At 47.5% G+C, this 126,669-nt stretch overlaps 2 protein-coding genes across 5 annotated transcripts; one reads left to right on the top strand and one right to left on the bottom strand.

Annotated features, from left to right (window-relative positions):
- The first annotated feature begins 9,293 nt into the window (after positions 1 to 9,293).
- NRAP (nebulin related anchoring protein) lies at positions 9,294 to 88,297 on the top strand. Of its 4 annotated transcripts, none has more exons than XM_047760022.1 (42): positions 9,294 to 9,566; positions 9,897 to 9,991; positions 10,559 to 10,646; positions 16,607 to 16,708; positions 19,866 to 19,970; positions 21,647 to 21,751; positions 22,445 to 22,549; positions 23,270 to 23,377; positions 23,964 to 24,068; positions 26,813 to 26,917; positions 27,866 to 27,982; positions 29,898 to 30,002; positions 31,739 to 31,846; positions 33,145 to 33,249; positions 38,781 to 38,879; positions 40,673 to 40,777; positions 42,813 to 42,920; positions 43,174 to 43,275; positions 45,131 to 45,328; positions 45,909 to 46,013; positions 48,417 to 48,515; positions 49,893 to 49,997; positions 51,093 to 51,200; positions 53,559 to 53,870; positions 55,267 to 55,371; positions 58,267 to 58,365; positions 60,016 to 60,120; positions 60,822 to 60,929; positions 61,472 to 61,585; positions 63,499 to 63,696; positions 65,394 to 65,498; positions 67,175 to 67,273; positions 69,762 to 69,866; positions 70,488 to 70,595; positions 71,463 to 71,774; positions 77,689 to 77,793; positions 79,618 to 79,716; positions 81,255 to 81,359; positions 84,603 to 84,710; positions 86,284 to 86,595; positions 87,353 to 87,478; positions 88,047 to 88,297. In XM_047760022.1, exons 1-42 carry the CDS (start codon positions 9,495 to 9,497, stop codon positions 88,149 to 88,151), a joined length of 5,184 nt encoding a protein of 1,727 aa, XP_047615978.1. In that variant the 5' UTR covers positions 9,294 to 9,494; the 3' UTR covers positions 88,152 to 88,297. The 4 variants fall into 4 exon arrangements, with proteins under 4 accessions (XP_047615978.1, XP_047615977.1, XP_047615980.1 ...); XM_047760021.1 differs by having other exon boundaries at positions 26,810 to 26,917; XM_047760024.1 differs by lacking the exon at positions 29,898 to 30,002.
- HABP2 (hyaluronan binding protein 2) lies at positions 87,537 to 122,997 on the bottom strand. Its single transcript, XM_047760025.1, has 13 exons — positions 122,828 to 122,997; positions 111,607 to 111,643; positions 102,948 to 103,055; positions 101,397 to 101,504; positions 100,103 to 100,219; positions 98,956 to 99,075; positions 98,286 to 98,457; positions 96,762 to 96,859; positions 94,884 to 95,124; positions 93,538 to 93,680; positions 92,195 to 92,329; positions 91,048 to 91,193; positions 87,537 to 88,885 (listed from the first exon to the last, which is right to left on the bottom strand). The coding sequence occupies exons 1-13, from the start codon at positions 122,894 to 122,896 to the stop codon at positions 88,721 to 88,723; spliced, it is 1,659 nt and encodes a 552-aa protein (XP_047615981.1). The 5' UTR covers positions 122,897 to 122,997; the 3' UTR covers positions 87,537 to 88,720.
- Positions 122,998 to 126,669: the final 3,672 nt, after the last annotated feature.

The following is a 126,669-nucleotide window of genomic DNA, read 5'->3' as shown; positions in this document are numbered from 1 at the left end:
CTTGATAAAAGAGGCCAGGCTGAGCATCCTGGCCTTTTCTACCATGTGAGGACATAGAAATTGCAGTCAGCTACCCCAACGTGGGCTCTCACTAGAACCCAACCATGCTGGCACCCTGATTTTAGCCTTCTGGCCTCCAGAACTGTGAAGAATACGTTTCTGGTGTTTATAAGCTATTCAGTTTCTGCTCTTTTGTTATAGCAGCCAGAACAGACTAAGACAGGCTGCACTACTCTTTTCTTTAACAGCCATGTTTCTGAAATGTCAAGGCGAGCCAAGTCATGGTAGACACAAAGTTAATTTTCTTTTTGAAGGAATTCAGTGGTGAATCATTTGAGAAATGGAATAAAAAGCCGATTAGTAGGGCAAATAGGTTACCCTATGATTTATCGCATTTATGAATTCAAGTGTTTGCAGGTTATTCGTGAAATAAGATGAAACACGGTGTTAGATATGGGAGCCACCTTCACAACTAATCCCTCTGGTGGTATTATAGATACAGAATCTGAGGCTCAGAGAGGTTGTCCACACTACAGGCATGCTAGTGGCAGAACCAGGATCAGGTTGCCTAGAAAAATAATGTATTTTCCATCCACAAGAAAGGTCTACCATAGATTATACCAAGCAATTTTGTTTACATGTGTCACACACAGGAATTCGTTGCTGGCTCAGATAGAAAGATGATTTCAAGGAAAACTTTCTTTTTTTATTTTTTATTTTAATGATTTTTATTTTTTTTCCATTATAGCTGGTTTACGGTGTTCTGTCAATTTTCTACTGTACAGCAAGGTGACCCAGTCACACATACATGTATACATTCTTTTTTCTCACATTATCATGCTGCGTCATAAAGAAAACTTTCTTTTTTCAGTTCTGTAGTGTAGTTCTCTTATTGCTCCGAGGCTGAATTATCACAGTACCAACAACTAAAATCATAGATACATGAAAGGGAAGAAACAATTTTGAACTTTTCCCTCTATAATAATTGTACTAACCTTTTAGATCCAAATGATATTCTCTTCTAACTGTATTTCCTGTGTTTCTCCAGCCTCGGTCCATGTCATTGTTTTATGCCTCCTTTCCAAACTTTAGAGCTTGTGTCTTCCTCTTCACTCCAGAAAAATCCCCAATTCCATTGTTCAGATGATTTCCAAGGGCTGGATTCAGGGATGCTCCTGGGCTGGTCGCTCTGGTCCTTGCCTCCAGCCTTCTCTGCTGGTCACAGGCTATTCCTGCTAACCCTGCTGAGCTCCCTAATCTCACCCTCACTCTGTTGGGCACCTCATCCCCAAGGGGTGCCACCAGTGATTGCTTCTCCAGCTGTTCACAGGACAGCTCAGGCCAGGCTGTGACTTTCTAAAGAACTCCACTGAAGAATAATCACTTGAATAACAGAAATGCCCCTCTTAGGACTCACAGGTCCAACCCCAGACTCTGGCTGAGGCACCAGCAGACTTTTGCAAAGGGTAGGGGGAAAGAATTCCCTGAAAGGAGGAATTGTGGCTGTACCTGTCAACCACTGCCTCTAAGCTCTCTGGTCTGTTCTGTGAAAATGGAGCTAAGCCCTTTGCATGTGGCCCCATATTCAGCTTTGCCAGTAGGGGACACTGGAGAAAAGTCACAGGAGGTAAAGTTTTTCGTTTCCTGGTTCTGGTGTGTCTGACAGGCTTTTGGGCAATGCTGCTCCTGCAGAAGGGGTGGCTTCTCTGGTTCTTACAGCATACCTAGCTTCCTCAGCACCCAGCTGTTCCTGTGCCTGCTGGCCAGCAGCCCCCAACAGCTAGCAACTTCCCGGCACCCTCTCCAGGTGATTTTGTCACAGAGTTCCTCCATTGAGATACCTTCCAACAAATATCTCCCTCTCCGGCACCTAAGAGGGTAAATTTCCAGAAAGTTCTAGAAGACAGATTTCTAGCAAGTTCCACTGTCATGACTTCCATGCATAGAGTAAAAGCCATGAACATGCTCTCTCCAATAAGGTTTAGATCACAGCCCTAAGGCCCTCTGGGGTGGTAGCAAGTAAGTTATGTTATGCTATATGTTGTTTTGAAATGGACCGTGACTCCTGTCTCCAGGTGCATACACTGAAATCCTAACCACCAGTACCCAGGAATATGACTTTATCCAGAGATCGAGTTTTTAAAGAAGTAAAATGAGATCATTAGCATAGTCCCTAATCCAGTATGACTGATGTCTTTATAAGAAGAAATTAGGACACAGATAACACACAGAGGGAAGACCACGCGAAGACACAGGGAAAAGATGGTCAACCACCAGCCAAGGAGAGAGGCCTTGGAAGAAATCAATCCTGCTGAAACTTGATCTTGGATTTCTGGCCTCCAGAACTGTGAGAAGATATATTTCTGTTGTTTAAGACACCCAGTCTGTGGCCCTTTGTATGACAGCCCTAGCAAACCAATACACATTGGCTATTTGCAAGTGTATTTGATCTGTAATTGCTGTGTTTTTTAAAGTTCTCTTTACTTCTTACTAGCCAATCTCTTGATACTTCAGTCCCCCGTTATAGTTAATAATTTGATGTATTAACCTTTCCTTGTTCTAATTACTGGGTGGTTTCTCTCTCCTGATTGGACCCCGACAGCTAGACCTATGTATCCTGATGCCAAGGCCTGCCTCTTTTCTGATTCTGTGGCCTTCGGCAGTGGGAATATCCATTTCTTGACTCAGAGGGGAAGCTCCACTCACCCACAGCATGTGTCGTGGTCCACTGGCCCAGGACAAGGCAACCACAACAGAAGTTCAGGCTTCCCCAGGGTGAGAAGAGATACTTGCCGAACTATGGTCACCGCCATCTAGTGTGCAGGCCCCATGACTACATGGAGGAACTTGACTCTGAAGCCACCAGCTGGTGGGAACTTTACTCATCCTAAGCCCATGTGATCACCCCTTACAGCTTCCCCCAGGCACCACCAGATGGGGGTGAGAGTAGGGTGGGAGTTCTGACCTGGGAACGCATGAAAGCTAGAGACAGGCCCTTGCTCCATGACTTTTGCACCCCAAGTATCTGGACACACGTTGCACAGTGCAGAAGAGGGAAGGATGGAACCAAACTGACATCTTCAGCTGGAAAATAGAGTGGGGTTTCATGGTGTGTCTTATACACTTTCCTTATCTCATACAACTTTATGTCAAAAAGAGAAGCCCAAATCAAAATGGTCAGAAGACCTAAATAGACATTTCTCCAAAGAAGATATACAGATGGCCAAAATACACATGAAAATATCCTCAACATCAGTAATTATTAGATTAAGGCAAAACTGCTGTGAGATATCACTTCACACCAGTCAGAAGAGCCATCATCAGAAAATCTACAAGCAATAAATGCTGGAGAGGGTGTAGAGAAAGGGGAACCCTCTTATACTGCTGGTGGGAATGTAGGTTGGTGCAACTGTTGTGGAGAGCAGTGTGGAGGTTCCATAAAAAACTAAATATAGAACTATCACATGATCCAGCAATTCCACTCCTGAGCATATACTCAAAGAAAATCGTAATTCGAAAAGACACATGCACCTCAGTGTTCATTGCAGAATTGTTTTCAATAGCCAAGACATGAAAGCAACCTAAATGTCCATCAACAGAGGATTGGATAAAGAAGATGTGGTACATATACACAATGGAATATTACTTGGCCATAAAAAGAGAATGAAATAATGATATTTGCAGCAACATGGATCGACCTAGAGATTATCACACTAAGTGAAGTAAATCAGACAGAGAAAGATAAATATCATGATGCTACTTTTATGTGGAATCTAGTAAAAAAATGATACAAAACTTATTTACAAAACAAAAACAGACTCAAAAATTTCAAAACCAATTTATGGTTATCAAGGGGAAAACGCTGAGGGGAGGGATGGTTTGGGAGGTTAGTACTGGCTTATACACACTACTATATACAAAATCAGTAACAATATAGCTACTATATATTGGGGGAATTCTATTCAATACTCTCTGATAGCCTATATGGGGAAAGAATCTGAGAAAAAATGAATATATATGTAGATGTATAGCCGATTCACTTTACTGTACACCTGAAACTTACACATTGTAAGTCACCTATACCACAATAAAATTTAACTTAAAATAAATTAAAGCTTAAAAAACACTGGGAGTTCCCGTCGTGGCGCAGTGGTTAACGAATCCGACTAGGAAGCATGAGGTTGCGGGTTCGATCCCTGACCTTGCTCAGTGGGTTTAGGATCTGGCATTGCCGTGAGCTGTGGTGTAGGTTGCAGAAGCGGCTCAGATCCCGAGTTGCTGTGGCTCTGGCGTAGGCTGGCAGTTACAGCTCCAGTTGTAGACCCCTAGCCTGGGAACCTCCATATGCTGCAGGAAGTGGCCCTAGAAAAGGCAAAAAGACAAAAATAAACAAACAAACACTCTGCTTTACTCCCATAATCAGTTTCCTTAAGTGACTGACCCTTAGGCTACCCTGTGCCATATCCCCTCGGCTCACCAGTAGCTCCATGCATGTCACCAGGATGTCTTAAGTTCCTGCAGCAGCATCTCCCTGCTTCTCTGCCTCCAGGCTTTCTCCAAAGCTGAAGAGGTCTGTTCGGCTTGTGCAGACAGGTGTACCCTAGGGGTAAAGGGAATTATTGCACAGAGAGCACTTGCAGCCAATGGGAAATGAGAGTTGGGCAGCTAAGTGTCCCAGCATCCTGCCCTTCAGTGGGACAGTCTGGGGACACATTCTACATGATTTATCGGGGGGTCCCTAGCAAGATTGAATCCAGTTGCCCACAGTGGTAATTAGCTCAGAAGGTGTCCTTTATTAACCCTTATTTCTCCGGCTCACTCCCCTCAAACCCTCACTCCTACCTTGCGGGATCACTTCCCACATAGACTACCCACACCCGGGTTCCTCCCCTCAAGCTCCACTTTGGGGAGAACCTATGCTAAGGCACAGGAAGAAACAACCCCAATCTAACCAGAGGAACAGCGACCCTCAGAATGAAGTCTTGGTAGCTTTCCTTGACTTCACATCTGTCATCTCTCTGTAATTTCAAAACCATCTTACATCCATGGCCCTGGAGGGCACTGAAAATGACTCAGAGCTGGGAAAAGTTACTGCATATTCTTGATGACAGAACCAAGAAACAAAAAGATGTTGAGCAGCTGAAATAATGGGGCCGCTATCAGCAGGATGCAATTTAACAGAGAGAAGCGAGTGCCACGTTTAAGTTCAAAAAGGAAACCGATGGGCCTCATGCTGATCATGATCATCATTAATGTGAAATGATCACAACCTCCCCATGAGGTAAGACCAAAAAAGAAGGAGGAGTTCCTGTTGTGGCTCAGCGCTTGAAGGTGCAGGTTGGACCCCTGGCCTCGCTCAGTGGGTTAAGGACCTGGTGTTTGCTGTGAGGGGTGGTGTAGGTCGCAGTCGCATCTTGGATGCGGCATTGCTGTGGCTGTGGTGTAGTCTCGCAGGTACAGCTCCACTTCAACCCCTAGCCTGGGAACCTCCATATGCCGCACATGTGGCCATAAAAATCAAAAGCAAAACAAGCAAAAACAAAACAGCCAAAGCAATGGGGGACTCTGCTGGCAGAAGCATCAAGATGAGGGATTAACAAGCCTCTACGTGATCTGGTTCTGGCTCACCACCACCAAGCCCAAGCCCTGGACCCTCTGCTGGTTGGATTGCATATCAGGCACCTTTCAGGAGCCACTTTCCAGCCACTTGGCCTCCCCTGTCTTAGGACCTTGGCCCGCTTGTGTCGCTGCAACCTCGGCAGCAGGAGTTAGTTCTGTGTGGGCTCTGATCATCCTCAGAAGGGCACAACTGACTGTGTCTTTGACCTGATGCTGCCTTTCCTTTTTTTCCCTGTTGCTACTGAGGCATGAGATACTGTGGGACTCCCTGGGAACATATACAGCATGGATGTGGAGGGGGGTTAACACCCAATGGGGCAAAACTTTTGAGAATGAGAGGCAGGGACCAACAGATACTTCCTTCCTCTAGCAGACATTACTGAGTAGTAGCTGTTTATGTGGCCTCTTGGAAGGTAGAGAACAAGAGATCCAATGTACTTTACATCAGAAAGAACCCTCCATGGAGTTCCCGTTGTGGCTCAGCAGGTTAAGAACCTGACTAGTATCCATGAGGATGCAGGTTCGATCCCTGGCCTCGCTCAGTGGGTTAAGGTCCCTCATGGCTGTGGTCGGCAACTGCAGGCTCTGATGTGACCCCTAGCCTGGGAGTTTCCATATGCCTCGGGTGCAACCCTAAAAAGCAAAAAAGAAAAAAGAAAGAAAAGAAAGAACCCTCCTGTTTTCTCTGCCTCCTTCATTTCCTGCCTCCTTACTTCTGCTCCCTGCGATCACACTTCTAAATAAAGTCCTTGCACACAAGCCTTTGCCCCAGGTTTTTTGGAGAACCTAGGCTACCACGTGTTCTGAACCAATCCCGGGGCCCAGAGGAACATGTGCGCTCATCGGCTAAGGCTTGGAGGGCCTGATGTAATCCCTGTGACAAGGGGGCGGGGCTCCACCAGCTGTGAGGGGGTGGGACGGACACAGGAAGACCAGCCACAAGGTCCAGCCAGCAGATGAGGGCTGTGTGTCTCTTGCTCTGGCAATGAGTGTTCATTTTAGGTCCTTAAATGGTTCCATTTCCAGTTCTATGGGGTCATTTTTCTTCACCATGTCTGATATGTAATAACTGCCTTTTAATAGCAGAAGTGATGGGATGAGCCAAATTTCACATTTTCATTTTGGGAGAGCCCTTTGTGGCTCAGCGGGTTATAAATCTGACTAATATCCATGAGGATGCAGGTTCGATCCCCTGGCCTCGCTCAGTGGGTTAAAGATGCAGAGTTGCCAGATGCAGTGTAGGTCTCAGATGCAGCTCCGATCCCACGTTGCTATGGCTATGGCTATGGCTGGGGACTTCCATATGCTACAGGTGTGTGGCCCTAAAAAGAAAAAAATAAATATTTCATTTCGGTCACCCTTGTTTTCACACGGGTGACAGAGCACTTGTAGCAGCCATGGGGTGCAACGACAACCTTAAAGATGTGTTAGGCCATTTTTTTCCTTAAAGGAAACCTGACCACAATCCCTCACCCCCCTGGATGGGACCAGAGTTCTTTCTCTGTGATTACTGGGGCTTCCAGCCCATGGCCAGGCGAGGCTGGAGAAATACCAGATAGAGCAAAACATTTGGGGAACCCATAGGTCTTTGTTCTTTGGCTTTGCTGTTCCCAAATCCTCAGGCTGCCCTGTGTCACATTTCAGCATGGAGGCTTCCTGAGCCTGGAGTCCCTGCCAAGAGTCCCCTCCCCATGCTGAGTGGGCAACCCTGTGCCCACTCCTCTTGGTGGGGAACCACACACCGAACCCCATCCCCTCTGTCACTTGCTCTGTGGCCTCCTCCTCCCCCTGGTTCTCCAGACACGACACCAAAGCACTGCTGATTTCTTTCTGCCCTACCTCGTCCCCCAGCAGTCTCCTCAGAGCCTTTTCTTTATGCTGAAGGTCACTAATTGGGAGCCCCGCGACCTAACCCTGCCCATGGACCTGTAATGGTCTTATTCCCAGTGTTTTACAAAACAGGGAACTTCGGGTGCAGATTCTGATATCTGGCATTTTTGGAAAAATCAGAATATTTGGCAATGCTGGATATTGATTGCCTCATGACAAGTTGGCCTGGTCGTAAGCATGGTTCAGATGGGGGTGTGTGACCTATGGCTTGACTGGCCCCTGCAGGCAATTTTGGTGTATTAAGTTGATTGTTTTGATTCAGTACATACTTTTTGAGCACTTTTTCCATATTAGACCTTATTCTAGGCACTGGGGATACAGAAATGATAAGGACCAATGACCCTATCTGGATGGAACCCATATTTCAATGGAAGAGATAGATGATTTTTTGTTTGTTTGTTTTAGGGCCGCATCTGTGGCATATGGAACTTCCCAGGCCAGGGGTCAAACCAAAGCTGCAGCTGCCAGTCTACACCACAGCCACAGCAACGTGGGATCTGAGCCATGCCTGTGACCTACACCACAGCTTATGGCAACACTGGATCCTTAACCCACTGAGTGAGGCCAGGGATCGAACCTGCATCCTCATGGATACTACTCAGTTTTGTTACCACTGATCGACAATGACGGGAACTCCTAGACAATTTTTAAAAGCGGATACAGAAAGGCTTAAAATGGCAGATGATGGTATCTGCTGTGAATAACATAAAGCAGAGGAGTGGCCGTAGAAAGCCGTGAACTGAGGAGGGTGAGACACCATCTTTTGTGAGCTGTTTCATGAAGGTCTGTTTTGTTTGTTTGTTTGTTTTTGCTTTTTAGGTTCACACTCACAGCATATGGAGGTTCCCAGGCTAGGGGTTGAATCAGAGCTACAGTTGCCCGCCACAGCCACAGCAGTGCAGGACCTGAGCCGAGTCTGTGACGTATACCACAGCTCACAGCAACGCCAGATCCTTCACCCACTGAGCGAGGCGAGGGATCGAACCCACAGCCTCATGTGTCCTGGTCAGATTCTTTTCCGCTGCACCACAGTGGGAACTCTGTGAAGGTCTGTTTTAAGGTGACATTTAGGTAGACACCAAAATCAATGAGGAGCTTCACAAAGCCAAGAAGAGAGAGAGTTCACTTTCGCTACTGTGGCACAGGTTTGATCCCTGGCCAAGGATCTCCCGCATGTCACATGTATGGCCCAAAAAAAAAAAAAAAAAAAAAAAAGGAGAGAGAGAGTTTGCCATCAATCTTCCCCTTTCTTCAAGCCCAGGAGCCAGGGGACTAAGCAAGGACTTAGGACAGTCCAGGGTAGCATATAGAGGCCAGCACCCAGAGCTCTCATCTGTTCTTATTTTTGTATTCTTGCATAAGCCGAACAAATGAGTATCTTACTAAGTTTTCCATCCTCCTCTTATACACATTTTTAAGAGCTAAGGCTAAATTACAAATAGGGTATTTACTCTCCTGTGGAGTGAATCAATCCTGTTTTATTTTCTTTCCCAGGGAGGAGGAAGGGGAGCTGGCCTTTCTGCTTTAGTCACAGGCCTCCCAGAGCAAGCTTTTCTCATTTGGTGTGGCGTATGCCTCTGAGGTCTTTTCTTGGGTCATGACCACAGCTAGTGTTCGACGACTACAGGTGCCCGATCACACATGAGGCTGTGGTCATCCCCATAAACATGATGCCATCATGAGTTCACTTTTCTATTTCGAGAAGCATGTCAGCTAGAAATACCTCCACCTTATTTCCCAGACGCATGCGTGCTGAGCGAGTCGCCAAAATAGCCCTTTGAGTAAGTGGCAGCTTTAAAAGCCATCCAGAAGCTGACTTCAAACTAGAAGGTCAGCAAAGGAAAGTGGAAGTTGGATTCTGAGCGATCAAGGTGCCCACAGGAATTTAATCGGAGTCGGGACTTTGCAGACTTGGACAACTTTAAGGGGACTTCTTGGATTTCTTGCCTGTGACCTGTCTCTGTCTCCTCTCTTTGGACGTCAAGATGAATGTGCAGGCTTGTTCCAGGTGTGGGTATGGCGTGTACCCTGCTGAGAAGATCAGCTGTCTAGACCAGGTCAGTAGACATTTCTTGGCCTTTGGCAGTGGTAACAAACCTGAGAAATTTATCTTCTCACATATGGACCTGTGGAAGTTTTTTGAACCACTAAAATAAGGTGTATTTCCCACCTTTCTTCAGTTGTACCCATTTCTGGCCACATCTCCTGTATTGTCTCAAAAAAATTGTATTCGTTTATCTACGCATCATAGCCGTGTGTGTGTGTTATCACCATTTTATCCCTAAAGCCTGTTTTTTTCTTTCTTTGACTCTGAGATACACAAGAATCCTGAGTCTAAAAAAAAAAAAAAAAGGAATTTGCTAAAACTTTTTCTATATGATTTGTAGATATGGCACAAAGCATGTTTTCACTGTGAAGTTTGCAAGATGATGCTATCGGTTAATAACTTTGTGAGTCACCAGAAAAAGCCATACTGTCACGCGTAAGTGTTTGCTGTCCCTCCCCACCACCCCTTGAGTTGTATTTATTTTTTAAGCCAGTAGCCAGCAGAGGTTCAAATCACAGACTCCTGGGTTAAATCCAAGAAACATCTCCTCCACAGTTTTTACTTACATCCAATCATCAAAGAGACCTAAGACAGGATGTTATGCAACAGAAAGTTGAAAATTTCACATTTCTGATAAGTAAAAGATCAAATCTATCCACTATAACCTCACGTCAAATTATTAAATGTTACATAGAACAGTGTAATTGCCGTGGGGATGCATGAGGCTTTAAGTGTTTCCTTTTAAATAACTTCAGAATCCTTTTGTATTTCTTCAGAAAGTTTTGAAGTGATCATTTCCAGTTCAGTCTAGTCTATAGGTTAAATAGGTTGAATTTATTTGATTTTTTTTTTTTCCTTTATGACTCATTGCCTGGAAAATCTTCAAAATAATTATGAAGTTTTATATTTTTTGATTAAAGAAGACTCTGCCTTTAAGAACACTTTTGCAATCATTGTAGATAAAATATATTTCTAATTTCAGTTTCTGTCTAATTTTTGTAGCCATAACCCCAAGAACAACAGCTTTACAAGTGTCTATCACACTCCATTAAATCTAAAAGTGAGGCAGTCTCCAGAGGCCATCGGTGGGGTAAGTTTGCATTTCAAAATAACCTTGAAAGAAAATGTCTTAACTCGGGCAACTGTTAGGTTTTTAAGTGTCTCTGCCCAGATGTGAACCTACCTGTTTTCTCCACATATACAAGCAGAGGGCATTTAAGTAGAAAATATTCCTATTTGTCCTACCATAGCATAGAGGCCAATACACAGGATAATATAGCTCGAATATCCGGGGTCCTTGTGTCCATTTTATTTATTTTATTTTTTATTTTTTGGTCTTTTTAGGGCCACACCTGCAGCACATGGAGGTTCCCAGGCTAAGGGTCGAATTGGAGTTACAGCTGCCAGCCTATGCCAGAGCCAGAGCAATGTGGGATCCAAGCCGTGTCTGTGACCTCCACCACAGCTCAGGGCAACACCAGATCCTTAACCCACTGAGCTAGGCCAGGGATCAAACCTGTGTCCTCATGGATGCTAGTTGGGTTTGTTAACAGCTGAGCCACGACGGAAACTCCCCTTGTGTCCATTTTAACCTCTCTGTGTCTGCCAGCTCTGGACACATTGATGCAATAGGCCATGCATACACTGTGTATTTAATACATAAAACAAAATTCACGTAGTTGGAAAACATTACAAAGGTCTTTCCTTTCTTTTCCCATGGCATTTTGGTACTAGTTCCACACTCGTAAATCTCTCTGAATTTAGTAGTGTTTAAGGTTATTTGCATTGGAGTTCCTGTTGTGGCTCATCTATAACAATCCTAACTGCTATCCATGAGGACGCAGGTTTGATCCCTGGCCTCGCTCAGTGAGTTAAGGACCTGACACTGCTATGAGCTGTCCGGTAGGTCGCAGACACAGCCCGGATCCTGTGTTGCTGTGGCTGTGACATAGACAGGTAGCCGCAGCTCTGATTTGACTCCTAGCCTGGGAACTTACATATGCTGTGGATGCGGCCCTAAAAAAAAAAAAAAAAAAAAAAAGATTATTTGCAGTGTTTAAGATCTCTTTCCCTATGGGTAGGGGTCAGTCACGGATATTTTGGTTTGGAACGGATGTTTGGATAGACAAGGAAGCCCTATGGATAAGCCAATCTGTTTTGAAAAATTAACAATAGAATTTTATCAGAGAACAATTGATTGACTGCTTGCCATATAAAATGATGAATCATTTCACCTCCCTCCCCCATGCCTCACAAGTTGTTTTGTGGGATGGAGCTAGCAGTCTTCTAAAATTAGAAAATGATCTACGAGGTGGAAGGCTCTCTAGTAATCTGCCTTCCTCGTGTTACCTCCTCTCATCCTGGTGCTCCTGCCCACCCAGGCCCTCATCCTCCTCAAGGAAACGGACATTAGACTGAGCTTATTCTTATTGTGTGCCATGTTGCTTATTTCACTAAGGGCTCGCACCAATTGTGAGTTTATTATTTTATAACAAACTTATATAACATTTACTGTACAGATGGGGCTCCTGTTGGGGCTCAACAGTAACAAGCCCAACTAGTATCCATGAGGATGTGGGTTCAATCCCTGGCCTCATTCGATGGGTTAAGGATCCTGCATTGCCGTGGGTTGAGCTGTGGTATGGGTCACAGACGAGGCTTGGATCCTGTGTTGCTGTGGCTGGGGCGTGGGTTGCCAGCTATAGCTCCCATTCGACCCCTAGCCTGGGAACTTCCATACACGGCACATGTGGCCCTAAAAAGAAAAAGAAAAGAAAAGAAAAAAAATTACTGTACAATTGCTTAATTCATTTAATACATTACAATCCAATCAAGTAAATAGTATCATTATCCCCTTCTACTGGTCAGGAAACCCAGGCTCGGAGAGTGGTTCGGTTATCATTGATTTCTAAGGATCAACGAGCCTTAAGAATTCACAAGCCATCCTAGATTATTGAAAGACTAATTCTTCTAGGATTTTGCTTTCATCTCTTTTTCTTTGTTTGTGTTTTTGCTGTTGTTGTTTGTTTGTTTTCACCTCTTCATGTCCGAGGGCAGCTACACGAAATTGCAATAAATACTGAGGTTAACTTCATTTCAATAGTGCTGAGCACTCTGCTAGGGCCCATATCTCTGTGACCTCACTGCTTCTTCTCAAGACACGTCTGTAATGTTATCATGTGACAGCTGGGGAGGCTGAGGCTCAGAGAGATTAAGTAACTTGCTCAGTGTTACCTGGCTAGTTGAATCGGTCCAAATCCAGATCTTTTGGACTTTGGATCCCCTATTCTAAACTGTTGCATTGACCTATGTCCTCGAGGTGGGACACTCTCCAGAAGGAAAAAAAAGCTCACTTGTTTATGTTTACGACCATCTAGATATTTCTGGCCCCTGGAATTCTGGGGCCAGAGTTGGGCAGGTTAAACACAAGGGGATGTGCTTATATATCAGAGTACTGTTTGTATTTATTTCAAAAAGATCCACAATGTCTGTATCACCCTATGCAAGGTATCGACTGGCATGTCCCCCTTACAAACTTATAGCAGGTCACACAGTATTAACCTTTCTCTGAGGTGGCAGTGGATTCACTTTCCTTTAACTGTATATGACAGGCCCCACCTGGATCGAGATTCTCACTGGTTCTATTTCCAGTTGCAAACAGGGGCGTGAGATTCCCAGGAGGCCCGTGTGTGTCTGTTTGTTCGCATCTATGTGAATATATGTGTGTGTGTATAAATATGTATGTGTGCACATGGGGAGTGTACGTATGCGTGTGTGTAGGTGTGAATATGTGTGCACGTGTGTATGTGCATGTATACATGGTTCATATGCATGTTTGTATATACACGTGTGTGTATATACATGCCTGTGCGCATATCTGCGTATGTGTGTGGTGTGTGTGTGTGTATATGTGTATGTGTGTATTATCTCTGTGTCTATATGATGAATGTGTGTTTGTATGCGTATGTGTGTATAGGCGTATATATGTGTGCATGTGTGTACATATATGCACGCACACCCGTGTGCATATATGTGTGTACATGTGTATGCATGCATGTGTACGTGCATGCATGTGTGTGCATGTGCGTGTGTGTACTGAACAGCTGACTGCTGAGACCCCTTTCTCCTTCCTCCCCCCTAGGGGAAGAATCAATGGGACAGTCATGTCCCTTCCAGGCCTCGGATCTTATCACCACCCTACGAGGTGTGGTGGATTACTTTTTCACTCTCTTTTCTTCTCTGAGAGACTTTGCCAGTGGAATAAAAAGCAGATTCATGGGGCATGTGCTCAATTAAAAAAATAAAGGGATGCTTCAGTAATGGTGGGGAAGGAGAAAAGTCAAGGTTTTAAGTTGGCATTTGAAGCAGGCCAACATTTTTTGTTTTTTCTTTTTAAATGTCACTCTTTAAAAAATAAATGGATAAATAAGTATTTACCAAGACAAAATGTCCTGTTTGGCAGCTGTGAATGGACGTTTTAGCAGAGTAGAATGTCTGGGTTCTCTTCTATTCAGAAGGTGAACTTTAGCCTTTATCCCACTAATAACATTTAAGGCTTTTTTCCTCTTCCTACTTCCTCTGAATAATCGCAAGTCTTGGGAAAGGTCTCTGGGGAGGCCTCCCCAGTGATGGGTTTGTACTGCGGGAGGAGGACCGAAGATGTGGCTTCCTGTCTGTTTAGGTCTTGTGCTTCTGATTCCTTAAGTCAGTGGTTCTCAAGGAGGGCAGTTTGGTGATGTCTGGGGACATTTCTGGCAGGTGGGTGGACTGTTGGCATCTGGTGGATAGAGACGAGCTCTGCTCTCAGCATCTGGCCAGGCACAGGACATGCACCCTGTGAATGAACTGGCCCCAAGTATCAGTGGAGCTGCCAACAAGAAACCTCACCTTGGAGTTCCCACTGTGGCACAGTGGGTGACGAATCTGACTGCAGTCCCCATTGTGGCTCAGCAGAAACAAATCTGACTAGTATCCATAAGGATGTGGGTTCAATCCCTGGTCCCACTCAGTGGGTTAAGGATCCGGGGATGCCATGAGCTGCATTGTAGGTCGCAGACGAGCCTCAGATCTGGCATTGTTGTGGCTGTGGTGTAGGCCAGCAGCTCTAGCTCTGATTTGACCCCTAGTCTGGGAACGTCCATATGCCACAGGTGTGGCCTTCAAAAAATAGGAATCTGAGTGAAGTAGCTTGGGTTACCATGGAGGTGTAGGTCCCATCCCCAGCCCAGTGCAGTGGGTTAAAGGATTCAGAGTTGCCATAGCTACAGTATGGGTCATGGCTGTAGCTGGGATTCAGTCCCTGGCCCAGGAACTTCCATATGACATGAGTATGGCCATTAAAAAAAAAAAGAAAAAAAAAGAAGTAACATTGCCTTAGGTCTATGTAATGTTCACGGTAGTTTCTCACAATTCAAGAGGGAAAAGCGTGTGAGGATATGTCAATGTATATACTTTAAAATATGCATATTAGAGCTAAATTAATTGAGCCCAGACAAAGTGCCCTTGACAGAGAACTAGAATTCCTGGGCTCTGAACCTGGCTCTGCTGATCTGCTAAATGATTTATAAAAGTTCACTTCTTTTTTCTGAACTTCTTTCCTCATCAGTAAAATTAATGATGTAAACTTCAACTTGTTAAGGTTGCAGATTTCTGGGCCCTATCCACATACATTATAATATCTGGGTTTGGACCTAAGACCTGATTTTGTTTTTCTTTTGTGGTTAGTTCTTTTTATGTTCTCTTTAAGAAAGCTTTGCTTCTTCCAAGGTCATGCAGATATTATTGAGATGTATGTTCTCAAACTGATCTACACGTTCAGTACAATTCCAGCCCAAAGTCTGGTGTTTCGCATAGAAATTGACAAAATGGTCCTAAAATTGATATGAATATGCAGAGGTTCTAGAATGGCCAAGAAATCTTGGAGAACAAAATAGAGACACTTAGATTACCAGATTTCAAGACTTACTATAAAGTAGTAGTAATTAACTCAGTGTAGTGTTGACGGGCGAATAGATAGACCGGTGGAACACAATACAAGGTCCAGAAATAGAGCTGCACATATATGGTGCCTTGAGTTACAACAAAGTCACCACTGCAGTTCAATCTTTAAATAAATGGTACCAGAGTGAATGGACACTTTAATAGAAAAAATGAGCATTGATACCTACCTCCCTCCTATACATAAAAATTAACTCAAGGTATCTTATAGACCAATATGTGAGAAGTGAAATTATAAAGCATAGGAGAATACCTACATGAATTTGGGGAGCCAGCATTTTAACAAGCTCCCTAGGTGTTGCATAGGCTAAAGTTAAGAATGACTACTCTAGGAATTCGCTTGTAGCAAAGCAGGTAAAGGATCTGGTATTGTCACTGCAGCAGCTCAGGTTACTGCTGTGGCATGGGGTTTGATCCCTGGCCTGGGAACTTCCACATGCCACAGGTGCAACCAAAAAAGAAAAAAAGAACCACTCCTCTTTTTTTTTTTTTTTCTTTCTGTCTTTTTAGGGACTCACCGAAGGCATATGGAGGTTCCCAGGCTAAGGGTCTAATCGGAGCTACAGCTGCTGGCCTACGCCACAGCCACAGAAACACCAGATTCAAGCCGCATCTGTGTCCTATACCACGGCTACGGCAACACCAGATCCTTAACCCACGGAGTGAGGCCAGGGATCGAACCCACATCCTCATGGATCCTAGTAGGGTTCATTACCACTGAGCCACAATGGGAACTCTAAGAACCACTCTTCTAATGTCTAGTGTTTTCTAAGCTGAATACTTTGTGCTGTGTGAAGAGTCTTTAAGTCTTTTTAATTACACTGCTAAATAGAACTTTCCACCCAGCTGGTGCTCCGTACCTGCCACTCGACTGGTGGCAGAGATGAAGCCAGTGCGACTGATGGCCCACACAGTTCGGGTTGTAGTGCAGTTCAGATGCTTTGAAGTTGAGACTTGGGATCCCCCACCCCAGGTTTCACTCTGTATCTGTATCCTTTGCTTCCTTTCTTTTTTTCTGATGGAAACATCACTGACAACGTCTGCCTTGTGCAGGTTGATGATCAAGACCATGGCGAGCGGTTTAAATCGGTGTTTCACTGGGATATGAAGTCCAAGGACGGGGCAGCTGCCCCTAACAGCCAACCATTGGATGAGGTGAGAGAAGGGTTTTAAGCGGGTTTGGAAACAGAGGAAAGAATGACACGCTATGCAAATGAAATGCATTATGAGTATGACTCCTGGAGGGACTCAATTAGGCTTTCTTTTATCCAGTTTGTAATTCCAAAGGAAGCATCTGCAAGAGACTTCCGCCAGTGTGTCCCAGCACCACCTCAGCCGTGTCTGCTCCAGTCCAAGCTCACTGACTTCCCCCTTCCAACCCCTGCGTTTCTGTCACTACAATCAGCCATCAGGCTGGAAACTAAGGCTGCCTTTTCATCTTCTGACACCTGACACATCTGCACTCCTACCCTCCATTTCACTATCCCAGCTCCGATGCCCTCATCTCCTACCTGGACCTCCACAAACCTTCCCTCTCTTCGGGTTTGCCCCTCTCTGGCCTCCTTGGGACACTGGGCACATGCATCTTCCTGGTTGTCTCTGATGTACTCTTCCCATCACCTGGGAAGTTATGGTCACTCTCTCCTGACAGCCTCATCATTTAAAAATCCCCAGCCATTTATTTTTCATGATCCACAGAATACTTGCACTTTTCTTGTAAAGACATCTCACAGCACAAAGCTAACCCCTTGTCCTCCATCTCCCACCCCAGTTCCTTCTGTTGTGGTTCCCATTGTTATCAATCTTATGGGTATCCTTCCAGATTCTCTCTGCTCATTTACAAATTAATGCCTATATAATTTTTTGCTGCTTACATTTGGATATGACTACTGCCATTTATCGAAAGACCTGTAATAACTTACGTAACCATTCTTTTCTTTGGTTTTCTTGTCTGTAAAGTGAACTTTAAACAGTTCCTGATTCACAGAACTGTTGTAAAAATTAAGAGTACACAAATATAAAGCTCTTACTTAGAACACGGATCAGCACAATAAATATCTCAGGTAGTATTTTTTTTTTTTTGCTTTTTAGGGCCATACCTGTGACATATGCAAGTTCCTAGGCTAGGGGTTGAATTGAAGCTGCAGCTGCCAGCCTATACCACAAGCCACAGCAATTCAGGATCCAAACCACATCTGTGACCTACACTGCAGCTTGCAGCAAACGATGGATCCTTAACCCACTGAGAGAGGCCAGGGATGGAACCAACATCCTCATGGATACTAATCAGTTTTGTTTCTGTTAAATCACAATGGGAACTCCCTCAGCTACTATTTCTTATTGAAAATTATATATGTATATTTCTATTGAAATGTATCATTTTGTTTTTCTATGACACAATATGCATTGTTTTATAACTTGCATTTTTCATGCAACAAATACCCTGGAGATATTTCTATCTCAACAGCCTTTAAGCTGTTTGGGTGGGTATATCATGGGTGCAACCATTAAGAATGGACATATCATGCTCTCTTATTGATGGGTAAGATTATTTCAATTTTTTCCTCTTTTTCTTCTTTTTCTTTTGGTCTTTTTAGGGCCGCACCTGTGGCATATAGAAGTTCCCAGGCTAGGGATCAAATTCGAGCTGTAGCCACCAACCTATGCCACAGTCATAGCAACAACAGATCCGAGCCTCATCTGTGACCTACACTGAAGCTCACAGCAATACAGTAATGCCAGATGCTTAACCCACTGAGTAAGGCCAGGGACCAAACCCGTGTCTTCATGGATACTAGTCGGGTTCATTGCCACTGAGCCACAACAGGAGCTCCCTATTTCCATTTTTTTCTATTATAAAATTGTAGTTGAACACTCTTGTGTATGACTTCTTTCAGACACAGTGAGTATTTCTCTAGAATGGATAATGGAAAATGAGGTTACAAGGTCAAGGGTATGTGCCTTTTTAATTTTAATGGACCCTGTCAAATTGTTCTCTCAAATGGCTATACATTTTATGTTCCCACATATTCTCACCAACACTTGGTATTATCAAAGCATGGGATGAAAGTTTTGACAATCTGTATCTTGTTTTGTTTTAATTTATTTATTTATTATTATTATTTTTTTCTTTTTTGCCATTTCTTGGGCCACTCCCGCGGATATGGAGGTTCCCAGGCCAGGAGTCTAATCGGAGCTGTAGCTGCCAGCCTACGCCAGAGCCACAGCGGGATCTGAGCCACGTCTGTGACCCATACCACAGCTCACGGCAATGCCGGATCGTTAACCCACTGAGCAAGGGCAGGGATTGAACCCACAACCTCATGGTTCCTAGTTGGATTCGTTAACCACTGCGCCACGACGGGAACTCCGTTTTGTTTTAATTTAAACTTCCCTGATTATGAGTGTAGTTGAGCATATTTTCACATGTGAACTATCTGTCTTTCTAGATCTCCAAAGGTTGGTTCTGCCCAACCTGTCCAACTTGACTCACCTCCAGCCCCCTTGGCTCCCTATCTTCCCTTCAATTCCAATCACCTCCCCATGGCCTTTCACCCAAAGCCTTCTTGCTTTTATTCATGCCAGTCCACACTCCTAGAATTTATTCAGCATGTATTTATGGAGTATTCTATGCCAGACACTGTTCCAAGCTGCTGGAATCCATTAGTGCACAAAGCACAAGAAAATCCCTGCCTTTATGGAACTTGACTGCTAGAGTAGAAGCTGTTCTTTCTCCCTTTGCATCATCTGTTCACTGACCTCAGCCCTGGAGGTCCAGCTTCTTTAAAGCTCTCATCATGTTTATCTTTAATATAGTACAAAAATGTTTTCTAATTGCTAGTTGTGCCTTATGTTAGTTTAATCTCCCTAGATAGGTCACGAGTGTCTTCAAAGGCAACTTCGCCTCCCCTCCCCTTTTTTTTTCTTTTGCGAAGGTTAATTGCTTAATCTCATGCTTGGCACACAGGTAGCAGGTTTTTGAAGCCTGGCTGAATAGTGCTGATGAATCTCAGCTGCCTAATCTTGGTGTAATAATGAGGAAAGAAATATTAAGTTACATTTGGAGGTCTTCTATGACAAGGTGAATCTCAGAAAGTTGGGTTATTTAGGCTATTTGGTTATTTTCTAGTTTGAAAAAGAATGAACATTCTAGTGAGCTGAGACCTGTCACGTATTAAAGGAGTTTATAGTTTTTAGAGAATTTTATCCTTTCTACCTTATATTGATAAGGTATGTGGGTATAGGGAGGGTGCGCTTACCAACCAGATGTGTGGGGTGTATATTTGTATGCATTTGTGTGTTTCCTCTATAGAGAGCTTATTGGCCTGGATATGGGAAAGGGAATGCTTGGTGCCCAGGATCTCTGCCTGACCCTGAAATTGTAAGGATGGTTGAGGCTCGAAAGTCACTGGGTGAGGTAAGGGCCCTAGAAATTACTTTTGCAATTAGTTTGAATGTTTATTTTAAGATGGTGAGACAGAATACTGACCCTCCCCCAAAGATTCCCATGTCCTAATCCCTGGAACCTGTGTACATGGTTCTTTTATGGCCAAAGGAATGTTGCAGATGTGATTAAGGTAAGGATTTTTTTTAACTGAAGTATAGGGTTTTTTTGTCATTTTTTTTTTTTTAAGGGCCATACCCATGGCCTACGGAGGTTCCCAGGCTAGGGGTCAAATCGGAGCTGCAGCTGCCGGCCACAGCAACGCAAGGTCTGAGCTACATCTGTGACCTACACCATAGCTCACGGCAACGCCAGATCCTTAACCCACTGAGCAAGGCCAGGGATCGAACCTCTGTCCTCATGGATACTAGTTGGGTTTGTTAACCACTGAGCCATGACAGGAACTCTAAATTGAAGTATGGTTGATTTACATGTTGTGTGTTGTTTTAGTTTCTTGTGTACAGCAAAGTGATTCATATATATGTGTATATATACATATATATGAATATATACATGTATGTATGAATATGTATATGAATATATACGTGTGTATGAATATATATATATGTATATATTCTTTTGCAGATTCTATTTTATATATAGTGGTTTGTGTCTGCTAATCCCAGATTCCTAATTAAGGCAAGGATCAGATAGGAAGGTTATTCTGGATTATTACGGTGGACCTAATGTAACTGCAAGGGTCCTTAGGAGGAGGGAGGCAGGAGGGTCGGAGTCAGAGAAAAGATGCTGTGACAGCAGAAGCAGAGGCCAAAGCCAAAGAACTCGGGCAGGCTCTAGAAGCTGGAAAAGGCAAAACAACGAATTCTCCATGACAGCCTCCAGAAGGAATTGGCTCTGATGGCTTATTATTATTATTATTATTATTTTGTCTTTTTGTCTTTTTGCCTTTTCTAGGGCCGCTCCCGTGGCACATGGAGGTTCCCAGGCTAGGGGTCTAATCAGAGCTGTAGCCACCGGCCTACGCCAGAGCCACAGCAACGCGGGATCCGAGCCGTGTCTGCAGCCTACACCTCAGCTCACGGCAACGCTGGATCCTTAACCCACTGAGCAAGGCCAGGGACCAAACCCAAAACCTCATGTTTCCTAGTCGGATTCGTTAACCACTGCGCCACGACGGGAACTCCCCATTTAGTAATTTTTCTTCAGTAAATGGAAAGAAAACAACAGAAACACAATTGCTAAGGAGCTGTGTCTCCTTAGGAAAACTAACCATCAGAGATACTCAAAAAGCAGGAAGAAAAAAGAACAGACCATTTACTCGCAGTGCTATAGAACTGTCTCTAGTGAACAAGTTATCAAAAACTGTCCTGCATAATAATTGCTGCAGCATCATATAAGCCTTTGAGTCAAAGGGCGTCCCTTCGGTTGTGCCCGGTTCCATATCTTTTAATATAAACATGGAAGGGGAAACTCTTTGACCTGGGAAATGTGATTTCTTCAGCCTTGAAGGTGTTATTCAAATCACCAGGTGAACGAACATTTTAGAATTTATCCAAGGTGACTGAAATGTCTTCTAAGTGCCTTGTGCATCCGGTTGGCTTGGGTCTGAATATGTTTGCTATTGCAAATTGATTAGTTCTCATTGGATGTCGTATTGGCTCTCATGCTGACACTGATCTGACCAACAGGAGTACACAGAAGACTATGGGCAACAGAGGGGCAAGGGGAGCTTTCCAGCCATGATCACACCTGCTTACCAAAGGGCCAAGATAGCCAACCAGCTGGCCAGCCAAGTGAGTGTCTCAGTGTCACCATCCATGATGCTAATTTTTGTCCTTATCTGAGATTCAGATAACATCCAATAGGAGAGTGCTTTGGGGAGGCAGGTACCCTTAGGGTGATGCAATGGAGAACACTGTGTTCTTTTCCCTGTCAGTCATTCTCTGTGCCTTGATGGGCCACTTCTATCGATGGAGAGAGGACCACGTAGCTCACCCCAGGCTGGACCAAGTAATTTCTTGAAGCAGCTTTAGCATTAAGGGAACTGATTGTTGTCAAGTGGATGGCAGATCCTCCTGAAGAGTAGCACAGCTTGTTGGTGAAGAGCTCAGAGTTTGGAGCCAGAATGCTGGGATTGGAATCCTGGTGCCCTCACTTAGTAGCTACGGGACCATGAGCAAATTTCTTAAGCTCACAGCTCCACAGCTGCTCATTTGTAAAAGGGGGAAAAAATCATAGCCCTGCCTTATGTGATTGTTGTGGCGATGACTTACTATTTATTAGTGGTTAGCAGTTCCTAGCCCTGTCTCATTACCTAATGCATAAGCATTGGTGCTTTTTGGAGAGGAGCCCATAAAGCAAGCCAGAAAGACTTGACACATGTTTGCATTGAGTTTTGCCCAGTGGTAGCTTTGGGATGGCTGGGAGGTGAGGTCCTCACAAAGGCTGCTGGATGTGACCTTGAGTCTATGCTGTCTCCTCACCAGGTGGAGTACAAGAGAGGGCATGATGAGCGCATCTCCAGATTCAGCACAGTGGCGGATACCCCTGAGCTGCTCCGGGCCAAGGCAGGGGGACAGCTTCAAAGTGATGTAAGAGATGACGGAGGCCAATGTGCAGTCATTCTCATTGAAGATTCCCCATTCTTTCCTCACTTGGAGGAGGAAGCAGGGAGAATGTAGGTGGTATCTCAATCCTGTGTGGGGGCCAAGGAAGAACTTTCTAAGGTCAAGGATGGTCAGGTCAGTTTGACAGCTAGTAAGACCTCGTGAAAACTCCTCCTTAGAGAGAGAACTTTACCTGGTGTTAGTAACAAACCAGATATATCTGATTAATCTGAAAGAATTCTCTCCTTGTCACTGCAAATTATAGACGATAACTCCCAAAGAATTTCTACCATTTGGTCCACAGCATAAGACTGAGAACCCAATGTTGCTTGAATGAGAAGTTTAAGCATGAATCCAGGGTCAGCTTAACGAGTAGCTTCCACTTCCCTTGGGTTGAGAAGTGGTTTTGGTCTCTGAGACTTGACTGGCGGAAGCCTTCTTGCTCTGCCTGGCCCCACCACCTGGCCCACAGCAGGTGCTCACAAATATGTGTTGAATTCTACACTGAGCATCTCCCTGGATCAGGAACTCAGCTGGTCTTGGGACTAAAATGGTTAAAAAGAAGCACAGGGTCCATCAAGCTCTGAGCCAACCACATTGCCATAAGAGCTGTGACCGGAGATATTCTTAGCAGGCTTTCCACTCAGATCACTGGTGGGTAGGAGGATTGTGGTATATGATTCAAAATTTGCTTTCATTTTCCAGGTGAGATACATGGAGGACTATGAACAGCAGAGGGGAAAAGGCAGTTTTCCTGCTATGATCACACCTGCTTATCAGATAGCCAAAAGAGCCAATGAGCTGGCCAGTGATGTAAGTGTCCAGGGCAGCGTTGTCCTGTTATAGGGGATGAAGCAGGAAGTTACCTGGGCCTGGCGAGTCCAACTTCCTGTCTCCTTTGGTGTGTACCATGAAGCTAGGAACTAGCTTTCCTTTTTATTTTTACTTTCTTTCTTTTCTTTTTTATTTTTTTTTATTTTTTTTAATTTTTTTTTTTTTTTGGCTGTACCTACACTATATGGAAGTTCCCAGACTAGAGGTCGAATCAGAGCTGCAGCTGCCAGCCTATGCCACAGCAATGCAGGATCTGAGCCGTGTCTGTGACCTACACCACAGTTCACAGCAATGCCGGATCCTTAACCCACTGAGCAAGGCCAGGGTTCAAACCCAAGTCCTCATGGATACTAGTCAGGTTCATTACTGCTGAGCCACAACGGGAACTCTCTCCTTATTTTTCAATCAGTTTTACCAGGATAATGATCAGGCACCTTTATGTCTAAGACACACTCCCTAGACCCAATCAGAAAAAGAACATTCCATAGGACATTCAGTTTTTACTTTTCTGGCATCTGTGCATAAGAAGCTAAATTTACCAGGTTTGTCTTTCCTGTTCAAATAGGTGAGGTACCATCAACAGTATCAAAGAGAAATGAAGGGAATGGCTGGTCCACCTGCTGGAGCTGAGGGCATGTTGATGAAGGATTATGTGGACCAGTACGGCCAGGTATGTGGTAAAATGACTTAAGAGACAACCCTTGTCGTTGGTCAGTGCTCAGTTTGGAAACCCTCTAGCCTGTGACACAACCTGTGACCTTTTAATCAGGGGTTGAGTTGCAGTTCATCTTTGCCCATTTATGGAGAGGTGGATTTTTCAAGCCAGAAACTAGCAGACAGTCTATTCCACAGGGCTCTCAACTTGGCTACTTAGGGAAACAGAGTCTACACACTTTTTCTTTCCTGTTTTTAAATAGAGGACCTATATCAAACTGGTGGGTTTGCCAGGAATAAAGCATCCTCATCTATTCGTTGAGGAAAAGTCCCAGGGACTAAGACTGGTTGCGTTTAGCCCACCACTGTGTGAACTCAGGAGGGATCCAAATGCATGTCTTGAGAAACACTGAGCACTTCACTGAGCAGGAGGACTCATTTTCTCAGAGAGTGAATTTCGTGTCTAGGTTCCTAGATAAAGCAATATGCCAGGGAGAACCATCCTTTTTCTTAATTTCACTTCTTAAAGGAAGTACATCTTGCCAGGGTGTGAAAAGGTTGAGCGACAATTACAAGCTAATTTTATTTGCATATCCTTCTGTATTTTCTGGTACTAGGTAGGTATTGTGAAGGGGGAAGGGAACATTATTTTTTCATAGCTGTAGGTAAAGAATGTTGGAAGACCAAGAGTGTTTACCAGAAGAGTACACCCAATGGGCTTAGTTGATATTTTTCTCTTAATTTGACAGTGGTTTGAATTTTTTGGCAACGGGTAGACTTTACAATATACATGGCTTGTTCAATGTACATAATTTATAAAAGGAAACAACTTATTTCTCTTCTTCAGAAAACCAGGTTGCTTATATTGGGGCTATAGTTTTGTGAAACTTAGAACGCGTGTGAAGATAGGTTTTAACCCCTTTGCAAATGTTGATCTGAACAAAAATGTTTGGTTTGGAATTGAAATGGTCATTTAGTTATATTCCACAATAGGTTAGTTAAAGGGTCTTCTAGGGCTTAAAACTCAATGGAAATACATTTTTATTGGTTTTGTGTTTTAAATATGTTGTTTAGGATGCTCAAGATGATTTCTGAAAATCGGTTTTGTTAAAACATGCTTGGCTTCTATATTTGGTAAAAAATATTTTGTTCCGTGTTTGGGCCATCCTATCTGCCACTAGTTATAACACACACATATAATTTCATATGTGCACCTAGACCTGTCTGTACACACTGATGAAATGTAACTTTGTAGTAACATAGTGGAGCCTTGAATCTTAGGATGTTTTGATTGACGTTTCCAGTCATGATGCTAACAAATGCAAGAATCAAAGTGGGTGTCGTTTGGTAGGACGGCCAGCAGCTGTCGGTCAAGAGGACTCAGCCTGGAGTGACATTTCACTGTGATTTAGTGTGATGTCCCAGGGCGTGAGTGGGAGGGAGTGAGAGAGAAGCAGGAAGACAGATAAACTATAAATATCCATAGTGCCTGAAAGGCCAAACTATTCATTCTTCTTTTTAACGAGTAACTTTTTTTTTAGGTTAAAGGGCTGTCCCATGTCATCAGTTTATTATTTGTAACCGGTCAATTCCCCAATAGGATTAAGTATCTCCTAGGAAGATGTCCACATCATATAGTCTTCTAAGCAGAGAAGTTAAAAAAAAAACTACAAACCAACCCCAGTCCATAGAGCAGAATGGGCAGAGGCGAATTACCAAAGAATTTGTGTGCCTTTATTATTATTTTTTTTAGCTTAACTCTTTTTTTTCCTTACTGCATTTGACTAGAACATTCTGGCAGCCAAGCATCAAGGAGCACTCAGGCTGAACAGTTGGCATTACTGGTCATTCGAAATTGACCGAACCATTTCATTTAAGAAAGTATGTGTGTTAGACTTGGAACCGTGGTTCTGGAGCAAGGATGCTGGAGAGAGACGGAGTCACGAGGTCAAGGAGGCACTAAGGGCTGTTCCAGACCTGTGGGAACCCGGAGGCAGAAGCAGCAGATTCTGCCTGGGGCAGGGCTGGGAGTGAGGGAGGAGGTCCCCAGAGAGCAGGTAGCTTCTGACAGGGTCTTGAAGTACATCGATTACTAGGGGAGGTGGTGACGTGGTGACAGTTCCACAAGAGAGAAGGCTCTCCTTTGTGGGCATGAGTGGGTGCTGTGGGGAGGAAGAAGGAAGAAATTAAGACTCAGATTGTAGTAATTAGTCTGAAATATACATTTAGTCCCATTTGAGATCATCTTAGGGCGATTTGAAATCTTTTCCGCCAAAGTACCAGAATTCAAATAGTTGTATGATCTCTCTTTCCTGGTAATAATTGAGATAACTCTGTCTCTGAAGGAGACAGCATGTGGGATGTCAGTGAGTCTTTGCATACATCTGAGGAAGGTAGTGTTCTAGGCGCCTGGAAGACAGAGGGACTTTGCAGGTGTCAGTTAAGAAACAGTACTCCTTAACACATGGGCCTGCGAGACCCACAGAGTATCCTGATTTGTCTGATGGAAATGATGACAATTACAGCAGTTACCATTTATTTAGGGCTGATTGTCTGGGTACCACCAGTAAGCAGGTCTGCCTCTGGCCTCCAGCGTCTAACATCTTAAGGGCCACATTGTACTGCTCCTAAGGCTGATCACAGGAGCGTCTGATGTGGGTGGGTGTCCATGGGATCAGGCTCTAGGTGAAATGGGTGCTGATCCCCCACCCATTCCAGGCGTGGAGCACTACTGATTACAATGTTTGATTGACCCAGCAGGGTTACTCAGAAGAGTACGGCGAGACCAGAGGAAAGGGCAGCTTCCCAGCCATGATCACCCCGGCTTATCTGAATGCCAAGAAAGCCAATGAACTTGCTAGTGATGTAAGTACCATATTGGGGCGACCCATAAGAGCTGCAGAAGCAGAGAAGGAATGAGCCTTTGAAGGCTGTGCTGAACAAAACCGATACACGGTTACATGTAACAGAGCTGAGTTGAAGTAAAATGGTAGCCCTTAATTCCTATCCAAATTCTGACATCTGCTTTTTTTGTTGTTGTTATTCATACCATCAGATCACATTTATCTGCTTCAAAGGAGGCTGACATGGACCAGCCACATAATTTACTTTATGTCAGCTGAAGCCAGTACAAAGGCTGGTCCAGCCAGATAAGCTGGGGTTAGGAGCATCTTTGCAAAATAACCCATCTTAGAAGTTGAGCTCTTTATAGGAATAGCTGATGAAAAGAAATCGTATATTATCAGCTGGGTATGTCTCAGTTGAAAAAATGATTTTTTCTTTGCAGAGTGTTAGCCACCTGGCAGTCCTTGAAAGATAGGCTATAGTTTAACTTGGTAAAGTGACATGCCAGCTTGAACTTGATGTACACTCAGAAGCCCATATTTGTGTCATACACCCTTTTCCCTTCTCCTTTATACTTCATTACTATCCAGTTATCACCCATTTCCCTGGAAGAGGGTGCACTTTACTCTAAGAGGGAAAGTAAAAGGCAGTTCGCTCACGGCTGGATGAGAAATGATTGTTAAAACTTGGGTTTGGGATGATACCTTTTGCTGTGGTCCTTTTAAGACCTTTGTTCATGCAGAATTAGAATGTAATGTACAAAAAGAGGGAAAGGGGGCAGTAGCATTTTGATGCAAAAGGGACCAAGTGGTTTGTGGACTTCGAGCAGGAAAAACCCATGGGAATTTTTTGCCTCCAAAAAATCCTAGCAAATAAATGTTGACATTCAATGTGAAGTAGCTATGGTATAACTTCTCTCATGGAGCATGAAAACAGCAACTGCGAACGCTCTACATGTGTTTCTTTCAGATAAAATACAGGCAGGACTTCAATAAAATGAAGGGCGCTGCACACTATCACTCCCTCCCAGCCCAGGACAACTTGGTTCTTAAGCGGGCTCAGAGCGTGAACAAGCTTGTGAGCGAGGTGCGTATGGGGATGGTCTGGCCTGGGTGGTGTCCCCTCCTTTAACTCAGGCAGGCAAGGAGCGACCCCGAGGATGAAAGATTCCATGCGATACCCATAAACTACACATGGGTTACCAGTTTCCACAGTTTCCAATGCATGCATAGATGGTTAAAAAAAAAAAAAAAAAGAAAAGAAAAAAGAAAAAGAAAAAAAAATTCATGAAAGAGTCTAGAATCAGACTAATTACATCTTTCTCTGATGATTCAAAAGTTTCTTCCCAGAATTCTCACAGGGCTGTAGATATGGCACAGTTCCCCGCAGTGGATTTCTCATTGCCAGAATCCTGGATGATCCAACCCCTCTAACAACACGGCGTTCTTAAAGAATGGAAAGCCAAGAAGGGAAGGTCCGTTTTGAACACGGAACCTCCCTCTTTCTCATAATTGTAGTCAGGTTTCCAAGAAGTGCCCTGTGAACTCCCCTTGCCTTGGAGGCTGACCTGGCGGCCAGAGACTGTGTTTTCTTTGGCCGACCCAGTGGTTAAGATTTTTAGAATTGTTAAGACTATTGGCAAGGAAATATCCCCTCTAGTTCCCATATCCTATTTAGGTCCTAGAGTTTCTTTATAGCAGCTTCTCTGTTGGCATTACCTGTTAGAACCCTGAAGGGCATGTGAATCATCAGCCTCTTGCCAGACTATTCATAGGACTCACCTGAAAAGTTATCTGAAACTCAAAAAAGGATATGCAAATATCCTAATTATTATTATTATTATTTTTGCTTTTTAGTGTCGCACCCATGGCAGATGGAAGTTTCCAGGCTAGGGGTCGAATCAGAACTATATCTGCTGGCCCATGTCACAGCCACAGCAACGCCATATCTGAGCCATGTCTGCAACCTACACCACAGCTCATGGCAACGCCAGATCCCTGACTCACTGAATGAGACCAGGGATTGAACCTGTATCCTCATGGATACTAGTTGGATTTGTTTCCACTGAGCCACGATGGGAACTCCCTAAAATATTTTTATTTTCCAACCCCTAATTCCTTTATCCCAAGGTGTTCCTTAGCCTGTGGTGCTCTACTTTTGGGCTGCTCAGAATCACTAGGAGTGACATTTCCTGGGCCTCATCAGGAACCTCAGATACTTTGAAGTAGTAATGGGTACTGAGGCCTTGAAATCTGCATTTTAAGGAAGTATTCCATATGATTCTGATGCTCTAGGCCAGAGGTCAGCAAACTATGACCAGAGTGCCAAACCCGGCCCCCCCACCCATTTTTGTAAATAAAATTTTATTGGAACACACCATATTGTCTATGGCTACTTTTGAGTTATGAGGACAGAGTTGATCCAGAGGTGGCAGGTCCTACAAAGACTCAAATGTTTACTATCTGGTAATTTCTGGAAAAAGTTTGCTGAACCTTTCTTTTAACTCATAGAATGTTAGATCTAGGTGGGATCTTTGCAATCTTTAGGCTCTTGCTTTGCCATAGGCCTGGAAAAATAAAGTGTCTGGTTCTGGTTCAAAGAGACTTTTAGGGAAAAGTAGACACATGTGTGTAATTAGCACCCAGATAAAGAAATAGAACATGACCAGAAGTCCAGACAGCCTGCAGACACCTGTTTCTAAGAGTAACCACTGTCTTGATTTCTAAAACTACTTTGCCATTTTTCGAGCTATATATGAAATCTTCAAGTGTTTACTCTTGAAAGAGGTTATATATTTTTAATATTCAAAGCCAAACTTATAATTTACTTATTTATTATTTGAACGGAAAGCATGTGTTGTTAACCTATAGTATCCTACGCCTGGTATTTTTAAATCTTGGGTTGAAAGTTTTCTAAAAATATCCTAGTTGAGCCCTGGTGACATTTTCAAGAGTGACTTTGAGTTTGGTTCTCTGGTGCATCTGGTGTTTTGGTTTCCAAGGTGGAGTATAAGAAGGATCTGGAAAGTAGTAAAGGTCATAGTATCAACTACTGTGAAACACCTCAATTCAGGAATGTGAGCAAGATCTCAAAATTCACCAGTGATGTGAGTTTCTAATGCCTAAGCATTTGCTTGGGCTTTTCTGATGACCTTAATTTCTAGGTCTCCTAAGAGACAGTCTATGTGAATGGAGCTGGGTGTCTTGGAGAAGCATGGCTTCTTTGGCACAAACATTATGAGTTTATATAGTGATTGCCTGATGGGGCTGGTCCATGAAGTGTTCAGTCCCCTGGAATGCACTTGACCTTGAGTCCTCAGGGCTGCACTTGTGCTCTTGCATCCTTCCTGCATAGCAGTATCCAGCTCCTAGTGGAAAATGCTGGCAGGGGAGCCTGGCTGAGTGTGCAACATCCCCCTCAACTCGACGTAGTGCTTCTTAAATTAATACACAATCTCAGTTCACCTGCACAGTCACCTGGGGAGCCAGGTGATATTTCCCCATCTTACAGATGAGCAGATCTCTGCTGGAATGGCACTTGCAAATTTGGAAATTCTCAGATATGGTCTGGGGAGGTATCCTTAAGAACCTCAAGGATTAGCTTATACAATTTTACTTCTACTTAGCTACGTATAATAGTAGAATTTAAAATCACGCGGGACTTAGTGAGGCTCAGTAAGGAATTTCTTTTGCATACGTGTGGTTAAGAGCACCAGCTTTGCAGCTGATGGACCTGGTGCCTCAACTAGCCAAGTGGCCGACTTCGGGCAGGTTGTTTAAGTTCTCAGAGCCATTTGGCCCATCTGCAAAATGGGGATGTTAATAGTTATTTATTCCTCCTCAAAGAGTGCTTGCAGAAACTAACTGAGATAAGTAACATTGTATCCGATAGAGAGTAATAGTTTTCTATCGAAATACCCTCAGTGCCTAGAAATGCAATGGACTCTCAGAGTGGGTGGTTTTAATGTAGCTTCATTAGAAGCTACCCACATTTTCCTACTTAGGACTTCTTGTGTTGGTCTTGTCTTTGTTTGGTAAGCTGCCCTTGGGACATATTATTTCACATGGTTTTGGCAGTGACCGATGTGTCATATAAAAGTTATAGAATTTGGCAAAGCTCAGGTTGTATTCCTCATGTATTTAGAAATGAATGGCATGCAATGATTTGCACCAGCCCCCAGCATGGGGTTTGCATGCAGGGCCTCCTGGGTCAGTGCTCCTCCTTGGAAAGCTCTACCCCTGCATGCTGTTTTGTTTTGTTTTTACATTAGAAAAATCTGGCATATTCACAACTTCAAATGTTTTATTTATTTATTTATTTATTTTACTTTTTTTTTGCTTTTCGGGGCTGCACCTGCAGCACATGGAAGTTCTCAGGTTAGGGGTCCAAATGGAGCTGTAGCTGCCAGCCTACACCACAGCCACAGCAATGCAGGATCGGAGCCGAGTCTGTGACCTACACCGCAATTCACAGCAACGGTGGATCCTTAACCCACAGAACGAGGCCAGGGATCATGGCCTCATGGATGCTAGTTGGGCTCGTTACTGCTGAGCCACAACAGGAACTTCCTGAAAATGTTTTTCTTTCTTTTTTTAATCAGATCCATTTTGTGCTGTCTGCGCGCCTCAAATATAATGTTTGCTGTGTGCCTGTTTCACCCCAACTTCTTAAAATTTATTTTTTTTAAAGTTTGTCTTATTTTTAATTCAGTGGCACACCAAATACTTAAATAGGCTCTATTTAATCATGTACATTTTGGATCTAGTGCATTAGGATGAGCAGCTTATCTTCACCAAGTTGGGAAGAAAATGCTTTTGTTGAAGGTTTTGTGTTCTCATGTAGAATAAATATAAAGAAAACTACCAGAACCACATGAGAGGCCACTATGAAGGAGTTGGGATGGACAGACGGACTCTCCACGCTATGAAAGTTGGAAGTCTGGCAAGCAACGTGAGTCCTATTGTGAAGGGAGGGCCTGCAGGTCCTGGGGTGTCTCTTGGGGTGGACGGAGGTGGGACATGAGGAAATCAGCCAATTCTTTTTCAACCTCCCATTTTGAAACATCACATATCAAGACTGACCTATGAAAGTTTCCCAATGTTAATTACTATAACCAAGGTAAAAATCCTTGAACATTTTCAAAAGCTTCCACGTACTTATCTCAGCTTTCTTGGCTTTGAAGCATACTTAACTCTATTATAACTGATTTAGTGTGAGAAAAACTTTCAGTTGCTGAAAGATAGAGAAATGGATGAGCACAATTCTTTATTTACTTTTTTTTTTGTCTTTTTGCTGTTTCTTTGGGCCACTCCCGCAGCATATGAAGGTTCCCAGGCTAGGGGTCAAATTGGAGCTGCAGCCTCCAGCCTACGCCAGAGCCACAGCAACGCAGGATCCGAGCCGCATCTGCAACCTACACCACAGTTCACGGCAACGCCGGATCGTCAACCCACTGAGCAGGGGCAGGGATCGAACCCGCAACCCCATGGTTCCTAGTTGGATTCGTCAACCACTGCGCCGCGACGGGAACTCCGGATGAGCACAATTCTTATTTGAGATTCTTCAACTTTCCAAAGCATTTGTGATTTATTTGGAATTGGTTGCTTGGTGGATTGGTTCATTCATGTATTTAATCTTACTGTTCATTGAAGACTTCCCGTGGCCAGGCACTGGTCAAGACAGTGGGGCGGCAAAATGGACCAGGTCCTTCTTTTAATAGCATGGGCTCTATTAATCTCTCTTCGGCTTTGTTCAATTCAGTTACAGGTTTGCAAATACCAAGCTGTAAATCTTGGAGGTAAAGGACACTTAGAAGAAATTGACTTTGTTGTTAAAACACACACATGTCAAATTTCTTCTGCCTGAGAATGTTGTATATGACCTTTAGAAAGTAAAAATTAAAATATGCTGAAGACTCTTGACTTTTTTATCTGAGGGTTAGCCAAGAATCTCTTTGAATATATACTCGTATGCAAATGCTTCTTTTTTAACAAAAAACTACAAGGGTTCCATGATTAATAAGAAAGATAAAATAAATGTGCTTCAGATGAAGTTAACTAATTTTGGATTAATTAAGAGGAAGAATTCAAATTAATTAAAGGCAGGAGTGTGAACATAATTTAATTTTCCTTGGAGGTGATGAAACTGAATTAATTTGTTCCTGGTTATGTAAAAAATATTATTGTGACATTCAAACAAGGTCAAAAGAGACTGGGGGCGGGGGGCTAATCTTGCTCTTTGTGTTTCAGATCGCCTACAAGGCCGATTACAAGCACGACATTGTCGACTACAACTACCCGGCCACCCTTACTCCTTCCTATCAAACCACGATGAAGCTGGTGCCCTTGAAAGATGTAAGTCCTCTTCCCATAGGCCTTTCTCCTTTGTTCCTTGTCACTTTCCTCCAGTGGAGAGATTCTTAGGCAGCCTGATGGAAAGAAACAGAATACAGCAGTTCATAGGAGATGGAAGGGATGGAAAAAGGGAACCTTTTTCCAATAGGAAGTCCACAGATAGATGTTTAGAAGCTCTTAGATTTCCAGGATAAGGTGAGGACAACTCTGGTTTCATCTTGAAAATATGGTTCCTTTTCACCTCTTAGAATTTAGGAGCTATATCTGTTGCTGGGCACATTTAAAGTAATTATTCCCTAGTAATGATGAGTTTTTTGTTTTGTTTTGTTTTTAAGTTTTGGAGTGTGGGATGCTTAAGGACCAAAAGGAAGTAAAATGAAATAGCTATAAGTTGAGGAGTGGCTGTTGTGGCACAGCGGAAACGAATCTGCCTAGTATCCATAAGGATGCTGGTTCAATCCCTGGCCTTGCTCAGTGGGTCAGGGATCTGATGTTGCAGTGAGCTTGCAGGTATAGGTTGCAGACGTGGCTCGGATCCCATGTTGCTGGGGCTGTGGTGTAGGCTGGCAGCTCTAGCTCCGGTTTGACCCCTAGCCTGGGAACTTCCATATGCCATGGGTGCAGCCTTAAAAAGTAAAAAGAAAAAAAGAAAAGAAAAGAAAAGAAATAGCTGTAAGTTGAGAGGAAGTGAAGTGGTAATATCGCCCTCATTTTTTTTCCCTAGGAGCACTTGATAAATATGTGTGGAATAGATATGTATTGCTGAATTATCACAGCAGCGATTTTATTTATTTATAGTTCAACTTGTCTCCAATGAAATATGTATAATTAAGTTTATTGTTTTCTAATTTCAAGAATGTTTAGTGTTTATTACAGAAAAATCAGAAAATACAGAAATGTACAAAGAAAAAAGTACAAGTTATCTGCTATTTAAAAAAGTACAGGTGATTTAGAACTGAGTTGGTATCCTGGCTGTCAGTGAGTTATCCCCAGTCAACTGATAATTTAATGTACATTCAACATGTGTTCATTGGGTGCACAGGGCTGCTTTCCTTCACATTCCTTTAGGATCAGCACAGCTCCAGCAGTTGGCTTGGGTCTTGCTCTTGGTATTTGGGTCTTCACCTCTCTGCCCTATTTGTTCAGAGGAGGAGCTGTGTCCGGTTCAGTTGGGCATCTCCAGCATCTAACATAGTTTACAGGACAGCAAAGACCAATCATTGGCAAATGACAGTTTGATGGATAGGAGAGGCTTTTCAAATGTGTGATAAAGCAGGGGGTGGGAAATAGAGGCATATAAAGGGCCTGAATTTTGATTCTCCTTTTCCCCAAAATTGAATGGAATTGACGTATTCATCTCACCTTAATGAAATTCAAGGTTAAATGTGGCTACCTAAGCTATGCTTTTTCTTTATTTGCTGCATACATCATCTGGGAAACTTGAGGGACCAAGGGCACCTTATAAAATCTGAATGCGTACTTTCAAGGTAGACTTCTAGAAACCACTCTTAGGAGTGCAAACAAAAGAGAGCGGCCTACAACTCTGTATTCCCATGATGACACGACTTGCCGTGACGTTTGTCTGCATAAGACAGTGGATCAACCCAGGCATCTGGAATATAGCCAGCTTACCTGGAGAAGTCTGAGAGACAAATTAAATGAGATGGGATTAGAAATAGTCATTGCAAAAAGAGATAAGTTCTGTGCTGGCAGCCCAGGAGCCAGATCTAGGCTGCAGAGGTGTTTTGTTTGGTCACACAGTGTTAAAAAAATAATTGTGGTTTTTGAACCAATATGTAGAAGTTGTGGGAGTTTCCGCTGTGGTGCAGTGGGATCAGCCGCCTCTCTGCAGCAACAGGACCACAGGTTTGATCCCTGGCCCAGCACAGTGGGTTAAGGCTCTGACGCTGCCACAGCTGGGGGGTAGGTCGCAACTGTGGCTCCAATCTGATCTCTGGCCTGGGAGCTTACACATGCCCGGGGCGGGGGTGGAGGGGGGCAAAAAAAGAAAAAAAAAAAAGAAATGTGAGAGTTCCCATTGGAGCTGTGGCCCTTGTTCCTGCGTGGCAGCAGGTGACTGGGACTAGGTGGCAGCTGCTTTTATCATCCTAAACGCCTTTAGCCGTAATTACTGGCTTCCGTGGGAATTTGAGTTTACCACCCTTGGCATAGGGACTTTAGTGTTTAGGAAGTTTGGGGAAATCTGTTTATGAGAACATTTGTGGTCTGTCTGTCTGGTAGTCTCCAAGGTGGTCAAGTCGTATGAAATTAAATAAACAAACCCAGGTCCTTAATTAGAGAACATGCCCTTTGGGTCAATTTTATAAACGCAAAGAGCATTAAAATGAGACTCTCCCTGCAGCAAGGGGACCTTTCAGAAAGTAGATTGAAGCAATGACCAAGCATCCATGATGTTGCAGAAATATAATTAATCATGGAGAGTGTTAATTATGACCTGCAGAAGAAAGTAATTGTGCTCTGCAACACACTTACTGCAGCATTATCAGGAAGGAATGTGCCATTTAAAAAACATACAGTTTTTGTGACATTCGATTGTGCCTAATTCCGAAATCTAATAGACTCTTTAGATGAGATCATTTTCCCTCTGACTTAATGCATTAGGAAGCTACTGTACACGAATCTCATTAATGGTTGACAATGAAATGATTTCCTGTTTCCTGTTTTTCCCCCATACGCATTGTCCAAAACTCAGACTGTGCAAAAACTTTTCTCCTTGAACCATTAACTAAAAAGCACCAAGCAGTGTTGTCCCTTATCTCCAAATCCAACAAAACACTCTGTGGTCTGGTGTCTAGAACACGCTGCTATTCTAGAAGCAATTTGTAGGTCTTTTTTTTTTTTTGGCTAATTTGTCAATCAGAATATATTTCCCTCTCTAACTCTAGGGAGCCCCTGGTCCATCTGAAAGATAACAAGTTAACAGTTCCAGGCACACCACCTTTGGCAAAACTGTGTTTATAATGTGTAGGCTGGGAGCCCCTCTGAATCCTAGCTCTGACACCAGCCGGGTGACCTTGAGCAAGTCACGTCAGGTCTCTGTGTCTCCGGTTTCACGCTGTGAGGTAGCGATAATGACAGTCCTTACCCACAGGGTGGCTGGGAAGATCACATGCATGACTCTGTGCAAGGCCCTTGACATAGTGCTGGGGACATAGTCAGTGCTGTTTTTTAGCCATGCTTGTTCTTAGCCGATGTTGGGACAGGCAAGAAGGAAGTGAGTAGAGGAAGGAAATACAGTGTCGAGTTGGTCCTTGGGTCTGTGTCACTTGGATCACTGGGTTTTAAAATACTGAACTATTTTCTGGCATTTAAAAATTGTAAGAATTTATATAATGACGTAGATTTCCAGTTTCTTTGGAATCTTTGGACTCTCTGGCCCCTTTGACCCCCACTTTGAGGCCTAGAGCCGAGGAGCAGCTGCTGCCCTTTGCCACAGTCCCCCCCACTCCTTACTGCTTCCCCAACCGGGAAGCCAGACACTGAGCCCAGGAGAGGACTTCACTGGTATCCAGCTAGTGCTCTGCTTGGAACTCACAGACCTTGTGACCTTTAGGTTATAAAGACTCCCCAAGGTGGGTTGTTACCCAGGAATGTGGCAGTAGGAGGCAGCAGCTGGCAGAAAGAATGGCAAAGACATCAGACTCTAGTTATCTGGACAGGAAATAGTAAGAAAGTGCAGTGCTGGCCAGAGGTGTGGCCCCCTGTGAGGGGCAGAGCCAAGTGCCAGAGGAGGATGGCCAGAGGCAGCAGGTGGGGGTCTGGACAGACGTGGCAGGAGATAGTGAGGGTGTAGGCAAGGGGGATGGAGTTCTTAGGCAAAAGGCCTAAAGAAGCTGCCATACTGGGTGGGATCCTGGGTGGGGCCTTGGGCTTTGTGCAATCAGAGACTTGAAGACCATGAGTGGGGTATTCATTGTAATCTGATGGCTGCAAACAAAGCAACTGACCAAAGTGCCTAACCTGGAGCCTATAGGTGGAGAGGCTCAGGTGTGCAGAGGACCAGACCAGTCTGGGGTCCTGGGAGCAAGGACCCAGCTGAGATGGCTGTGTGGGCAGGGCTGCACTGGGTGTGCTTGCTCTGCACAGGGTAGGTGCTCCATGACTGTTGAAAGAATGAGCAAATGAGCAAATGGACGAGTGAAAGAGCACCAGGCAGGCATCAGGGAAGAAGCTCAGGGTGAGGGGTGAGTTCACATTTTCCTCCTTGACCTGGACCGAGGGCCCGCGTGGCTAAATTGTGGGTGAGGCCATTTGCCGTCCACAGCATCACCGTCTTTTCTTTCACCCGTCTGGATCCTGGCTCTCCTTCCATCCGTACAGGTTTCTGGGTTCCCACTTGGCTCACCTCAGCCCTCACCCGTGTTACCCACCCTTGAGCCTCAGATTCCTAGAACTTTCGCTCAAGTTCCCATTTTTCTCTGCAGCACATCTTAGGCCAGTTTGGAAAAAACTAAGATGATTGGATACATATGTGCTCATGCACAAATGGCTAATAACCCTTAACTCTCTGAAGGGCAAACTGTAGTGTGAAAAAAGAGAAAATCCACCAGCCCCCAATAGCTTGAAGTTAGTGGGAAACCGAGGAGTCCATGAACCAGGCTGCCCTGGAGATTCCACCTCCTTCTCTTCTGAGCCCTCGTTTTCTGTGAACGTGCCAAGCTTAGGGCAGCTTTCTTGGGGACTCTGGCCAGGTGGGACTGAGGACCTGCCACTCAGAGATGTGTGGACAGCCTTAGAATTTGTGTCCCTCTTTCATTTTTCTTTTCCCTTAAAAAAAAAAAAAACTCGTTTTAAGTAGAAGATATAGAAAAAGTACACTAAGTATTGATACACAGCTGATTATCAAATGACCTTGTACAAGTATATTCTTTGGGACTGTACCTCCAAATAGAGTTGTTGAGACTTAGGGTACATGTCTGTGCCAAATGCCATGCTCTTTTCCAAAGTGGTGGCACCAGCCTGCGCTTGTGCCAGCAGTATTGTGAGAGTTTTCGCAGCTCCACATCCTTGCTGACACTTAGCGTTGTCCACAGTATAAATTTTCACCATTAGGAGAGTGTGGAGGGATGTGCCATCGGGGTTTTAAAATGCTTTCCTCTGATGAGTGATTTGGACAAGCACATTTTCCTCTGGTCAGTCGCCATTTAGTTGACCTCTTTTGTCATCTGCCTCAAGTCACTCACTCCTCAATGGACTGTTTTTCTTTGGCTTTCTTTTGGTCATGCCTGTGGCCTGTGGAAGATCCCGGGCAAGGGATTGAATCCATGCCACCGAAGTGACCCAAGCCTCAGCAGTGACAACACCAGGTCCTTTCATTGCTAGGCCACCAGGGAACTCCTCAGGGGACTGCTTTTCTGTCTATAGGCTTGGATTGTCTGTTGGTCTCCAGTTGGACTCTTTGAATCTTTAGTATTTTGAGAATCACAGCTCTGTTGCGCTGGGGGAGAAGGAGCCAAGTAAATCTTAGAGGAAAGTGCAAGTGACATCTTTTTGTGCCTCTTTGCACCCAGGTCAACTACAGGCAAAGCATTGACAAGCTGAAGTACAGCTCTGTGACCAACACCCCTCAGATTGTTCAAGCCAAAATCAATGCCCAGCAACTGAGTCATGTAAGTGGCCCACCCTTGCTTGAATGGGTATGGAGGACTTGCGTTTGCTTTGTGGGGTCTGGATAAATGGCTCCCTAAAGATTTGACTCCCATTGATGGGGACATATGTCCTATTACAACCATGAAATGACTTATTTGATTTAAACTTAAAAAAAAATTTTTTTTATTATATATATATATTTTTTATTTCCCCAATACATTGTTTTTTTTTTTTCTACTGTACAGCATGGTGACTCAGTTACACACACATGTATGCATTCTCTTTTCTCACATTATCCTGCTCCATCATAAGTGACAAGACATAGTTCCCAATGCTAGACAGCAGGATCTCATTGCTTTGATTTAAACTTTTTATTATAGAAAATGTTAAATACATTCAAAAGTATAAAGACTAGCATAATAAACCCCCAGGCACCTATCACTCAGATGTAACAACTATCAACTCATGGCCAGTCTTGCTTCTCTATGCCTATCCACTTCCTCCCTCCCTATTATTTTGAAGAAAATTCCAGCTGTTATATAGTTTAGTCTATAAATATTTTTGTATGATAAAATAATACTAAAAGCTAAAAATAATTTTCCGCTTATTTATATCATTTCAATATGTCACACCAGAAAGCTAAAAACAATTCTCAACATCACCAATGTCCACTTGGCAATTAGCATTCCCGTTGTCTCCTAAGGTTGTAATATTTTTTTCCTGTTAATCTTTTTTTTCTCTCTCTCTCCTTCTCTCTCTTTTTTATTTTTGGCCATGGTGTATAACAGCTTGATGTGGGATCTCAGTTCCCAGACCAGGGATTGAACCCAGGCTGCAGTGGTGAAAGGACTGAGTCTTAACCACTAGGCCACCAGGGAACTCCTTTTCTCTCTCTTCTTTTCCTTCAAATTGTTGAAGAAACTGGACTGTTAATCCTTTAAAGTTTCCCACGTCTGAGCTTCGCTGACTGCATCCCAGCGTGGGCTTCATGTGCTTCTCAGGCCTCGAAATACCTATAATATCATAGTTAGATCTATAGGTTTGATCAGGTTCAGGTTTAACTTGAGAACAAGACAACTTCTCAGATGATGCTGTGTAATTCCATTGGGAATTACGTGTCTGGTTGGCTGCCTTTTGCGTGTGATTTAAAACGGCTTTTTCCCAGTAGGCATTTGATAATTACTCTTTGAGTATCTACCTTGCTTAGAACAAGAGGTTTAGCTCAGCAGCCAGTGAAAAAATAAATTTCATACCTTCAAGAGCTTCCGAGGAGAGTTGGTGATATAGCCACAGCGACATCTTTTGTAAGCTCATAATTATTTTTTTTTGTCTTTTGTCCTTTTTTAGGGCTGTACCTGCAGCATATGGAAGTTCCCAGGCTAGGGGTCTAATCGGAGCTGTTGCTGCAGGCCTATGCTGGAGCCACAGCAACGCCAGATCCAAGCCATGTCTTTGACCGATACCACAGCTCACAGCAACACCAGATCCTTAACCCACTGAGCAAGGCCAGGATCGAACCCACAACCTCATGGTTCCTAGTCAGATTCATTTCCGCTGCACCACAATGGGAATTCCTGCAAGCTCATAACTTTGAATGTGACCTTTGACTTGTTTGACTTGTCTTTTGGCATCTTCAGTCAATTTAAAATATTCATGAAATTATAGGCTTCCATGTAAATCACCTTTTTCCAGAAACTCCTTCTCAGCGGTGGGCCTTCGGAGAAAGTGAAGAAGAGAGTGCTGTCTCCAAAGTTCTCCTCTCACCATGTAAAACCTTTGCCCTTACCTTTTGGGCTTATTTTAAATCCAACAGGTGAATTACCGCGCTGACTATGAGAAGAATAAGTTGAATTACACGTTGCCCCAGGACGTACCTCAGCTGGTGAAAGCCAGAACCAATGCTGAATTGTTTAGTGAGGTAAGCATGGGTGAGAAGCATGGGGCTTATGCACAGATGCGGAAATGAAGATGCAAGGCTGGCCCAGCACACAGGGACCGGGGACTCTTGTGTCCATGGAGAGCTAGCTCCTCAGAGACATCCATCATGTTAGAGTTTGGCATGCTGCTGTCTCACGGCATGTGGCAGTTCCCAGGGATAAATCAGTCACGACAATTGAATTCTCACTGTGTATGCACATGTGTGGTGTGTGCTGGAACACGCGCCTTCGTCATCCCCATCCTGATGACATCTAGCTGGTGCTTTGCTGTGTGAGTAGAATTTAAGTTTTAAGAAGACCAATCTTTTTTTTAATTTTATGATTTTTATTCTTTCTATCATAGTTGATTTACAGTGTTTGGTCAATTTCTACCGTACAGCAAAGTGACCCAGTCATAGGTATATACATACATTCTTTTTCTCACATTATCCTCCATCATGGTCCATCACAAGTGACTGGATATAGTTCCCTGTGCTATACAGCAGGATCTCATTGCTTATCTGCCCCAAATGCAATAGTTTGCATCTATTAACCCCTGACTCCCAGTCCATCCCACTCCCTCCCCTTCCCCCTTGGTAACCACAAGTCTTTCCTCTAAGTCCATGAGTTTCTTTTCTGTGCATAGGTTTGTTTGTGCCGTATATTAGATTCCAGATATAAGTGAAATCACATGGTATTTGTGTTTTTCTGACTTATTTCACTTAGTATGAGAGACTCTAGTTCCATCCGTGTTGCTGCAAATGTCATTGTTTCATTCTTTTTTATGGCTGAGTAGTATTCCATTGTTTATATATACCACATTGTCTTAGTCCATTCATAAAAGACCAGTCTTAATCACCAGATTCTTCCAGGAGTCACAAGTGGGCTGTGATTAGGCTTTTCATTCTAGATGGGACTTGTAAGGCAGGAGAATTTAAAAAGTGACTACCTCGGGAAGGGGAGAGATAGATTAGGAGTTTGGGATTAACATATACACACTACTGTATATGGGATGGGTAAACAATAGGGACCTACTGCACAGCACAGAGAACTATACTCGATATCTTTTTTTTTTTTTTTCTTTCAGGGTGGCATGTGGCATGTGGAAATTCCCAGGCTAGGGGTCAAATCAGAGCTACAGCTGCCGGCCTACACCACAGCCACAGCAAGCCTCATCTGTGACATACACCACAGCTCATGGCAACACCGGATCCTTAACCCTCTGAGCAAGGCAAGGGATTGAACCCACATCCTCATGGATACTAGTTGGGTTCGTTACTACTGAGCCACAGTGGGAACTCCCTGGATATCTTATAATAACCTATAAGGGAAAAGAATATATAAGTATATACATATATATGTGTGTATAGCTAAATCACTTTGCTATACACTTGAAACTGGCACAGCATTGTAAATTAACTCTGCCTCCATTAAAAAATAGGTAAAAAAGAACTAACCTTTTCTGTGTGCTGGACACTAGGATAGGCCCTTTACACATGGAACTATTCAATATTATAATTCAATATTATAATAACCCCATGCAGATGTTTATTGTAGAGACATGGTGATGTGGGCTTTGGTATCAGATGGACAAAGAGAGTCAGGTGTTACCACCATGGCAGTAGTAATACCTTACGTCTGCATTGCACCTTACAAGCTTAGGATATCTGTTTGCCTGCATAAAATGTATCCTCACAGCCATCCTGAGACAGATAATATAATATTATTTTTGCAAGTGGTAAACTGAGGACTAAAGAGGTAAAGCAATTGGCCAGAGGTCACATGACCAGGAAACGACCATACTGGGATGAACGCATGGGTCTTCGCTTTGTCCTCATGACCCTATTCCCACTGCCCCTTGTGACCCCACAGCAATTAACTGTGTTCATCATTGCTGTTCTCACTTTGATCATAACAGCCAAGATTCTGGTCCATAAGCAGATGAAGCCACCAACTTTGTTCTTGAGTAAATTTCTGTTCAACTTCTGGCCAGACACTGGATAGCGACTGCCATTCACCTGTGCTTTTGTTTGTCAGGTTAAATACAAAGAAGGCTGGGAGAAGACAAAGGGGAAAGGATTTGAGATGAAGCTGGATGCCATGTCTCTGCTGGCCGCCAAAGCCTCCGGAGAGCTTGCTAGCAATGTAGGTTTCCTCTTGTTAACTCAGAAATGCATAAGAAATCGTTCCAGGAAAATGTCAGTGGTCCCGCAGCAAAAAATAATGACTGTTCACATTGTAAACGTCGTGGTACTTTAATCTTCTACTTCTACTGGGTTCGGGAAAAACTGGGAGGTGTTTTTTTCGGAATTGTTCCCCTTGCACTTGTTAAAACCACAGCCCCTGAGATGGCAAAGTTTCTCTCTCACTCACAGTCAACCTTCCTTTTTCTCTCAAGATTAAATACAAAGAAGAATATGAAAAAGCAAAAGGCAAAGTCCTGGGAACTACAGACACCAGGCTTCTGCACTCCCTGCAGGTGGCCAAGATGAGCAGTGAGGTAAACTCTTTCCTATTCCGCAAGCCTTCATGTAGACTTGTGTCACTGGGAAAAGTTTTTCCCAGTCTGCTTACCCAAGACTTACTTTTTCCACTTCCACTTTCAATTTCTTTCCTGGCTTATGTGAAAAGTGCTGCCTGCCTCTTTATTTTACCAAAGGATGTTATTCTTTTAAAATAGATGAGAAGCATGTGGTCCCTAAGGGGTAACTGGCATCCACTGTTCAAGGTACAAAGGGTACCTTGAACCCATCTACTCATTCTGCACATGTTTACTGAACAGCTGCTCTGTGCAGGATACTGTGTCAGACACTGGGGCTGTAAGAACAAACAGCACATCACTGATTCCTCCCTGATGGAGCTTAGTTCTACTGGGAGAGTTAGACAGGAAGCACTTTATTTATTGTGCTGATGTCCTGGATGAGTCCTGTGGTCCAAATACATGGGGTATTCAAAATATTTAGCCAGTAACTAGGGCATCCAGACTCCAACCACTCAAAATGATGCTGCTTGTAAAGAACTGTAATGGCTGGAGAGTAACTTTGGTAGATGTCCCTCACCAAGAGTCTCTGGGAAGGAGAGTTCCACTGGACCGGTCAGACTTGGTTTCCAATCACATGTTCCCTGTCAATGCCAAACAGGCAAAAAGGAAACACGGGCATTGGCTTTCTGCTTTATGGTTGCCTGCTCTAAGTGTTGAGGCCAACTTATGCTGCTCCGATGGTGCAATCAGATGTAATTCCCCCATGAGTCATGGCTTGAATAGAATAAGAGAGTTGGCATCTGGGTCACCATTTTGGATGTGTCTGCAGATGGAGCCCTAGGATGCACATAGTCATGAAGTGTACAAAGACATTGTGAATTTGGCTTCAGTGTAGACAGAGAACAGCTTAGTATTTCATATTTGCAGTTGAAACAAATGGGGCCAAAAAAGATGGTCTTGCCCAAAGTTGTATAGTAGTCAGTAGTAGTGGAGGAGGAGGAGAGAATTAGACCCTAGAACTCTTACTTACTGGCACCATATTGCTTCTACTGTGCTGTCTTGCGTCACCATCACCCCATCACCACCACCATCACCCCATCACCACCACCATCACCCCATCACCACCACCATCATCCCATCACCATCACCACCATCCCCCCATCACCACCACCGTCACCCCATCACCACCACCACCATCACCCCATCACCACCACCGTCACCCCATCACCACCACCATCACCCCATCACCACCACCGTCACCCCATCACCACCACCACCATCACCCCATCACCACCACCACCATCACCCCATCACCACCACCACCACCATCATTCATCATCATCATCACTCCCATCCATCCTCACCCACATTATCACTAATAACTTTTATCAAGTGTTGGCTATATACCTTCCCTGTACTAAGTGGGTTTGGGCTATTATTTTGTTTACTTTTCACAATACCCCTTCAAAGATAATGATTCCTTGGAGAGGTGATGTGACTTTCCGGAGGTCATCTAGCTGGCAAAGGGCAAATTAGATTGGAACTCAAGCTTGTCTGACTCTGGAACTTGCCAAGCTTTGTAATTTTGCCTCTTAAAGCTTCTACAGAAACTATGGGCAGAGCTTTCTCTTCCTGCAACAACCTGGTAAAAAGCATTAGGAGGAATTCCTCCCAGAGACAAAATAGTGTGACACCTCAGTTCCCAGGTGCCACCACTGTACAGAGCCAGGACTTGGGTCACACCCTTCAGACAAACAGGTGGCATTGCCCAGCATGCCAATTCCCCATGGAAGCCTGGGCTTCTTTGCTGAATCTTTACATCACTCCTGTCAAGGCAGGCTTCAAGTAATATGCCTTGTTTTGGTGCATTCAGGTTGAATACAAGAAAGGCTTTGAGAAGAGTAAGACCCACTTTCACCTGCCCATGGACATGGTCAACATCAGGCATGCGAAGAAGGCCCAAGCTCTGGCCAGTGACCTTGACTACAGGAAAAAACTGCATGCATACACCGTGCTGCCTGAAGATATGAAGACTCTTTGGGCCAAGAAAGCTTACGGGCTCCAGAGTGAAGTGAGCCCTCACTCTTTGCTGATTCTCCCTTTGCCTCTCTTGAAACTGGATAGGGTGATGCTTTCAGAGGGTTTTTGAACATATGCATGAGTCTATTACATAACTGAGAGGACTGGGAAGAACTATTGGAGGTGTGCCGGGCCCAGGGAGGATGGCTGGGGAGGTAGAGAGAGAGAATCGAGACAGTGGAGACTAGAGGATGGAGGATTGGGACTCAGAGCTCTTTCAAAAGTCAAGATGTGTTGGTAATGGCGTGAGCAAGGAAGAAGCAAGTGTCCAAAGTGGTAAATAAGTCTGGGAAAGGTAGCAAGTTGGCAGCTAAGATCCTCAGTGGAAAAAGTCTGAAAAGCCCTCTTTTTGGTAAAGTGCTGGTGTTTCGGAGATCAGGTAGAACAGCCTCTTCTGATTCCAACGTGGGCCAGTGGCCTCACCCTCAAGCGGAGTTTTGCCCACTCTAAAAGAGATGGGGGCAGCTTTTCTATGGAGACGAAAACAGGAGCAATGATCTTCCTAACTCTCCTGTTAACTCTGCCCCAGCCACATCCACATGTCTGCTTAGAGCTTGGCTTTTCTCTTGCAGCTGCAGTACAAGGCCGACCTGGCCTGGATGAAAGGAGTCGGGTGGCTGACCGAGGGCAGTCTCAATCTGGAACAGGCCAAGAAGGCAGGACAGCTGGTCAGCGAGGTAACCTGAGCCCAGGCCCCCAGTTGCCAGTCCTTGTCAGCCCCAGTCACCACCGAGAGCAACCTTTCCTCCCCAGCCCCCAGGCTTATTTGGATTGAAACTCAGAGGAGCACTTCTTCCTTTTGCATGCACAGTACGCCCTAGACTAACTTTCCACACCCCAAAGCTTCCCTGGGAGGTATTTGTAAGAGGCCAACCAATTTACTTTGTGTAGTGGTTGCACCCAAAGCATAGATCAGACGGGTTGTAACACAGGTCTGTTTGCCCAGAGGAAATGTGTTTGTCATGTCTGATCCTTCTGGATCAGAGAACCTGGTGTTTGCAGGTCAGCACACTCCTTAAGGCTGTGCCTCAAACTCACTGCCGACTTTGGGCGAGTCACTCAACCCTTCCGATCTTCTTTCTCTGGTTTAAAAATGAGATGGTTGAGTAGGATGCTCTCCAAAGGGCCTGCGCCTCCGAGCCTATGCTTCTCTTCGCACTGTGTGGAGCTGGCTTTGGCAGCAGACAAAGGAGGACTTTTGAAGGGCATTTCATTTAGAGATGTGGCTATTTCAGGAACTGTTTGGGATCTTCAAAGGGGATTCTTATTTCAGTCCAGGAAGTCTGAGTCGGCATTTCTCTTGCATACGGTAATAATAGTGATAATAACAGCTGCCATTTATGGGCTGATAATAATTATGTAACCACTGCTGTCACTTACTGACAACTTTGAGTATATGATATACCTGTTGTTCCTTGGTTGCTCGCACTTATTATCTTTTGTGAGTAGATGCTATTATTCTATTCCTATCCCCATTTTATACATATGTGGAAGGTGAGACTAAGTCACACTCCAGTAAGTAGGGAAGCTGGGAGCCATACCTGGTATTTTGTGGTGCCCCAACACTTGGCCATTAAGCAATATCAGATCCCCAAAACTTATCTTATAATTTATCCTTCTTTTTGCACTGTACTCACCCTTCTCACAGACACAAACACACTTCAGGTTGGAGGGTACGAATAAGGAAAAGTAGAGAGAAGAGAATATCCTTGCGGGAACTTCTTTGAGACCAACCAAAATCCAAGTGGAATAAGCCAATCCCTATTCTTCTTGGATGGGGTGCAGTCAGGGGACCCAGCCAGCTCCCCCTTCCCCCTCGGAAAATCCTTGTCCTATCTCACTATCTGCACCTGCTAATTTTCAAGCTCCTCGAGGGCCAGGAAGCTATCAGTTCCTTTGCCTTTTTCATGTCTCTGCTGGGCCTCAGACAGGGTGGGTTCTTGGCTCCCAGTTAAGCATGTGTGATTTGACCAGCGCAGAGGCTGGCCCCAGGAATTTCCAACCACGGAAGGACAATGTGACTTCCTTCAATTATGTGGCAAAGGAGTTTTCCCATTCAACACACATGAGAAAGGAAAGTTACAAGTCACTTTGGAATATTTTTCCTAGAATTCTTTTTTTTTCCCAAACGGAGGACGTTTGGGATTTTCAATGTTCCAATCCCTATTTTGGGTGCGGTTGGTGTTGCCAGCCCTCTTGCTGACAGCGCCGGGGGCTCTGCTCATCTGATTCCCTCACCTCATGGAGCTTCAGCTGCCTTTCTCATCAACTCTGGCAACTCCAGGGGAAGGGCCAGAGGAACTAGCCTCTCAGAAGTACTCAAAGTCCCCCAGGTGGGGACAGAATGAGCACATTTGAAATTCTCCCAGTGACTTTGTGGCTGTGAGATAGGCACATGATGGGGACAAGCATTCAGTGATCTGGGGCACTGAGAACCGTGAGGGCAAATCCCACCTGGCCTCCCTCCTTTCAATTGTGGCTCCTGGTGTTTCCCTTTGTTAGAGCCAGTACTTCCCACATCATCCTGACCGCCCCATGAATAAGTCACAGTGGACATAGGGACCACTTATTCTGCCCGAGGACTCCACTGATGGAAAGCATGGCGTTGAAGCCTCCACACCACTGCGGTGAGGCAGCCTCTATCATTGTCCGCAGCGCGCAGTGCCAGCCCAAGTGGCTCAGGTGATTCAGTGATGTGCCCAAGGCGTGAAGCCAGAAAGAGGTAGGAGGAAGATTTGGACCTTGGGATTCATAGTATAAAGTCCAGGTTCCCTCCATCTCACGCTGCGGTGTCAGATCTAGATTTAAAGTAGATCCATCCCAGGGCACACAGGATTCGCTGAAGGGAAGTTCAAGTTGCCATTCAGTAGTAGCAACTAAAATGAGCTCACTGGGGCTTGTAGTCTCAGATCTGCGTGGTCCTCTTTAAACTGTAGAACCAGCTGGAGCATCCCACCCATCCCAGGGAAATGCTCGTATCACAGAAAGTGTGTGTGTGTGTGTGTGTGTGTGTGTGTACGCTTGTGTGTGATGGGGTAGGCCAGTCCTAATGCTACAGGGTCCCCTTTCTTTGGAAACAGAAAAACTACAGGCAGAGGGTGGATGAGCTGAAGTTCACCAGTGTAACCGATAGTTCGCAGATGGAGCACGCCAAGAGAAGCCAGGAGCTGCAGAGTGGGGTGAGTCCCGGGCTGCCCTTTTCCCACCAGGCTGCTATGTCATGGGCCTGGGAACCTCTGGGGACAGCAGAAGGTGCTGCCCAGACATGATCCAAGAACCAAAGAGCCTTCCCTTTGAATAGGCTGGACCCAGCTTTCCACAGGCTTCCAGGCCTCCCTGCCTCACCCACCACTCTTCTCCTCTGGTTGCTAGGGATAGAGGTCAACTGACATTCCTTTCCAGCTCTCTGTCTTGCCTAGTTCCTTATTGCTCCTTCTTCTCTCTCTCATCAAAGACCCTGTAATTCTGGAGCCAGTAGAGAATTGTCTTGGGAGGAGGACAACATTTGTGGGATGTTTGCATCTCATGCCCACTTGAGCTCAAAGATGGGAGATAAGACAATGAAACACTGGATAAGTTATTTACATGTTAGTGGTCAATAACCAAGCAGGTGTAGTTGTGACTGACCCTCTGGCCAGGACCTTTCTGGGTTTTCTTCCTAAAGGTCCAGGTGCACCTGCCAGGAAGGATGCCATCAACATAACTCAGTGCCTGCAGAAATCCACTGTGTGGAAACTCAAGTTGGGAGGGGAAGAGAGGGGAACAGAGAAAGAGCAGAAGTGGGAGTTCCCATCGCGGCGCAGTGGTTAACGAATCCGACTAGGAACCATGAGGTTGCTGGTTCGATCCCTGGCCTTGCTCAGTGGGTTAAGGGTCCAGTGTTGCCGTGAACTGTGGTGTAGGTTGCAGACGCGGCTCGGATCCCGCGTTGCTGTGGCTCTGGTGTAGGCTGGCAGCTACAGCTCCGATTAGACCCCTAGCCTGGGAACCTCCATATGCTGCGGGAGCTGTCCAAGAAATGGCAAAAAAGCCAAAAAAAAAAAAAGCAAACAGAAGTGACAGGTTCTCCACAGAGAAGATGTTCACTCATGTTTTTCAGTCATTGCTCACTTTCCAGGTGTCAGTACCTGTGGAGGCCTTAGGGTTTATTGTGGGATTCAGGAGACAGAAGATGCTTCTTCTTTTTCCCACCTGGGGTGTCTGTGCTCCTCTGAGCCCTCTGGTGGGTTGGGTTTGTTTGTTTGTTTGCCATGAACAGTATAGATGGGCACAGCCCAGGGAAGTCAATGCCTCCTTGAGGGAAAAGGAGTGAAAAAGGAAACCTTAGAGGGGTTCCCAGGTTGGTCCCTGGGCCACATTCTCCTCCCAGCCCCTCCCAGCTGCCCCTCTCCCATTGATAGCTTCTTCTGCCTTAAGCCTCATTTCCTGTATGCTGCCAGCCAGCATCTGGTCTGGTTGGCTTACAATGGACTTTCCATGCAAGACACGGAAGAACCGAGCAGTCAGCCACCTCCACCCCTGCCACCTGCTCCTGACCCAGTGCTCTCTTCCGACAGGTGGCCTACAGGGCTGGGAACGAGCAGTCCGTCCATCAGTACAGCATCAGCAAAGATGAGCCTCTCTTCCTGCAGGCCCGAGCCAATGCTGCCAATCTCAGCGAGGTACCACAAGAGGGAGTGGGCAGCCAGGGCTCTGCTCCCCTGTGTGTAGGTGCCTGGTCCACAGAACCTACCAGCCATATTGGTGTGCTGTGTAGACAGAGCCTGTATATACCTTGCTCTTGACCAGTGTTTTAGGGGGAAGGAAGGGTGGCCTTCTGTGGGAATGAGCTGGTGGGAGATTTGTGCCACTGATCATGTGATGGGATAGGAGGCAGTGGTTTTTCTGGGGTCAGAGTTGAAACAGTGTAAGAAGGAAGTGAATAAGAAACTCCCTGTTTGACCCTGGTTTCTAATACTCAACGGGTGTGCGACCTGGGGCAGTTTCTTTGCTCTTGGTTGTCACGTTAGTGAATGAGGGCTCTCCTGGTCCCTTCACACCGGGTTGTCTGGAGGAGGCTTCCATGCACTGATGTACAGAAAGCATTGGGAGGCCTGTGCACAGGGCAGCTCTTCCTTAGACACGAAAGCTTGCCTAGTCCCAACTTGCTTCTCTTCTTCTCAGGAGGGGCCTTTCCTGGCTCTTCCATTCAGCTCCCGGGTCTCTGGGGTCCTGATCCGAGTAATGGGTAGAGGGGAGAATTGGAGGGAGCCACAGAGGCTACATTGATTCATACACAGATGGAGGGGAGCCTTCAGAAGAAAGAACTTGAAGCCTGGAGGTGGGGGCAGGACAGGAAAGGAGAGGGGCAAGGAAAAGACCCTTGAGGACTAGAGTTTGGGCTTAGAGAGAGAAAGGGGTGCGGCTGGAGCAGCTGCTGGGCCGGGTGGGTGTGCAGACATCTCAGAAATGCTGCTGTGTGTTGTGCAATATTATCCCACCTGTGCATGTCATAAAGACTTCTGAGAAGACTCCTAGTATTTTCCAAGGCTTCTGGAGTTCAGTTTCTGCTTCTTTTGGCTAAAGCCCTGTGTGACAAGAGGGCTTAAGGGAGGAACAAGAAGGCCTGGCGGTGTTCAGGTAACAGGTTTCTTCTCTGGCTCTTGGGGCTTCTATGGAGAGATGTAACGGGTGTTTGCCTCCTGGAGAGGTCGTTACAGAGTCCAAGGGAAGCCCTCTCACATGCAGACCATCTCTTTTCTCCTAAATCCCCTTAGAAACTGTATAAGAGCAGCTGGGAAAATCAGAAGGCAAAAGGGTTTGAGCTGCGCCTTGACTCCTTGGCCTTCCTGGCAGCCAAAGCCAAGAGGGACCTGGCCAGTGAGGTGAGTCTGCCCCCAACTTGTACCTGACACCACAAATCCTGATACTGACATTTGGGAGCATCTGGACGAGTTTGGGTAGGCTCGTAATCTCTTTGAGCCTCAGGGCTCTAATCTGTAAAATGGGGCTAAACACGACTACCTCGCAGTGAGAGAATCGTGTAAATGTCTAGCACGCCACTTGCCACTCACTGGTTTTGTTAAGGGGTAACTGATTATCGGTGGCAGTAGCATGCATGGTAATCCCCATCAGTCATTTTACAATAAACTGATGCCAGAGATATCCCATGGCTTTCTAAGGATGTGGAGGCCTGCTGATGGTTAAGAGTGCAGGCTCTGGTGTTGGAGAGACTTGGCATAAAATCCCAGCCCCATTGCCTTCTAGCTTGTGACTTTGGGCAGGTTGTTTAACCTTTCAAAATCTCAGTTAACTCATGAGTAAATTGGTAAATGCAAAATGGTTATGAGGCAATGAAATGAATTGATGTGTGTTAAGTGTTCTGTAGTCCCCCTGCTGTGTGTTACGAGTCTGATGTGAGATAAGGAGCCTGGGCCAGAATGTAAGTCAAACTCTGCTTCCTTCATCGAGAAAGTCTTGCTTCCAAAAATTACTACACACACACACATATTCTATATCTATTGGGTGTGCATGTATATATATTATATATAGTACATATATACACAAAATACATATCCGTTAATGTATATAGGTATTAGCTGCATTGAACAGTGGCTTGGCAATATGGTTGATTTACATTATGACACAAGCCCCTTATCTCATCAACAAACCAGCACTTGTCTGCAGATGCACCTTGGGTGGCACAGATTTATACCATGCCTGGCTCATTGTAAGTGTTCGGTAAGTCAAGGTTGTCATTGCTGCTGTTGGCAGAGATGAGATTAGAGCCCAGGTCACAATGTGGAAGTGAGGCTGCACACCAGTATCCTGTGAGAGTTTTCAAAGCATGTCCATATTTACTCTTTCTTGGGATCCTTAGCACTCTTGGCCTAGCGTTTCTTTTTCAGGCCAGTGTGCTCCCTATTGTTTCCCATAAATCCTAAATATTTATATGTAACCCAGTTATAGTTAATTGGAGCTTCTTTCTGAAACAGCAGTTGTGTTTTAGATATTCCGTGTCTTTTTCCTTTTATGATGACTTTCTCTTTATAATATTATCCCTATGACCAAAAAAAGATTTTAACGTGGCTTTCATGAAAGCCAGGAGCCACTTTAAAATTGACCCAGATAGAGGAGTTCCCGCTGTGGTGCAGTGGGATTGGCAGCATCTCTGGAGTGCTGGGATGCAGGTTCGATCCCCCACCCGGCAGAGTGGGTCAAGGATCCTGCATTGCCACAGTAGGTTGCAGCTCTGGCTCAGATCTGATCCCTGGCCTTGGAGCTCCATATGCCGTGGGTTGGCCAAAAAAGAAAATTAAAAAAAAAAAATCAACCCAGATAAAGTAATCTCAAGTAATATAGAGACAAGACGGAATTTCAGGAGGAAATAGGAAGAAGACGGTTTTATAGCTGAGCTTTCTGGCAGCCAAGACAACAAGGGAAATGAATAGTAATATTTTTTTACACAGTTTTTGAACATTTATTTTTTTGTTTACTTCCCTGAATAACAGGTAGCCAAGCTATAACCATTCACATTCAAAAGCATCCATAAACCTATCTCTTTTTTTTACTCAATTAATTTTATTACATTTATAGTTGTACAGTGATCATCACAACCCAATTTTATAGCATTTCCATCCCAAACCCCAGCGCATCCCCCGCCTCCAGCCTGTCTTCTTTGGAACTATAAGTTTTTCAGACTCTGCGAGTCAGTGTCTGTTCTCCAAATAAGTTCAATGTATCTTTTTTTTAGATTCCACATGTAAGTGATGGCATATGACATTGGTGTCTCACTGTCTATCTTCACTTAAGATGATAATTTCTAGGTTCAATCCATGTTGCTGCAAATGCCATAATTTCTTTCCTTTTGATGGCTGAGTAGTATATTCCATTGTGTGTATGTACCACATCTTCTTTATCCACTCCTCTGTCGATGGACATTTAGGTTGTTTCCATGTCTTGGCTATTGTATCTAATAGTAATGCAATGAACATTGGAGTACATGTACCTTTTCCAGTCATGGTTTTCTCTGGAGTAGTAATATTTAATTTCACTGTTGGATGAAAGGAAATACATCAGTTGTTCAAAGGAGACAAATGTTTTATGACACCAATTCTAGCAGTGTCATACTAGTGTCTAGTGTCCTGTGGCTTTAACTTTCACGCGTGCCTTGATACTTAATTCCTCTAGGAGATGCTAATGTCCCCCCCCCCACCCACCGCCCCTCTCTCCCTGTCCTCTAGGTGAAGTACAAGGAGAACTATGAGAGGTCCAGAGGGAAGCTCATCGGGGCTCAGTGTGCCCAGGGGGATTCGCACATGAGCCACTCGCTGCAAATGTCCAAGCTGCAGAGTGAACTGGAGTACAAGAAGGGATTTGAGGACACCAAGTCCCAGTGCCACGTCCCACTGGACATGATCCACCTTGTGCACGCCCGCCAGGCTCAGCACTTAGCCACAGACATAGGCTACAAGACAGCATCCCATCAGTTTACAGCTCTGCCCACAGACATGAAGGTGGAATGGGCCAAGAAGGCTTACGGTTTACAGAGTGATGTAAGCTCTGTGTGTGTGTGTGTGTGTGTGTGTGTGTGTGTGTGTGTGTGTGTGTGTTGGTGCAAGGCTTTTCCCAAACCCTTCAGGACATAGTTTATGCTTTGGGATACCTGTTTCTGATCCCTAAGTGGAAACATTTTCTCTTCCTAGTGTTTTAACTTTTATTCAAACTATGCCCACTTTCAATCTTATACTACCAAAAGGAAAATCATACAGCTATTTTTCTCTTCTCGGAATTCTGATCCACCTCGGTTTCTTTTTCTTGCTGAGCTGTTGGGGAGTAGCATGTATTTGTGACATTCTTTTTTCTTTTTTTTTTTCTTTTTAGGGCCGTACTTGTGGCATTTTGGATGTTCCCAGTCTAGGGGTCGAATCATAGGCAGCTGCCAGCCTATGCCACAGCCATAGCAGCACCAAATCCAAGCAGCAGCTCATAGCAGTGCCAGATCCTTAACCCACTGAGCAGGCCCAGGGATGGAACCCGCTTCCTCGTGGATCCTGGTGGGGTTCGCTATCTCTGAGCCACAACGGGAACTCCCATTTGTGACATTCTTAACTGTGGCCCACTGTGGGAGAACAGCCCTGGTTACTCCTTCCAACGTCGGTTGTGCCGATTTTAGAACGGGCAGCTTGCTGATCGTCAACAACCCTCTCCCGTTTCTCCATATCTTCCCCACCTGCTTCTGTCTGCGTTTGTCTTTGGTTGACTCTGTGGGAGAAGGTGGGTGACCTGAAAGGGCAGGTCAGCAGCAGCCAGACTGTCAACACGCACGGGTGGGATGGGGGCTGCGCAGACACACCCTGTCAGGTGGGGGTCTTCTGGATGGATGGAGAGGCGATACGCGAGTTTTAGGGAAGTGTCCATTTAAATGGCCTTCCATTAAAACTACTCCTTCAAGACAAGGAAGGAAATGAGAACTACCCCCCGCCCGGCACAGAGGTTCCTTAGAAGGATGCCTTGGATGCCTTGTGAAATTCCCTCAACCAGCTCCCTGCCTGCGTTCCGTTGTGAATTCTCATTTTCTTCTCCCCCTGCATGTCATTTTAAACAAGAAGCCAGGGAAAGCAGACAATGCGGATGCGCTTCTTCCCGAGGTAGAGGCGGGTCTGTAATGAGGGGCCGGGGCCCCTCCGATCCTCCCCCAGTCCCCCAGGAGTGCCGGGCGGGGCCAAGGCCGCCAGCCGCAGGTTGGCTCCAATTAAGGGGGAAATTAATTTACATTTTGGAGCCCTACCTGTGACTGTGCAGAAATGGATAAGACAAAAGCGGCATCTAATTTGACTCAGCTGGCACCAAGGCGACTTTGGGGAGCCAGTAATAGCCCTTTCAACGTCTGCACACCAACAATGACCTGCCTTTTTTTTTTTTTTTTTTCCGCCCTTTCTCCTTTGTCAGAACCAATACAGGGCAGATAGGAAGTGGATGAAAGGCACGGGCTGGGTCGCCACCGGGTCATTAAATGTGGAGCAGGCGAAGAAGGCAGGAGAACTCATTAGCGAGGTGAGATTCCTTGACAGCGTGTGGCAGGCCTGGCTGCATTAGGCGTGCGGCATTTCTGTATAAAATTAAAATAATTTCCACTCAAAAGGCAAAGAAAAAGGCGAAGCTACATGAAAGGCCTCCAAATCCAGACTAGGGCTGGTAATTAGAGGGAAACCACATACCAAACACACCCCAGTAGGGGCCCAGAGTGCCCCGGCAAAAACAAAGTGGGTGACAAATGATATTATGAAAAATAATGACAATCAAATGGAGCTCAATTGCTCCCCACCAACTTACCTGTTTAATGAAGCAACACGGGAGAGATGATGAAAAGATACATTTATTGCACCCAGAAAGCCCTTTCGTGACTTGCTGCACATTTTCCCCCTCTTTCTTTCCGCGGCAGTGTAAACAGTTTTTGAATATTCACATGGTGTCAAACACGTGACAGGGCTCTTTTTTGTTGGAGGGGCTCACTTCTGTTTCTGTCTCACTCTTGTCTACCTACCTGTAGCCACCCCAGCTGGACCCGAAGGCATCGTGGCTTCTAAAAGAAGCTTTTTCCTTACATTGTTAGGACAATGTCCTTGAGCAGACCTTTCAGAGAATAGAAAAAGGATATAGATGATAGATAGATGGATAGAAATAAATACCTGGGTCACTTTGATGGACAGCACAAATCGACAAAACCTTGTAAATCAACTAAGTATAAAAAAAATTAAAAAAGAAAAAAAGACTAGATCAGGTTTCTCAACCCTGGCCCCTTGGCCACATTGACAGTTCTTTCTTGTGGGGCTGTCCTGGGCCATATTGGATGTTCGCCAGCATCCTGCCTTTCCACCCAGGATGCTAGTGGCACCCTTTCCCCGTCATGATGACCAGATATGGCTCCAGATACTGCAGCGTGGAGGAGAGCCACTGGGTTGGACGCCTCAGGGAATCGTCGATGTCTCCTGCTGCCAAGGAGGCTGCATACCTGGCACAACCCAGATCTACTCAGTCATGTCTGTTTGGGGAGGGACTTGCTTAGAAGGCAAGTGAGCATTTGTTTAGTGGCCCCCAGAGCAGCTGTTGGTTCTGCACTTTTCTGGTATGAGAGGAGAGACCATAATGGCTGTGGCTCCAGAAGATGTCAGCCTTGTAATGAGCAACCTGGGGCCATGTTTTGGTCCCAGGGCCTCCTAAATGTGTGATTAAAACAGAAGGACACCTGTGATGTAACGCCACCTGCCTAGCACTGATATTTTCCCACGAGAGAGCATTCTCGTTACCTGTCATGTCACACTGCTGATTTCAAAAGGGGCCTCGTTCTGATTGGCCTAATTTCGAGGCATGTTAGTCAACATTCAAGGCTTAGAAGACGCTGGGAGTTCTGTGGAGACTCTGTTATCCTAAGTGGTTCAGTCTCATTAAACCCTCCTAGAAGGATGAGCATGAGAAACTTTTAGAGGAAACATTTAAAGTTGAAAGTTCATGATCCCAAACTCTCAATATTGAGCTCCCTCATCAAATAAAGACCACTGTACACATCATGTAGACTCGAAATGATTCCTTCACGCATCCAAATCTGGCAGCCAAGGGACCTTTTTGGAACCATGTTTTTCCCACAGTGGTCTTAATGTGTCACTGCATTTTGCACACTTCCTCAACCAGTGTGTGTACCTTTTGTGCTTTGTACCTGTCCTCAAACTTCAGGGAGGCAAGACATCTTTCAGCAACTCTTCCCAACCATCTCATTCCAGTTTGGCACATTTCCAATTTAGTGTCAAAATGGGTTGACCTTTTAATTCTCAGACAGAACGCCAGGCCTTGTTGAAAGAGCCACACCTAGCATTTAAAGCAGGAGTTAGCAAATCTTTTTTTGTGAAGGACCTGATGGTAAATATTCTTGGCTTTGTGAGCCACACCACTTCTGTTGCATCTACTGACCTCTGCTATTGTAGCGTGATGCAGCCATAGACAGTACGTAAGTGAATGAACACGACTGTGTTCTAATAAAACTTTATTTACAGAAACAATTGCTGGCCAAATTCTGCTGGATACTGAACTGTGTCTTCTTAAGACAACTCAGTATACAAAAATCCAACCCAAGAAATAAGAAAGTATTTCTGAAATAGATGTTTGGAGAAAAGATATACTTCATAATCCCATTAGGATAGCAGTTGGTCTAGTCTCCTGGAAATGTGCTTTGATTTAAAAGGAAAGCAAACAAGATAAGACAGGAATTAATTTAAGCATGATTTTTAGAATACTTCAAAATTGAGTATCTGAGAATTTGCCGCATTTGAATTTCTCGTAATTTTTTCGTCTATTTTAGTCTCTCTCAAATTGGATGATGACTCCTTTCAATAAGAGCACCTTTTTTCTTCTTATTAGAATATTTTAAAGAATGACTTTAAAGCATATGTTAACTGAACCATTTTCTAAAGTCACTGGATAGTGTATGGTCACTGAGTGTTAAATGCAAGGGGTTTTGACTGTGATAAGCTCTGTCAAGTTCTTTTGTGAGAGGAAAACAGAAAGCTTCAATTGATAAAGCTAACTATGAATGTTCTTTCTTGCTTGGGAGACCCAAACTAAGATCTGTAAACAACTGGGAGACAGTATTTGTAGGCCGTAAAAAGAATCCTTTTCTAATAAGTGTGTATCCTCCAGTATTTTAGTGGTCTAACCTAATTTGGAGATGTTTTCTTTGCACCAGGTAGAAATACTTTAATGTTAATTGACATGAGGTTATTCTTAAATTGAAACAAATATTAACCTGAAGGCACTGAGGATATAAAGATGGAGGAAGCCGAATAATAATTATGTTCACAAATTCACTCTAATCTCAAGCAACCTATGATTTTCTCTTTCAAATGGCATGAAAGAGCAGCACAAAATTCACAGCTTTGATCTTTTTCTGCTCAACAGAAGAAGTACCGTCAGCATCCAGATGCTTTGAAGTTTACCAGTATTAAAGACACTCCGGAGATGGTCCAGGCCAGAATTAGTTATACCCAAGCAGTGGATGTAAGCGATAATGTATATACATTATGACTCTAAGAGTGGGCTCTTCTTTCAACCCTGCGATTGAAGCTGAGGGGTTCTTGGCTTGCTCCTTCTGTTGTTCTAAGGATGAAGGAGCTTCTTATCCTTTGCTGAGGCACACCTTAGCGGGGGGTGCTTCCTCATTAGGATGCAAATGGGGTGTTACCGCTGCTCTTAGGAAGCCAAGTGGGGCACCCACCCCACTGCCCCGTGCTCTCTTTCCCTCCCATTTGCATGTCACCAGGAACTGTGCATGGTGCACATCCTTTCCCCTCTCTCTCCTCTTGTTTTGTAGCCGTGTTTTCAGAAATGGGATGTTGGGGCAAAATTCTTGGTGATTGGAATCCTTAGGGATTGGAATGTTTAGGCTCCTTGGGACCCATGGCAGGAATTCTGCTTTCTGAACTCCCCCCAAAACTTTGAAAATGATTTGGGTCTGATTTACATGCATTAGACTAACTTCCAAGCCATTTCCCAATACTCCCTTTATAAAGTGAAATCAAGAGATGGCCTTTTGCCTCTCAGCACAGAGTTCTTTGGAGACTAGATGTAATGATGAGGTCCTATAAAAATCCACCTTAGGTAGGACATGGGTTAGCCCTGTGTGGCTGACTCTACTGAGAGGGGCTTCATCGTGCAGGGCATACATGCCTTTTAAATATCTTCAGACCATTCAACTTGCCACGATCCCTCGTGGAAATTGACGAACCTTGATGGGGAGGGTTTCAAAATTGTCACCCTTGCTTCCCAGCTGAACAAATTTTTCCTGCTGTGCCTTGTTCGACAGGCATGCTGAGGTGGCCTGAGTGCCTGGCAGAATCTGCTACGGGATGATTTAGAAAGTATGGGTTTGGGAGTTTATAATTTCTTAACAATCAGCTCAGCAGCAGCAAATTGCTTTCTGAGATTCTGAGATACAGGCTCACACAAGAACTTTTGCATGGAAAAAAAAAAGCCCAATACCTGCTTTTTCCTTATCCTGTCCAACTCTAGGGGGCACTGCTGTGATACGTAGAAACTTGGACACGTCTAATAAGAGTGGGGATGGAAAAGCCTGGTTTAGAAACTCTCTCTGGTGGCGGGTGCCAACTCCATGTGGTCATTGCTAACTACAAGAATTATCATAGGTCCAAACCAGAGTTCTGGGTGAACAGCACCCCAGATGCACTCAGGATGTGTTTAATAGCACGAGAATCCTTGAGATGCAAGGAGAGTGGGGTAGGGATGGAAATAGGTCCATGGGAACATCTCACCTGTGGAAGAGCCGTCTTCTCTTGTGCCTGCTGAATTTGGATGCCCTCTCCTAGCTTGTAGTTAATAACAACATTGCTAGATGTTAACCAGACCTCACTTTCTCTTTTGACACCCATCTCAGCAGCTGCAAGTGGAGTGTTAACTGAGAGGGAGGTTTCAGCCCGTCATGTTCCCAGCTGGGAAGTAGCACTGGGGAGGGCATGAGGCGAGGGTCACTGAGCTAGCTGTGCCATCCACGTGGAGGCAGGGTGCTGAGATCCTGTCTCTACGTGGAGGTGGCAGCTGCAGCACCCTTGTCTCCTGGGGTGTAACTTGGCTGATGGCTTGCGGGAGTGGGGAGGCTTCTGGGCTTAATGCAAAACCTCTCTCCATCCACAGAGGTTATACAGGGAACAAGGAGAAAACATAAAGCATCATTACACGCAGACCGCCGACCTCCCTGAAGTCCTGCTGGCCAAGCTGAATGCCATGAATATCAGCGAGGTGAGGCCAGTGGAGGGGGTGCTGGTTTTAATTATCCCAGGAGACCTGGGTCCTTCGTGGTTGCACTGCATCCCCTGCTCCCACACTTGGTTTAATGCTCTGCTGTCACCAGCTTGAAGTTTGTGAGATTTTTAAACCAGGGGCTCCACGATTTCCTTTGCATCGGGACCTGCAAATTATGTAGCTGTCCCCACGGAAGAATCAAACTCAGTGCAAAAGGACGAAACTAGGAAAACTTCCTCAGTGCAAAGGGCATGTGTACTGAGAGGCTGGGGTAATGGAACATCAGAATATAAGTAAGGACATCCTGTGAAGAGAGATTTGGGAGATTTCATCCTTCCCATCCAAACCCCTATCAGCCCCGCTTCCCTGTTCTTTGCTACAGACAGTCGAGTCCCCTTTGTTCTCCATCAAGAGCTATGCGCCTAAGCCTTATGCCTCCTTCTTCCAATCACCTTGCTGCTCAGCGCACCCTGGTTCTGACGCCAAAGCTCTTGCTTTTGAAAGCCCGCCCCCTTCTCTCCGCCAAGGATGGCCATAAGGCAGGATCCAACTCAGCTGGGTTTTGCTAAGCCACAGTGGTCTCTCACTCCAGCTGGGGCAAGACACTCCACTAAAAAGCCGATTCTGGTTTCCCTAACGGGCGTTAGGAAACTACCAGGCCCCAGGAAGGTCCTCACTGGTGCACATCTTCCCAACAGACACGCTACAAAGAATCCTGGAGCAAACTTCGCGACGGCGGCTATAAATTGAGATTGGATGCCATCCCATTCCAGGCAGCAAAGGCTTCCGCTGAAATCGTCAGTGATGTGAGCCTCCACCTCCATGGCCGTGACCGTGTTTCATAACCCGCCAATTTCCGTTCCTTTTGCCCCTAACCCCTGCCTTCTTTTGCCTGTGGATAATATCCTCTCCTCTCCCAACTGGCTGTGTCAGGGCAATCAGATAATGACCAGTGAGAAAGAACCTGCCTTACGACAACAAAAAATCCCCTGGCCAGGGTACAAAGCCGACGCTGGACTGTAAATATGGGCCCCGGGCAGATGAAACGCACCCTCCACCACGCGCTTTCCTAAAGCAAGTCCACGTGAAGAGCCTGTTAACAATGCGCCCACCTTCCTCCAGCCTGGGCCGCCCAAGCACTCACGCGTCCTGCCATTTCATATCCCAGCCCTTTAGTCATTGGGAGGCTTGCATATGAAAGAATAGGCCTTTTGACGACTCCCGCGCCTTTTCTTTTAACTCACCCAGTTACTGTCAAAAGAACAAAACACGTTTGCCCAATACCCACCTCTTCCATTCCGTGTCCCTTGTCCCCGAGCTGTGACTCTCCCACTCTCTTTCCCTTTAGTATAAATACAAAGAGGCATTTGAGAAAATGAAAGGGCAGATGCTCGGCTCCCGGAGCTTGGAAGACGATATCAGCCTTGCGCATTCCGTGTACGCCAGCTCGCTGCAGAGCCAAGTAAGTGGCAGAGGAGGCCTCGGAGCTGGGGCCTCCCCACCTAACCATGCACAGCCAACCGAGGTCACGTGACCTTGTAATTAGGGGTATGGGCTCTGTCCTAACCAGCTAGGTGGTGGGGTCGGGTCCCTTGGCCCCTCGGTCAAGTGAGAAGCTGGACTAGGTTGACCTCTCAGCTCCCTTCTGGGCTGAGCAGTCTGTGATTTGGACCAGTGGCCACAAATGGGTCTGCAGGGCAAATTAATCGCAAACTTTTACTGATGAAAATTTTTACATAAAAGTTTTAGACTTCTGTGCAGAAGCCGGGCCTGGATTCCTCAAGGCTACCACTGGAGTTGATTCCCGAGAGCTCCATTTAGAAAGGATCTCGGGAGTTCCCATCGTGGCGCAGTGGTTAACGAATCTGACTAGGAACCATGAGGTTGCGGGTTCGATCCCTGCCCTTGCTCAGTGGGTTAACGATCCGGCGGTGCCGTGAGCTGTGGTGTAGGTCGCAGACGCGGCTCGGATCCCGCGTTGCTGTGGCTCTGGCGTAGGCTGGCGGCTACAGCTCCGATTCGACCCCTAGCCTGGGAACCTCCCATATGCTGCAGGAGCGGCCCAAGAAATGGCAAAAAGACAAAAAAAGAAAAAAAAAAGAAAAAAAGAAAGGAGCTCTGCTCTCCTGATCATCCAGCCAACCCTCTCCTCCCCCACTTCCTGCTGCTCCCTGTCTGGCTCCCGAGGCATCTGGGTTTGACCCCTTGATTCTGAGCCTCTGGATACTGGCACGTGTGTGTGTGTGTGTGTGTGTGTGAGAGAGAGAGAGAGCACCGAATCCTAACCACTAGACCGCCAGGCAGCATCACATGTGTGTATATGGTATCTCCTCACACACGTGTGATTGGCTAATGGCCATGACAAAGTCTAACACGGGTCCAGCACGTAGCAGAGGACTAAACCCTTTTACGTTTATCTCATCATCACCATGTCTCTTGGAACATCGCTTGTTGTCCCTGGGTTACGGACAAGGAAACCTAGATGCCGATTGTCTCAATCCCCTGCCCAAGGTCAGCTAAGACGGGGCAGAGCTAGGCATGGGGCCAGCTCTACACAGTTTCTTTCCACAATTTCATAGGTTCTCTGCCATTTTGTTTTCTGCCTTGGTTTCCCTGTTTCTAGCATTTCTTTCCCCTTTCTCGACTGGGGTGCTGACCCAAGAGTGTGAGATCGGTGGAGCAGGGGAGGATGAGCAGAGGTGGGGGTGGGAGGTTAGGGAGGAGTGGCTGGAGCTCGGAAGGCAATGGGAAGAGGGAGGAGGCAGAGGTAGCAATGATGAGCTTCGTGGATCTTCAGGTAGCTCCTTCCGAAGACGGCAGTGCAGCTTGAGGTCTGGAAGGGGCCCTGCCCTTCCTCTCCCAGGATGCACGTGGGGCTCTTGGGAAATACCCATCCCTCAGACGCATCCACCACTGCTCCCGGCTCCCAGCTTTCCTAGGATGTCATGTGAGGCTTGAAGAAGCCCTCCATCAGCGTGCATGAGAGGAGAACCCCTGCTGTCTAAGCACTGGGCTTGAGAGGGTGATGGGGAGAGACTATGGGGAGAAGGAGGCAGGTCCACCATGCATCTTCTTGCCTCTGGATGATGGGAAGATCCAAAGACCTAAGCAAGGGAACTGCTGAGGTTCTGTCTGTCCTTTGAGCTTCTGTGTTTTCAAGTAGGGGGACCCCAGGCCTTGGTCATCCAAATCGGTGACCTCCAAGAGCCGAGAGTGATGAGTGGCAGGACTGGGGGACCTGCTCATTAAGGGCAAGTCCCCTCCAGCTGTGCTCCCCAGCTCACTGGGCCAGTCCCATCGCAGTGGCTCTCCCTGGTGGTCCTAATGCAAATGGTGCCTTTGAAATAGCCGCTGTTGATCTGTCTCCCCGTCTAGGTGAATTACAGGAAAGACTTTGAACACTCAAAGGCGCAGTTCCATCTGCCATTGGACATGGTCACCCTGGTGCATGCCAAGAAGGCTCAGACCCTGGCCAGCGACCAGGACTACCGACGCCCGCTCCCCCAGTACACTTCCTTGGCGGAGGACCTGAGGCTGAGCTGTGCCAAGAAAGCTCACAAGTTGCAGAGTGAGGTGAGGGGACCTGGCCTCTCTCTCTGGGCTCTTTTCCTCTCAGACTTGACCGTGAGGCAGTGACCCCTAAGCACCCATTGGCTCGGTGGGGGCTCCAGAGGGGAGGAGTCCTCCTCCTGGGTTTTCTTTTAAAACACTACGGCATGGTCCTGCCTGGCTCTTCCCAAGCACAGTTGTGTAGGTCTATGAATAACAATCACCACCACCATTTCTTGAGTATTTCTCCTCAATTCTAAGCATTGCATTTTTGGGCATTACTCGTTTAACCTCTCAGAATAACCCTGTTATCAATAGTCTCTACGCCCCTTTTACAGAGAAACCATACTGAGGCTCAAAGAAGTTAAGTAGCTTGGGCAGGGTCACAGAACCGTGAATGAAAAGGGGGACGCTGAGTCTTGGACTTAGAGGGTGTCCGATGAAGATGACTTCAAGGCTCATGGTTTTGCATGTTCAAGACTTGCCCGTGGTACTGCCTCTGGCCTCCGGGTGGGCTGGGGTTTCCTCTGAGGCTTCATTTGTTCCTGTGCCACCCATCTTCCAAAGAGGGCTAAGCTCTGCTGGGAGAGGTGCCCAGAGCCCCTTTGGAACTGACCCACTTCAGGCAGAGGAGGGTGTTGGGGGGAGGACAGGGAAATTGGGCCCCAGAGATCCTTTCTTCTCCCAAGGAGTCTCGGAGCCCCCCACCCAGTGTATTTCTAGCTCCTGCCACCTGTTTTCTGAGGCAGGCAGGCCTGGGAAGGTTGGGATGTCCTGGGAGGTTTCCTCCGTCCCGAGGAGATACAGGAGGTCTCTTCCCAACAGGCTGCAGCATCCTCTTTGGTACTCCCCTTATCCCCCAGCTTGCTGCGTTTCTGTGCTGTGAGATTTACAAGCAATGGGCCCGCCAGCATTGGAAACTAAAACAACCCCACCAAACCGGCTTTCTGGTTTGGCAGAACCTGAGAGCAGAGCAGCTCTCAGATCTGGGTTCTGTCGTCTGTTGGAATTTTTACGCCTCTGTATAGCGTTTACCGGGTGACACAAACTGTCAGGAACGTGATAGCAGCTGGAGGAATGAGGGAGCTGCCACGCTCAGCTCAGGGGCCCAGGTGTCACTCGAGCAGAGCCTTCGCCTCCCCTGCCTCTCACTGCCATAGCAATTGGACGGTGGCACGCCCAGGGGGCACCTCCCTGGCTGGAGGCGGGTGAATCAGGGGCCCCCTTTAAACTGACAGCCCAGATCCCTCAAGTATACATGCCACCCCCACCCCCACCCCCACAGACCCAGGCCTTTGCCAGATTATTCTGGATTCATGTATTAGTTCTTTCTTAACCCATGACTAATTAATGCTGCCCTCTGCTGCTGGGCTTTGTTTTGAAGACCTATTAAACCATTTCCACATTTGCCCCAAGACAGCTGACTCTTCTAACCACAATCCACTCTGGCGTTTATTTTTTGATAGCTCACATTAAAATAAAAATCCACTGAGCATCTCTCTAACAGCTACAGAGACAAATGACAGCCGAAGTATTTCCTTCCGACCCCGATTTCTGTTTCCCTAATGAGTGTTTACTGAAAAGCGTGTGTGTGTTTGCTGAGTGTGATGGATCTGGAGAGACTGGCTTGGCCGTGAGTTCTAATTATGATGCCATCTGTTGCGGGTCCCTCCCTCTTCTGCGGGCTTTGTAGTTCTAATTCCTCGCTTTGTTCCTGGTAGAATCTGTACCGGTCGGACCTGACCTTTATGCGAGGAGTTGCCTGTGTCATCCCAGGCACATTAGAGATTGAAGGGAGAAAGAGGGCGTCTGAACTCATCAGTGAGGTAACTGGGGACCCAGGACGGGTGGGGGTGTCGCGTATATTCCATGGCAGAGGTCGCTGCACACACTCAGTCTGTTTCTTATTGCTAAAGCCAGTTACATGTTGCACTGTTGGCAGTGGTGACTTCCCCGGCCTCTCTTCTTACTCCCTTCTCCATGCAGATGGGATGCCCTTTAAGACAGCTTTGCAGATATGGAGTCAGTTCCTGTCTTAACATAGAAGAATTATTCACTGGCTCATAAGATGTGCTTTCCTAGGGTCCCTTTAAACACTGGCTTGTGGTACAAGAAAAAGAGGGCGGGCTTTGGAGACACAGAGGGAGACTGAAATTCCAGGCTGGAACTCAATTTGCTGTGTGATCTCAAGCCTGTCACCTGCCCTCTCTGAGCCTCATCTTAATCAATCAAATGGGGATACTCAGACCTCTCTCATTTAGTTTTTGTGAGGATCAGCACTAATCTGAGCACTGTGTTTTCCTCGTTGCTGTATATGAAATGTTGCTATAAGCTTGGTAGTAATTTCTTGGTGAAAATACAGAAGTCTGGAGTTCTAAGCTCTTTAAGCTCTTTGAACTCCTGAGGATCTTGCCTGCCCCCGAGAGGGCTCCGAGATTTCCAATTATGGTAGCTGCAAGGGCAGGTGGGCAAAATGGAAGGCACCGGAAGTTAGAGGCAGTCATCGTCCAGCCTGGGTGCATCAGAGTGGCTTATGCATTGATTAGAAGTTTTGAGCAAGCGGAATTGACTTCACTGTGGGACTGGAGATTTAACTGTGTGCTCTGCTTTTCCAACAAAATCTCTAAAGCCAGTGGTTTCTAAACCTCCTGGCACATCTGAATCCCCTTTGGAACTTAAAAAATAAGAACAGAGGAGCTCCAGTTGTGGTGCAGCGGAAACAAATCCGACTAAGAATTATGAGGTTGCAGGTTCAATCCCTGGCCTCACTCAGTGGGTTAAGGATCCAGTGTTGCTATGAGCTGTGGTGTAGGTCACAGACGCTGCTCGGATCCTGTGGCTGTGGTGTAGGCCAGCAGCTGTAGCTCTGATTCAGCCCTTAGCCTGGGAACCTCCATATGCCACAGATGCTGCCCTAAAAAGTAAAACAAATAAATAAATAAATAAATACAGAGGCCTGGGCCTGCAGACAATTTACTGAACCCCATCTCCTAGGGTGATGTGCAGGCTTGTGGATTATTTAAGCTGCATGGTGGTTTATGGCACACCCCCAAACATGAGCAGCCCAGGCTCTCCAGCAAGCAAAGGAAATTTGGGAGAAAAATTCGAATTTCAACAGTCATGCCCTCATATTCGCAGCCAAGGACTAGAGCACCCTTCCCCATCCATAAGCATCTGATGCCATCTGTCCCACCCTCTCTGCTGCCTCATCCCACTGAGTTCCGAGGTCACAAGAGCAGGTGACGGAATGGATGCTGGGTGACAGACTTAGCAGCCTTTGCAAAATGAGGTTTTATAACTAGAAGTTAAAGAGCTGCTTCTTGGAGTTCCCGTGTGGCACAGTGGGTTAAGGATCCAGCATTGTCGCTGCAGTGGCGCAGGTTCGATCCCTGGCCCGGCTAGATGATGCAGGTGCAGGCAAAAAAAAAAGAAGAAGAGCTGGTTCTTCCTCTGGTTTTACATCTTACCTTGTCTTCTTATTCCCTCTTGTGTGTGACTTCAGAGTAAATATCGTCAGCATCCCCAGGCTTTCAAGTACACAGCGGTGACAGACACGCCCAGCCTCACTCATGCAAAACTCAGCAACCAGATTACAAACGAGGTAAAATATCCAGATGGCTTGGAGATGGGCTCTGTAAAAACTGCTAGATTGTTAAAAAAAATTGTGTGGATATTTATGGGACTGAATGGGGGGAGCATGGGTATTTGCACGGAACTTTGGAAAGAAAACAGTGTCATTACACAGAGCCTAAATGGTTTCCAGGCAGAAGGACCCAGTAGGAAATCTGGTTTAGTCGGTCGTCTTGCTCCCCAGATGCAGTCCCAGACTGGCAGCATCAGCACCCCTGGGAGCTTGTTAAAGATGCCAAACTTGGAGTTCCCCTAGTGGCTCAGTGGGGTAAAGACCCGATGCTGTCTCTGTGAGGATGCAGGTTCGATCCTCAGCCTCCCTCAGTGGGTTAAGGATCCGGCGTTGCCACAAGCTGCGGTGTCGGTGGCACAGGCAGCTTGGATCCTGCGTTTCTGTGGCTGTGGTGTAGGCCTCAGCTATAGCTAAGATTCGACTCCTTGCTTGGGGACCCACTGCATCCACATGGTCATTGAATAAGATCCTCATGGGTTTCCCTTGGACGTTAAAGTTTGAGAAGTCCTAGTCTTTCATTCCTCTGTTCTAGCTTGACAAATAGTGGCTCCCTGTTTTCACTCTGTCATTCTGGTGATGCCGACAGGGAGGAGGTGTGGTTGTCCAAGGACAGTGGTGAGAGCCAGGCTTCTTGATCTCTGCCTCCTGTTCTTCTCACGCACCACCTACCCAGTTGTCACTTTAATACTCTGGCGGAGGGGGTCCAGGAGAAAGAATCTCACTCCGTAAAATCATCGTTCCAGCTGTACTTCTTCTTAGTGGCTCTGTGACAAGTTTGAAATAGCCTTTGAGCTTGGCAGAGCATGAAATGTTGCATCACCTTTAGTTTTTAAGCTTCTCCTTTGGATCCTCACCTTTGGCCGTCGGTCGAGAGTTGGCTATTTATGTTAGTGCCCACACGCCCCCCAAGCTTGCGATAAGAAAGTCCAAAGGCTTGTTTCACGACATCATCAATTTAAAACTCCCTTGAACCTTCCTTGCCTGACCCGGGTGTTGTGGGATAACCATGCCTCTTACAGTGGCCTCTGGCCTAAGAGAACTCAGGAACCACAGGCCCATTTCTTTTTTTTTTTTCTTTTTTTTTTTTAAATCTTTTTAGGGCCACAGCCATGGCACATGGAAGGTCCCAGGCTAGGGGTCGAATTGGAGTTGCAGCTGTTGGCCTATGCCACAGCCACAGCAACGTGGGATCCAAGCTGCATCTTTGACCTACACCACAGCTCAAGACAATGCCGGATCCTTAACCCACTGAGCGAGGCCAGGGATAGAACCCACATCCTCATGGATACCAGTCGGGTTTGTTTCTGCTGAGCCACAATGGGAACTCCCATGGGCCCATTTCTGATGATGAGAACGGTTGTTTTCGTACTGGCTGAGGCCATGCACGGCAGCAGGGGTGTGTTTACTCACCAGGAAGATCCCAGGACTTTCATAAAAGATGCAGACCAGGGCGAGGGAACCACCCTTCCACCAAGCAGAGCTTCTTCTCAGTTTCCCAGGTCTTAATATTCTCTTTACATTGTGTCCTCAGCAACAAAAGAGTCTGCAGGAGGAAGAACCACGATAGTATTCCCAAATGTGGTTTTCATTCCTCAGCCTGTTGAGGGGCAAAGCATAGGGGAGAATGCATTATCTTGTCCTTTCCCCGTCTTGGGTTCTAGCGGGGACTCTGTAACAGAAGACAGGTTAGCAAGAGAGAAGCATACACATTTATTTGATATAAGCTTTAGCTGATACAGGAGTCTTCATAAGGAAATGCAGGCCAGAGGGGACGGTGAAACCTGAGCATGTGTATTCCAGGTTTGATGCGTGTAGAGTCGTGGGGAACACGTGGTAGAACAAAAGGAGATGGGCTGAGGGTGGAAACAAGGGGAACCTTAGGGAGGGCCGTCTGTTCGTTCCAAGTCCTCTTGGGTCCCTCCAAGTTCAGGGGGAAGGTTGTTCCTTTCCTCCTCCGGCAGAAGGAGGGCACCTCCCACAGGCGGGGTGTGATCTGCTTCAGGGGAGACGGTCTGGGAGAGTTCTTCCATCTCCCGCTGCTTCCAGATTCTTCCAGCTTAAAATATTCACTGTGCCAAGGGACCGTATTTGGGGGTCATATGTCCTGAAGCCCATCACAAGCAACTTGCAATGCCATACGTATTCTATTCAAAGCCCTCAATTTGACTCCTGAAGCGAGAAAGTAAGTGTTGTGAGTTTCTGCCAGGGTGAAGGTCCCCCCTTTGCACGTGGGAAATCCGTCAGCAAGAGGCCATTCATTCGCTATGTCATGGATACACTTTTATTGAAAGAAACATCTTTCCTGGGCCAAAGGTGTATCCATGACACAGCGAATGAATGGCCTCTTGCTGACGGATTTCCCACGTGCAAAGGGGGGACCTCCAGCCTGGCAGAAATTCACAGCACTTACTTTCTTACTCCCCGCCCCCCCCCACCCCTGACCCAGCGCCTCTATAAAGCAGCAGGAGAAGACGCGAGACACCAGTACACAATGACCCTGGACCTGCCTGAGTTTATCCGCGCAAAAACCAACGCAGCCAACCTGAGTGACGTAAGCCTGTCCCCACTGCTGACATTGGGGCATGCTCCAAGGTCACATATGTCTGTGTCTGTGATGGGATCTAAGAGTGACCCTGCTGGCATTCACTGGAACTTTAAAAAATGTATCTTGTAGGGAGTTCCTGCTGTGCCTCAGCGGGTTACAAACCCCACTAGTGTCCATGAGGACGGGGGTTCAATACCTGGCCTCGCTCAATGGGTTAAGGATCTGGTGTTGCCATGAGCTGTGGTGTAGGTCGCAGACGCGGCTCCAATCTGGCATTGCTGTGGCTGTGAGGTAGACGCCAGCTGCACCTCTGATTCAACCCCTAGCCTGGGAACTTCCATAAGCTGCTGGTGTGGCCCTAAAAACAAGAAAAAATATATATATATATATATCTTGTAGACACTTATGTTAATTATACCTTTAAACAGATGTGTTGATACATAGATGTCAGAGCCCACTACTGCATGGGTGCTAATGAGATTTTCTTGGCAAAATAGAAAGCTTTTTGCTTGTCAGACATGGATTCTGGAACACCACACTGCAAACGAAAGGAGTAGCCTTTGTTCATTGAGTCGTATAATTTTTTTTTTTTTTTGTAAAGAAAATCTACGTGTGTTCCTACTGTAGGCAAAATACAAGGAGTCTTGGCGGAATCTCCGTGCTCAAGGCTACAAGCTGACAATAGATGCTCTCCCCTTCCAGGCGGCTCGGGTCTCTGGAGACATAGCCAGTGATGTGAGTTGAATGATATGACCTTCCATCCTGCCTAATTTCTGTTAACTTCATGTAAAACAATGTCTACGGCTGATTTTCCTGAATTAAAGCAAGTCTGTCGCCCTGTGAGACAGGATGTCGCCTGCAGAATGTATTTGTTATGAATGAGATTCTCTGACGGAGAGAGGGGAGAAAAGGCCCTGTTAATCAGAAGCTAAATGCAGGCAAAGGTCTCCAGCAGGAAGGAGATGACGATTTATTTCTAATTGCAGCATCCAGGCAATGCGATCCCCACGATGTGGGAACTGCCTGTTCTCTAACTCCACCCAGAATTAGGAAGAGAACTCCTAGTAGAAATTCTAATACGGCCAGAATGCATCTCCTTCTCAGCTGTCTGTTGTTTCCCGTGTCGGCGGGAGGATTTGCAGCTGGGTTTCAGCCCCTCTGTTGATCACGTCCACAGCTTTGGAACATGAAGGTGACTTTCTCTTTCCCACAAACAAATCACAGAACACGTAGACTTCAAATGAATGGATCCTCTCTTTGGGGTTTGATGTTTTGCCAAGTGCGAGGGGAAAAAGCGCAAGTTTCTCTTTTACCCTTTTTGATAAATGCCTTTGGCCACAGGACACCTAAGGAGAGCGGGGTCCTCGCTTTGGTTCTGAGGCTCTGTTTTTAATTAGATAGGAGGCAGGGAGCAGGGTTTTAATTGTTCCTCCCCCAGGGAGGCAGCGTGCTCTCAGGCCAACCTCGCTGTGGTTTTTCTTATAATCATCCCCTCCTAGTGTAGGAACAGGTGAGTTTCCTTCGCGTCTCCGAGGAAAAGGCACACATGGAGCAGAAGCGGGCCTGATGCCGGCCCCTGACCGCCTGGTCCCCCCTTTCCAGTTTCTCTACAGACACGACTTTGTGAAGGAGCGAGGGAGGCTGATCGGAGCCCAGAGTGTGAGTGACGACCCCCGGCTCCGGCACTGCCGGCGGGTGGGCCAGCTGCAGAGCGAGCTTCAGTATAGGAGGCAGGCGGTGGGCAGCCAGGCCCACTGCCACCTGCCAATGGACATGGTGCCCCTGGTCCACGCCAGGAAGGCCCAGGCCCTGGCCAGCGACCACGACTACAGGACACGGTGCCATGCGTTCACGGCACTACCCGAGGACCTGAAGATGGCCTGGGCCAAGAAGGCCCACGCCCTGCAGAGCGAGGTAGGTGGGGCCTGTGGATTGCACGTCAGTTCCCGACCTTCCTGCTCCCACCCGGCTGGTGTAAACCTCTGCTCCTTCCTTAGCTCTTCAGTTCCCCCTGAACAAGATTCCCCTGGTCTGTGTCCCCTAGGCGGAATTATGCAATCCATCATTCAACAAACGTTCACTAAGCACCTACTGTGTACCTGGCACCCCTCCAGGCCCTGGGGATTCAGCAGTCAACAAAGCATCAAAAAAGCCCTGGGGTCCTGGAGCTCCCATTCTACGGGAGGGACATCGAGTCTAAGTGACACTGTATAGTGTGTCAGATGGAGACAGAGCAGGGAAGCGGGGCTGGAGGAGGGTGTGAGTATATGTGTGTGCGCTTGCACACGTGCAGCTTAAAAGGGGAGTCAGGGTCATTCTCACTGCAAAGGTGACATTTGAGTAACGACCAGTGGAGACACGTAAGGGGATAGAGCAGGTCAGCAAACGCAACAGCCAAGTCAAAGGCTAAGGCCTCAGCGGCAGCAGCCTCAGAGTATTTGAGGCCGAGTGAAGCAGGTAGTCGAGTAGGTGAGGGAAGAGGGTGTCTGGGGATGGGGTCCGAGACACGGGGCTGGACCGTGTGCCGTTGGGGTGCCCTTGAGGTGAAAGAAATTGCACCCAGAGCCGATGTGCACTGACAGCTTGCTGTCACTGGCACCCTTGCCACAGCCCTATGGGTGGGGGCTGTTGTCATTCCTCTTTCACGGATGAAGTAGCATGGGAGGGTCCGAGGCAGGACTGGCTCCAGAACCTGCACTCTTGACCGTCCTGTCCTCCCGGATGCTCCCTACCATGCAGGTGTGGACACTGAGGCCCAGGCAAGGGCACCAAGCTGGTTGGTGGGTGGGTAGCACCAGCGCCCCCGACCTGTAGTGGAAGGTTCTGGAGTCAATCTCATACCTCAGCAAGCCTCGGCTTCCTCAGCTGGGGCAGGGGAGCAATGGTGCTGTGTCAACACCTAGGAAGCATATGCGTGTGGCAGGTTCTGCACCGGCGGGGGGTGGGGGAGGTCTTGCCACATCGTCTCCCCAGCCCTGCAGCATCCCCAGGAGGAAGACGCTCTCATTTTAGAGCAGAACTCATGGGACTCTTGTCACATTAACTCTTTTCATTCGTATTGGGGTTTCTCAACTCTGGCACCTTTGACGTTTGGGGCTGGGCACCTTTGTGGTGGGGACCTGTCCTGTTCACTGTGGCGTCCCTGGCCTCTGCCCTTTAGATGCCAGAAGCACCTCCCACACTGTGACCATCAAAAATGTCTCCAGATATTGCTCAGTGGACCGGGGTGGGTGGGGAGCAAAATTGCACCTGATTGAGAAGCCGGCTCTGAGCTGAGGCTTGGTCTGTATGAAGCAATGAGCACGGTGCCTGGTCCATAGAAACACGCTGGTGGATGTGAGCTGTTTGGAGTCTATTCCCCGTCAAGCCTTCCGATTCTAGTGGCCTTTGGGGCAGTGACTAACCCTAGGTTACATGGCACGGGCTGAGTGTTGTAAACACATAATCGATGATGAATTATGACAACAAGGCATTCCCATTGTGGCTCAGTAGGTTAGGAACCCAGCTTTTCTCCTTGAGGATGCGGGTTCAATCGCTGGCCTCGCTCAATGGGTTACGGGTCCACCTTGAGGCATAGGTCAGAGATGCCCTCGGATCTGGTGTTGCTGTGGCGTAGGCTGGCAGCTGCAGCTCTTATTTGGCCCCTAGCCCGGGAACTTCCATGCGCAGCAGGTGAGGCCTTAAAAAGAAAAAAAAAAAAAAACAAATTATGACAGTAATGATTTAACAATGTCCTGAACTTCGCCACCATGTACGTGTGAATCATGACTCGCTAGAACTGCAGAGACTCCTTGTGTGCCACCCAGGGGAGCGGGCAGCAGGGTGAGTTGGGTGGGCCCCACAAAGGGGACGTGATCCCTGAAGCCCAGCCCAGGACCCACTTAGAAAGCCTTCCACTTACTGGAAGGCTACCCTGCAGCCCCAAGAAGAGCTCAGAGCATGACTCGGGGCCCAGCCCAGGACCCTCTTGTCACTGGCCTACTCCTGGAGAGGAGAGTCACCTTCCAAAGCCCCGAGGAAGATGACGACGGAGGCCACCAGGGAGAGGTCAGGGGACCGAGCTGCAAGCCCAGCTCTGTCACTTCCTGGCAGTCTTTCAGCATTGACCTGGCTTTCTAGGCCTCCGTGTCACCACTGGAAGAGCAAAGAGGTTTGATTTGACTGCTGATCTCAGAATAACGTTTAGAATATTATGGGGGTTTTTTGTTTGTTGTTTGTTTTGTTTGATGCTGGCATCAACATAACATCAGATTATTTTACTGAGTAGGGGAAAAGGTTCCAAACCAAATTCTGCTTCAAGCTTCCATTTATATCACTGTTACTTTTGAAAAGAGAATATTTCAAAACTTTTTTTAAATTTATTTTTAGCCACACTCACAGTATATGGAGTTCCTAGGACAGGGATCCAACCTGCATTCTCACTGACACTATGTAGGGTTCTTAACTCTCTGAGCCACAACGGGAACTCCAAAGGAGAATATTTTAACACTAAAAAGTGGAAGAACAATCTAAAAGGGAGATTCCTGGAGTTCCTCTATGGAGCAGTGAATTAAGAATCTAACTGCAGCCGCTTGGGTCACTGCAAGGCTTGGGTTCGATCCTCAGCCTGGGAACTTCCATATGCCCCAGGGGCAGCTATTTAAAAATGTATAAAAATAAAAAGGAGAGTCCTTCCCAAGAAATGCTAGTTGGCAGTCTTAGACTGACGTTTGATGAAATGGGATGTGTACTCAAACGTTGAAAGCTGGGAAGTTATTGCCTAAGTTTAAAATGACCATATTGTGCTTCATGCATTGTTTTGAAACTTCAGGTTTGTTGAACTGGGGACTCTCGGGCTCCAAGATGCTGGGAATGGGCTTCAGTTTTCTTGCAGTCGTTGTCAAAAATCCAGTTTCCCGTGGTTATGTTGTACTGAAAAAGAAACAAAGGCTCCGTGTGAGCTCACTCAGTTCAGCAGAGTCTAGGGAAGGAACGTTAGCCCCCAGCAGCCAGAGAGAAAGCTGTGGATCTAGATGCTCACCTACCAGGGGGTGGGGGTGGGGGCGGAGGGTCCTCAAGGCCCTGATTGCTTAAGTCTCAGGAAAGTCATCCTTACCCCAGGATTGCATCTGAGATGTGTGTTCTGCCCGGCCCATGCTCCACCACAAAAGCGTTCTGGTTCAGTCACCTCTTAGTCTTTTCCAAATCTGCTATTCCACGCTCTCCTCCGTGATCTCACACAGGGGCTGTAGGGCGGCCTGCAAAGCACATGCAGGGACAGTTAAGGGGACAGTCCTCTGGCCCCACCCTCATGACTGCATGGCCTCAGGAGACTCCTTAACCTCTCCCAGCTTCAGTTTCCCCATCAGAAATAACAGCAATGACAATAACAGCACCTAAAAAGTATGAAATGCTTATCCTGGGCCAGGCATTTATTTAAATATTTTGCACAAATGACCTCATGTAGTATCTAGGTAGGTTCCGGTATTACTGTTATTTTTGCAAATGCAGTAACTAAGGCACCTATAATCTTCAGTAACTTGCTCAGGGTCCTAAGCTGGCTGGGAAATGACTTGCTCAAAACCACACAGCTAGTAACAGGCAAAGCAGGGCTCCTGACTGCGGGTTCAGTGCTCTCTAGCTCCCCCTAGTGGCTGCTTTGGGAACCCAGGTGCTCTGGCTCCTGAGCGCCCTGTTACAGGACCACCCATCCCCCAGGACAGCAGCTGGTGACTTTCCAGAATCTGAACAAGCATGTAACACCCCAGATTGTTCTGCAGATGGGAAAAAGAGCCTATCCTTTGAGAAGGGTGCAAAGACTGAAAAAACAATGAGACTAAAGCAAATCACATCCCATGCAAGGCAGTGGTTGTAACCATTCTTATTAATGTGACGGATAGGCTCCTTCCCCTGGCCCCTCCTGGGTGCACCTGATTATGTCATTCCTGTTAGAACTCAGGGACAGAAAGCTGCAGCTCCTGCATTTGCCACCCTGTGCTCCAGGGTGCCGGGAAGCCCCACGGGTGCCTCTGAAGGTGGCTTTCTAGGCCTTATCATATATATACAAGGGCCAGTAGCAAGCAAGGCTGGCATTTGGGGAAGCCAGATTCACCTGGGCAGCCCGAGAAGGCCTCTCGTTATCTTAGAATCCTTCTTCGGAACTATCTTTGGGTAGCCGATGCTCCTAGACTCCCCACCCCTCTCCTCCGCTCTTTTATCATGCGGTCTGGGGCAGGCGTGTTGTTTTTAGGGTCTGCGCGCATAGTCAAAGCTGGGCTGGGAGCTGAAATATCAATAGACAATCCATTTACAAGAGAGTCTGAGGCGCAGTCAGATCTTTGGGGAACCCGCATCTTTGCCTTCTGACTTACCTGCGATCGTACTGTTCAGCTCCACAAAAGGGAAGTTGAAAGCGTGCGCCCCACTTCATCTCACTTATGAAAGGAGCAAGGCCTGGCTGTGAAGAGAGGCCCTGTAGGATTATTCTCTCTAACTTAGAAATTTATCCAATTTTCTCTGTTCTTTATCAGAGTGGAAGGCAAAAGCCTTGCCGGTGTAGACTGAAAGATCGTGGTATAAAAAGCCATCTCACTGACATGGGGTTTTGAAACATGCTCCTGAACCCCAGTGATGTCTCCCTTCGCCAGTCAGGAAGCAGAGTGGAATTTGCACCGGGCGTTAACCACAGAGAGTAGATCAGAAACGGGCCCTCTTTGAGGCCAGCTGTGCGGAGCGCCGTGATTCCTGAAATGAAAGGGAACTAGAAAGGCCGCAAGGCTGATTTCAGGAGTGGGTCTTTTGCGTTACAGCAGAGCTTATATCTAAATTAGAGAAATGCTATCAACTTCGTTTAGATCCAAATTTTCGATTTCCTTAGAGAGTCTTTTTCCACCTTTTAAAATGCCTAATTTCCATAAAGAGAGGAAGAAAGGCTTTCATGCGACCGTCTCCTTGTAGGTGATGGGGGCAGATCAAGGAAGAGTAATAAGATTGAACGTGTTAGGAGATGCCTAATCAGACCCATTGTCTTAAAGGACCACTTACCACTTTCTCCCAGGAATGGAAGCTGTAGGTCTAATCTTTTGAGTCCCTAAAAGGAAGAAATGGAGAAAGCTTAAGCTCCTTTGTGCCATGGGAGCAAATCATGAGTAACAGTGTGTTTGGGGCCGGGGTCGGGGGCAGGGGGTGTAAACCGAGGCACAGAAAGATTGAAATGGCTTACACACATTCCCAAGTTGCATCCAGATTGGTTCCAGCGTTGAGAATTCAGGTATAACTGTCTCCCCTCACCCCACTGCCGCAAGGAAAAAAACAAATCTGACATATAGAGTGGCTTTTACCCCTCAGGACTCTCAGGTGTTTTCATGAGAACAGAGGGGTTGTCATGACCTTCAGGTATCACAGAGAGAAACTGAGTCACATTTGGGTACAGTGATTTGCCCCGAGTCACAGCAGGTTTGATCCAGAGCTCAAAGCCCTTTGATCAACTGAAAGTGTGTAAAACATTTCTGTTTAGGCAGGCGGTCTGTCGCCTCACTGCCAGAACGAAACCAAATAATCGGAGCTGATGTGTGGGCTGAGGAGTGTATCTCAGATCTGTCTTAAGTGCTCGTTCCCACAGGTCACCTTCTGCTTGGAATCCGGCCAGGTCACAGGCGGGACCTTCTGGTGTCTTACACCTGATCCACTATTTCATTCTGGGCGGGGCGCACAGACTCTAACAGTTTGACCTAATGACCCGCAGAACGCGCTCTGAAGGAAGGTGTTGAAATGTTGTGAAGCATCATTACAGATGCCCCAACAGCCTGCCACCCTCTCCCGGTAACAGCCAATGATCTTCTTCCTGCAGTCACGCTACAAGTCAGACCTGAGGCACATGAAGGGGACAGGATGGCTGGCGCTGAGTTCCCCACAGATCGAGAGCGCAAAGAAAGCTGGAGAACTCATCAGCGAGGTACCGTTAACCTGACTTTGCCATAAACACAACGGGGCGTTTATTTCCCCCTGACCAGGGAACCTGCAGATGGACTGGAGAGCCTGAGAGGACCACTGGACTCCCAATATTTTTCTGGGGCCATTTGCAACCAAATCCCGAGACAGAACAAACTTTCCCTCCCAATGAATTCGCTTGCTTGGGAGTTAAAGGCATGTTCCAATCAGGCCATGAAAGAGGGGTGATGCATTAGAAAGCTCTTAACAGGAGTTCCCCTTGTAGCTCAGTGGGTTAAGAATCTGACATAATCTCCACGAGGATACGGGTTTGATCCCTGGCCTCACCCAGTGGGTTAAGGATCTGGTGTTGCACATAGGTTGAAGATGTAGCTGGGATCAGCCTTGCTGTGGCTGTGGTGTAGGCTGGCAGCTGCAGATCCAGTTCAACCCCTAGCCTGGGAACTTCCATATGCCTCGGGTGCATTCATAAAAAGAAAAAAAAAAATAGCAGGTTCTCCACAGATACATTATGTACAGTTGTGGTCTAAGCTGGCCCGTTATTTTCATGGAGCCAGTAAGAGGATTGGCCACCCACCCCCGAGTTTGCTCAGAGTCCGGCGTCCCGGGGTTGTCTGACTTCAGATGGAGTTCCCACTTGCACAGAGATGGTTATGTCCAGTGAACTCCCCATCACATTTTAAAATTTTTTTTATCAGTGAGTTTTGCTGATATCTAACACATCCGGAAGAGTTTACTGATGGTTTGTTCCAAGAATTTTTGCAGTGTGAACACACCACGCAGTTACCAAGCAGATTAACAGCTGGACCGTTAGCAGCACATCAGAGGCCTGCTGTCAGTCTCTGGTCTTTCTAACCCAAAGGGAACTGCTGCACTGACATCTGATGGTGCCATCTATAGATTAGTTCTATCTATTTATAAACTTTGCTCTCTTGATGTTCTCACTCACTATTGTGTTTATAAGAGTCACCTATGTTGGGGAGTTCCCACTGTGGCGCAGTGGAAACAAATCCAACTAGTATCCATGAGGATGCAAGTTCGATCCCTGGCCTCATTCAGTGGCTCGGGGATCCGGCGTTGCCATGAGCTGTGGTGTAGGTTGCAGACGCGGATCAGATCCTGCGTTGCTGTGGCGGTGGTGTAGGCTGGTAGCTGTAGCTCTGATTTGACCCCTAGCCTGGGAACTTTCATATGATGTGGATGCAGCCCTATAAAGCAAAAAATAAAAAATAAAAAAGACTCACCTGTGTTGCATGAAGTAGGTGTTCTTTCATTCTCATACTTTACAGTCGTCTGTGTAAAGATATAATTTATTTACTCATCCTCCTGTTGATGGACTTTGGGTTGTTTTCCAGGTTTTACTCTCACAAAAGGTGCAGCTCAGAACACGCTTACATATGCCCTTTGGTCACATAAGCGCATGGAGCTCTCCCACCCTATGAGGACCTAGAGGTTCTTGCTCTGGGACCTCCTGGAGGGTGGCACTGCCTTCTTTGGTTCCTTCACAACAGAACCTGCTTGATTAGGGTCTGAGCAGGGCCACCTTGATGGTGGATCTTTCTCTCTACTGAATTCTTTTATTGTGATGCTCAGAGGCTGTATTTTGCAGCCTCTCTTTTCAAGAATGCAAATACCTGTAAAATGTTCCCTATCACAGAGACACCTTGGGTCTCTTCTGTAGGCTGGTAAGTTGCCCACCAAGAAGGGAAGGTAGTTTACCAATCATGTCATTGGTACATTTGGGACTGAGGAGGTGGGGGTGAAGCTGCATCCAGAAAAATGTGTTGTGTTTGATTGTTTCTTGAGAAGTATGGTCTTTCTCTTACAGACCAAATACCGTAGAAAACCAGACACCATCAAGTTTACCACGGTGGTTGACTCTCCAGACCTAGTTCATGCCAAGAACAGCTACGTGCACTGCAATGAGGTGGGTATTTCCTCCTCACTCACCCCAGGCCCAGTAGCGGGTAGTGCTGTGCAATGGTCAGTGCTTAAGAACCAGGTAGACCTGAGTACAAACCTGTCTCTTACCTGGGTGCTCTTGAGCCAGTTTCCTAGTCTCTTCTAAGCCCGGGTCCCTTATTTGACAGGAGGATGATGATAGCAACCATTTCATAAGGTTGAGTAAATTAAATGAGAGTTCAATAAATAAAAGTACAGGATGCTTTTAGCAAGTATCTGGAGCATAGGAGCATAGTAAGTCCTTGATACATGTCCCTTATTATGCTTTGATCCAAAACCATAACAACACAAAGTACTCCTGGTGATCCCTTACTCAACACTAGGCCAGATACATCTTTTTTTTTTTTTTGTCTTTTTAGCTATTTCTTGGGCCCCTCCCACGGCATATGGAGGTTCCCAGGCTAGGGGTCGAATCGGAGCTGTAGACACCAGCCTACACCAGAGCCACAGCAACGCGGGATCCAAGCCGCGTCTGCAACCTACACCACAGCTCACGGCAACGCCGGATCCTTAACCCACTGAGCAAGGGCAGGGACCGAACCCGCAACCTCATGGTTCCTAGTCGGATTCGTTAACCACTGCGCCACGACAGGAACTCCCAGATACATCTTAATTATTGATAGATGATTATAGAATTAAAAAAGTCACATAAGCCAATTAGGAAAAAAAAAACAGCTCTATCAAAAGCTTCTTTCTGCTTTTACTGTGTCATTTAGCCCCCTTTCCTCTCCCCTGTATTTATTTCGAAGAATAGGAAGTTACCTATATTTTTCTCTGAAATTATCCAGGAATAGGATTTTGCACACTGATAAAGCGGCCCCCACGCTCACACAGAGGCCAACTGTTGTACTGACCAGCTCACATTTCTGAGACCCAACTTGAATTTCAGAAGGGATCAGAACATTAAATATTCTATCTCCTCTCTAAAAATAGATGAGACTCAATCACTTCCCCAAATTGTTTGCCATTCTTAGATCTCTGCTCTAAAAATAGCAATTAAGATAAAGCTTGGGTTTTCAAGTCGTGTCTTCTTGGGACCCAGAGCAAACTGTGAACACCTCAGGTTTCTGAACAGATGTTAAGGCAGTTGATGGCTCTTTAGCCACTGTGTCTTTTTGCTGTTACTATTCATGTTAAATTACAAAGGCGTTGTGGCATCTTGTTACAAGTCAAGAGCTTGAGTGAAGCCCGATAGCAAAGACTCTCTGAAAAAGCCACCTACCTTTGACTGTTTGTGAAAACACACAGGTACGGCCAAGCAGGGTGACAGTTGATGGTCCATTTGAAACAGATCTTGATGAATATTTTAAGCAGGGTTTATTTAAAACCAGCCCCCCACCTCAGTGAACCCTGGAGGGACATTTTCTGCAGGCAGGGTGGCTTTTGCGCCCTCGGGGTTGGGGGGCACTGGCAGGGGAGGCGCCGGAAAGCGAACCAACGGTTCATCACCTGTGGCCACAGCAAGTGCAGTTCTCCACTGACCACGAGCCTTCTTCCCCGCAGCGCCTGTACAGGTCCGGGGACGCAGAGTCCCTGCACCGATACACCCTGGTCCCCGACCACCCCGATTTCGCCAGAGCCCGCCTCAATGCGCTGCATCTGAGTGACGTAAGTGAAACTGCGGTTCCTGCGGTGTGTGCGCTTTCTTGTAAAATCATCCGTGCCCAAACGGGATTTTATGTGTTAAAAAAAAAAAAAAAAAAAAAAAAAAACAGGCAGACTTGAGCCCTAGGCTAAGAGCAGGACAAAGGGCATGTGTGACTTCCAGCCGCTGTCTTCCCTGGGCCTCAGTTTCCTCAGCTGAGAAATGGGATTGGAGCTGTGCTTCCTGATGCCGGGCACTGCTCCAAAGACCTCGAACAGGTGCTGGGTGACGGTCAGGGGAGTGGTGCCCTTGTCCCCTGGGGTAGCCATGCCCTGGCCCCCTGGGGTAGCCTTCTGCTCTGTTTGCTCCCTGAGCACCTCTCCTTACTTAGCCTTTCAGAGCAGTGCCTGTTCGGAGACAGACTGGCGCTTTCTCAGCTTTCTGCAGTTTAGAAAGATGCTGCAATTGTTGTCCATCAGATCCAAACACAATCCGCTCCTTTGTGCTGAGGCTGTGGCCCCCAACACGTCCTCTTCCCTTGGATGTGTGCCCTTTGCGTGCATAACCAAGATGCCGGTTCCTAAACCCAGGCTTGTTGTTAGCAGGGGTTGGAGGCCCCCGGTTGTAATAGAATAGGCGGCCGCTCCGCCGGCAAAGCTGTGATCCTGGGATAACAGGTATCGAGGCGGCAGAATCAAAAGCTGCTGTCAGATCAGAATAACACAGGCTGAGTGTGTCGTCCTGGGGCAGCACGGGGCCTCCCAGAGTCTGGCCATTCTTCCCTCGCTGGCCTGGCCATTGTGTCCTGGGGCTCCGTGCCGATCAACAGCTGCTCCCGTTCACCCCAGAGGTGGCTGCCTCGCAGGGGTCGGCGAGAGGCGCCTTCTAGTTAGCGTGCGTATTAGTTTGTTGCGTTTGTAAAGCCCTGTGGGATCCCACGCGGTGAATGCGATGGTGCTTTGTAAATATGAGTTATTATGACCATTTGGTGCTTTTGAGGGATACGCGAGGGATAATTTTAGAACAGCAGCTCTGGTGGGCTGACCTCCATCTGGGGAAGCGGGACCTCCCCCTCAGCAGAGCTTGGACAAAACATCCATCTCATTAACGCTGCAGCGATGGGGGGAGGTGAGGCCTCCACTGAAGGGACTATTGGAGGCCCATCGCCCTGGAAACGGGGGTAAAACCGTGCATCCGCTGGGGGCCCAGCTTAAGGAGGACAGCCACCCCAGGCTGGTGGCAGAAGCATCTGTCCCCTCTCAAGGGGTGCCAGTCTGCAGAGTCCCGGGGCTGAAATTAGCTGCCAGGGCACACGGATGGGGAGGACTCATGAACCTCTTTTGAAAAGAGCACTTCTTCGGGGGCGTGGAGGATATGCACGATTGGATCAAGTGCTCTGTGAGGAAGGGGTGACCTTCCTGGGCAAAGAAAGCCATTGAGATGTGTAAGGCAGCCGAAATAACTAAAAATCAAATGACTCTAATGCGTGAGGATGAGGGCAACACTGTGCCCACTGTGATAAAGAAGAGGAACGCCCAGGGTTCCAAATCAAAGAGCCTGCAGAATCTAAAGACTCCCAGTGGCAAAGGCAAAAACCTCAACAGAATAAAAAAAAAAAAAAAAAAACTCAGGGAGGAAGTGGTGACAATCGAGCAAACAGTACACAGGGAGAAGTTGCCAGGAGACAGCGAGTCGGCACCTCGGCGAGAACCCTAATGTGGGCCATGCCCTCAAGTCGACCTGCAGTTACAGAGACCTGGAAGCTGGGGTGCCTTGACCCCCAAGGTGGGGTGACGAAGTTTGATGCTGTGGAAAGCTTGGTGTCATGTCCTAGCCCAGACCTGATGTGGAAGCTCTTCGTAGACAGACCCCTTTCTGGGGAATACTAGGGCTTTTGACTCTATTCGCTAGTCTGACATATGTGGGGCCACCAGACAGCACGATGCTCCAGGGGCTGGTTGGTCTTGTCATTATTTACCTACCTCTCGGTCCTGCCTGTTCAACTCCGTGGTGACCCCAGAAATCTAATCGCTGGGGCCCTGTTTGTGATCACTGCCCCAGCGATGACTGGTTTTGTGTTTCTAGGCCCTTGAACCTAGTAGGTATCTGGCCCCTGGTTTGCGGGGTTGGACGTTGGACAGGAGGTGATGATGACGGTGAAGGTGATGCTGGGAAGCAGCACAGGAAAACGGCGAGACCCATCACGCTTGGCTCAAGCTTCCTGTGGCGCCCTCTGGTTTCAGGCCCGGTTAATGGGGTGGCCTGAAGCACTTTGCTTTTTTTCTGCCACTCTTCTTTGGCTTAATCCCCCCCACCCCCCCAATAGAACAGAGCCTCAGCCTTGACCTCAATTTCCAAGTGACAAAAGGAAGGTTCTTAAGGGAATGAGTGAGCAGCCAACACGGTCCGGGGCTGTCACTTTGTCATCTGCTGGTGATGTGCCTCGCCTGCTGTCTCCCTTCTCTGTGGCGGAATAAAGGACAGCCTTCCGCTGGGATCTCCAGATGCCTCCTTTCATGGAGCCATTCCCTTATCTTGAAAAAAAATCTGAGCTACATGAAGGCACGGGAGATTTTGATGCCTCCACCGGTGATGTGGTACCTGAGGACTAAGAGGATGTGATTACAGACTCCTGGAGGGTGTGTGAGGACAGTTTAAAACGGGGAAAAAATGAAAGCGGAGGATGTGAGATGTGTGGGTCAGGAACTTGGTCAGGTTCGTGACAATCAATTTAATTCAGGTGAAGGCTCTCCCCTCAGTGCAGCACATAGGGTGCAACATGTGCTTCATAGGGACGCTGGGACACGGCATCAGAGGTCGCTGAGGGGCCCCCAGCAAGTCAGTGGGGCCAGTGAACCTGCGAATGCCAGGACTCAAGGGATAGAGGTTTCAGCATGTGGGAAGAAACAGGGCACTTGACTTTGGACTCCTGGCATCTAGAAGCTGCAGAGCTGAGGTGCTGAAAATGAAAGCAAAGACAGGAGGAAGGGGGCAGGAGAGCAGGGGAATGTGGCAAAGGAGCCAGAGCTAGACCCCAGGCTTCATAAGAGCAGGGCCTGATGCTCAGGCTGGGAGCTTAGCGCTGAAGCCCTTTACAGCCAGAGCCGGGAGGTCCTCAGGATGCACATGGGTCATGTGCCCTGCCATCCCAGGCCCCAGCAAGACAGAGGGTGCAGGTTCAGGACCTATGGCCACTGAGAACCAGCCACATGCCAGACATGGGGCCCCTCACCCCCTGCTCATCACTTCTTTGTTTTCCCAACTAGAAAGTCTACAGAAACTCTTGGGAGCAGACCCGGGCTGGCGGCTATGACTTCAGGCTGGATGCCATCCCATTCCAGACTGCCCGGGCATCCAGGGAGATTGCCAGCGACGTAAGACTTCACGTTCTCTCCCCACCTCCGTCACGGATGGGTTGTGCTCTGGTTTTCCCAGTCCCGTTGAAAGGCAAACCACCAGAAACCCAAAATGAACAAATATTTTAAATGAAAGAAAAAGGTTGACCTTATTTTCTAGCATCTTAGCCAGAAATTTGGAATTGGTGCAGATTGAGGTTCCACTCTCTCTCTTTTAAGAGAGGTACCCTTAAAATGTGGTCCATGTGGGGGGGTTCCCGTCGTGGCTCAGTGGTTAACGAATCCGACTAGGAACCAGGAGGTTGCGGGTTCGATCCCTGCCCTTGCTCAGTGGGTTAAGGATCCAGTGTTGCCGTGAGCTGAGGTGTAGGCTGCAGACACGGCTCGGATCCCGCGTTGCTGTGGCTCTGGCGTAGGCTGGTGGCTAAAGCTCCGATTCAACCCCTAGCCTGGGAACCTCCATATGCCATGGGGGCAGCCCCAGAAATGGCAAAAAGACAAAAAAAAATATATATATATATAGTCCATGTGGACACTACATGAAAGTCAATTAGCATGGGATTGATGCATTGACCTTCAATAAAAGGACTCTGTGGTGACAAGATAGAAGGAGATTGGTCCCCGCTTCAGATTGACTTGCGTTCAAATCCTAACTCAGTCACTTAGGAATTGGCTCTGTGGTCTTGGGCAAGTTGCTTAAATTCTCTGAACTCAAATGTCTCCGTCTGTGAAATCAAGATCTAATATTTGTCTCCTGGGATTGATGTAGGGATGTAACCAAAACGGTTTACTGTGTCATGCCCATAGCAGGTGGTCAAAACATAGCAGCCGTCATTCTCGAAGAGGAAGCCATGATTCACTAGATATATGCTCGTTCCTGAATGGCTCGTTACTGGTCCAAAGTGAGAGAAGTACAGAAGTCAAGATCAAGCACTGAGAACCATTTTTAGCATTTGGACATGATGACATCCAAGCGTGTGACCAGTGGATTCCTCTGGCTGAGCAGAGTGGGGGCCAGTTTGAATGTTATCAAATGCACCTCATGCTACTTCATGCTAATCATGGGCAGGAGGCCCATGGATTGGACTTTGATGGATTGGAAACTTAGAAAAGCAAAACAAAATAAATCCCATCCTTCACTATAGATGGTTTGAGGAGCGCTAGACTGGGTCCCTGAAAGCTAGAAAGAATCAAAGACTGAGGGGCTGCTGAAGAAATAGGTGCACTTCTCTTGCAGTTGGATCATTAATTATTATAGCAGCAATGATCCCAGCAGCCCCCACTCAGTGGGCTCGAGCCTGAGCCAGGCATGAAGCTCAGCCCCCATCTCAGTGCATCCTCTCAATATCCCGTGGAGTAGAAGTTCATTCTCCCACTTTGTCAAGTGGGGCAGCCAAGGCTCAGAGAGTCTCAATAATTGACCCAAGGCCACACAGCTAGAAGGCAACAGAGGGAGATACAGATCTCAGGTCAACTTGACTCTGAAGCTGTGCTCTTCACCCACTGTTGCACTTCCTGCTAAGCATCCTGAGGGCTGACCCTGGAGGGGTGGGGCGCACCCGTGACCCCTGTCTGTTCCTCTGACCTACAGTTCCGGTACAAAGAGGCTTTCCTGCGGGATCGAGGCCTGCAGGTTGGGTACCGAAGTGTCGACGATGACCCCAGGATGAAGCACTTCCTCAGCGTTGGCAAACTGCAGAGCGACAACGAGTACAAGAAGGACTTCGCCAAGAGTCGGTCCCAGTTCCACAGCGGCCCGGACCAGCCTGGCTTCCTCCAGGCCAAGAGGAGCCAGCAGCTGGCCAGCGACGTGAGCTACCGGCAGCCTCTGCCCCAGCCCACTTGCGACCCAGAGCAGCTGGGCCTGAAGCACGCACGGAAGGCCCACCAGCTGCAGAGCGATGTGAGCCTCCCCCCCACCCCTGCCCAGGCCCCACCTCTGTGCCTCTTCACAAGAGATGACCCTGGTCCCCCGTCCCCAAGGCTGAGAGAGAGCCCAGGAGACCTAAGGTGATAGCATCAGAAGACATGACAAGAACCTCAGTGTCTTGAGTCCTTCTTGTGCCACGTGCTTTCTGAGCTCTACGCCCTGTAGCTCTCACAGCCATCCCGTTACTGCCCCCACTTGACAGATGGGGAGCCTGAGGCTTAGGGAGGTGAATAACTTACTCCAGACCACGTGGCAAATAAGTGGCAAGCCTGGGATCTGAGCCCCCTTTGGTTTGATGTCAGAGCCCAAGTTCTTGGTCGCTGTGCCACACTGTTCCCAAGGGATCTGAGTAGTGGCCCAGCCCGGCCCAGCCCACCCACTTCCTCTGGGAGGCAGCTGAAGCCCAGAGTAGAGAAGCGACTTCTCTAAGGCCACAGAGCAAGTCCAGGTAGGGGCTCAGCCTTGAACCAGATCTCTGACCTGCCACCCCCACTATAGCCCTCATCATGTAGGTGGAAAGATACAGGAGACGGCAACAGGCTGGCCCAGCTTACAGCACACTGGATCCTCAGTGCCAGGGAGCTCCTGCCAACAAGAGTTGGCCCCCCCTTATCCTGGCTTCACTGACTACAGCCCGTTCTCCAGGGTGCCCTTTTAAGCCTCTTACTCTGTATCTAAACCACCCCAAACCCTGCTGACCTATTCCTCTTGCTTCCCTCCATCCCCCAAGGTCAAGTACAAATCAGATTTGAACCTGACCCGAGGTATTGGCTGGACACCTCCTGGCTCCTACAAAGTGGAAATGGCTCGGCGGGCTGCAGAACTGGCCAACGCCAGGGGTCTCCGGGGGGCTTACGTGAGTAGCGGGTGCAAACCCACCCCAGCTGGCAAGGCCATGGGGGAAGGCAAACTCATTGTTTCTTTTCAAACTTTATTTTTGGCCAAAGGTCAGCTGGCTCTAAAGATGTGTGAAAGGCAGCTCAGGCAAGGCGCCTAATTTCCTGGGCCTGAGATGACCAGGCGGATGACACCCGGGTTAAACTTCCTGCGGGGTTTTTCTGAAGTCGCAGCCATTAGTTCTTCGGAGACAGACATGCTGGGGTGACATCAATCCGGGCCGAGGCAGCCCAGGCTGTGCTGACCGCCTGCTCGTTACATTCGCGGAAGGGGTCAGGGACTTGCTGGCTACAGCAGTCTGGGTTTTGAACCGTACTTTGTTCAGAAGAAAGACACCACGTCTAAACGAGAGATGGGCTTGTCTTCTTTCTCTTTCTTGCCTTGAGGAGCCTTTTTCTTGGGGAGGGTGGAGGAGGGCAAAAGGAAGGGGAAGGTGAACAGGTGAACATCCATCGGAGACAGCTTGTCCTGTAGGAGCAGGGCCGGAGCTTCATCTTAACTCAGGAAGGTGTGTTTGGTTTCTGCAGGGGGTGCCGGAGGCTGTGGAGACTGGTGATAATCAGAGGGGGGACGTGAACCCAGATGCCACCGAGATTCTGCACGTCAAAAGGAGGAGGGCCTTGCCATTGTGAGTGGGCGGCATCCACCCAGGATTCTTGGGAGTGAAGCTGGAGAGGAAATTTGCACGCCAGAGGCATGGCTTCAGTTGGGGCAACTGTGAAAAGGGCTCAGCGGCCCTTCCCCCCCAGCCCCCTTTATTAAAATAACATTTCGGAAAGCGGGTGGAGAAGTGTGTTTTGGTCCCTGTCAAATACCCACAAGTTGGATGCCGGCTCTGTTGCATGCGTGCTGAGTGTCTGGGATGAGGAATAAAGATGGAAAGGTGGCCGCCACCAACGCTGAGCCTCGGAAGTCTCGCATTTGCACATGTCCGAGGTGAAGGCAGTCTGTGAACACTGATTTTCTAGAAGGTACAGGTGTGCAAAGGGAAGCAAACATCCTATATTTCAGGTTGATTCATGTCTAGCTTTCCCAGCGGGAGCCTGAGGAAGTGGCGGATGTGCTGGTCCCCTGCTGGGCACCAGTGGTCTCTGCTTAGAACGTAGTCACCCAGAGGCTCCACGGGGTGCCCGCCACTGCCCACGAGGCCTCACCTGATCTGAGTATTATCGGGGAGGGGCCGTGAGCTTCGGAAGACCCCCTAGAAGCTGGCCTCCCTTTCCATGGTGGCTCTGATCCAATTCAGGAATGTGGTCACCTGGGTGTACACCCCTGGCTTCTTCCCACACTCCAGGCCCCAGCTCACTATCCCATACACGTAGTAGGCATCATCCTTCTCACAGGTCAGGGGGCCTCCAGAGTCACCCTACGGGAACAAGACACAGGAGTCAGCTCTGCGAGCCAGCATGCATTATTCAGAGACACCTCCCACCTTCTGTGAGGGGGACCAGGGTGATGGGGTTAGGTCGCTGGCTCCTCTGAAGGGCGGTTACAAGGCTCTTCCTAGGCCCCAGGTGATACAGGGCTTGGAAGGGAGAGAAGCAAGGACCAACCTAGGTCCTGACTCAGTAAGGGCTTGGCAAAGAAGCCCCAGGGCTGGGGTCCAGCGCCAGGCTGGGCTCATACCTCCACTTCCTGACTGGTCATGACTCCTAGTGATGGAGTATTACTACTCTGAGTTCCCAGGGGCCCTCGACTTCTTGTTCCGGGAGGGATGGCGGGGGCGGGGGTGGGGGGGGGCCTGTTTGGATAGAGCCCTTCCAGCGCCCAGGGCACACACGGGGCAGGGAGGACGGGCTCAGAGGCAGCATGACCTTGATGGTCAGCGTGATGTACAGGCTTGGATCTGCTGGGCTCCCAGGCTCCCCGCCTGCTGGCCAACAGGGCCTCTTGTTTCTCACCCTGTAGACGGTGGATGGCAACAGACCCCCTCCCCACCCCCACCCCCCAAGGGCTCTCGTGAGGATGAATATTTGTAAAGCATATAGAACAGTGCTTGGTTCATGTGAAGCCCCCAGGTAAAGTGATGAGGATGAGGATGGAGAGGAAGAGAGGAATAAGGATGGTACCTCCTCCGCCTCTCTCTCTCGCACATGCGCACACACACTGCTGCTTACTGATCAGATTTTTAAAGAATTGTCTCTTTCAATCTCAGGCACAACCTCATGATCTTATGGACACATTGTTTCCATTTTCTACATGAGACACCTGAGATTGGAGAAGGATTCAGGGGCAGTGGATCGAATGTTTGCCTGCCCCCCAATTCCTATGTTGAAGCCTAATCCTCGCTGTGATGTTATTAGGAGGCGGGGCTTTGGGGAGGTGATTAGGTCACGAGGGTGCAGACGTCATTATGGGATTAGCACCCTTCTAGAAGGGACTGTAGACTCTACCCACAGTGTGAGGAGGACACAGTGAGAGGTCGGGAGCCTGGAACCCAGAAAAGGGTCCTCCCCAGAACCTCCCAGAACCCAGGAACACACCAGTACCCTGATCTTGGGCTTCCGGCCCCCAGAACTGTGAGAAATAAATGTCTGTTGTTTAAGCCACCCGGTCTGTGCTCATTTGTTATAGCTTGAGCTTCCTAAGCCATTTTGGTGATTGATAAAGGCCACAAAGCAAAGGGCAGGACCAGGTTTCAAAGCCTGACTGTCTCATTAAAATCAGCAAGGAAAGCCCTTGAAATATCTAGGGAATTGAACAATCTGGTTTTTTTATTCATCTTCCAGGGGCTTAAGCCAAATCACAGCCACCTGCCCATACCGCCCCCCTCTTTGAGTAGGTGGGTACCTGTGGCCCCTTGGAAAGGGGCAGAGCATCAGAGTAGAGCCGCGAACCCTGGAGAGAGTAACCATGATTTCCTATCCCTAAGTGGGTTCAAGACTGGCCGAACATTGTTGGGTCCCTTCATAGGGAGGGAGGAGCTGGGATTTGAATCCCTGCTGGATCCCCAAAGCGCTCTAGGTTGGCTGTGGCCAAAGAGGAGCCACTCAGCCAGGTAACTTCCTAGGGCTGAGTCTCTCTCTTACACACACGCACACACACACTGAAATCCCAAGCTTCATCAATATTATTATGAACCACCTAGCCTCTCAGCTTTCTCCTTCTAGCCTCTTGTCTTTGGGACTGTGCCCTGCTTCTGGGGACACTGCCCAACACTGAGGCCAGAAGCCCCATGTTCACAATGAAGCCCAGGGGAGCAATTCCTGCTCTGCCACTCACCCCGCAGGTGCTCTAGGCCAAGATGACTTCTCTAAGCACCTGTCCAGGGGTGACAATGACATCTCCCTTCACCAGACTGTTGTGAGACTTAAGTTAGACAATGCAGACAAAGTGACCACTCTGGTTACTACGCTGAGTCATCCCTGGTTGATATGGATTCAGATTTGCCAGAGGACTGATATGCTCACCTTCCCTTTGTGGCAGGTGGGCTTCTGAACCCGCCTCCCAGCCCAGGGCTCTAAGGGCCCTTCGTGCCCCATGTAAGGTCCTGTCTGCCTCTCCTAAGTGCCCTTTGGAGTCTCTGACCTGGCAGGAGTCTTGCCCAGGCTTCTGGAGGTTTCCGGCACAGATCATGTTGTCATCGAGCATGTGGTCATAGAGCCGGCGGGAGTTGCACACAGCATTGCTGATCAACTTGACTTTGGCATCCAGGAGCTGGCGGGACCCTTCTCCTGAGGGGCAGAGAAGAGAGGTGCCCACTGTAGGGACCAGGGTGGGAGCTGCACCACCAGAAGCCAGCAGTGGTCACCAGCCTTGAGCTCAGCAAGGAAGGGTTTTTCCAGGAAATGGGCAGCGATGCCTCATCTTTCAGGGCTGGGGGCTCTTTGCTTTCAGCCCTCATGATGGCCCTACAGACCTTCAACGCCGTGCTTTTCACCTTGAAGGAGAATCATTTATTTCCTCCTCTGTCTCCCCAACTGAATGGTGAGATCAGATGAGCAGGGATAGTGTCTTAAGCCTATTTTTAATTTCCCATGCCTAGCAGAGGGCTGGCACAGAGTCAGTTCTTTTTTCTTCTTTTTACAGCTGCACCTGCAACCTATGGAAGTTCCTGGGCTAGGGGTCACATCGGAGCTGCAGCTGCAGGCCTATGCCACAGCCATAGCAATGCAGGACCCAAGCTGCGTCTGCAACCTAAACCAAAATTCATGGCAACGGTGGATCCTTAACTCACTGAGCGAGGTCAGGGATCGAACTTGCATCCCCACAGATCATGTCGGGTTCTTAACCCACTGAGCCACAACAGGAACTCTACATAGTCAATTTTTAATGAAGCACCCTGGTGGATCATCTAGATCACCTGCTCCCCAAAGCAGATGCTTCCTGTCCTAAGAGCGTCTCTTCTGCTCAGCCTGCTCTGGTCAGCGCAGTGACGTGGAAAGGTTTAGGTGGACTCCAACAGAGTTAGCTACAATAAGGTTTTCTTGTATATACTTATTTATTTATTTGGCTGCACCCATGACATGCAGAAGTTCCCAGGCCAGGGATCAGACCCCAAGCCACAGCAGTGACAATGCTGGATCCTCAACCCCAGGAGCCACCAGGGAACTCCAGATCCTAGGTTTTGAATACAACAGTACTCTCTAGTTGAGGAGGGCAGTTGAGTACGACCCTTTTTATCCTTGTGGACATAATTCACCCATGTCTCAGGAGAATGCCAGGCCAGACTCACCTGTTTCGGTGACACCCCAGCCGGAGATGTAGCACTCAGTCCCAGAGGGAAAGGGACTGTCAGGCAAACATACAGTTTTCACGTATTTGGATTCCAGAGCGCAGTGACCATCCACTGGCTTCAGCTTGAGCAGAGCTGGGTAGAGAAAGGAGAAATGGGCAATGATATCCTCTCTGTCAAAGAAGCATCAGCTTCAACATGATTGGAAGGTAGTCATAGCCAAGCCCCACCCCCATTACCTAAGCAATTCTTCCCTTACCATTTCATGCTTTTAAATTTCTCCCGGGGAGGAGTGACACTTATGGCTGAGATGAGAGTAATATCCAGAAATAGTATTTGAGTTAGAAATAATTTCTTTTCTTTTTTTTTTTTTTTGTTTTTTAGGGCCATACCTGTGGCATATGGAGGTTCCCAGGCTAGGGGTCAGATCAGAGCTGCAGCTGCCGGCTTACACCACAGCCACAGCAACACCAGATCCGAGCCACATCTTCAACCTACACCACAGCTCATGGCAACACCAGATCCTTAACCCACTGAGCAAGGCCAAGGATCAAACCTGCAACCTCATGGTTCCTAGTCAGATTCATTAACCACTGAGCCACACGGGAACTCCCTCTTTTTCTTTTTTGGCTGCCCAGTGGCATATGGAGTTCCCAGGCCACATCTGTGACTTACATCAGAGCTCATGGCAATGCCGGATCCTTAACCTACTGAGCAACGCGGGGGATCAAACCTGTGTCCTCATGGATACTCCTTGGGTTCTTAATCTACTGAGCCACAATGGGAATTCCTAGAAATAATTTCGAATCCATTTTTAAAAAATTAAAAAAAAAAAAACTTTAAGGGGAAGAAAGATAGGGAGGCAGGAGAGTGATAGGTCTGTGAACGAAAAAATAGAGTCCAGAACGAAGCAGCTTAAGTGCCCTGTTGCCTACCAGGTGCCAAGTGTGCCTGGGGAACGCATGCCCGTCGTATCACTTAACCCATAGGAAGTGGAGGCTTATATATCTGTGTCCCCATTTGACAGAAGAGGGAACTGAGGCTTAGAGGGGTGAAGCCGGCGAGTGAGAGGGAGCAGCTGGGGTTCAGGGCTGAGCTCTCTCTGCAACACGAAGTCCTAGCATCTCTTCCCCTCAAGTTAAGAGCTTGTGCCTCTTTATCTATAGCACTAACACAGACCTTTAAGATCTAAAAAAGCCCTGGAACCAATGCCCTACCTTACAGGGCCTCTGAGGGGCCCCAAGGATCAGCACACCTTCTAGAACCAAACCTCAGCTTTCCGTCAATAGAGAAATCCACCCCATCTAAGACCCATGGGGGAATCCGCGATAGGAGAGACTTGCCAATGTCGTTGTAGGGAATATCATCTTTTTCCCTGTAGCGACTGTGCTTGAATATCTTCTCTACCCCAAAGCTCTGCTCGTGCAGTTCCGTCTTCTTCAGGTCCTGGTCCCCAAGCACTACTTTTAGATATGTGGCTTTTATGCTACAAGGAAAAGGGAGATGATCAGGAACTAGCCCTGGCACCCGAGAGATGGGACCCGCACCCTGGCTCTGCTCCCGGGAAGCTCTGTGACCTTTGACAGACAACCCGACCTTCTCGTGCCTCAACATCCTCCTCTGTAATCCTGGTCTTGCTCATGGAACGCTACCCTGTGGTCCAAATAAGACGGTGTGAGGAGACTGCCTTATGCATGGAACTGTCTCCAAATGTAAGCTGTGACTTGTATCCCACGTTTCCTGGGAGACCTCATTCCCCTGGGATTTGCTAATGAGCAGCCAATTAACATCTTGAACAAGTATTTTTGGCAAATGCTAATGCCTATATGTTTGACCTTGCTTGAGGAACTCTTCCTAGAATCCCAGAAGAAATTGTTTCCTAGCAGAGTGGACTGGAAGACCCTCAAGGCCACCACCATGGGACCAGCCCTGACCATGAACTTAGGGAACCTGGGGGAGGCAGGGATTCCTCCAGCTTCCCAGTACGTGCGGGCTTCTCTGAGGCACATAACAGTTGACACCTGACCTGGGAGGTTCATTGGTGATGGCACCATGTTGTTGTTTTTCTCGGCTCAAGGCAGGGATGGAGAGGCTAAGGAAGCAGGTGGAATCCCTCTCACTTGCCCACTCACTTTCCATAGGACTCCAGGCAAGGTACCAAGCCTTTCCCGGACCCAGGGTCCTCATTTATGAAATGAGAGTAACCATCAACTCTTTCCCAGTACAAATATTTACTGAGCACTTGTTCCATATAAAGACCCGTGCTTGGCATTAGGGATGCTGCAATTAATAAAAGATAAAGACCCCTGTCTTCCCTGTGCTGGTCTTTCAGTAGAGAGTTTTGAGGATTGAATGTCATAATACACGTGATGCACACGGGAAGCATCCTACACATGGGCGCTCTTTTCCATCTGGGTTTGGGTTTGTTTTGGTGGCTGCACCCACAGCATGTGCAAGTTCCTGGGCCAGGGATTAAACCCGTACCACAGCAGGGACAACACTGGATCCCTAACCTGCTGAGCCACCGGGGAACTCTCTCCATCTGGTTTTAAGGAGACACCCTTGGCTTTGGGAGCTAGATCAGAGCCTCATCCCGCCAGCAGTCACCAAGATGCCACTCAGATGGGAGAGGGGGAACACCCCCAGGAGACTCAAGCCACCCTGGCCTCTGCTTGCCGCAGGCACCTACTCGGTGCAATGGGCGGCGGTCAGCACCCAGCAGGGGTGGATCAGCGCCCCCCCACAGAAGTGGCCCTGGGGCATGGAGACAGTCAGATGCAAGGAGGTCTGTACGGACGCCTGCCACGGGTGCTTGCCCGCCGTGCTCTTAAAGCCTCCGTAGATCCTCTTGAACTTCCTTTCTGCTGTCTCTGTCCTCCCACACGAGTCAAACCCGGGAAGCTTGGTCACAGGTTCTATGGGGCTTCCCTCTGAAGGGGAAACAGAGGAAAAACACATCACTCGTCTCACCCTCCTTCCAGGTCCTCAGAAGGACCTTGTTAGGAGTACGACTCTGCACCCAGCAGCTCAGCTGGTGTCCAGAGTCAGGAGACTGATCGGGTGCATGCAGCGCGGGCACATAGTGGGTGCATAATTAACACTTGCCGAATCCATTGATCAATACAGAGCAAGTCTATAGAATTAATTGTGATGTTGCTTTTTCCTTTTTATCTTGACAGGTGCACACACATAGAAAAACATCCATCACTTATAGGTGGGATCAAAAAAATACAACACACTAGTGAAGAGAACAAGAAAGCGGCAGACTTACAGAGAACAAACTAGTTGGTTACCAGTAGGAAGAGGGGAGGGTCAATACTGGGGTAGGGGATTAAGAGGTTTGGACGATTAGGTAAAAAATAAGCTGCAAAGATATATTGTACAGCATGGGGAATTTAGCTAATATTTTATAGTAACTATCTATGAAGTACAACCTTTAAAAATTTTGAATCCCTGTACAATACACCTGTAACTTATAGTAGTACAGCAACCATACCTCAATAAAAACATGCTTATAAATATATAAATTCATCTCTGGGTATGTTAACTATTTGTTAATGAACACATATATTTTGGAGGCTTTTTTCAGGGCCGCACCTGAGGCATATGGAAGTTCCCAGGCTAGGGGTCGAATCAGAGCTGAGGCGGCCACCTACCCCACAGCCACAGCAATGCCAGATCCGAGCCGCATCTGCGACCTACACCACAGCTCACGGCAATGCTGGATTCTTAACCCACTGAGCGAAGCCAGGGATTGAACCCACAACCTTGTGGATCTTAGTCGGGTTCATTAATCACTGAGCCACAAAGGAAGCTCCCTTTTGGAGGCTTTTTTTGATGTATAGGGGAAGATACCCAGATAAAGTAGGGCAGGGGAAACAAGACATTTGCACAGATAACTGTCATACAAAGAGAGAGCCTTAAGTGTTGTGTGGGTGCTTCCCAATCCATTCCATGGCGTTTGTAAGGAGGAAGAGATAACACTTTACTTAGTAGGTCATGGAAGACTTCTGAAGTGGTTACTTGGGTGAATCCTCAAAGAACGGTTGGATATGGACAAGAGCAGGTATGGGATAGAGCATTACAGACAGAGGTGACCATAAGAGCAAAGGCACAGAAATGAAATTGTCCAGGGAAGTAATTCCATTGGCCGGGGAGGAAGGGTGCATTGCATCACACGTGGATAGAGAGGTGGCGCAAGGCAGCCTGGTACAAAGACTGGGAGGCTGGAATTCAGTCCACGTTACATCCTCAGGGGCTATGGAGGCCCAGCCAATGTTTGATCACCCCTGTACATGAAGACCTGGCACAATGCCTGGCACCCCAAAGCAATGGAGCAATATTTGCTGAGGCTGGGGGTCAGGAAGCCTGAGTTTACCAAGGTATCCAGGTCTGCTCGACATCCTGAGAGGGAAGCAGTGGACAGGAGAGTTGGGTTGCCATGGGGATGGCAAATGGTAAGCAGGTGTGGTGGGAAGACAGGGCTGGGGGTGGGGGCGCCAGGAACATCTGTCTGTGGATCTACAGCCTCCCCATTTCTAAGGTCTCCAGACAGCCATGGTCTTACCTGGGGCTGAGCAGGCAGGGACGTCACAGTACTCCCATTTCACCTTGGCACTGCTCACTTTAATGAAACACCAGGGCTTTCTGTCTCCATCTGGGTTTCTTAAAAAAAGTAAGTAAGCCTTGGTCAAGGCTTGGTGAACTCACTGGACTTCATTAGAGGACCTTTGGGTAAGAGAGGATCAAGCTCCTGCTTCCTCCTGGGACCACATTCCTCCAACAGCCTAGCAAACTTTGGCACATAAGGGTGGTTGGTCATAGTTTTGAGGCCAAACTTTAACTTCAGAGGAGAATCCCAGGGACCACAAAGCAGTGCACAAGCTTTGTGCCAGGTCCATGGAGCCTATTAAATTGTGGGAAAATAAGTGAGATCCCTGGTAAAGATCCTTCTTGGTCAGGAGAGTGAAACAACCACAGAAACATGGTGAGGGGAGGGGTCCTCTGTCCAGACCATCAAATTCCATGCATGGCAGTTCTCTGAGAAAGGCTGCTGGGGGTCCGCCTGAAGACAGCTCCATGGAGGGAACAGCCCAAGGTACATGAAAGGAGAAGGCAACCTGTGTTTTGTGCAAAGGACATCCTCTTGCTTGCGGGAACCCGTTTATGTATTTATTTTTTTAATGATTTTTATTTTTTTCCATTATAGTTGGCCTACAGTGTTCTGTCAATTTTCTACTATACAGCAAAGTGACCCAGTCACACATACATACACACGTTCTTTTTCTCACATTATCCTCCATCAAACTCTATCATAAGTGGCTCGAGAGGGAACCAGTTTAAAGCCATTTCTCCCCTGATGGTATATGGGACTATGTGATGATGTCTGACCAGTGAAACAGGTGCACAGAAATGATATATCACTTCTAAGTGGAGGTAATAAAAAACCTCATACAACATTTTTCCAATCTCTACTTGCCCTTCCTGGATATTTGAGTAACTTTGTAAAGCTAACATGCCCCCCCCATTCATCCCCACCCCCCAACTTAAATGACACATGTTGCATTAGTAAGAAATAAACATTGAGGGGAGTTCCCGTCGTGGGGCAGTGGTTAACGAATCCGACTAGGAACCATGAGGTTGCGGGTTCGGTCCCTGCCCTTGCTCAGTGGGTTGACGATCCGGCGTTGCCGTGAGTTGTGGTGTAGGTTGCAGATGCGGCTCGGATCCCACGTTGCTGTGGATGTGGCGTAGGCCAGAGGCTACAGCTCCGATTCGACCCCTGGCCTGGGAACCTCCATGTGCCGTGGGAGCGGCCCAAAGAAATAGCAAACACACACACACACACACACATACACACAAAAGAAAGAAAGAAACATTGAGGTTTTCAAACCACTGGGATCTGTGAGTTGTTTGTTACAGCAGCATAGCTTAACCTATTCTTTCTTCCTAGAAAGAAAGCTGATGAGTTGCAGTGTTTTGTTCTGAAATTACTAATCTGACCCAGGAAAACTAGGAGCAGGGGGAGGGGACAAATAAACCTTTATAGTGACAAGTGGCCAAGACTGAGCACAAAGAAGGTAAGTTTTACCTGCAGAAGTTGTGCTCCCCAATCCCATGGGCCTCAGCATCCTCCATAAACATGTTGTAATTCTCCTGCAAGAGGAGGTGGGAGTTCCAGTAAAGGCACGTGTGCTGGTTGACAGTTTTACTCACTTCCCCTCGGTAAGAGTAGCCGTCACCAACATAGCAGTCATCAGAACCTCGGAGAGAGCAGGTGGGAAGGTAAGAACCAAGACCAGTTGGCGTGCCACACCCAGAAAGGCCTTGGTAGGCGTACCTCATGGTGAGAGACTTGGGCCTGAATATCGGTCACCTGAGATTTCACCATCAGTCCCCAGACACAAGGAGGTCGGGATGTTCCATATCCAACTCAGCTTAAAAATGTGGACTATCATGGTTGTGTGGGTGGAAGCTGAGTGCTTTCATTTGGGCTCAAACAAGAACCTGGGGCGGGTGGGTTGAGGCCCAAGGATGCCTAGGTGTGTCTGATTTACCTGGGCTCCTCCCCCCCCTTATTACTTCCTCTCCATGGAGTCAGACGCACCCTACGCCCCTAGGTTGGAAGGAAGAGACAATAGCAGAACTTGGGAGTCTTGACTCGAATCCTGTTTTGGCAATAAAACCCCAACAGAGAAAGGATTCCAGCAGCCTCGCAGGTGGCCCAGAGTCTCTGACGAAGTGGTGGTAGAGACTCGTACCTATTTCACAGAATCTCCCCTTAAACTGGTCAGGACAGGTGCAGGTGAACTTGGATCTTCTCCTGTGCCGGGAGCAGGTGCCACCATTTTGGCAGGGGTTTGGCCTGCACACAGGAACCACTGTGAACACAGGAAGTGGGGCCGGGAAGGCTCTTCAGAAGGAGTGGCAGCTCCTTCTGAGATGACGAGGAGATACTGATGGCACTTTTCTGGCATCCATCCTTTCGCAGAAGATGGGTCCCCAAAGGGGCAAGAGAGACCCACTGACACACGAGCAAACATACACACAAACTTTAAGAACACAAACAGGCATGGATGAAACAATATGCTAGAGGCCAGGCAAAAACGGGTAAATAAGTAGGCGGATCCCTCCAAAAGGAATAACAAGACATGTAGACTGAGCAGGCATTTGGGAGCCAGCCTGAGCTAGGTTGCACCTTAGCTCTGCTCCTTGATTGCTGTGTGACCATGAACAAGGTGGTTAACCTCTCTGAACTACAGGTTCTTCATCTGTAAAACTCTTTCTTGTAGTTTTTGAGATTGTAAATCTCCTGAGACAATGCCTGACTTAGAGTGGTGACTAAATATAGATAAATTCTCCTATATGACCCATTCTAGGAATAGGCCAGGCCTTATTTCCTAGAGGAAGTGAGTTTCAAGAAGGTTTTTTTTTTTTTTTTTTTTAAAGGGAAGGGACACAGACCAGTCAATTCCCACTGGACTTTCTAAGGATAATGAATCTTAACAAGTCCTGGTTAGGGAGTTCCCATTGTGGCTCCAGAGGTAATGAACCCGACTAGCACCCATGAGGGCGAAAGTTCAATCCCTGGCCTTGCTCAGTGGGTTAAGAATCCAGCATTGCTGTAAGCTATGGTGTAGACTGCAGATGCAGCTCAGATCCCGCACTGCTGAGGCTGTGGCGTAGGCCAGCAGCCTCAGCTCTGATTCGACCCCTAGCCTGGGAACTTCCATATGCCATGGGTGCAACCCTAAAAAGACAAAAAAAAAAAAAAGTCCTCATTAAAAGGGCAGTTTTGGATGCTGCTAGACACTGGATGTATCTGCCTTTCCACATAGTCAGATACTGACATCTAGGCACAAGCCAGGGTAGAGAGAGCCTAGCACAGAACAGGCTTCCCACACGTACCTGTGGAGCAGTCTGGACCCCTGTAAGGGTGTTTACAGGCACAGCGGTAGTGAGGAGGACTCTGAGTAATGAGACACTCTCCCCGGCCACATGGTTTGTTCTTGCACTTGTTTTGCACTGCAGGAGATCAACAGAGAAGTAGGGCCAAGCTACAGGATGTTATTGGGGTCACATTTTACTTAGAGATACCTGTACAGGACAGTGTTTGGGAGGGGGACAGGGAGAGGGTTATGGTGACTGATAGTGCATGTGTCCTTGTCCACGTGCTTTCCCCACCACCTACCCCCAGTCAAGGGTTTTCTTTCATCCTTGATCACGGATGATTGCTGCTCTGCTCCTTCCAGCACTTAGACTCTTTCTAATTCTAGCCTTATAAACACCTGGGTCATTTTTACACCTTCCACAAATAGAGCTCTAATTTGAGTTTCTCCCTTTTACAGTGTTGTCATTCTTTCAAGAAGTTGAGGGATAAACCCAGATACCATGTTTGTGCCTGCTCTCCCCCACCATCCTGCAACATTTACGGAAAGCCTTGTAGGATTGAAAATGGTAGGAAAAATTGAAGAGGGCACAGAGAAAAGAAGTTAACCATAAAGCCCTCGCGGCCTCCCCCACCCAGGTTAGGTGGTTGCTGGATGGAACAGAAGCCAGCTTCTCTCTAGGGGTGCAATTAGCCCAGAAGAATTCTGTTCCCAATACGTTCGTGCAGAGCCTCGTGTTGTGCCCACCAGAGGTCACTAAAGGCAGACACAGCTTTTATCAGCGTCTCCATGAGCGAGGATGGAAAGGAGAGAGAGCATTGCGCCCGGAGTCAGGCACGAGGTCTCTAATTTCTGCTCTTCTCCTAACGAGCTGGGTGACCGTGAGCAAGCCCCCTGCACGCTCTGGGCTCCCTTTCTCTAAGAGGGTTGGGCTTTATGCGTCCTGAGGGGCTTCCTGCTCTCCTCTTTGAAATCAGCACTGCTCTGTCGAAGTGCCTCGAAGCACCAAACAACAACAATAACAAGTCTGAGTGTGGAATACATCTTGCTCAGGGTCCAGCTCTTCTCTCCTCCTGCCCTCAATGTTCTCGTCTGTGGAATGGATACACCAGTCCCATCTAACACGTGGGGGTGAGGATTCAATGAGAGGCTGCCCGTGACCCCGCTGAGGAATCCATTATGCCTAATATAATATGCGTGGTTATCAGCCTGTCCATGGGATTCCACATCCTTCTTTACCCCCCTAGAACTGGAGGAGGAACTGCCTCTGGTTCGACGTGGAGGGAAGCCGAACCCAGTGAAAGGACACTCACCCTTCTGACACCTGTTTCCAGAGTAAGGGGCCGGACAGCTGCACGTGAAGGTGTCCCCGCTGACGAGGCAGTCGCCACCATGGGCACAGGGGTTGGACAGGCACGGATCTGAAACACGTGGGCAGAAGCCATCGTTTGCAGCAACGAACAACAGGCCAGCATCCCCCACCTGCTGCCTGAATTTCCATCCCCTGCCCCAAACCAGAGAGGAACCGCAGAGCCAGGGATCAGGGAAAGGGGGAAACACCCATTGCCCTTAAAGAGCAAGGAACACTGCCGTCCCTCGACCAGAGAGAGGATGCGGGCCAGCGAGGGGACAGGCGGGAAGGAGCCGTGACTGTCTCCCTCGGCCTGGCTGTGGATCGGGCCTTTCTCACCGCGTTAACTCCCCTTTCCCATCAACAGTGTCTCTCTCCTCCCAGTCTCGCTGGGAGCGCCACGGGGTCTGTCTCTGATGCTGAAGGCATTTCACAAGCCTGAAGACCTCCCCTACTCCCAGTGCCTAGGGGTGGAGGTCAGGAGTGGGGAACGAAAACCCACCCCTAATGAAACACAAGCTTTCTGAACCTCAGGAAAGAAGACCAAAGGCAAGAGGGGACAGAAGAATTGACGGCGAGGAGGAAATGACCCAGTGGCCTTCATCTTTCTTCAACTACTTGTTCAGTTAGATTTTTGTCATATTTCATCTGTGCCTTTGGCTTTTCATGGTTGTCTGAATGGATCTTCCCTTGGGGAATTCTTTATCCTTCTGTTCACACGCATTGTTCTTTGGTTCAGGAACTAGGATCCCTGGGCCTGGCTCTTGTTTTGATGGTCCCTTCTGATGTTCCCCTGATGCCCCGTATCTTGGCCCTGCCTTCCAGGCCATTTCGCAGTTACACGGCTTTTATTCCAGCTGCTAAGTGCTTTCCGTTCCTTCTCCTGGCTTAGTCACATGGCTTTACTTCGGCCCAGCTTCTCCTTTTCCTTTCTAGCCCATTGCTTGGGTTAAAAAGCCATAAAAACAAAAGCAAATGTGGCAAGCACACTTGTGAGTACACACACACACACACACACACACACACACACACACACACACATGCAACCTAACAACCATGCAAAGCTTCTGAAGGGTGAAAGAAGAAAGACCTATCTGGCACAGGTGAAAGGGAAGTCCCGATGCCAACTTTGTGAATGCTGTCACCTGATGCCTAAGACTAACCCAGGCTCTTCTGCCTAATCAGGACCTACCTGTAATGAAAGCTCTGGGGATGATTTTGAACATGATTTTGACCCACTGTGTCAGGAGACCTGGACGATGATGCACTAGCTTGCTGGGTGACCTTGGCTAAGTCACCTCCTCCCTTGGCCTCACCTGCTCCACCTGTCATTTGAGGCTGGGTGAGATGGTCTCTAAGAACCTCCCCAGTTTTTATTGTACATGATTCTCACTGTGAAAAAAAAGCCAGTCTAAATAATATTTTCATGCCTATTTTATGATGTTGGTCAGAGAGGAGAGGAGCGAGAGCCCCATGCCTCCCAGGAGGGCCCCCAAACAGCTTTGGTACCTACCGTCTTCTGTGTAGTACCAGTCAGGATTCTCGTGGTGGACAGGAGCACTGCTGTTCTCCTCCTGGTTGTAATTCTCATAACTGTACTCATAGTTTTCAGGAGTCCAATCTACAGACACAGAAACAGGACAGAGGACATCCTAATTATCAGACCTAAAGAAGTCATCATTTGATTTCACCAAAAAAACCCCTTTTTCCCTCAAAAGATTTCTTGGTCCTAAAGAAGAGCTCACGTGTCTTTCCAGCTTCTGACACTGATGAGGCAGCTAGAAGAAGCAAGGCATTGTGTTTTCTTTTGAGGGGCTTGGTATGGCCACAGCAAGCCAGCACTGGCATTGGGCAGGGCCAAAAGCCTGATTGGAAATGAGGATAAGAGGTCAGGTTCAGGCTTTCCACAAACCATGACCTTGGACAAGCCAATTTTATTCTCTGTGCCTCTGTTTTTCTCACCTATAAACACTGGGAAGATGGCCAGGGCCTAGGGAGTCTGCAAGGTTCTGTAGGAGACCTTCCTGGGGTCAGATCCAGTGGTACCTGAGCGCATGGTTGGGTGGTTCTGTAAGTGAAATTGCTCAGTGGGACTTTGTCAGTCACCTTAGCTTCAAGTCAAAGAAGTTTGTCACTTTCAGCTGCAGGATCAAACTTCTCCCACATTTTATCTATAGAGTCATCAGAACAGCTAATATTTACTGTTAATAGAGAAGTGAATTATTTCTCTATTAGTAATAGAGATTAATTAATAATGTCTCTATAAGGTATCAGACTCCGTAGTAAGCATTTTACATGAACCATCCCATTTCATTCTCATAAAAATCTAGGAAGGATTTGTTATCTCTACCTTAAGTTTAGAAACCTGAGGCTCAAAGAAGTTAAAGTAACTTTTGCAAAGCCACATAGTTAATAAATGGCAGCATGTGAACCAAGGCAGTTTATCTCCATATAACCCCTGAACTGCACTATCTCAGTTGCTTCAGCAGGCCTCTTACACTGCCTCAGATAATTCACACTTACCCTTGGGAAAGGGGTCCAACCATTCCCACTGCATATCCAGCCTGTTAATTAAGAATCACCCAAGGACAACCTTGAGAAGGTCCTTGGATCTTGGCCCCTGAAAGGGAGGGCAGGGCATGGCATTGCCCATGGCTGTAAACCTCACACTAGGCCAGTCCATTGGGAAGCGCAGGTGTGTGTAAGGCTGAACACAAGCTCTTTGTTATCTGGGGCCTTGGAAGATGTTGGAGGCTCTATGGCTCATGGAGAGACGTTTGGGTTTGAAGAAAGTTGGGTGGATTTGGCCTCTCCAGCTGGCAGGAATACGGCAAGTCAGGGAGTTGAAGCTGTAAGGGAGCTGTCCAGAGACGCATATGATAATGAGGCAGGAGCAAATGCAGATTAGCCGACTTGAAAAGGCACTCCCACCAAGCCAGCCGATGGCTCGGGGACGGCACTCTACCTAAGCCTGATTATCCACCACATTATCTTACTTGTCTCTCAGTCATTCCCTTCTACTCTTTATCTCTTCGGCTTTTGAAAAATCGACTTTAACACAATGGCTGTTTTATATTTCCCATTAAAATGGAACTATCTTTGTATTTCCTTTTTGAATACGCCAACTCTGGTCCCTTGCCCAAGTTTCACCTCATTTATCACAGGGTCAAGTCAAGACTCCCTTTGCTTCTTCATTATTTCTCCCGAGCTGCTTTCTGCCCCCCCTCTGCTATGAAAATGCTCCCAGAGGAAGCCACCTTTCCAGGCATGATGATCTAGGTTGAAGATAAGGCCATTGTCTTCTCGGAGCAAATAACGTTCCTTTCCATCTAGTCTGATAACGCAGTAAAAGAGAGGGAGAAAGTGAGAAAAAGAAATGTTTTTCTGAGCTTGGCACGAAAGATTTAGAGCTGACATGGGTTTGGTAATGAGATAACTGACCCATTTCTTTCTTTCTTCTTTGGGGAATTTATTTTTGTTTTTCCAACAGATCTTTATAGATAGGTGCTTCCAAATTGCTCCAATAATTTCTCCTGTCTCTCCCACAAGTTGAGGGTCAGGCTACCTAATCTTGGTTAGGCCATTGAGCATAATTTCCTTGGCAGACCTTTGGGAATGAAGGAAGATGTCTACATATCAATGAGATGGTTTGACTTTCCAAGGGATCGGGGGATGGATGAAATATCTGTCAGAGGGTTTTTGACTTAAATCTAGCCCTGTTTACAAGGTCTGCTCACCTCTCCCTGAAGCAAAGTCTATAACCCATAGCAAGGCAGGAAGTTCCTGCTGTTCTCCAAGGCCCCAGGCCCTTGGCTGAGATGAACAGAAGCAGCAGAGGCTCTGTGGCCCCGGACGGCTAGAAGCCATCCTGCTGGAAGACTGTGCACATGAAGACACCGTGATCATTTGTTTGGGGTGATCTGCAACATGGTTTTTTGTTTTATTTGTTTTGTTTTGTTTTTATGGCAACACCTATAGCATGTGGAAGTTCCCAGGTTCGGGGTCGAGTTGGAGCTACAGCTGTCAGCCACCCCCACAGCCACAGCAACATTGCATCTGAGTCGCATCTGCATCTGTGACCTATACCTTGGTTTGTGGCAAAACCAGTTCCTTAACCCACTGAGCAGGGCCAGAGATCAAACCTACATCCTCATCTGACTATATTGGTTTCTTAACCCACTGAGCCAAAATGGGAACTCCTGCAACATGTTTTAAAAATGCTTTTTCGAAGTTTCCATCGTGGCACAGTGGTTGATGAATCCGACTGGGAACTGTGAGGTTGCGGGTTCGATCCCTGGCCTTGCTCGGTGGGTTGAGGATCCGGCGTTGCCGTGAGCTGTGGTGTGGGTTGCAGATGCGGCTCAGATCCCATGTTGCTGTGGCTGTGGTGTAGGCCGGCAGCAACAGCTCTGATTAGACCCCTAAGCCGGGGAACCTCCATATGTCGCGGGTGAGGACCTAAAAGGACAAAAAGACCAAAAAAAAAAAAAAAAAGCTTTTTCAGAGTATCACCTGGGAGGGTTTCCCTACCTCCAACCTTAAAGCTTATTTTGTCTTTCCTGTTCTGTGGGCACTTAATCCCACTGTCTGTGTAAGAAATGTGTAATGTGCACCCATAATGGGCCGGGTATGATGCCAGGCACAGGAAGGCATTAGGAACAGTAGAGAATTATATCAAAAAGAGGAGGAACTGGCCTCCGGTCGAAGGCGCCTCCAGTCAAGGGTAGGTGGCAGGGGGAAGCCAGCCGAGGAAGGAGATGAAAGAGTAGTGATGTGGCCAAGTCTAGGCCTGGTCGCCTCAAGTTCCACCCCAGTGCTCTGATGCATTATAAGCCAATATAATTAAAAAATGGGGGGCAGGGGCTGAGTCTTCACCCTTGCTCATAGCCACACCTCCTGCAATGTGCCTTTACAGCTCCTCCCACCGAAAGATGGAGTCAGTTTCCCCAGCCCTTGGGTTTGGTCTGGCCTTGGGACCGGCTTTGCCAATAGCTCGTGGTGGAAGGACTGAGTGCCGACTACAACGCTGAGTCTCAAGAAGTCTCTCTCTCTCTCCTGGACCCCTGTGCCCGCCTGCAAACAAGTCTGGGCTCTTCTGAGGAGGATAAGAGAATGTGTGAGGCAGCAGGGGGCCCCTCAGTCCCAGCTGAGGCCTCAGATATGTAAGAAGACTCACAACGAGGCCCAGTCAAGTTCAGCGGAGCCGGAGCCTGGTCCAGGCCGGAAGAACCGCCCAGCTGAACCCAGTCTAAACGACCAACCCAAAGAATTAAGATCGAAATACCTGGCTCATGGTTTAAACCAGTAAGTTTGGGGTGGGGTACAGTTGATCCTTGAACAATATGGGTTTGAACTGCACTGGTCTAATAATACAGAGACTTTTTCCAATAAATACATACATGTGTGTACTATAAATGTATTTTCTCTTCCCTATGGCTTTGTTTTCACTTCTCTCTCTCTCTTTAACCCATAGCACATGGAGGTTCTCAGGCTAGGGGTTGAATCGGAGCTGCAGCTGCCAACCAACACCACAGCCTCAGCAACGTGGGATCTGAACTGCATCTGCGACCTACACCATAGCTCATGGCAACCCCGGATCCTTAATCCACAGAGCGAGGCCAGGGATTGAACCTGCGTCCTCATGGATACTAGTCAGATTTGCTGTTGCTGAACAATGACAGGAGTTCCCCCCTATGGTTTTCTTAAGAACAGTTTCTTTTTCTCTAGATTACTTGTAAAAATATAGCCTATAATACATTTAATATACAAAATAGGCATTAATCGGGTATTTAGTTATCAGTAAGGCTTCTGGTCATCAGTAGGCTATTAGCAATTAAGTTTTGGGGGAGTCAAATTTATATGTAGATTTTTGACTGCATGTGGGGGGGCAGCACCCCTAACCCTCAAATTGTTACAGGATCAACTTTATCATGTAGTAATAACAAGTGGACACACACAGCTTGATTAATATTGAGTTGCTGGTGTGACAGATTTTAGCTACTACAACTTCTCAACGGCCCAGGGGGTTGCAGAATTTTAGCTTTCACGGCTGGATCTCAGAGGGCCTTTCTCTCTTGCGTTTCCCATTTAACTTAGACTACTTTGTGTGTTTCCTTCAACTAAATAGCTGGTTTCTTTGTCCTTTTTTCTTTTTACGGCTGCACCCACAGGATTTGGACATTCCCAGGCTAAGGGTCAAACTGGAACGGCAGCTGCAGGCCGGCACCACCGCCACAGCAACCCTGGATCTGAGCCACAACTGCAACCTACACCGCAGATGGAGTGAGGCCAGGGAGGGAACCCACACCCTCACGGAGACTAGTTGGGTTCTTAATCCGCTGAGCCACCGTGGGAACTCCAGTGGTTGGTTTCTTAAGAATTAGGGCTGTGTCCATTCCTCTTTCTACACCCCTGATTCCAACATAGAACTCTTTTGCAATAAATGTATGTGTTTGACAGATCAGGCTTTCCCTCTGCGGCCAAGCCTCTCTTCCTGCTATGTTGGTCAGTGCTCAGTGGGCATCTGACTGTGCCAGCAAAGATGGTGTCTGCCCGGAGCAGAGGATACGGGGAATTTAGGAGAGCCACAAAATGAGATTTGGGTCATAGGTATTTGGTGAAGAAAATGCCTGATGAGCTCAATAGGAATGGAGAACTGTGTCCAAGGTCTTCCTGGGGAGAGAGAGGTGGCGAGCAGCCTGACATGAAATTTGACTCCATTGGCTGATCGGAGAAAAGCACTCCAGGTTCAAATACAGATTATTTGAGGCTTTCTCTAGGCTATAGAAAAGGAGAAAGCTTTGGGGGAAGAATGGGGCAGCTGTCAGAAGCATTTCATATCAGGTATAAAGAGAAATCCTTGTGGATTTGTCTAATTATCAGAGTCTGTTTTTAGACTTTATCGGGAAGAATGCATAAAGTATCCTGACTTGAACTAAAATAATCCTAATAATGGGTTATTATGTACTGAGTATTTTTGATGTATTGGTGACTATCCTAAATAAAGGTGGTTGCATAGAATCTTCTTTAACCTTAAAGGGGGAAAAAAAAAAAACCAAACCCTATGGCCTAGGTATCATTATTCCTAATTTACAGAAAAGGAAAAACCAAGGCAGAAGGAGATGGCACCCAAACCCAGGTCTACCTAACTCCAAGTCCGATTTACTTTTTCAAAAGCCCTTGTGGGTTTGTGTTTCATGGGTTTTAGCTTCCAGGAAGTAACACGCATTGGGAAAATCTCTTTTTGCACATGCTTCAGGTCCTTCAACCAGGATTATCATGGTCCATACACAGGATCTCTTGGAAAAACTCAAGGGTTCCTATGATGGGGGCTTTGCAGCTGCTCCGGTTAAAGAGCTTGCCAGATGTGTGGAACGGAATAAAAATCCCTGGAATGCCATCCCTGTTGGCACCATCCATCACTGTGGCACAGACAGTTCCTCTGGGGGCCTCCCCCAAACCCCAGCCCTGTCGGCCTGCATTTGACGCTTCCAATCCTGCTGACAGGGCAAGCCCAGCAGAGACCCTCGCTGGCAGGCGGCAGGACAGCTGATGGATGGGCTCAGCCTGTGTTGCTGGGCAGAGTCAAGCCAGCTTTGAAGAGGCATTTCTGCAGGTCTGTTGGCTGTCGCCTCACCTGCTTAGGGGAGGCGGGCAGAGTCTGTGTTGTTTGATGGTCACCTTCGCTGCCACCCATGGGGGACAGTGGCTTGGGCCCCTTCTGCTCCAGCCAGGCGCTCAGCATGCACCGTCTCCAACAAGACCAACTCAAGAGACAGCTTGCCCACGGGCAGGAGCGCAGAGCTCCCTGGCCTCACCATCGTCTAAAGAGGGCCAGGAATCTGACAAACTCCATCAAAGCACAACCCCGGGTTGAAATTAAATCAGACACCAATAAGGGTATTTTTAGAACATAACCTGCTCTTTGCAGAAAGGCCCAGCCACTGCCTCTCACCCCATGCCACAGCCAGAGGCTGACAGAACACCTCAAGATGGACTGGGGAGCCTTGGTCCCCTGCTCCAAGGCCCCCCTCACCAACTTACCAAACAACAGAAAGTATTGGCAGAGTTCTTACACAGCCCAGAACCTCAGGATGTGAAATCCCACACTTTTCACCCCCTCCTAAGTTGTTTTTCAGCCTCTGCTTAAATACCACCAGTGGTGGAGAACTCACCATCTTCCAAGAGCCCAAAAGGTCATTCAGTTGTTTTCTTTTTTCTTTTTCTTTTTCTTTTTTTTTTTTTTTGACAACCGATGGTTAGGAAGTTTTTCCTATTTGCAGATCAAATCTGACTTTATAGTTTCCAGTGTATTTACTTAAAGCTGAAAGCCTTGAAGTTCCCGTCGTGGCACAGCAGAAACGAATCTAATTGGGAACCATGAGGTTTCAGGTTCGATTGCTGGCCTGGCTCAGTGGGTTAAGGATCTGGCATTGCCGTGAACTGTGGTGTAGGTTGCAGACATGTGGCTCGGATCCTGAGTTGCTGCGGCTGTGGCATAGGCCAGCAGCTGTAGCTCTGATTAGACCCCTAGCCTGGGAACCTCCATATGCTGCAGGTGTGGCCTTAAAAAGCAAGAAAAAAAAAAAAAGCCTTATGGACATAGAATGTATCCATTCTCTTTTCTGTGATTTCTTTGTGCAGTAGGGTTGTTTGTGTTGTGCACTGCACAATCCAGGGTGTCATAAACACATAGTCATTGTTGATATCTTTTACAACTTCCTGGCTGGTGGCAATAAGTGTCTTGAGCTAAATATCCCTTTTAATTCCCACAAAGGGTACCTCATGACTAGGTTTGGGGCTGCTTTTCATATACTCGAAGATTGCGAGGTCCCTTGACACTTCCATGTCCTGTTTCTTCCTCTGTTTGATCCCACAGTTCTGTAGCTCTGTCTCTTGGGCACCCAGACCAAAGAGGCCCTTCTGTGGTGCCTGAGAAGTTTGTGCTGAAGGCTGGGGAGGGGGCATCTTTTCCTGTCTCTTGGCTTTGAACCCTCCCTGTATTCCATTGCAGATGCTGGTGAGGTCAGATAGGGGAGCCCTGGAAAGACAATTCTCCCAAGGAATTGAATGATACATTGTTGAATTCAACACCCTCCTTTGCTTTGGGGAAAGACATAGATCCTTCCCCAACCCCCCCCCCATGGGGCTCTTGTATATTTCTACCCTATTCCAAGAACATTCCCTGAGTACACCGGGCAGGACAAGGTCCAGGCATCCCTTGCCTTGAGCCAGTGCAAGCCTGTCTTCTCATCCAGGGCTTCGCTGCTAGAGAATCCTGACTATCAAGCTGAACTTGACCCAATTATCACCATCTTTGCTCCAAAGTTTAGATGTGATGGTCACCGCCACGTGCCGTCTGCCTGGCTCTGGTCCTCTGCTGGCGACCAATGCCACACCCCATGGGGAAGCCACCCTCTGCCCCAATGGGGTAGTGAGTGGACTTTTCTCCCTTGGATCTCAGAGCAGCAAAGGGAGATTCGGACCCAGAGACAGAGACCAGGAGCAGACAATGTGGCATGAAGGAGCAGCTCTGCTCAGCCCAGGCATGGCTGAGGGCACAGGCAGAGGAAATAGGATTAGGAGCCTGTGTGAAAGAACACTGGGGAAATAGACTGCATGGAGGGGACAACAGTGGGTGGGGGGGCATCAGCAGCAGGGGGGCCGGCCGGGGGCTGCCTGCATGGCACCATCCTCTCAGCATAGGGTTGCTGGCTCCCCACCAAAAGGGATGAAGAGAAAGGGGTGGCACGGGGTTGGCCTGCATGGAGCCATTGGCAAAGACATCCTCACTTTGCCTCATCACAGTCTCTAATGTGCTGTGTGACCTGGGGCAAGTTGCTTCCCCTCTCTGAGCCTCAGTCTTCTTTTCTGTGAAATGAAGGGGTTTAATGCCTTCAGCAATTTTCCCTTGGGATCCTGAGACTGGACATCACGGCACCCACAGGCAGCTCAAAACTGTGTGAACCAGTGTGTGTGTGTGCGTGTGTGTGTGTGTACACAAACACCCAGGGCTGCATTTCTCTGGGAAAATCCTCAAAGGGCCCCATGACACTTCTGAGCCATTGGAACGCTGCGGTCGCACCCACACTCACGTGTGTAAGCCCCATTTCCCCCATCCCCGGATCAGCCTGTGAGGTGGGCAGCCCCAGGGTGGTCCGCCAAGCACTCACCTGGGTCCGGGTCTGTGAGTAGAGACAGGAGGGAGAACTGAAAAACAAAATGACACAGAACGGAGGAAGCGTGAGTCCTCTGAACTGGCTGGGCACCTTCCTGGGCGCCTGGAAGGTGAGTGGAGCCTTTCCCGGGGTCAAATCCAGGCCATGGGAGCAATGGGTACTTTCCGATGGGGGTGGGTGTGGATTGGAGAGAAGAGGGGTGGGGTCTATTTGAAGCAGTCCCCGCTCTTCCTGTGCTGGCTGAGCGTCCAAAACATCACCCTATCTCCCCCCAGTATGGACGTGCAGTGCTTTTTTTTTTTTTTTTTTTGGCTGTGCCTGTGGCACGTGGCATTTCCCAGGATCGTGCCAGCACCACAGCAGTGGCCCGAGCCATGGCAGTGGCAAATACTGGATCTTCAACCACTGGGTCACCAGGGAACTCCTTCACTTCCCTGAGATTTTTTTTCCTTTGGGACATGCAGTGCCTGCACCTACCTGTCCCATGCTGGAACCTGGCCACCAGGTCCCGACCGTCCTGTCAGTTATAGGGATCAGCATGGATTGCGTGTTGCCTCTGCCTGCCTGTACAGTGCTGCATTTAACTCTTACAAAAACCCTATGTGGAAGCCTTATTAGCCCGCTTACAGATGAGAAAATTGAGGCTCAGCGCTCACACAGCTGTGACAGGATTCAGATTCACTCACGCCCAAGTCCAGGCGATTGCCTCAGTGATGGCTCCTTAAGGCTGGAGATGAATGGACGCTTCAATCCTCCAGTTACTCCTCATTGTCCTTGGAATAAAATACGGACCCTTGCCAGGACCTATAACGCTCCTCCCATCCCCCTCTCTCCTGTTGTCCCTTAATAAAGTCTAGCCACATCTGCGTTCAAAATGGCACTAGCCAGGCTCTTCCCACCTCAGGGCCTTTGCACTTGCTGTCCGTGCTGCATAGAAAGCTCTCCTCCGTGACCATCACTAGACATCATCTCAGCTTAAATGTCATCTTCCCCGCCTCCCCATCAATACAACACATCCCCCCATTGTTTCGTCTCTGCACCCATCCATTTCCTCCACGGTCCTTATTTCAGCTTGTAGTTTTCTATGTGTTCATTTGCATGTTATCTATCTTTCACATCCAACGCTGCCCTCCAGAAATTCGAGGCTCTGGTCTGTTTCATCACTGTGCATTTACCCAGTACTGAGCACAGCGCTTGGCACATGCCATACCTGGAAAAGTTTTGCTGAAAATATGATAGGAATAGTTTTGTTTTGTAGAATGCAGTCCTTACCAGGAGAAGAAAGTTTTATTCATTTAATAGCTGGAATATTTTCTTTCCCTTAAAACAAAGGACTTTGAGCCCAACCCAGCAGCTACAGCAGCTACATTTTTGTCAATAACGTTTTATTGGAGCACAGGCACCCCCAACTGCTTACGTGCTGTCTACATCTGCTTTGAGGTTGCAATGACAGGGCAACTGTGAAAGAGACAGTGTAGTGCCCAGTTGTTCTTGTCTGATGCTTTACAAAGTTTGCTGACCTCTGACTTAAAAATACGAGAATTCTATCCCTCGACAGCGTTCGCTCTGGGTCTCCTCCAGAAAGCTGCTATTGGTGAGGTGGATCTTCCTGGTACCCAGTCTAGGCAGTTTGGTGTGTTTGCTTCCTCTACCCTCAGCAGACTCTTTTTGTTTTGTTTTGTTTTGTTTTGTTTTTTTGTCTTTTTAGTGCTGCACCTGCAGCATATGGAGGTTCCCCAGCTAGAGGTCAAATGGAAGACGTAGCCGCCGGCCTACAACACAGCCACAGCAACGCAGGATCTGAGCCATGTCTTCAGCCTACACCACAGCTCACAGCAATGCCTGATCCTTAACCCACTGAACAAAGCCAGGGATCGAACCGGCAACCTCATGGTTCCTAGTCGGATTCATTTCCACTGTGCCACAACGGGGACTCCTCTCAGCAGATGTTTTAATTTTCTCTTTTACTGCAGCATCTTCAGTCGTCTTTGGGTAAAATGGTAAAAAGAAAAATACATCCCACACGAGGGCACAAGATCCACCTGTCAACAAGATCAATTCTGGACAAAACTGCTCATTTGTGTCACTTGTAGGGAACACAGTGGATCCAAGATGTGGGCTTTCTACAAAGCAACTAGCTTAGGATTGTCAGTGTCATAAAGACAAAAAAGATGGGAAGACTGTTCTTTATTAAATAAGACTAGAGAGACACGACAACAAAATGCAGTGTGGGATCCTAGGTTGGATCCCAGATTTAAAAAGAAAAAAAAAAAAGGCTTAAAGGACATTATTGGGACAAGTGGGGATCTGAATACAGACTTATGTCAGAGATTATTAGTGTGTCAATGCTGAATTTCTTGACGGTGATAACCGTTCTGTGGTTTTATGGGAAAATGTCCTTATCCTAAGAAGATGCTAAAGCAGGGAGGGTCATGGCTGCAATTCAGCTGTAAGTGATTCAGCAAACGACCAGCCAAAAAAACTAGCATAAGAGGTCACTTTACATAAGAGCTCACAACAGAAAGCAACCATTGCACACGCTCAGTGTTGCATCTGTTTGTGTGAACGATAGTCCATGTACCATTCTTTCCACTATTCTGGAGGTTTGACGAATCACAAAATAAAAAGTTGGGGAGGAGAAAGTCATGCAGATCAAGCAAGAGAGGCCACTTGTTGTTTAAATTGTGCCCGTTTAAAGGCATCACGATTCCCTTTTGCCCTGTTTCTGCAGGAGGTGAGACGAGGGGTGGGTTTTTTTTTGGTGGTGGGGGGGTGATGGTGGAGAGAGTTGGCAGAGGAGGGGGCTTTCAAGTCTAAGGGCATCCCTGGGCCTGGGGAGCTTGAACAGGGAATGTTTGACCTTGGCACTTTTGGGCTTGAGTGCCAGGCAGATTTCAGAGAAGGGACATGAGGGGCCCCTCAGAACACCTGTCACCCCTCCTTCAGTCTCACCCTTGTTGTAGCCAGTCATCTCGGCCGTAGTTCTGGTCCTTTGCCCTGCCTCATCTTCCCTCCATAGAGCTTGTTGGAAGGGCAGGGCCCGGCCCTCTCTACCTGTCTTGACCCGGCCCTCCAGGACCTGTGCCAGGGCCAGAGCCCCAAATCTTAGCTGGAAATTGAAACCTGTGGGACAGACAGATGCTGTGCTGCCCACTGCCAGCAGGTGGCAGACGTGCTCTTCCCAGCAGCCAGAGCTGGTGCTCAGAAGGAAACCAAACAAAAAGAAAGCAGGACCTTCTGGGGCTTGGGGGTGGGAGCTGCAGATCCCACGGGCTCTCAGGGAGTCTGAAGCAGCTGCTGCCCAGCTGTGCAGCCTGAGCTGCATGTCAGGGGGCCCCAAGGCCCCAGCAGGCCCCCTCATTTTGTGAATCACTGGATCCACCCACAGAAAGAGTTTGTGGTGAAATGTGGAGGCCGGCAGCCCAAACCCCAGGCTGGATATTGGGGGACCGTCTGGGAAAGCCAGGCCTCTGGCCAGTTATTTGTGCCAGATCTCTGGACCCTGAAACTAACTTGGGTAATGGCCCAGGTTGGGGGTGAGGGGTAGACACAGTCTTTGCCTCCTTTCATTCCATTATCCCATTCTGTTTTTCCCCAGAGACGGAGAAATAAGAACTTCTAGTCCTGGGACTTGCAAATCCAAAGAGGAAGGCCATCGATGCGAAAGGAGGAGGAGGAGGAGGGGACAACTGTGATCCCAGTTCACCTTTATTAAGACCTGACAGGTGCCAAGGACTGTGTTAAATGCTTTATGTGCATTTTGTCTCATTTATTGCATACAATCCTTGATAACTGGATTATCGATGAGGTGCCTTTAGAGGTGAGAAAACACCTTTGCAGAGATTAAGACAAAGTAGCCCAGCTAGTAAGTGCTGGAACCAGGCTAGAAGGGAGGCAGTCTTATGCCAGAGCCCTTGCTGTGAGTGATGAGGGCAGCAGGCACGCAGATGTGGCAGTGAAAGGATGGAGGAGAAGGAAACAGAGAGGCAGGGTATTGAGCCAGGTGAAGAGACTGGGCCCCTGTTCTTAGAAAGCTTTCTGAAAGGCCTGTCCAGACTAGCCCGGGCTTGGCAGACACAGAGAGGGCCACTAGGCCCCGGGGACAGCTGGAGAAGGTACAAAAGTCAGCTGGAGGAGTTTCCGTCGTGGCGCAGTGGTTAACGAATCCGACTAGGAACCAGGAGGTTGCAGGTTCAATCCCTGCCCTTGCTCAGTGGGTTAAGGATCTGGCATTGCCTTGAGCTGTGGTGTGGGTTGCAGACGCGGCTCAGATCCCGCGTTGCTGTGCCTCTGGCGTAGGCCAGTGGCTACAGCTCCGATTCGACCCCTAGCCTGGGAACCTCCATATGCTTCGGGAATGGCCCAAGAAAAGGCAAAAAGGCCGGAAAAAAAAAAAAAAGTCAGCTGGAGCCTTAGCCAGTCCACTGTCGCCAACACATCCCAACAAACGTCTCCACCCGGATCAAAAGGCACACGAGCCTCAGCCTGCTTCTTCTGCCCCATTCACTCCTCGTCTCAGCAGGGCTGAGCGGTCACAACTGCACTCACTCTTTCTAGAGGGCTGGAAGCCCCTGCTTCTTACACATGGGGAGGTGGTTGCTTTGCAGTAGATTCAGAGAGACCTCTCTAGATGCCACTGCTGGTCCATCTACTCCACAGTCAGGCTTTCACCAGGGATCTGTGCCTTGGACTTTGGCCTTCCCTGGTTAAGAGCAGACCCTTGGCAATGTCAGTCTCCCCACCAGTCATCAGGGAGCAGCTTTCATGATCTTTGGGCTCAGGAGGGTTGGTATAGAGGGCAGGGAGGGGCAGAGAAAAGAATCCTGTGTCTGCGTCTTACTGATTTGCAGCACAATCTCCTTGGGGTGCATTTTCAACCCTCACCCCAGCGACTCTGCCCTCGGCCACACTTGGTTATACCGCTCTTAGGCCAGGGACGTTGGAGAGACATCATCGCACCTCCGCAAATTGTTGAAACCTGTTTCCCCAATTACAAAAGAATTCCCTTAACCAACCCAATGTTTGATTCAAGGGGATTTGTCTGCTCAGGGGGCAGCAAGCACTGCATTTGCAATGGGCTACTTTTTTTTTTTTTTTTGGTCTTTTTAGGGCCAGACCTGCTAAAGCATATGGAGGTTCCCAAGCTGGGGGCAAAATGGAGCTGCAGCCGGCGCCCTATGCCACAGCCACCAGAACCTGGGATCTGAGCCACGTCTATGACCTACACCACAGCTCGCAGCAACACCAGATCCTTAACCCACTGACCAAGGCCAGGGATCACACCTGCATCCTCGTGGATACTAGTTGGGTTCGTTACTGCTGAGCCACAACAGGAACTCCCACAATGGGCGACTCTTTAGGCAAGAGCTTGGTGGTAAATATTGGTACAACTGGGTCATCCCAGGAGCTTGGCGGGAGGGGGTTGAAGGTTAGGGAGCGAGGCCATCCAGGAAAAGGAGATTGGATAAAAACAAACCCTCGTTTCTGGATGTGCTCATGCACCTGGGAGCCCCTTGAAAAGGTAAGTGAACAAACCAAACCAAAGAGCGGCTTGGGGTTGAGTCTGAGGCCCACCACATGGACACAAGTGACGTCATATCAAAACAGTGTGAGAAAGTCATTCCCTTCTGGGGTTTTGTGTGTGTGTTGTTTTGTTTTGTTTGGCCCAAACCACTGCAGTGACAGCACCAGATCCTTAACCCCCTGAGCCATAAGAGAACTCCTCCTCTCTCAGCTTTCCTGTCCTCCCTTCCAATCCCACCACCAAGACAGACCAGGGCGGTGCTGGTAAGTCCCCATCCTCCACCCCCCCAACCCCCCCACCCCGCTAATCTCCGCCCACCCCCCCCACCCCCCCAACCAGGAGGAAGCTGGCTTCAGCTCTGAGTTTCAGCACAAGAGCTGCAGCCAATTAGAATCCAACCTCACTGTTACATTTTCTTTGATTTCCCATTTATAGCAGCGACTGTTTGCTTTAAAAATAAATCTATTTAGGTAGAGGAAAATGTGCCTATTAACAGAAGCGTTAAAGAAACTTGTTGGGACTTTGACAAAACTGCTGGAGATGGAGTCATCTGTGACTAAAGGTTAGAAAGCATGGAGCGAATTGTTGAGCCATCTAGCAACACCAGATTCTTCTGGTGTTGGAAAGAAAAGCTATCCAGATTGTTGAAGGACCCTCCTGCCCAAAGCTGGAGCCTGAGGCCACCACTGCCTTTTTTTTTTTTTTTTTTGGCTGCACCCACAGCATGCAGCCCCTGGGCCAGGAATCAAACCCGCATCTCGGCAGTGACAATGCTAGGTCCTTAACCCACGGAGCCACCAGGGAACTCCAACCACTGCCCCTTTTGACACCTTCGATCCCACTTTGAAAGTCTCAGTCATTTCAGGTCGTGCCTGGCTCGGCAACCTCTAACACAGTGCCCAAGTGTGAATGGGCATCAGACAGACCTGGGTTTGAATCCCAGCTCTGTAATCTCCTGGGTTGGCCACTGGGACAGATGATTTACTTTCTCTAAAGCTTAGTTTCTTATCTGTAAAATGAGGATGACACTGGTCCTTACCTTACAGAGCCAGGGGGAAGTTTCCCATGAGATAAGCATCACAGAGCACACAATATCTTACACATGGTAAGGACTTAAGAAACTTTATAAATACTTGCCGCTATGACTATGATTACGATTCTTAGCCACTGCCATCCATGACTTGAAAAAAAAAAAATTTTTTTTTCCACGTTGTGGTGTGATCGACGAGAGCTCACTCCGCACAAAACTTCCTGGAATTTGTTTGCCGGGTCACAAGCACGTCACACCAACCCCCTCCCCTCGCTTTTCCTGGGATCCTTGCCAAGTCCTAAGCCAGGAAACCTTGTTATATTAATTATGAAGAAAAAGCATGTTTTATTTAAAATCCCGGCTGCCGAATATTCTGCCGTGCTGTTTCTCTGTGACAGCAGAATTGCCTTTGCATTTAGGAAACCCTAATGAATTTAAAATATAAATATATCTGTGCCTATATACACAGGCGATTTCCTGCGACCTGATTTCCCTAAATACCAGCGTCGACCGCCAAAGCTAATGAGCTGGACTTGGGCTTAGGATCCGTTTTGTTGTCGGTGTTGTTTTTTTAATCTATAAGAAGGTGCAGGGCAATTCAGTCTGTCTCTTTTCCATAAGATTCTGAATGGGTTACGGCAAGAGAAGGGCTGTTTCCCAGGCCTCAAAGACAGCCTGACCTTCCAAACCAGAGCATTGAGGCTTTGAAAAGGGTGGTCCCAGCAATGGCTTGTTTGGTCCTGGGGGCGTCATGGATTTGGATGCTCGAAATAACCAGACACGAAGCCCTGTTTCTGGACCATCTGAAATCGGTTCCAATACTTCCACATCTACAGGGTTTCTGAATAATAATCAGGCGAACGCTTTCACTCTCTCTGTTTCTTTCTCTGCCTGTCTCTCTCTCTCCAAGGTAAAACCAGGCAGATAATGTACATCCATCAAGCAAAGAGGGTGCCTGAAGCAGAGAGGGCTGGGGACTGGGAGCTGGGAGGCTTCAGATTCTTTTGGTAAAAGAAGCAGCGGTTCCTTCTCCCCTCAGCGCCATGCAGGAATGGGAGCCCTGTGTTACTAGAATGTCTGATTTTTTAAAAAGCTAGTGTGAGTGTGTGGGTGTGGGGGGGGTCTGTGTTGTTATGGGACATGTGCTGACTCTCAAATACTACCAAGCAACGGAAAGGAAATTAAAACACTCTTCAGGGTGATCTTCTACCCACCAAATAAGGCTCAGGTGGTGAGCAGAATATACCCCAAGCTGCCAACTTACCACCTCTGGTCTACGCAGACCCAGGAAGGTTCTAGAGTTTTCGAGTTCCGGGGTTTAAACTCTAGGGTTTAAATAGGCCAGAAATGAGAGCAAACATGCATTTTAATTGTAAACCCCCCTGTTGGGAATGGGCTGAAATAAGCAGGGCAGGGCTGCGAAGGCTTGTCCTTTGGCTTCTGACCCTGGAGGAGGTCAAATTCCATTATGGCGGAGGCCAGTGGCCCCCAAATCCCTCTTAAAACCAGAGCAAGAAGAGGTATCTAAACCCCAGGGACAGGGCACATCCTTCACTTGGTTGAGTGGGTCCCCTGGGACAGCCGGTGTCAGAAAGAGCTGGGTCTCAATCCGGGCTGAGCAGTTAGTTCAGCATCTGTGAGTGGGTTTCTCATTCCTCAAATGGGAATGGCCATACGAGGCTGTGCTGGGGACAGGTGTTCACAACTACCAGGGAAGGAAAACCAGATATGGACCAGACCACGAGGGCATTATGAATGCTTCCCTGGAACCCATGGCAATAATATTTGACCACCCCTTTTCGGATCGTGGATTTCAAACCCAAGATAAAGAGGAGCCCACAGAGAAGTCACCATAGCGTTTGCTGCATGATCTGAATTCATGGGAGGGTATCCGGCCAGCTTTCCAATGAGTAGCAATCAGAGACCCTGTGCCTGCTTTTCTTTACAGCTTCAGAGGCACGTGGAGTCTATTTTGTTCCACTTGGCAACAGACCCCTGGTCTAAGAGCCTCCCATCCCTCCAGGAAGGACCATGCCCCTGGAGCTATATGGACCAAAGAAATCTCACCCTCAGTCAGGGCCACAGGCCGGAGACCTCATCTAGACAGATGGGCACCAGCTATGGTCTAAGACTCTGCCCAGCTGAATGATGTGAGGACACGCTGCCCAGCTCCTTCTGTGTCAATGGGGAGCAATAACACCTGCTTCTTAGGGTCCTTCTGGAGATAAACCAGTCCATGAAAAGCACAGTGCCTGGCACACAGGATTTCTCATGAAATGGTAGCAGTTGGTTATTATTTTTAGCTACCAGGGCGGGAGAGGCCACCCGGTCCATCTGGCTGTGGGGCTCCTTCCTTCTCTGTGACGCCCCAAACTCCCTAAGCATCTGACTGAGTTGGCCGCTTTCCCCGATGTCTGTGTGCAGGCCTGTGGAACGCACGCCGCCCTCCCGACCACCTGGCTGGCACACATCTGGGGTAAGAAAACATTCCAAAGCCCTGAATCCCCTCTTTGGAATTGACTAAGCTCATTGCCTGAAGGCTTTCTCTCATACTTTCTCTTTTATCCATTATTGACTTCTAATTTTATCGCTAACCCTAAAAACTCACTGGGGCTTGCAAAAAAAAAAAAAAAAGAGAGAGAGAGACAGAGAGAGACTTGGGGGGGACCATTATCTTTTGGTGAACTTCAAACAGACTGTGTCAACTCTCTTCCTGGCCTGCAAACTTTAGGATCTAATTCTTTCTGACTCGTACTCTCTCTGGGCCCCTGGTGAACTTCTGATAATTTCCATCGCTTGTCTCCAGATCTGCAGAATTTCTGCTCGGTTTCAGATTCCGGCCATCTAACAAGGTGGGGGGTTGATGATGATTGTAATTATAGCCACACCCCACACATATACACACACATACAAGTCATCACTGGGGAAAATCTCCAGAGGTGAGTCCCTTAGCAGCTTAATACAGAGCTAAGACAGGTGTCCGAATAGAGTTTGGGAGGAGAAGCTATTGTTTATTTTCTTTTTATGGCCACACCTACGGCATATGGAAGTTTCCAGACTAGGGGCTGAATCAGAGCTGTAGCTGCGGGCCTATGCCACAGCCACAGCCACGCCAGATTCAAGCTACATCTGTGACTTACACTGCCACGCCGGATGCTTAACCCACTGAGCAAGGCCAGGGATTGAACCTGCATCCTCATGAACACTGTATCAGCTTCCTAACCTGCTGAGCTACAGCAGGAACTCCAAAGCTATTGTTTTTAAAGGGTCCTAATCAGAAAACCTGGAATGTACTCTCACTCCTTCAAGAAAAGCTCTGGGGAATGAAATGGGAAATAAGATGTAGGAATTCCCATCGTGGCTCAGCGGAAATGAATCTGACTGGTATCCATGAGGTCTCGGGATCAATCCCTGGCTTCGCTCTGTGGGTTAAGGATCTGGCATTGCTGTGGGCTGTGGTGCAGATCACAGGTGCAGCTCAGACCCTTCATTGCTGTGGCTGTGTCACAGGGCGGCAGCTGCAGCTCCGATTCCAACCCTAGCCTGGGAACTTCCATATGTCTCAGGTGCGGCCCTAAAAAAACCCAAAGAATGAAGATGTAAAGGTATTTAATACGATAAATAGAGGACTGTTATTTCAGTTCTCACCCCTTTCTTCTCTGCTCACCTCCCTCCACCCCCACAAAGGGGTGCCTTCTCTGATGGTTATGGAGAACTGAGAACTCGTGCTCACTTGGGACATTTTAAGGGAAAAGAGCTAACAGTTATGGAAAGCCACATGCATTGCTACGTTTAATCAGCCACAGCCCCTCTCCAAATCTGTGGGAGAGTCTTGCTTGCTTTGCCGTAGAGAAAACAGACTCGCAGAGAGAGGATGTCACTTGCCCAGGGTTGCGCAGCCAGAATGCGGCAAAACTGAGATGCAGACCCTGGCCCCCAAACCCCTCCCCACCCCTCCAACCACATCCGGTGTGGAAATCCGAGAGGCGCCCAGTCGGCTGCAGGCCCCCCTCACATGCCCACAGAGACCCAGCTAACACCCTTGGACCACGACCTCACACAACGGGAGCCGACATCTCCACAACTCATCTGCGTGGCCCATGTGAGACCCTGAGGTCATTTTCCTCCCCTGCTCACCTCTCTGCCCCTGCCACTACAGCCACCGTCCCAGGGGATGGGGGGTAGGGAGTCCTGCCCACAAAGCTTCTCTCCAAATCCAATCCATCTCAGTAAACCTGTGGCCAGGGTCATTGGCAACCAGCAGGAGTCTCCTCTCTGGCCAAAGCACAGGAATTCCTACCCTTGTGTTGCCCCAAATGGAGAGAAAGAGAGTTTGTAGCTTTCAATGGCTTCCCTGGAGGGATCTCTGAAATTCATGCCAGATCACAACGCACTGTCTTAGCAGACTTTCTTGCTCCGGTCCCCTTAGTTGAAAGGTGTTCACGGAAACTGTTTCAATCAGGACTCAAAATCAATTGCATGTCTTCACGGAGCTGGACCGCAACCAACCTTGCAGGCCGCTGTGAGCGCTTATAATCAGGGCGTATTCCACATGGCAACATTTCAAAACTAAAGTTCCTCATCGCTCCTGGCCCAGCTAGTTTGGTTCTCCTAATAACCTCAGAGTCTCTCAACTACGGATATTTGAAAAGAACACTTACCCCGAAGGCTGTCTTTGCCGCCAGAACCATGAACAGCAGAACGTGGAGATCAGACTTTCTGGCAAACATCTTTGTAGTTTAAGAACTCTTGTTTTGCTCCAAATAAAATGTCTTTTGTTGTCTAGGCCTTTCGGGGGGTAAAATGTCAGTCTCCAAGGATTCAGGAACAAATGAAGAGAATGCAAATTATTAACTAGGCATCAAATACTGTTTAATGTTTAATGTTTTGCAAACCAACTATCTTGATTAAACAAATGGTAACTTTGGGGCTGGGCTGAGTCACGGGCTGGTTTCTTTTCTGGAGAGAAAGTCTCCGAAGAAAGCAGGGGAGATAAAGTGTCCCTGTCTGGGGGTGGGTAGGGATGGAGGGAGTTGCCAAGTGTTTGGTGCAGAAGGCCCAATGGTTAACTCTCGGCCCAGCCTTGGGATGAAAGCCCGATCAAGTGAAGCTCCTGCCACAGGCCTCTGACATTGCTGATTGGAACAGAATGTTAATAGAGTTCTGATTCATCAAATCTCAAACAGAATTAAGGCATGGATAGGCTCCTAATAACATCACGCTTTATATTCATGAAAGATAAATTAAAGGATGCAAAACTGCTATTGACAAACATTGATTCTGGGTCCTTTGAAGCATTGCCCATGGTTGCTTGTTGGCTTCAAAAGTTTTCTTTTAAATTTTATTACATAAGGTTTTAGCTTTTTAATTATTTTTTCCTTTCATTGGAGTCTATCTTTGATCAAGAGGAGGGAGAAAAAAAAAAAAAAACTCATGATGCTCATATTTAGGGCCATTGGTTTCTGGTGTTCCTCGTTTAGCTGCACTGGTTGCAGGTAGGGCTCTTTAAAGCAACAATTACCTATGAAGCGTGGGTTCGTGTGGATACAATTGATCTCTTTAATAGGCCTCATCTTGAGCTCCTGTAAACACCTGACTGCCCATAATAATCTAAGTAGGGGCTCCAGGTATCCTCTTACCTGAGTTCTAAATCCAGATTTGAAAGCCTGCTGCTGACCGAGGCAGGTGCCCACCTGGCCTCCTGTTCACCCATCTGCCACCCCTACCTGGCACATGCACTTGGACTAATCCTGCTGCTTCCACCTTTGGAAGCCAGGTTGCTGGTCGTAGAGGGCCCCACAGGTGCCAGTCCAGGAGAAGGCCAAAGCCACCAGAGAGATGGTCCTTGAAGGAAAAACCAAGTCCTGACATTTTACCTCTTAAATTAACCCCAAATTTGCCTCTGTCTCCGCCCCACTTTAGTCAGCCATCCACTCACTCCTGGTCCACATCCATCTGATCCCTATAACACATGCACCCTTTTGTGGAAAGGGTCTTCTCTAATTTTCTCCTACCCTTCCCCTAATCCTTACTCCACCCCTAGCTCTCTTCCTGACACTAACCCTAATCTCTCTTTAGCAAGTCCATTTAAGTACTCACTTAGTTAATCCCTCTTTCAGATCTCAGCCCAGACATTACTTCCTCAAAAGCCCTGCATGTATTTTTTTTCATAACACTTATCAAGGTCATAACACCACAACTGTATTGCCGTTTCATTCATATGTTTTCCTTCACTGCCCCTACTGGACGGAAAGCTCACCATGGAATTCTTGGCAAGGATGCCTGGCACTTGCCTGGCTCACACTTAAGTATTCAGTAAATAACCCTTGAATGCATGAGCAAAGGAATAACCACTTTTCCTACAGGAACAGCTGGATACTTTGTAAGCTGGGCACTTTAGACAGCATAGCCAACGCAATAGGAAAAGAAAAACTGGATATGTACAAAGTATTTGTGCCCTTGTAAACACACTTCCATTTGTTCATGAGCTCTCCATGAATATGTGTCAATTATCCACTGATGACCTGCTGTGAGTCCAGCGTTGGCAACACCGGGACAGAGGAGGCAGATGTGAACTTTGCCCTTAAGGGACATGCCTTCCGGAGGAGGGGGAGTTAGTGGACCATGAAAAAGTAAACGAGTTGATCTTAGTGATAAGTCTGAAAAAGAAGGAAACAAGGGAATGGAACAGAAATCCTTGTGAGCAGGAGGCTTTTGTAGACCAGGAGGTGACGATGGTGATGTGGCTAAGTAAGTGACTAGTGGCATGCTGACCTCACTGCTGGTTATCTGGTCATAGCGCAGGGGCCAAGGAGGCAGCATGTGCCAAGAGGTTGCCCTTTTCCAGATTCCAAGCTGGAGTTCCCATGGCCTCTGCACAGGCTGGAAAAAGTGGAAATGGAAACTTCAGGCAAGTCTATTCACTCAATCACTCATGTGACCTTGGTGTCTCTTTTAGCCTCCGTAGCCTCGTGTGAACTAGTGACCTTCTGACTTTGGGGACAGATTCCCATAAAACAAACCAGAAGCTTTTCTTCCTGTGTCAACAGGAAGTGACCCAGTGAGTTTTTTGTTCACCTTCAGAATCTGGATTCATTTCCCTGACATGTAATCTTCCCTTTATCTCAAGCAAAAAGTGAACAATTGTGCCTTTTGTGTCATGACCGCAGGGCTCTCACATCTTGTCTCCTTTCCCTGAAAGTCCTGTTATCATGACAATGTGAAATTGAATAAATTTCTGCCCATAGCCCTAAAGGAGAGACTTCTCTCAAAGATGCTTTATCCTTTTAATTTAGAAGGACAAAGGGGCTAGTTTATCATGTGATATGGCTTTATCTGGGGACCTGGAACAAACCTACCCAGGATCTCGGTTTTTTAAATCCAAACACAGAGACTCCAGCCCTTATCCCGGTGGGGGTTTCGGATGTGATTGAGTCAGTTTATCCCTCTCTGGGCTCTGGGAGACATTTTCTCACGCATAGGGTTACACGTTGCTGCAGAGAGCCTCTGTCCTGCCTCAGGAGGCCAGCCTTGAGACTCCGGTTCTCCAGCAGGTGGATTCCTCTACCCGAAGGGACAGCTTCCTCACAGTACCCTTGCTCGAGACCCACCCACTCAGGTACTGGGTAACATGCCACCTGATGGGCCTAGGCCAACCTGCCTCATGTTTATGGTTTACAAGTAATATCTGCCTTCTTCCTGCCAGGCCTTCAGTCCCAGGAGGTAGAAGACAGCAGGGTCCAAGAACAGCATCTCGGAATCAAGACTGACCTGCAGTGAGCCCAGGTCCACCATGTCCCCGTTGTGGACCAATCAATTCCTCTCTCTGAGCCCCATTCCCTCCTCTGAGATGAGGCCCATTTCATGGAGTGTTCTGGTGCTAGGCTGGTCCTCGATGTGGTCCCACCATGAACCAAGGGGCCTGGGACTTCAAACTAGGACCATCTTGTCACCGGATAGGGGCTATCCCTGTAACAGAGGCACGAGTCCAGGCAAGGCCACTCTGGTCAAGAGTAAAGCTCAGAGAAAATGCGTGGATATACATATGTATAACTGCTGTCACTTTGCTGCTCAGCAGAAATTGGCACAACATTATAAATCAATTATGTTTGAATAAAAAGAATTTTAAAAAAAGAGTAACACTCAGAGAGGAACTCAGTGGAGCATCTTCAGCCTCCAGCACCTGGCAGATGAGAAACAGAGGCCTTCATTTATGAAGAGGGGCTCTGATGACACACCACAGCATCCACTATGCCCACTGTTAATGCAAAACTTACCCAGCATCCCTCTGTTCAAATAGCCCATTCAGGAAACCTGAATGGCTCAGCCAAGCTTTGGATGAACATCCCTAGTTAAGACCTGATCTAATCAGAGGTGGCTGGAGCCGCAAACATGGCCAGGCCGATCCAGGTCCATGGGGCAGACAATGACAGGTGTTTAGTCAAGGTAATCAATATCAAGGAGAAATCCAGAATGCTGTTATGGGAACCATAAACCCTATACA

The sequence above is a fragment of the Phacochoerus africanus genome, chromosome 15 (genome assembly GCF_016906955.1).
Source record: "Phacochoerus africanus isolate WHEZ1 chromosome 15, ROS_Pafr_v1, whole genome shotgun sequence".
Lineage (NCBI taxonomy): Eukaryota > Metazoa > Chordata > Mammalia > Artiodactyla > Suidae > Phacochoerus > Phacochoerus africanus.
This window is presented reverse-complemented; position numbering and strand designations above follow the sequence as displayed.

Coding starts and splice junctions, on each gene's coding strand:
- NRAP (XM_047760021.1), top strand. CDS start 9,495: ATGAATGTGCAGGCTTGTTCCAGGTGTGGGTATGGCGTGTACCCTGCT. Junction 30,003..31,738: donor TCTCAAAATTCACCAGTGAT/GTGAGTTTCTAA, acceptor GTTCTCATGTAG/AATAAATATAAAGAAAACTA. Junction 51,201..53,558: donor AGAGGGACCTGGCCAGTGAG/GTGAGTCTGCCC, acceptor CCTGTCCTCTAG/GTGAAGTACAAGGAGAACTA.
- HABP2 (XM_047760025.1), bottom strand. CDS start 122,896: ATGTTTGCCAGAAAGTCTGATCTCCACGTTCTGCTGTTCATGGTTCTG. Junction 99,076..100,102: donor GGGTCCAGACTGCTCCACAG/GTACGTGTGGGA, acceptor CTGTGTTCACAG/TGGTTCCTGTGTGCAGGCCA. Junction 95,125..96,761: donor CCCTGCCTGCTCAGCCCCAG/GTAAGACCATGG, acceptor TTTCCCCTTCAG/AGGGAAGCCCCATAGAACCT.